At 38.3% G+C, this 144,179-nt stretch overlaps 1 pseudogene; it reads left to right on the forward strand.

The window, feature by feature from the left end:
- The first annotated feature begins 3,856 nt into the window (after positions 1 to 3,856).
- Positions 3,857 to 91,690, forward strand: LOC145586712 (formiminotransferase cyclodeaminase-like protein; annotated as a pseudogene).
- Positions 91,691 to 144,179: the final 52,489 nt, after the last annotated feature.

Raw genomic sequence — 144,179 nt, forward strand, 5'->3', positions numbered from 1 at the left:
TACTACTCCTCCAAAAAAAAAAAATCCTTTTATTTTAACATCACAAAAAATTATAAAATTGGCTTTTACCACCACTTAATTAATTCATGGATGAAATTCGTTAGTGGGGTCCACAATGCTTACGTGTCAGCATATTATTGGAAGAAAAATAAAAATTTAAAAACCCCTAAAGTAACCTAGCCACCCATCCCCACCGTCGGCTGGGCAGCGTCGACCACTCCCCCACCCAAACACCCCTGTTCCCAGCCACAACTACCGGATTCTCCACCCCTCTCTTCCCCCTCACTAAAACTGACAACCTTACCCCAACGCCCACAAAAAACAGGCGACTATACTTCGAACCACCCAAAACCGCCAACCAACAACGGTTCCTAAGGGTCGAAAATGACCGGTTTATGGTCAAAATCTACCACTTAGGCAAGTTGTTGGTGGTCGGATTTAGGTTGTTTGAAAAACGGCTTAAGGGTCAAAAACATTGTTGGTGGCCGGTTTTGGGTTGTTTAAAAAACGACCTCCTCTTTTAAGCGGGCATTGAGAGGTTCTGTTGGTTTTGGGGAGGGGAAAAAATGAGGGAACAGAGTTTGTGGCGGATGGGGCTGGGAACAAGGGTGTTTGGATGGGGCATTGGCTAGCCGCCGTGTCGGCGGTGTGGATGGAGTTGGCTGGGCTAGTTTAGTTTATTTTATTTTATTTTTTAAATTTCCTTTATTTTCTGTACTATTGATATGACGACGCGTGACATAATGGACCCAACTTAACGAATTTTTGGATGACAACCAGTAAGTGGTGGTAAAATCAATTTTTAAAAGTTTATGACGATGTTAAAATAAAACATTTTTTTAAATCCATTTTTTGCGTTTTTTTTTTGTGGCTTTAAAATTTAAAATTTCCTAAAAATAATTTCAAATTAGTAAAAATAGATTCGGCTCAACAAAAATAGTTAAGTTCAGTAAAAATGATTTTAAATCAGTAAAAAAAATAGTAAGTATAAAGAAAGATATAATTGAATATCAATAAAAATAAATTTTAATCATTTAAAATAATTTTATTTTAGTAAAAAAAAATTTTTAGAAAAATAATTTACAAGTCAATTTTTTTTTGGCTTTTTGAGTGAAAGAAGAATATTATCATAATAAATGGCCAATGCGACAACTACAATAATAATAAAGATTTGTAAACCACATATTTTGAGAAAATAACATAACTTTTACAAAATCACATGGAGTAACTATTTTGCATATTAGACATAGCTCACACTCCACCGCTTCAAAATTGATGCAAATCTTAATCCTATATGAATCCAAATCACTTTCTCAATTATGATTAGAACCTATGAGATCTAAAAATTCCAGAAAAATTGGAAAAAAAACCCCAAAAAATTTGGGATAAATCTCACAAATGGAGAGAACAAAAATAAAACAAAACAAATAACAAATAATCGAATTAAATCAAAGAAATAAGGTAAAAAGTAGTCTAATTTCTTCGAAAATAGGCTTCTGGCCTAAATGACCAAGAAAACTAAAATCATAAAAGAGAGAGGAGAGAGAAGAGGGGGCGAATCTTTATTGAGAAGAGAGCTCATAATTTCAAATCAATAAAAATATTTTAGTTCAACAAAAATAAGGAAAAAAAACTGACATTGCTTTAAGTTTGTTTTTTTTTTTTTTTTTTTTTTTTTTTTTTTTTTTTTTTTTTGAAAAAAGTATCTATTTAAAAAAAAACTAAAAAATTTGAATTACATGGATATTGAGCTTCTCACATGTGTCTCTTTCCTCCGTTGAAGCGGCTACTCTAAAATTCTGTATCTCCATTAAAGCGGTTTGTGAGCTTTTTCTTCTCTATTGAAGCGTAGGTAATTTGCTTTTATTAATAAACCTAATATTAGTTTCACAATCTACCTATTAATCGTTGATTTAATTCGTTGATTTAATTCAATTAAGAGTTCTTCTAAGGTGGACTGATTATTTAACTTTTATTGTTTACAATTTATTTACTGAATTGCATTTTTGCTATTCATATTCTTAATTGAGAAGAATTCAATTTGACAATTGAGTCAAATTTGATTGTTATTGTGTTGCATAACCCTTGATTGTTATTCTGTTAACTATGAATAATTAGCATCATTAATGGAATTTAGCTATGAATTCATGGTTTTATAGTTAGCAGTATTTACGGTATTCAACATATCAATAGAGAATTTTAAATTCATTAATTAAATTTTGAATGTAATTTCGTTGTTAATTTGGTTGATTTTATATAGTTTGTATTGCTATTTATGTGATTATCTTTGATGTATAGGTTTAAATCCGCAATCTAAGAAGTAACCCTTCTTTTGTCTTTAACTAATTTATATTATTCTCACAAATCCCATGGATATATTTGATTCTTGTATCGATCACCCACAAACTGAACCTTAAAAACCCGAAATTCGAAGCAATGACAGCCTAATTGATGATGATATATTTTGTTCCTCTATAAACTTGGAAGAATCTCACATTGAAGAAGGCTACAAAGATGGGTATAGGGATGGTCCTACCTTGGGCAAGCAAGAGGGCTATAAGTGGGTCTTAAACATGGGTTTGAGTCTAATGAAGAGCTCGCGTTTTGCCGTGGATGTTTGGACCTCTGTGATTCGAATTCAACCCAACTTTTTCTGCTCGGGAAGAGTATTCATCAAATTTAGGAGTTGCTTGAGAATTACCCATTTTATGGATCATGATGATTAGATCAAAGATGACATTTTAAAAGAGCTTAGGTTGAAGTTTAGGGCTACTTGTGCTTCTTTAGGAGTTAAGTTTGAATACGAGGGATACCCTAAAATGTCTGATTCTCATGATTGTTGAGTTTCGAGCATGAGCAAGGTATTCTTGGTTAATAGTTACAGTAGATGCAGTATGATATTAGGATTTTCTTCTCAATTTTATTTCTAATGGCTGTCTTATTGTTATCATTGTAGCGTTAGGGCCATAACTTTGTTATCTTAGGAAAATTAAACATATTTTGTATTGCTTTAAAATTTTAGAAGGTGCTTATCTGAAGTTGATACGAAGTACTTATTTAGAAGCACATGGAGTACTTTAATTATGTGGTTTGATACTCGTAAATAAATATGTGTAAGAAAGTTCAGCAGTTCAATGAATCTACTCATAAGAAATTTTGTATTTAGAACTCGTCTCTCAATATATTCACCATTTTTTTTTGGTATTTTATTCGAAATTCAAAGCTTTTCTTGTTTGTTTTTTGGAATTGAATTTTAGCTGCTTTTGGTGAAAATGAGTTCAAATCTATCCAGTGATTTGAAATTTAACCCCTGGGTGGTCAATTGAATGAGATAATTACCGCAGGGCTATCAGCAATGTCATGTCTTTGAGTCATAGGAGGCGGAGTCACTTTTTTCTTGCTTATGTTTGATCATTTAGCTTGATACAGGATATGTATGTTTGTATTGGATTTATCTTTAAACATCATTATTTCATATTAGCTCATCAATTCTTAACTATTTGGCCGTTGACTGCACATGTTGTTATCTTATTGTTTTCCTTGGGATAACAGAGGTGTCCAGAATATTTGATACCTCATGCTACTATGCTAGAGTTGTATGCTAGTGTAAAAATTGTGTGGATATCACTATTTGATTAATTTATAAAATTTCAAAGATTTACTACTTTTAATTAAGCACAAAAACTTAGTTGTCGATGCTGTTATTTTTAAGCCAGCAACTGCATGAAATGAAATATGTTGATGAAGATATTATGTGTCCAAAGTTTGTGATCTTTTCTAGAATTTTATCATGATCTTTATGTAGTAGTTGCAAAGCTAACATTGGTATTTTATATTTTGTATCTTTCCTGTAGATTAGGAAGATTAGTGGGAAAGAAGTAAATGATATTGGCTTGTTGCAAACTATACATATCTGAAAGCCACAACAAAGCTACCCTTGAATCTATTGAGCGAGTATCCAAGCTTGTACATGACACTAAAGTCGTCAATAAATTTTAAGATGAAACTTATAATAGAGGTTGCTACACTCCTATATTTAAGCTACGTACCTTCAAAGTTGTCATCGGATCTTTGCCCTATAAAAAATACCGCTTTTGCAATGGTTAGCACTGCTTTGAAAGCAATTGACTTTAATATGAACAGCGGAAGCCATCCTCGTCTGGGAGTTGTTGATCACATCTGTTTTCACCCATTGGCCAATAATTCTTTGAAGCAGACAACTAGTTTTTTACAAGGTCCTTGGCCAAAGATGTTGGCACCAAGCTTGAAGGTTTGTTTACTCCATCTAGGTTTATAACCTAGAACTCCATAAGTAAAATTTGGAGGATTCATTTTAAAGTTGTGAGTAGTAACAGAACCAATTGTGAGTTTTGATGTTAAAGATGTCATAATTTTCACATTATGATATTATATTGTATAGCAATTGTTTTTGTTGTCGTTCTATTGATAAGCAACTTATAGATATTTCCTGGTGGGGCTTCACTATTGTTTAGTTATGCTTTTTTGTTTCTAGAAAGTTGGGAGTACCTTTCAGCTATTCGTTATATTATCATATTGTAGGCACGAAAATTTTATCAAGTGTAATTATATATTATTCGGGTCAAAGTCAAACAGTTGACTTGTGTATATTGACTTAAAAACTAATCTGGGTTACTTTAGCCCATGTTATTTATTAGTTAGATTAATTATTAATAAAGTCCAACAAATTGGATTTAATTATAATTTAAATGGGTTATTCATAAAATGAGGTGGAAATGGATATGAGGCCCATTTAATGGTCATTTTGAAGCCCTAGCTTTGGAAAATTCAATAAATGAGCTATCCTCTCTCATTTCACACACATGAGAAATCTAGAGAAAAGCCTATTTATAGAAAAACCTCTCTAGACCCAAAAATCCTCTCTAAAAGCTTCTATAAAAAAACAATCTCAAGAGCTAGAAGAAGAACAACAAGCACCGGACCAGGCGTGTTGTTCCATTCTAGAAGACAAACCTTGATCGAGATCAAGCCTTTTCGGCCCTCTATCAAGGAATTCAAGTTAGAGTTTTGACAACAACAAATCGAGTCATCAATCGACATAGCGTGGAAATCGAGTCAATGTATTAGATTAGTGATTGTACTTAAATTTATTATATTGATAAAAATTACATTTGTTGCTTTTATTTTAACTCTTTAGTTTTGCAGACAAATTTTTGGCATGCTCGGTGGGACAATCTCTACCATTCATCTCCTTTTCCATGTCAAGTTTTTAACAATTGCTTCAAAAACAAAACCTCTCAATCCGTCGCTAAGGATCTCACATTTGCTCAGCAAAGGACTGCGGAGTTGGCTGCACTGTTCAAGAACGACAACATGCGCACTAACGGAATGAAGAGGGCTGGATTTTAGGAAGCTGACGTGAAACTTTGAACTACCTTTGTTCCTACTAAGGCAAGCACAAGGTTCCGTGGACGTTCCTCCTCAGGTCTGTCACTTCCACCAAGCCTCTTCCGCACTTCTCATGAGATCCCAGTGTTCGTCTCATCCCCTCCTTTTGAAGGTGAACCTTCTACTTCTACACACGACTCATAGGGGACTCCACCTGCCAGATCTGAAAAGTTAGTTTTCCATACCATCCCGCTTTTCAATGCATTCGACGAAGGAGATCAAGAAAGTAGTTGTGCCTAGTTTCCCTCCACTCCGCGACAAAAATCTAATATGATGGAGTTGTCTCAGTCATCACCTACAAACATTGCTGCAGTTATACTGATTGAATCCAAAACTGTTAAGGAACAACTCGCCAAATTAGAGGGCCTGCTTCAAAAGTTGATGAAAGATGGAGAAGAAAAGGATAAGCAGATCAAGCAGCAAAATGATAAGATCCTTTCTTTAAACATGAAGCTTGAAAAACGTTCAAAGGAAGCAAGCGATTCGGAAGAATAAAAAGAAGACTCCGATGCAGATGGTGCCAAATTAAGTGCTAAAAGCGAGTCTACATTCATCATCCACAAGATCCAGGATATGATAGCAAATGCTATCAAGAACCAACTTGGAGAAAGCTCTCGCGATAAGAAGCTGTACGAAAAGCCATATAGCAAGAGGATCAACAAATTGAAGATGCCTAAAGGCTATAAAACGAAAATTTCTGCTATTCGATAGGAAAGACAACCCCAAGAAGCACATCGCTCATTTTATGGAGACATGAGGCAAAACAATGCAAGATTGTAGGAGACTTTCTTGTTAAATAATTTGTTCGTTCCCATAAGGGAATAACGTTTAATTGGTACATTGTTTTGCCTCGAGAGTCCATCGATAGTTGGGATGACATGGAGGAGGAGTTCAAGAAGAGATTCTTTACCGCACACGACGCATAGTCAGCATGACTGAATTAACCAAGACTGAACAATGGGAAGATGAGCCAATTTTAGATGATATTAGTCGATGGAGAGCTTTAAGTCTAGAATGCAAAGATTTCCTGTCAAAGACCTTTGTTGTTGAATTGTGCATTCAAGGGATGAAGTGGGATTTGTTGTACATCCTACAAGGCATAAAGTCGAGTTCCTTTCAAGATCAAGCAATTCGAGCCCACGACATGGAGATAAGCTTCTTGAGTATTGGTACAAGTTCTTTAGATTTCTTCAAGAAAGAAAAAAATAATTTTAAGAAGGCAGAAAGGCCGGTAAGAAATCTACCAAAGAGTCATTGGTAGTCTCCACTACATCTGCTCTAGTAAAGATTTTTGCTAAGCCAAAGAGCGAACAAAAGAAGGAGTCATCTTCAAAGGATACAAAGAGAGAGGGACCTACCCTAAAGGAATTGCACGCAAAAAAAGTACCCATTTCCTGATTCAGATTTGTCAGGAATGTTAGATGACTTGCTTGAGAAAAAGATCATTGAGCTGTCTAAGTCTAAACGCCCCAAGCAAATGGGTAGAACGACTTATCCAAACTATTGGCATACCATCGATTGGTGATTCATCCCTCGAAAAATGCGTCGCTCTCAAGGAGAAAATAATGAGGCTGGCGAAAGAAGGAAGGATTGTGATAGATTTAGATAAGATGGTAGGATCTAATCATACCACGGTCACTGTGGATTCTTCATCATGTGAACGATATGCATAAATCATCCAGTTTGGGAGCTTGGAGCTAGTTGTGATAAAATTAATGAAGCTCCACCCAACATTGCATTTAGGTCCTACTCTATCACCGTATGAAGAAGAAGAGGAAGTGTGAACGTTAGTAACAAGGAGGAAGGTAAGGAAGTCGGCTACATCCAATTCACAACCTTCTAAGACACATATAAACAAGGAAAGGTCTCAAAAAAGCGGATGAAATGAAAAGGACGAGGAAGCAACGCACCTTACGCGTCCCTCGTGAAGAATTAAAGCCCTAGATGCCAATCACATTAGATGAGTTTTTCCCTCAAAAGTACTTCAGTGAAGTTTCTGTTGGTGTAGTGTCTTGTTACAGGGAGAAAGTAAAAGATGAAGTTGAGGAAAACCAATCATATACAAGTCGCAATCATACAAGAGATCCCGAAAGAGACTCAAAGATTCTGGCATTATTAGACATGGTCCCATCTCATATAGGATGGCGTCAAGCTTTGTCCCCTTTTATAAGAAATGCGATTAGCTATGGCACGTGCTATAGAAAATCCTACTCATTACAAATCAAAAGAAAATATCGAATAAGGCATTTATGAGATTATAAGAACCATCCTGATCGATGTGCAGCGTATAGTGCATCTTTGGCTTTCACCGATGAAGATCTTATGCTCGGTTCAAAACCTCACGATAGACCTTTATTCGTTTGTGGATACATTCACGAGCAAAAGGTTAATCACACAATCATAGATGGAGATTATGCAGTAAATATTATGCCAAAGTCCACCATGAGGAAGTTAGGAATCATTAACGATGAATCATCTCAAAGTCGCCTCATGATTCAAGGTTTTAACCTCGGGGGGAAACGAGCCATCGACATGATAATAGTCAACTTGACCATTAGAGAGATGACTGCAACAACAATATTTCATGTCATTGATTCAAAAAATTCATACGACTTGTTGTTAAGGCGGCCATGGATGCACGAAAATGGAGTAGTAGCATCAACCTTGAATCAATGCTTCATATATTACAAGAATGGTGAAAGAAGGGTAAGCGCAGACGTGAACCCGTTCTCAGAGTTTGAATATCATTTTGTTGATACAAAGTTCTACATCAATAAAGAGGAACTAGTCAAAGTGATGCCATTGGATATCTCCTCCATAGGAAAATAGGCCCCAAAGAAGCAACAAATGAAGGAAGACCCTCCTTTAAAGAAGGTCTTGAGTGAGAAGGTTAAGGATATCAATAAAAAAAATTCAGAACCCCTATCAAAGTGTGGTGAAGTGAAGTCTAACTCACATATTCCAGGGCTACATCACATTCCTATGTCACGTCGCAAGGAGGGTCAAACTGCGTTCGAAAAATGTGAAGTGAAGGTCGCTCCAAAGAAGGTTGAAAGTACGTTGTCTTCATTAGATGAAATATGACTCTGCCAGTGCGATAAGTAAGCAGTCAGAAGGTATCTAATCCACCATCTTCAAGCCTTGAAAATATCTCAGAGGTGCTTAGTGCTAGAAAAGAAGGGTTCGACCAAGTCGCTTACCAGTTGATGAAAAACGCAGGGTATAATTTTCTAACCTATAGCCCATAGGAAAGGTCATCAATGCTGCCTCTTACGGACTCAACAAATCTCAGCACTTCAACAGCACCTGCAACAACAAGGTGAGTGTGTTTGGGTGAAAAAAGTTGGATTGGGTTTCATAGAACCTCAACTAGTGAAGATTTTAGCTTGAAGAAAGTCGGTACAAGCATCCTAATACATTGCGGTGGAACAAGTCGAAGAGAGTGTGGGTGAAAACACTACACCAAGAAAAAGAGGCTTCGTCTTTGATAGGATCCAACCATCATTCACTAGACCACAATCTTCAGTTTTTGATAGGTTGGAAGGTCTAAGTCGTAATTTATCAAACTTCATTTTTTAGTAGATTCGGTGGTAAATCAAGAGGCATACAAATGAAAGCGCCTAAGGATGTCTTCGGATGATTAAGAGTGGCAAACAAATCCATCAACCATCGCCTACAAAGCATGCTAGTCAAGAAGCATGAGAGAAATATCTTCAATCGGCTAGAGAACATTGGAATTATCTCCAAATCACGAAGGCAATAGAAAAGGAATGTGAAAAAAATCGAGTTAAAGAATGACGTCAAGAGCTTTATCCCATCTTGTATGAGGCACCTCGATCTACTAGAAGCAAAGACAGGTGAACTTTGAGTGTGAAAAGGACGCACGGTGATTCTCACTGGCCAAAAAGTTCTTGCCAATCATGAAGTTGATGAGTTTGAGAATATACTCGCTACTTCTAACCACGTCAATATCTTTGAAGACAATATCTTAGACGAAGAGGTGGATTCAGCAAAAGCCTCTACGACCCTTGAAGACGGGGGGCAATCCACTGTTAATGATCTAAAGGAGTTGAATCTTGGTACTACGGATAAGCCACACCCGATCTATGTAAGTGCAAAACTTTCTCCCGATGAGGAAAAAGCTTACTTCAATCTACTTGAGGAGTACACATATGTGTTTGCATGGAGATACAAAGAGATGTCGAGGCTTGATCCTAAAATCACAGCCCAACATCTGGCGATCAAAAAGGGAATTTCATCGAAGAAACAACCTCAACGACGCTTTTGGCCTTAATTGATCCCTGAAATTGAAGTTGTAGTCAATAAACTCATCGATGCAGGTTTTATTCGTGAGGTCATGCATCCAACCTGGATTGCAAATATTGTCCCTGTAAGGAAAAAGAACAGACAATTACATGTTTGTGTAGACTTTAGGGATCTTAATGATGCGAGTCCAAAGGATGATTTCCCTTTGCCTGTCACCAAGATAATGATCGACACTACAACATGACATAAGGCTTTATCTTTCATGGACTGTATGTGGGTTATAATCAAATTCTCATGGCACTTGAAGACCAAGAAGCAACTGCTTTTCGCACACCAAAGGAAATCTTTTGCTATAAGGTAATGCCTTTTTCTTAAAAAATGTAGGGGCTACATATCAAAGGGTAATGTAGAAATTTTTTGAAGATATGATGCACAAAACAGTTGAATATAATGTTGATGACGTCGTTTCTCAAGTCAAAGAAGTAGGAAGATCATTTATTTCACTTGTGAGATATGATGCACAAATCTATGATTGCTTGATTATTCATTATTTATTGTTATGTCTTGATCATCTCTCTTCTTGCAGGATTAAAGGGAATTTGTACTTGAAATCACACTTATTAAGATATTTAATAATTTGATTTAGGCTAATATGATTTTAATTCAAGTAATCACCACTAAAAGATTTATTTGTGTATTAATAATCAACTAACGTAAATTAAATATGCTTAGGATTAATTGTATGTTGATCGAAAAGCGCACATGAATATGATCAGAATAAAGTAGAGGCCTATTTAGGACAGGTTCAATCTCTTTTAAGTTGGATTCGTACCATAATCCCCGAATACCTAGTCATGGTTTACGACCACTATGGAGTTAGCAATCTTTGTAATCGTGAATAGGGTGTAACCTCCACACCCTTGGAAGGTTTTCAAGTTCCTAAAACTTGTTGGTGACTCTTTTGCTCTAGCTTCTTTCCCTTTGGACGCCACCATGCTTAAATGCATGATCACAGTGGGGCTTAAAGTTGAGTGTTGAAGTATTCTCTACAACTATGATCTTTTCCATTCAAAAGTTAAGGCACTACATGCAAGCACGTACAATATGAGTGATTTCTAAAGCAGATCCCATTAAATACATTTTGTCAAGACTAGTGCTATCCGGACAACTCGCCAAGTAGGCAATGCTCAGAGCAGTCCCATCAGTGAGGAGAATTTTGCTCATGAGCAAAATTGGTGAGCAAAATTGCAATATTAGCTTCCCCACCAATGAGCAAATCAAAATATGCTCATGAGCATAATTAAATTTGCTCATCCTATGAGCAAAAATGAAAGTGAATAGTGAATTCGTGGGGCCCAGCAAGTGTACAAACTGGTATTTTTTTTTTTGCCTTTAACACCCTCAAAACGACGTGTTTTGAGGTTTGGTTATGAAGACCTTCCCCCAAAATGACGCGTTTTGAAGGCAGCAAAGGAAAAAAAAAAATAAACGCAACTGCTGACAGGGGCGCGTTAGTCAAGCGAATGGGAAGCTGACATGCGTCCCTGTCAGCTTGTTCAACCAATCAGAAAATGTTACCGTTTTGCAACGGTAATTAAATTAAAACGGTGTAGACACCCATTTGTGTCTCCCCAAAACCAAACCCAGTGATGAGTACCTTTCACGTCGAATCATAATCGAATGAAGTGAAAGTGTGGAAAGTCTAGTGTTGCGGATAGTTTTAATTTCTTTTCTCTTCTCTCTGTTTTTGAAAACTTATTTTAAGAAAACAGCCAATACAGTTTGGTTGGTCCATGATATGGGTCCAATAGTAGTGTAGTTGGATGGGGCTTTCAAAGACCTTTCCAACGATATATTATAAGCCCAATTCCGATGAATATTGAGGAAGTTATGGCCAATTTACTAAACTGAGCCCGGTTTGAGCTTTATATACGGCCCAATGATCTAGAGGAGGGCCTAATATGATTTATCATTCCTAATGCAATTAGGAATGATTTTAGTCTTCTATAATTTTCTAGAAGGTTCTTTTCATTCCTAATTCAATTAGCATTGATAAATTGACTTTTGTTGACTTTTAAGAGTTTTAATCAAAATCAAATAGCATTTTCGAAGGAAATTATATTATTTTATCCTCCAGTACGGCAAACTTATCTGATTTTCGAAAACGCGTTAAAATTAGGCTTGGCGCCTGACCCCAGGCTTTGGCGCCTGGAACCAGGCCTGGCGCCTGGCGCTAGCCATTGGCGCCTAGCGCTAGTGTTGGTGCCTGGCGCCAGTTAGTCAGGGTTTGCGCCAGGTCTGTTTTTTGTGCGTCAGACTCTGTTTTGATATTTTATCTTTTTGGCTGATTTCTCTATAAATAACGTATTAAAAACTCCGTTTTCATTCACCAATTTTAACCAATTTTCACCAATTCTCACGAATATACTCACCTACAATCAGTTTTCATTCGCAATCATTAATTCCCTAATTATCTCTTAATTCATTCATCTTTCTCACTCTTCTCTTCAACTTGCTTTTTCATACAAAATTCCGCATTCGCAAGATCTAGAAACACCTAGCCATATTCGAAGTTGCCTTCGCCCTAGACGTGAAAGGTTTAATTTCTGAGGGTTTGGTCCCAAATCTCTATTTCAATTATTTAATTTAATTGTTTTGTTTATTATTTTCCTTGAAGTTACTAACGTGTGTATTTTATTATTAGAAAGAGGTAAGAAGCATCAAAGTAAGTACTTTAATTGGTTTTATTGATGTTATGATGTAGAAATCATGTTTATATTGTTATTATGATTCCTAGTATTATGTTTAGGGAAAAGGTTATAATATCAGATATGCTTATTATGATTCCTGCGATGCTTCCTATGTTCTTCCTAATATTTATGATTGTTAGTATCATGTTAGGGCTAAAGATTTGATTTTTATTGCTTAGTGACATGCTAGGGTTTGTTATTAATCTTGTTAGTATCATGCCTAGGATCTTGCTATTATTAATATGCTTTAATATTAATATGAACATGATTATGATTATAATTGTTATAATTTATGATGATTATGAATATTATTATTATTATTATTATTTTTATGATTCATTATTATTGATTATTATTATGTTGCTTGATGTTTTATTGCTATTGCTTGATCACACCTTTATTGCATGTTTAAAGGGAATCTATACTTGTAATCATGCTTAATAAGATATTTAATAATCTTGTTAGGGTTAATGTGATTGTAATTTCAAGTGATCGCCAATAATAGTTTATTTGTGCATTAATATTCAACCAACATAGTTTAAACAGGTTTAGGGTTAATCTATTGATTGCATGTTAATTAAAAAGCGCACATGAATACGATCAGAATAAAGTAAAGACCTATTTATTAGGGCAGGTTCAATCTCTTTTAGGTTGGATTTGTACCTTCATCCCCGAACCCTTATTTGGCTCTAGACCTTATGGAGTTGACGATCTCTTGGATCGTTAAGGGGTGTAACCTTCACCCTGTGAACGGTTTACAAGTTCCTAAAACTTGTTGGCGACTCTTTTGCTCTATCGTCTTCCCTTTTGGCACCACCGTACTTTAGTGTATGATCACAGTGGGGTTCAAGCTAGAGGGGTTAACGCTTGAAATTATTCCCTACAGTTTTTGGCGACTCCACTGGGGAGGATTTCTATTTTAATTCCTGAATTTGTTTCGGCAATGATTTAGAATGAGTGGATGAGACTCGAAACGTTCTAAGTATTTCATGTGCGTAATTTTGATTAACATTATTATCATATGCATAAAAAAGATCTCATTGGAAAGACCATCTGTAATGAGTTAAAAACATAGGATTTTACACGTAGGAAATTTGAGAAATATCTTTCACAACTAGGACTGAAATAACACCGCGCGAAACTGGAAAATTTTATCGAGCACAGAAAGCTGCTGAGGCATGTGGGAAGTAGCGTTAGGGAGAGCATGGCGCCAGTATTTTAGTTGTAGCGCCGGATGCCAGTATTGGCGCCAGGAGCTACAGTTAAAAGCTAGCGCTAGTCTCTGTTTGCTGGCGCCAATTTCCCCCAATACCGAGCCAGAAATATGCGCTCTAATTTCGACCGGTTTTTCGTATTGTTTGCTCGATCCTACTTCCTGATTGAATTTTTTCTCACTTTTCTGAAACCCATATGTGTTCTACATATGGACATAACCCTCTGGGAATTCATGCTCCATCTACCTGATTGAACGCTCCGTGCAACAAAGGGTACATCCGAGAATGTTGAATTCACCAAACCATGGAAGCGAGTTTTTTCTAAAAAACTCGCGGTGTCCCATCCACTCGCGCCAACCCTTCACGGTTAGGCTTCCGCGCGGTGCATCCGGACAATTAACCATGGAACCTCTATTGACTAAACCGTATCCCGAACTTTAGAGAACTAGAGCCATGGTTAGGTTGCAAACTCATTGCATCATATTGTGCCTACTTGACTAATTGTGCATTATTTGTTGTGCATACTCTATGTGATTTTTCCTAACCGTTTGTTTGACTTGTGTTAAGACTAAATAAACTGATTAATAACTAAAGGACTTTGTTTAATTAATTAATTTGAGCTAATAAATAAATATAAAATCAAGTCATAGTTCCTTTAAGTCAACCCGGATTTTTATTCCCGTATACTGCACAAACGTTAACTTGTTTTGGTCATATCCGGAGTTATAGAAAGAACTACGAGTTGTACAACCTATGGATCTGTAGCCCCGAGTTTTATCTTTAATTTGGCGTTGGTTTCATCCAAATCAGAGTCACAGATAAAAATTTATGACTAAAATACCACAGTCTGTCAAGTTTAATGCATATACGTGAGGTCTTAACTTAGTCTTTAATCGAGTCTAGTCACATAGTCTAGCCACATGGTCGTGACATGAGTCTTAACGCACCATCTACACTCACTAGTTTTAGCACACACTTTGAGTACACATCACCATGACCATGTCTTAGGTTCATGCATGAGTCGGTTTTTTTCCGTCATTTGAGTTGGGGGGTACATTCTATTCCTAATTCTTCATATCCCTACACCTCCATCATCTTTTTCTTTTTTCAAATTCTATTCTAATATTTCTTCACTTCCTCCATCCATTGCATGTTTAATGAAATTTGAGTCAAATAATTAACAATAAATATCCCCAAATTCCTTTTCCACAGTACTTGGTCGAGGAAAGAAGGGCGATTAATCAAGGACAACCTCTTTATTCAAGTCTCGCTTTTTGATAAACCGATTCGTCAAAAGAGGAAGGCTAAGAAGATAATGGCAACTCAAGAGGAAGTTAATGAACTTAGGAGTCAATTGACTATCGTGACTGAGACACTGAAGCTACTCACACTCAAGATCGATGATCCTGTGAAGCAACAACAAATGAACCTCATGCAAGAAAGTTTAAGCAAGCTATCTAGCGACTATAAATTTCAGGGCATGAGTTCACAAGGGGTCTCGCTGGACAAGGAACTTCTTCCACATAAGTTCAACGCCACTGACATCCCTAAATTCAAGGCAACAGATAACCCTTACTTCCATCTAAGAGCTTTCGAAACTATAATGAGTAGTAAGAGTATCGATAAGAAGGTTTTCCCCTCTCTGTTCTCACTATCTCTTGAAACCGTTTGCCAACAATGGTACTTCTCCCTTGACAAGGAGAAAACCTCTACCTGGGAATCGATAGTAAACGCTTTCGTTGATAGGTACAAGTGTAACATTCAAGTTGAAACCGATCATAGACAACTTGAGATGCTAAGACAAAAAGAGAATGAAGGCTTTACTTCTTTCTTTAATAAATGGAGGGAAACTTCTGCCAAGATGATTGAGGTCCCCACCGAAAAGGAGTCTGTGAGGATGTTTATCAAGAATCTCCAAGAAAAGTATTCAAAGCACTTAAAATATCAACACAACTTGAATACTTTCAGAGCCGTCTATGACATAGGTATCGAGATCGAAGACGACCTCGCAAAGCAAAAAGCTACTAACAATAGTAACCACGGTGGCTGGAAAGGAAAGAAGAACGACAATCCTTCTTCTTCCGAAAACGCCCACTCTAGAAACAATGTTAGTACCTTTGATCTCAGTGAAGTTTTAACCATAGATAACCAAGGATCTAAGAAGCAACTAAGGAAAGACTTCACCCCCATTGGGATGAGCTACGATACTGCCTTCGATCGACTCCATGCCTAAGGACTCATTACTCCCATTGGACCTATTCAAGATCCCGCACCTGAAAAGAGATTGCCTAGTTGGAATCCAGACGAACACTGCAAGTACCATCAAGGTAGGGGTCATACTACTGAGAGCTGTTGGAAGCTAAAGGAGGATTTCCAACATTTGATTGATAATAACAAGCTTCCCATGCCTCCGGTTAACAAGAAGAGCGAGTGATGATAAAGGAAACAACACAAGACAAGAGGCGAGCTTCAACGACGAGATTTCGTGACCTCTTTTTTTTCTATTTCTTTTTTATTTACTCTTTCCCCAATAAGTCTAGCATAGGCACCTTCTCTTTTCCCTTAGATTAATTTTGTAGATTCTTTTTCCTTTAATAAAATGAGCATTTATTTCCTTATATATGATCATTTCATTATATTCCATAAAAAAAAAAAAACTAAAAAATAAAAATCCATGTCGAATTAAGCACAAGGTATACCAATGATTTGAGGCACCCCTTGTAGCCACATCATATCTCCTTTCACCATTCAAATATACAATCCTTCCTTCATAAACCACTTTGAGCCTCGTCTAACGATAGACCCTTCATTTTTTCAACCCACATCTACCTAACCTTGGGATGGGATGGTGTGTAACTTATGCAATTCTAAAAAAAAAAAGAACAAAAGCTTGAGTGATTCAAAAGACTAAAATAGCAAAGATAATCAAGATAAAATAAATAAATAAAGTGTACAAAAGGGCAAGTGTTCCAATGTCTTTGATATGAAAATATCTTCGATAAGAACACGTCTCAGATTACGTCTCTTATCGAGTGCTCGGTACCGTGCCTGAGAAACATGAATGCCAAGTGAGTGATAGACCGCATGATCGGGATTGCCCACGCTTATAAAAATAAAATAGATGCTAAAGCAAAAGATAAAAGAGAGCTAAAAAAGAGTAGAAACTCAAGCATAAAATTATAAAGATTCAAAAGCGGAGTTGCACACCTTGGGGGCTTATCTAGGGTCTTGAGCCTTTATCCCCTCATTCTTCAAACCTTTAGCCTAACCACGTTACAACCCTTAAAAAGACCTTTTTGAGGTATACACACTTGTGCGAGGTTCGGCTAGAGCTACGTTCGGCCTGATTCCTAACGGATACGTAGGCAACCTCACATCGAGGTGCGGCCGTAATAAACATGTATTCATATTCACATTCACACACTTGCACCATGATCATATCAAGGGATCTCCTGTGCTCATCCCTATTCATGTAGAGCTAGACTTGGGGGCTTGATCCCTACATCATTAGCTTACCTAGCCTAAGAGTCACCACCATTTGACTCTTTTAACAAATAATATCTTTCCACACACTTAGCCCTTGCGTCCTAACTTTAGTGTCACTATCACACACATCACAGATACATGACCAAATATACTTCCATTAGGAACCCTTTTGTCATGAAATCTTAACATAACGCTGAAGCATACCTTGTCATATCGCTCATCACTCATCAATCATAATTGTCATTGCATCACGAAGTATGATTTGCTAAGCCTCCGTGCCTAAGTTACCCAAATACTTTCATCATTAAGTTCACCATTGAGATAGCCTAGGATGGATTAATCCTTGCACCTTGAGAGATAGTATCAAATGACATTTGACTAAGCTCATTCAACATGCATCTTCAAATCTTCGATTCTTTTTCGCGTCTTTCTTTTTCGGGAGAAAGTCAGTAGCCTCCACAAAAATGACGGAAAATTTTTGCTTTTTTGCATTTTTTTGAGTCGCACGATCACATTACAATGCACACACGAGTCATGTACACATTGAGTCATGTCATGTCATATCACCTTGATTTGAGTCTAACACATGTGTCAGTTCACTTTGAGTCGAGTCAACCTCGAGTCAGTCGATCACAGAGAGTCAAGTTTATACCTTGAGTCGGGTCAAGTCGATGAGTCAAGCAATGCTAAACCTTAGGTCAACCCTAAGATAATTAAAAATATTGGCAAAGTTCTATAGTCTAAAATAAATACAGGTGTAGCAGAACAGGGAAGACCCTATCACAGCGTTTGGCGACAGAGTCAATTCTTGGCACCAGAGATATTTCAGCAGCGACAGAGCTCGAAGCCTCTCTAAAAGGTGATTTTGACTTTATACAACGATTTCGGGTTCCTTGGTATGCCAGTTAGCCCCTATGAGCAATTTGACATGATTAAGTAGTCGGTTTGATTACATCAGCAAATAAGTGATCGACCTGATGAAAGATCGTCTCACTTAGCTTAAAGCGCCTAAGCATTGACTCAAAAGCAGAAAAGGCACCGACGTATAGGTTCAAAGCAACGAAAGCGCCGACGTACAAGCATAGCGGAAGCAAAGTTCGAGCGAGCTTCAAAGATCGACAAGTGTTGGTCTTCGGTAATATACGGCCCAATGATCTAGGGGAGGGCCTAATATGATTTATCATTCCTAATGCAATTAGGAATGGTTTTAGTCTTCTAGAATTTTCTAGAAGGTTCTTTTCATTCCTAATTCAATTAGCATTGATAAATTGACTTTTGTTGACTTTTTAGAGTTTTAATCAAAATCAAATAGCATTTTCGAAGGAAATTATATGATTTTATCCTCCAGTATGGCAAACTTATCTGATTTTCAAAAACGCGTTAAAATTAGGCTTAGCGCCCGACCCTAGGCTTTGGCGCCTGGAACCAGGCCTGGCGCCTGGCGCTAGCCATTGGCACCTAGCGCTAGTGTTGGTGCCTGGCGCTAGTTAGCCAGGGTTTGCACCAGGTCTTTTTTTTGTGCGTCAGACTCTGTTTTGATATTTTATCTTTTTGGCTGATTTCTCTATAAATAACGTATTAAAAACTCCGTTTTCAGTCACCAATTTTCACCAATTCTCACGAATATTCTCACCTACAATCAGTTTTCATTCGCAATCATTAATTCCCTAATTCTCTCTTAATTCATTCATCTTTCTCTCTCTTCTCTTCAACTTGCTTTTTCATACAAAATTCCGCATTCGCAAGATCTAGAAACACCTAGCCATATTCGAAGTTGCCTTCGCCCTAGACGTGAAAGGTTTAATTTCTGAGGGTTTGGTCCCAAATCTCTATTTCAATTATTTAATTTAATTGTTTTGTTTATTATTTTCCTTGGAGTTACTAACATGTGTATTTTGTTATTAGAAAGAGGTACGAAGCATCAAAGTAAGTACTTTAATTGGTTTAATTGATGTTATGATGTTGAAATCATGTTTATATTGTTATTATGATTCCTAGTATCATGTTTAGGGAAAAAGGTTATAATATCAGATATGCTTATTATGATTCCTGCGATGCTTCCTATGTTCTTCCAAATATTTATGATTGTTAGTATCATGTTAGGGCTAAAGATTTGATTTTTATTGCTTAGTGACATGCTAGGGTTTGTTATTAATCTTGTTAGTATCATGCCTAGGATCTTGCTATTATTATTATGCTTTAATATTAATATGAACATGATTATGATTATAATTGTTATAATTTATGATGATTATGAATATTATTATTATTATTATTATTATTATTATTTTTATGATTCACTATTATTGATTATTATTATGTTGCTTGATGTTTTATTGCTATTGCTTGATCACACCTTTATTGCATGTTTAAAGGGAATCTATACTTGTAATCATGCTTAATAAGATATTTAATAATCTTGTTAGGGTTAATGTGATTGTAATTTCAAGTGATCGCCAATAATAGTTTATTTGTGCATTAATATTCAACCAACATAGTTTAAACAGGTTTAGGGTTAATCTATTGATTGCATGTTAATTAAAAAGCGCACATGAATACGATCAGAATAAAGTAGAGGCCTATTATTAGGGCAGGTTCAATCTCTTTTAGGTTGGATTTGTACCTTCATCCCCGAACCCTTATTTGGTTCTAGACCTTATGGAGTTGACGATCTCTTGGATCGTTAAGGGTGTAACCTTCACCCTGTGAACGGTTTACAAGTTCCTAAAACTTGTTGGCGACTCTTTTGCTCTATCTTCTTCCCTTTTGGACGCCACCGTACTTTAGTGTATGATCACAGTGGGGTTCAAGCTAGAGGGGTTAACGCTTGAAATTATTCCCTACAAACGGTAATTTGGCCTTTTTATAATTAAAAAAAAAAAATCATCAACGGTTATATTTTTTTTTCTTTACAAATAGAGATCCATTTTGACATATTTTGGTATAATTTCAAAAATCACAAAAACACTCTATATTACTCTTAATCCCATTTCTAGTGAGTTTTATGTTATATTTTCCAATATAAAGTTGAGAAAGGTAAATTTTTTTTTTTTGGTTTATTATTTTTAATTAATATTTTTAGTACTCTAATATTTTTACAAAACGTTATTAATGATATTTTAAGTAGCAATATTTTGTTTTACTTTAAAAAATCCAAAAAACTCTTTATTATTTTTACTCCCAAGTGTAGTTAGATTAAATTTTCATTTTCTAATATAAAATTTTCATTTCTAATATAAAAAAAACATACTTAATTACTTTTTGTAGTACTCAGAAATTATTTAAAACGTTATTAATGTTATTTTATTTTAATTTAGGTGTGCCTCTTAAGTATATATTGTTGTTTTTAATTTATTATACAATATAATGGATCCAAACAACCCTACTTACAATCAACTTGATCAACATTTTTCTGATTTAGGTGATGATTTCATTAGTAGTCCAAATTTTCAATTATTCCTAGAAAGATTAGACAACCTTTCTTCTCAAAATTCCGTTCATCAACCAACACCTCCACAAATTCCCAATAATGAAAACACTTTTTTTGAGCAACAAACTCCTTCCGTTACTGAAGGGAGCAACTCTGAGTACGATGTCAGCCAAGAAGAAGCTATTCCGAAGACACCACAGTACCCTCCACCACCTCCAAGGATTCCGGCCAATCAACCACTTGCCAAAGCGAGTCGCATTTGGTCGGTTGCTGAGGATGAAGCTCTAATTGGGTTCTACTTAGAACTAAGTGATGATGCGCTTTGTGGTACGAGCCAAAAGACATCTGAACTATGGCGAAAAGTTCATGCAGCTTACTATAAACTACAAGCTGAGAAACCGCATATTCTCCCGCCAAGACCTATGAAGAGTTTGGAGACACATTGGAGAAGAATGGCAGTTGATTTGCTACAATGGACTAATTGCTATGAGGAGGCGGGCAAACTCCCTGAAAGCGGAAGTGGTTACAACGAAGCCGATCGAATTAAACACGCTTCCAAGTTGTTTTATATCTCCTCTAATCCACAACATAATTTTGCATTTCCACATGGAGTGGAAATGGTTAATAAGATCCGAAGTGGAGGACTAAACTAAGATGGGGTCTGTCAAAGGAGGAAAGAAAGGGTTGTGGTGCCGATGATGAGGAAGATAGCAGTGGAAGTGGGAAACGGTCTAGGGCGGAGAGTGAGAATGAAATCCGTACTGATGGATTTATGTCCGGAGGATTACCACGACCAGACGGTGTCAAAAAAACGAAGGCTAAGCGTAAAGGCAAAGCAGTTGCTTCCGAAAGTGCAATATTGAGCATTAGTGAACAGATAAAGGCGTGTACTGAGGTTAGAGAAAGGGAGGCGAATTTACGACAACAACGGTTGGAACTTGATAGAGAAAAGGAAAAGAGGAAGCAAAAACAAGTTGATTTAGCAGAGAAGAAGATGAATTTTGATATGCTTCAATCACTTTTAGCAAGGACAACGCCACTCACTCCAGCTGAAGAGGCCCACAAGGACGAGTTACTTCAATTAGTCTACGGTAGAAATTGATTGTACTTCCTTAATGAGTTTATTTTTAATTAGTTGTATTATTTGGTTAGATTTGTTTAATTAGTTTATCTTTAATCAGCTTATCTTTATTTTGTTCAAATTTAAATAGTTTATTTTTAAGTACTTGTATTCTGACGTTAGATGTCTTTAATTAGTTTATCTTTGTTTTCTTATATTTTAATTAGTTTATTTTTAATTAGTTGTATTTTGAGTTTAGATTTGTTTAATTATTTTATCTTTAATTAGTATATCTTTATTTTGTTCAATTTTAATTAGTACTATCCTGAGGTTAGATTTCTTTAGTTAGTTAATCTTTAATTAGTTTAATTTTTATGAGTTGTATTCATGTCCCTTGTCTTATTAGACATTGAGTAGTCATATGTCTTTCATGTCAGTTGTATAATTGTATTTTGAATAGTCAAGATTCATTTCTGTCTTACTATCTTAAGTGTCATTGAATTGTCAATCATGTTTCATCACTCATTGAATTGTCAATCATGTTTCATCACTCATGGAATTGTAATTCATTGAGTTTTCATGCTTATAAATGATAGTGATACCATCCTACGCAAAACACATTATAATCCAACTCCTCAAAAATATCCAAACACCCATAAGTAACAAGCAAACACAATGTTTTCCATTAGCTCAACCTCCAGCTCGTCTGATTCAGATCAATACGTAAAATTTGATCATTTAGTTGATGAATTTGTCACAACCCTTCTACCAACTTTGTTGAATAACAACCAAACACAACCCCAAACTGTATCCGATGTTGAATGTGTTCCAAAGCGTAGAGGGGATACGGATAGAAGAGATAGGGAAAAGGGGCATGTTCAATTATTTAATGATTACTTTGCGAGTAACCCAGTTTATAGCGACAAACAATTTCAACGTAGATTTCGAATGCAATGACCTTTGTTTTGTAGGATTATGAACAAGGTGGTCGAGGGGGATCAATTCTTCCAGCAGTGTAGGAATGCAGCTGGAAGGCTTGGGTTATCACCGTTGCAGAAATGCACCGCTGCAATTCGAATGTTGGCGTTACGGTACCTGTCTAGATGCGGTGGATTAGTATCTGCGCATTGGAGAAACTACCTCCAGATTGGCTTTGCAACATTTTTGTCAAGGGGTTATTACACATTTTGAAGCTGAATATCTCAGAAGTCCCACCGACGAAGATTTAAGGAGAATCTTGCATCAAAATGAAATGCGAGGTTTTCGCGGTATGATAGGTAGCATTGACTGCATGCATTGGGAGTGGAAGAATTGTCCTATGGCTTGGAAAGCGCAATACGCAGGCCGTAATAAAAATGCAACCCTCAATCTGGAGGCCGTTGAAGATCAAGATTTATGGATTTGGCATGCGTTCTTTGGAATCCCGGGATCTTGTAATGATCTTAATGTTCTTTACCGATCTCCGGTCTTTGATGATGTTCTTCATGGTCGCGCACCTCCAATTCATTTCACCGTGAACGACCATGAATACAAGTTGGGCTATTACTTAGCACATGGAATTTACCCAAAATGGGCTACTTTTATTCAAGGTATAACACTTCCACAACTTCAAAAGGATAAATTATTTGCTGATAAACAAGCTGCAGCTCGGAAGGACGTTGAACGGGCTTTTGGGGTTTTACAGGCTAGGTTTGCCATTCTACGACAACCGTCCCTTGCGTTTAACGAAGACATATTGTGTGACATAATGAAAGCTTGTATCATTATGCACAACATGATTGTCGAAGATGAACGACACAACTATACTCGGGCCGAAGTTTTAAGAAGGTACTATGAACAAGATCGCCCACAAATTACAAGACCCACTACAAGTGCTACAGCTAACAACAACGAGCCTTTTGAATTCAATGTTGGCCGACCGCCAAACGTTGATTTCGACACGTACGTCCACAGAAGAATGTCACTACGTGATAGAGACACTCATGTTCAATTAAAAGCGGATTTAGTGGAATACATTTGGGAAAAATATGGTTCTATTAATGAGTATAAAAAATAAATTTGTAGTAAGATTACAATTTAATAGAGTCTTAATCGTACGTTAAAAATCTAGGTTCGTTATTGGTTTGTAGTATTAAATGTAGTCGTACGCCAATTAAATTTTATGTTGTATTAAATATATAATTAATTAGAGATTAAAATTTCAATATTATGAATTAATATTTAATAATTGTATTAAATTAAATAATAGTATAATTGTAATTAGTAGCCCTAAAAATTCATTTAACCAAAACATAATAAATAATAGTAGGGTGATGTCTAAGAGAGATAGAGATATTGGTGGGGTATGTGAAAAAGTAGGAGAGAGATTGATGAGCATTTTTTTTGCTCACTAGTGGGATAAAATTTGCTCACTAAAAATGCTCATGAGCAAATTTAGTTGGGAAGAGAGAGAAAGTGGTTAGAGAGAGAATGAGGAGAATTTTTTTGCTCACTAGTGGGGATGCTCTCATAAGTCAACACGAGATTGTGTATGTTCCCCCAAAAAGCGGTTAAAGGGCAAGCTCTAGCCGATTTCTTAACCGGTCACCCAATTCCATCACATTGGGAGCTTTCGGACGATCTTCCTAGAGAAGAGGTATTTAACATTGATAGTCTTCCACCATGGGAGCTATTCTTTGACAAGGCTGCACAAGTGCACAATGAGATGGCGCCAGAGCTGATGTTGTCCTTGTGTCACCAGAGAAACATGTCCTTACTTATTCATTCTCCCTAACTAGTTCTCGAACAACGTTGCTTAATATTAAGCACTTATTTTGGAATTAAAAAAGGCAAAGGTGATGAACATCTAGGATCTCGATGTATATGGAGATCCCATATTGGCAATTTATCAACTCCTTGACAAGTATGAGGTTAAGAAAGAAGACTTGAAGCCTTACCACAAGTACGCTTCACAATTTTTGGAATCATTTGACAGTGTCAATTTCCATCACGTTCCAAGAAGTGCCAACAAGATAGCTAAATTTCGCAACTACTTTGGCAATGGGGGGAAGAGGAGAGCACGACGGTTTCCATTTGCAACCGATGGGTAGTGACTTCTCTAGAAGACGAAGAGAAAGAAGATGTGTGCATAGTTTCAATCTACGAAATAAACACAGTGGATTGGCGCCAACTGCTCATTGACTACCTAGAGAATGGAAGACTACCAGAGGATTTAAAGCACAAAAAAGAGATCCGACGGTGAGCTCCACGCTCATCTATTATAAGGGGAAACTCTACATTTCCTTGGAGCTTGGTTAAGATGTCTTGGAAATGAAGAAGCTGCTAAAACTATTAAGAAATCTCATTCAAAAGTTTGTGGAGCACATTAATCTAGTCTGACACTGCACGACCGTGTTAAAAGGATGAGATACTATTGGCCCATAATGGTATAATCTTGCATGGAATTTGCAAAGAAATATGAAGGTTTCCAATTTCATCCAAGTTATATTCATACACCTCTAGAGCCGTTACATCCTACTGTGACGTCTTGGCCATTTGAAGCATGAGGTCTCGATGTTTTAGGTCTAATTACGTCAAAGTCGTTGACTGATCATGCATATATCCTTGCTGCTATAGACTACTTCTCAAAATGGGCATAATCTATCCCTCTACGTGAGATAAAAAAGGAGACTGTGGTGGATTTCATTAGAAATCATATTATTCATCGACATGGTGTGCTGCGATACATCATCACAGACAATGGCACTCCATTCATCAACAGGTTGATGGTAAGCATGTTCGAAAAGTTTAAGTTTACACAACACAAGTCTTCAATGTATAATGCTCCTACAAATGGACTAGCCAAGGCCTTGAACAAGACTCTTTGTAATTTGCTCAGCAAGATAACAAAGAAGTAAAAACAAGATTAGCGTGAGCGGCTTGGTGAAGCTCTACGGGCATATCAAACAACCTACAAAACTCCGACCTAAGCAACTCCTTACACACTAGTGTATGGTGACGAAGCTATCGTACCATTGGAAATACAAATCTCGTCATTGCGTGTAGCCATACAGGAAGATCTTACTAAAGAAGAGAATGCTAAACTCTGAATGGCTAAATTAGAAGCATTGGATGAGAAAAGGCTTGAAGCTCAACAAAGTTTGGAGTGCTAACATGCTTGACTAACACGTGCATTCAACACGAAAGTGCGTGTGCGTTCATTCTAGGCTAGAGATATTGTTCTAGCTGTTAGGAGACTCATCATCACTTATAGAAAGACAAGAAATAAATTTAGCTCGAAATAGGATGGTCTTTATATCGTCCAAGAAGTATACACCAATGGATCATACAAGATTATTGGGTTACGGGTAGGCCCTATTAACGACAGGTTCCTGAAGCATTACTACCCTTAAAGTACCATTTGATGTAATAAGCTCCTAATCAAGAGCCTAAACTGCATAATAACAAAAAAAACAAAAAAAAGACTTGATAAACTACGTTGGCTTCATCTTGTGAAGTGGATTTCCCGCTAACTGGTACGTAGGCAGCTTAAAGTCATAGAAAAAAAAAAATTCGAGTCCAGACACATCAAATTTTTATTTTTTTAAAAAAAACCATCATGCCTGCAACGCTCCTGGCCTGCAAGAGCTTAAACTGTGAACTGCTAAATAAATTAAAAAAAAACCCTTGTACATGTCAACAACTATACGAGGAAATAAAGACAATATTGTGGTAAAAGGAAAATGGATAATCATTATTCATTTCATGCTACCATAAATCAAGTCAAAATAAAAGTTCAAAAAAATTAAAAACAAATAAAGAGATAAAAATGAACAATGACTATTGCATCCAATCTAAGGTCTTCAATGCGTCACGTCGAGTTCTTGATCAAGCCCGTGAGCTTCATCCAAAGGAATTGCAAGAAGCTTCCCTTTTATCTCTTCAACCATATAAGGCACACGACATATTTGTCAATCTTTGATGTTGTGTCTTTTACATTGAAAGTAGGGGTCTTGGCCGAACTAGGAGCGATAGAGGAACCATATCCATCGATTGTCATGCTTTCTACAACACCAACGATGATTTGGTCCTGAGACGCGTCAACTATATCCTAGTTTAGTGGAGGATCTAAAGTGTTATTACAAGCTTCCAACTCATATGAGAGACTCATGGGCTCATGATTGACCTAAAGAAGGTCATTAAACTATACGCAAAAAAAAAAAAAAACACTAAATAAATAAATAAATAAATTACATGTCCCTTGTCAATGATGATCGCATTGTAGTAATCGCCAAGGACATCATGAAGGACGAAAGCTTCGCCTGAAAGGATAATTTTGCTGGGGGAGTTTCTTTTGTCATTCTCTTTATCTCTCGAGGATGAAGACTCTTCGCAAGGCTTGTTGTGCTTAGCTTTCAATGTGCGCTTGTTGTTTGAATCGAGGACTGATTTTGCAACTTTGTCTCCCAAATGGTCGCTGTCATCTTTCCTCTTTATAGACTTTCTTCGGCTACAAGTTATAGGAGCATCTAGAGGACTCGGCGAATTAGAAGTTGAAGAAGTTCAAGGGAAAATCGACGCCCACCATGTCGCATAAGATGAAGTGTCTCGAGACTGAGGACTAAATAAACGACCAGGGATGAACTCAGATTTTGTGCCTAATTGGGTGCTTTCCTGGAATAATTAGAACACACGTTCTATGGTACAGTGATGGCATGTACCTATGGCTCAAGTTCACCTGGCACCCCTAGTAGAAACCAAATTGACGACCAAACCTATGAGGGTTGTACGACTCAATAACATAATTATCATCATATCTTAGAGTCACATAGCAAGATCTCATGGCCATAAAGTAATTAGAAATTTGGCGTAAACGTTGATTGTCATCTACAAATCTTTTATCTTCAAATTCATTTGGCCAAGTTCCAAGCCAGTTGATCGATTTACCAGAAAATATAGTCTGTTGGAATTTGGTGAGTCCGACTCACCGCAGAAATAAACCCGAGCCAAGGATCACGCCCGCAATAATTAATATCACTAAAGCATAAAATAATCACAAAGGGCAAAATAGGAAAAATACCTTTGACGCGTGCTTTGCCCGACAAATTGGGCTCTTACTTGAAAGCTTAGCCCCGAAAATACGAGAGCCTCCGATGGAGATCCACCCGCACAACAACAACTGACTTTTAGGTCCGTTACCTCGAGGTTAGCGAGGTCCGACCAAAAATCCGAGTATCATATGAGTTTAAGGGTTTTTGCAAATGCAATGCCTTATTGAACTCCTACTCAAGAAAAGAATTCTCAAGCCATGCTTTGGCTATTTATAAGGAAGGATAGCTTGTGAATTCCACTCATCTTTCAATGTGGGACTTTTTCACAAAAAGATCCCACATGGAAAGATTGATGAATTCAACCCTTAGTTAAATAAACCAAGGAACAAGTAACAAGTGTCACATGGTTAGGTGATGTAGACACCCATTTGTGTCTCCCCAAAACCAAACCCAGTGATGAGTACCTTTCGCGTCGAATCATAATCGAATGAAGTGTAAGTGTGGAAAGTCTAGTGTTGCGGATAATTTTAATTTCTTTTCTCTTCTCTCTGTTTTTGAAAACTTATTTTAAGAAAACAGTCAATACAGTTTGGTTGGTCCATGACATGGGTCCAATAATAGTGTAGTTGGATGGGGCTTGGCAAGAGCTTTCCAACGATATATTATAAGCCCAATTCCGATGAATATTGAGGAAGTTATGGCCAATTTACTAAACTGGGCCCGGTTTGAGCCTTATATGCGGCCCAATGATCTAGGGGAGGGCCTAATATAGATTTATCATTCCTAATGCAATTAGGAATGATTTTAGTCTTCTAGATTCTTCTAGAAGGTTCTTTTCATTCCTAATTCAATTAGCATTGATAAATTGACTTTGGTTGACTTTTCAAAGTTTTAATTAAAATCAAAGAGCATTTTTGAGGAAAAATACGATTTTATCTTCCTGTACGGCAATTTTTATCTGATTTTAAGAAAACGCGTGAATTTCCAGATCAGCACCTGGCGCTACGCTTGGCGCCTGTCGCCAATAGCCAGCGTTGGCGCTGGTTCGGTTTGGTGTGTGCCAGACTCTGTTTTGATATTTTATCTTTTTGGCTGATTTTCTCTATAAATAACGTGCTAAAAACTCCGTTTTCATTCACCAACTCTCATCAAGTTTCTCTTGATTACTCTCTCTCTCTTTCTCTCTCTTTTCTAAACTAGCTTCTCTCAAATACAAAATTCCGCATTCATTAGATCTAGATACACCTAGCCATATTCGAAGTTGCCTTCGTCCTAGACGTGAAAAGTTTAATTTCTGAGGGTTTGGTCCCAAATCTCTATTTTAATTTAATTTTTGTTTATTATTTTCCTTGAAGTTACTAACGTGTGTATTTTGTTATTAGAAAGAGGTACGAGGCATCAAAGTAAGTATTTTAATAGTTTTTATTGATATTATGATGTAGAAATCATGTTTAGATTGTTATTATGATATTCCTAGTATCATGTCTAGGGTAACTTTAATATTAAATATGATTGTTACGATGCCTTCTATTTTCTTCCTAATATTTATGATTGTTAGTATCATGTTAGGGTTAAAGATTTGATTTTTAATGTTTAGTGACATGCTAGGGTTTGTTATTAATCTTGTTAGTATCATGCCTAGGATCTAGCTATTTTTATTATGCTTTAACATGATTTATGAGTATTATGATTATGATTATTATTATTATGATGATGATTATTGTTATGATTATTATTATGATTTTGATTATTATGATTATCATTATGTTGCTTGATATTATATTTATTATTATTGCTTGATCACACCTTTTATGCATGCTTAAAGGGAATTTGTACTTGTAATCACGCTTAATAAGATAATTAATAATCTTGTTTAGGGTTAATTTAATTATAATTCAAGTGATCGCCAATAATAGTTTATTTGTGCATTAATATTCAACCAACATAGGTAAACATGTTTAGGGTTAATCCTAATGATTGCATGTTAGTCAGAAAGCGCACATGAATACGATCAGAATAAAGTAGAGGCCTATTATTAGGGCAGGTTCAATATCTTTTAGGTTGGATTTGTACCTTCATCCCCGAACCCTATTTGGTTCAAGACCTTATGGAGTTGACGATCTCTTGGATCGTTAAAGGGTGTAACCTTCACCTCGTGAACGACTTACAAGTTCCTAAAAAACTTGTTGGCGACTCTTTTTCTCTATCTTCTTCCCTTTTGGACACCACCGTACTTTAGTGTATGATCACAGTGGGGTTCAAGCTAGGGGATTAACGCTTGAAATATTCCCTACAGTTTTTGGCGACTCCACTGGGGATGATTTCTATTTTAATTCCTGAATTTGTTTCGGCAATGATTTAGAATGAGTGGATGAGACTCGAAACATTCTAAGTATTTCATGTGCGTAATTTTGATTAACATTATTGTCATATGCATAAAAAATATCTCATTGGAAAGACCATCCGTGATGAGTTAAAAACATAGTATTTTACACGTAGGAAATTTGAGAAATATCTTTCACAACTAGGACCGAAATAACACTGCGCGAAACTGGAAAATTTTATCGAGCACAGAAAGTTGCCGAGGCATGTAGGAATTAGCGTCAGCAACCAGAGCATTGGCGCCAGGCGCTACAGTTTAAACCTGGCGCCAAGCTCTGTTTGCTGGCGCCAAATTCTTCCAATACCGAGCCAGAAATATGTGTTCTAATTTCGACCAGTTTTTTGCATTGTTTGCTCGATCCTACTTCCTGATTGAATTTTTTTTCTCACTTTTCTGAAACCCATATGTGTTCTACATATGGACATAACCCTCTGGGAATTCATGCTCCATCTACCTGATTGAACGCTCCGTGCAACAAAGGGTACATCCGAGAATGTTGAATTCACCAAACCATAGAAGCGAGTTTTTTCTAAAAAACTCGCGGTGTCCCATCCACTCGCGCCAACCCTTCACGGTTAGGCTTCCGCGCGGTGCATGTGGACAATTAACCATGGACCCTCTATTGACTAAACCATATCCTGAACTTTAGAGAACTAGAGCCATGGTTAGGTTGCAAACTCATTGCATCATATTGTGCCTACTTGACTAATTGTGCATTATTTGTTGTTTCTCTTAACCGTTTGTTTAACTTGTGTTGAGATTAAATAAATTAATGACTTAAAGAACTTTGCCTAATTAGTTAATTAATTAATTAGAGTCAATAAAGTCTAATATTTTAATCAGAATTAACCTAGTACGACTTTAGGCATGCCCCTGTTGATTAATAACACCGAAAACTGTCTCAGATTGAAGCTCCAGTATTGGCGCCAAAGTCTGGACTGTAGCGCCACTCTGTGGAGTGTGGCGCCTGGCGACAGCTCTGTCGTCTAGCGCTACACTACACAGTGCGACGCCAGTCTTGTCGTTTTGCCGACAGTTTGGATTATTGACCGAGTCATCACCTAGTGTCTAATTAACCAGTTTGCTAATTAATTCGGTTAATTTTCGCTTGTCAATAGTACTTGGTTGAGTCATTAATCGAGTTTAGGCACTAAGTCCCATGGTCTTACACAAGATTCCAAACATGTCACTTACATTCAACGCACACACCAATACACACACTTTGACCATGTCTAAGAGAGTCTTGCATGCGCGTTTTTTCCGTCATTTTTTTTAGGGGGGTAAGTCGGATATTAATCCTCCAATTTTTTTTTTTTAAAAAAACTATACTTAGTTCCCTAAAAATATGTACCTTATTTTTGCCAAAAAATATGCACCCATTTTTTTTTATTTTTTTCTCTTTAAAAAACCGTAAAGTCAAGTCGATTTGAGTTAAGTAATTAAAACGCAAAATGGTTTAAATTACAGCGCGTGGTCAAGAAAGGAAGGACGGTTAATCAAAGACAACCTTTTCGTACAAGTCCAACTTTTCGACAAACCCATAGCTCGTAAGACGAAAGCTAAGACCATAATGGCAACACAAGAAGAAGTCAATGAGCTTAGGAACCAACTGGTTACCGTGACTGAGGCACTGAAGCTCCTCACACTTAAGATCGATGATCCTGTGAAGCAACAACAGATGGACCTCATGCAAGAGAGTCTAAGAAAGCTATCTAGCGACTACAAGTTTTAAGGGCTCACTTCACAAGGGGTCTCGGTGGACATAGATCTTCTTCCGCAGAAGTTCAATGCCAACGACATCCCGAAATTCAAAGCAACTGATAACCCTTATTTTCATTTAAGAGCCTTCGAAACAATAATGAGTATTAAGGGTATCGATAAGAAGGTTTGCCCCTCTCTGTTCTCACTATCTCTCGAGACCGTTTGCCAACAATGGTTCTTTTCTCTCGAGAAAGAAAAGACCTCTACCTGGGAGTCCATAGCAAACGCTTTCGTTGATAGATACAAGTGCAACATTCAAGTTGAGACTGACCATAGAGAACTTGAAATCCTCAAGCAGAAAGAGAACGAAGGCTTCACCTCTTTCTTTAACAAATGGAGAGAAACCTCAGCTAAGATGATTGAGGTGCCAAGTGAAAAATATCTGTAAGGTTATTCATCAAAAACCTTCAAGAAAAATATTCCAAGCATCTCAAGTATCAAAATAATCTCCATACCTTCAAGGCCGTCTACGACATTGGGATCAATATTGAAGACGACCTGGCTAAGTTAAAAGCTGCCAACAATAACTCCAACAGTGGCTGGAAAGGAAAGAAGAACGACAATCCTTCTTTTCCAAAACCACCCACTCAAACAACGTTAGCACTTTTAATTTAGGTGAAGTCCTTGCTATGAACAATCAAGGACAAAAGAAACCATTTAGGAGAAACTTTACTCCTATGGGCATGAGTTATGACACCGCGTTTGATCGATTAAATGCAAAAGGTCTTATAACTCCTATTGGACCATTTAGGGACCCACCAGTCGAAAAGAGGTCGGCTAATTGGAATCCCAATGCATACTGTAAGTATCACCAAGGGAGGGGCCATCTCACCGAAAACTATTGGAAGCTTAAGGAAGCTATCCAAGACTTAATTGATAACAACAAGCTACCATTGCCCCCTGCCAGTAAGAAGCCAAGCATTGATAATGCACCTCTCGCTCACGCCTTGGCTATCTCTGATGAGGAAAACGAGGTTGACCCCTCGTCTCTCATTAAACCTGTCAAAGAAATCCATGCCATTGAAGAAGACGAGAAGATATTCTTCGACGCCATGGATAGCCTTCCAGAACCGGCAAGTAAAGAAGACATACAATCGCTCACACTGTCTATGATTGAAGGGTCGCATTTTCTACGTGAAACTCTCAAAGCTATAAAAGAACTTCAAAAGAAATATGACGAGGTTCCACTCCCGAAAAGTAAATCCAAGAGAGAATTCACACCCATGGGAATGACCTATGATGCTACTTTTGATCATATCTATGATCAAGGACTAATCAAACCTATTGGTCCTACAGAGGATCCAACACCAGAAAAGCGATCTCCAAGGTGGGATCCCAAATCCTACTGCAAGTACCATCAAGGAAACGGTCATAACACAAATGAATGCTACAGGTTTCAAAATCTCATTCAAGATCTTGTGGAAGCCAATAAGATCTTATTACCTCTAGCTAGCAAGGGAACGACTTATGAGGCAAAGTGTTTTCCTTTACAAGTCACTGAAAAACCCAAGAAGAGTAATAGAATTTACACTCCAATTGGGATCCCATATGCACAAATGTTCGAAATGCTATCCGAGAGTGGCGAGATCAAACCTCTCGAACCAAGACCATTCGAATCATTGAAAAGGACAGATAGATATTACTGTCAGTATCATCAATCAGGGGGTCACACTATCGAAAACTGTTTCAAATTCAAGGATTTAGTCCAAAAAATGATTGATGAAGAGAAACTAGTCCAAGTTCCACAAGAGGACGATGCAACCATTAATGGAGTTTGGGATAGTGATGAAGAAGACGTTTATTTAAAAGATATAGTAGGATCTCCACCTTCTGTGTCATACACCATGGATGACTTTTGGGCTAAAGAAGACTCATCGATAAACGTCCTCACGAGATCCGGGAGAATGCAATCTCCCGTTTCAACACAACCTATGCCAACCACACAACAAGTTCCCATACCTATCATCGAAGACAATGATATCGTTAAGCAGTTTGAGAAGAAAAAAGTTGAGATGAACGTATGGAAACTTTTGGCGACATCTCGAGAACATAGGTTGGCTGTAATGAATGCCTTGGACAAAATAGGGATAGATTCTAACACTACTCCTGAGGGGTTAGCCAACTTCCTCACAAGTGATCTTCCTAGTCCAATTAATTTGATCACCTTTTCTGACAAGGATTTACCTCCAGAAGGTGACAAACATTACAAGGCATTAAACCTCACAGTAGTTTGCAAGAGAATGAATGTTCCTATGACTCTTGTAGACAATGGATCAGCCATCAACGTCTGTCCACTTAGAACTGCGAGAATGCTAGGCATAAGGGATGAAGATTTAACTCCGTCTACACAAGGAATAAGGGCCTACGACAATACTCGTCGTCAAGCTCTTGGTAAAATTACTCTAAATGTAACAGCGGGAGTAATAGAACATGCTACCACTTTCCAAGTAGAAGATATTAAAGCTTCGTTCAATTTGCTGTTGGGGCGCCCTTGGCTTCATGACCTAAAGGCCGTCCCCTCATCTCTCCACCAACAAGTAAAAGCTATAGTTGGGGTAATTCCTATCACCATCGATGCTTCGCCTATGAGGATCAAGTCCATAGAAAATCCAATCATTAATGTGGAGCACGACGAGGATGATGAAGACTTATGGGGCTTTAACGAAGAAGTCTCCTTAATCCAGGAGGATGAAAGGACCCCTCTTTTCCATGACCCCCATTCCAACATGATTGTAAATGCTATTTTAAAGAAATAAGGACATTTTCCTGGGATAACCCTAGGAAAGAAGAAAGGAATAGCAAAATCGCTGTAGTCACCTGGCCTCCTTAAGTTAGACACTTTCGGACATGGTTTCGAACCGACTCGGAAAGATCTCAAGCAAGCCCAGGAAAAATCAAAGGCACGTAGAGACGCTCGCACTCAAAAGAAAGCAATCCCAATGGATCAGTACCCTCTTACACTTAATGGTCAATTTATAAAAGAAGGAGAGGACTATCCATGCCATGAATTTCCCGAGCCATTTGTTGTAAACGGCATAAGGCAACCGGGATTTGAGAATTTCTTGGATTGTTACTTCACAGATGAAATCCCAACTCCTTTCCATAAGGAGAAAGCACCCCCATACTTTGACTTTAACGTCATGGGATTACTATTTGGGCGAGAAAATAATGAGCCAACTTATAAAGAGGATAACTCCTCGCTCATTCAAACAGTCTTACAAAGCGAAAGCTTCGATCCCTCGAAGCTAATCCCTCCAGCTGAAGGATCACTACAAGGGTGGCGCAAGACTATCAAGGTGACTACTCCAAGTGGAAGAAAAATATCCATCACAACAGGGCAAGGACCAATGTTTGAAGAGTCGTCTGAGTCAGAGTTTGAGTCGGAGTCTCTCCCTATAGAGTCTTCAAGGTCTTTAGTAGTAGCACCTTCCCCTTCTATTTCTTCTCCTAGAATAGTTAGTGATCAAGTCCCTGAGGACATATCACTCTTTGATGTAATGATCTCAGAGTATAATAATATTTCTCCTTCTCCTTATTTCTTGTGTTCTTCTCTAACCCAAGATGACGAGCATTGCTTAACTAACAATGAAAAAGACAAAGAAATTATTAAAGCAATGGAAACACTCAAAAAGAAAACACCGGTAATTGAAGAAACTGAAACAGTTGATATTTCAAATGATTCAACCAATAAAAGAGAAGTTAAAATCGGATTAACACTTAATGAACAAGAAAGAACCGATTTAATTAACTTACTCAAAGAATTTATCGATGTATTTGCTTAGTCATACGAAGATATGCCAAGCATTAATAGAGAAATAGCTCAACACACTATACCACTAATTCCAGGAATGAAACCCGTAAAACAAAAGTTACGTCGAATGAAACCCGACGTAGCTTTTAAAATAAAAGAAGAAGTCCAAAAACAAATAACTGCAGGTTTCATCAAGGTATCCAAATACCCCGAATGGGTCGCCAATGTCGTCCCAGTTCCGAAAAAAGATGGAAGGGTAAGAATGTGTGTCGACTATCGAGATCTAAATAAGGCAAGTCCAAAGGACGACTTCCCTTTACCACACAACGATATTATGGTAGATAACACGGCAAATCACGCGCTTCTCTCATTCATGGATGGGTACGCAGGTTACAACCAGATTCTCATGGCAGAAGAAGACGTGGAGAAAACAACTTTTATAACACCATGGGGCACTTACTGCTACACGGTAATGCCATTCGGGTTGAAAAACGCGGGTGCTACTTACCAACGTGCAACAACTGCCTTACTCCATGACATGATGCATAAAGAAGTCAAGGTATATGTCGACGACATGATTGTAAAATCAAAAGACCGTTCAGGCCATCAAGTAGCCTTAAGGAAATTTTTCGAAAGGCTAAGAAAATATAATATGAGGTTGAATCCATCTAAGTGTGCTTTTGGAGTCACCTCAGGCAAGCTTTTGGGTTATGTCATAAGCTCTAGAGTAATAGAGATAGACCCAACCAAAATCAAAGCAATCATGTTGATGCCACTGCCCAAAATCGAGAAACAGATTCGAGGATTTATTGGCCGGTTGCAATACATAAGTAGGTTCATATCAAAACTGACGACGATATGTGAACCAATATTCAAGAAGCTCAAGAAGAATGTACCGGCGATATGGGATGACGAGTGTCAAAAAGCCTTTGAAAAGATCAAAGCCTATCTCGAAAATCCTCCCGTATTAGCACCAGCACTTCCCGGAATACCTCTTAGGTTATATTTGACGGTTACCAAAGAGACAATAGGAGCTATGCTAGCACAAGAAGTAGAAGGCAAATAAAACGCAATCTACTATCTAAGCAAAAAGATGCTCAAATACGAAACACGCTATACACCACTCGAGAAGTTGTGCCTCGCCTTGGTGTGGGCCACAACCAAGTTAAGACATTACATGCTAGTGCATACCGTCTTCGTAGTCTCCCAATTAGATCCACTCAAGTATCTATTCGAGAAATCTACACTCAATGGACGCATATCGAGATGGATGGTCAATTTAGCCCAGTTTGATGTAAGGTTTATGCCGCAAAAAGCTATCAAAGGATCTGTGGTGTCAGACTTCCTAGCAGACTTTCCAATAGAAGACTCGACGCCAATACAAGACAATAAATTTCCAGATGAAGACTTAATGGTCACTGAAGATGATACCTGGACCTTATACTTCGACGGAGCCTCAAACCAAAAGGGATGTGGCGTTGGAGTATTACTAGTATCACCTAAAGAAGAGCATGTTCCAATCTCCATAAAGCTTGATTTCGACGTTACCAACAATGCTGCTGAATATGAAGCATGCGTGGTAGGCCTTGAAACAGCTTTGGCATTGGGAATAAAAAAGTTAAGGATATTCGGAGACTCTTCTTTGATTATCAATCAAATATCTAAAAGGTGGAAAGTAAGGAGCGAAAGTCTAGCCCCTTACCAAACCTATCTGGAAACTCTTATCGATCAGTTAGAGAAGGTACAATACATATATCTACCTAGGGAAGAAAATCAATTTGCTGATGCCTTGGCAAGACTAGCCTCAATGGTTAGGATTCCCACGGAAATCGAGCAAATGCCTCTAACTATAGAGAAAAGGCACAAACCAACATACATCCAGGCTATAGAAGACGACGAGGTAGTCCAAGACGAAGAAGAAGAAGAAGAAGAAACGTGGTACATGGATATACTCAATTATGTCACCAAAGGAGAATACCCTCCCCATGCTGACAAAAGAGCAAAACGAGCATTAAGACTTTTGGCTTCCCAATATGTACTCATAGACAACGAGCTACATAAAAGGGTACCTAAGGGTCGAGCTCTATTATGTGTAGGAAAAAAGGATGCGCAAAGAGCAATGAGAATAGTCCACGAAGGAATCTGTGGCACGCACATAAATGGTAAAATGTTAGTCCAAAAAATAATGCGATAAGGATATTATTGGACTACAATGAATAGGGATTGCCATCAATATGTAAAAAGATGCCCTAAGTGCCAAATTTATGCCAATTTACAACATGTTCCTCCATCCTTGCTCTACACCTACACCTCGCCATGGCCATTTTCTACATGGAGAATTGACATCATCGGCAAAATCACTCCCCCTAGAACAGGAGGCCACGAATGTATACTAGTAGCAATTGATTACTTCACAAAGTGGGTCGAAGCGCAATCATACGCTAAACTTACTGCAAAACATGTAGCACTCTTCATCGAGAGAAATATTATTTGTCGATATGGAGTCCCGCATGAAATGATAAGTGATAATGGAACTCACTTTCAAGCTGAATGTGAAGAATTATTACAAAAATATGGCATTCAACATCATCATTATTTCCCTTACAGACCTCAAGCAAATGGAGCATTCAAGGCAGCTAATAAAAATTTAAAGACTATCATCGAGAAAATGACAGAAAATTATAAGGATTGGCCTGACAAACTTCACTTCGCCTTGTGGGGTTACCGCACATCAATTCGCACATCAACAGGAAATATGCCATTTTCCTTGGTATATGGAATGGATGTCGTACAACCTGTCGAACTAGAAATTCCATCTCTACTTATTGCATTAGAGAGTAAACTAGATGAAATCGAATGGACTAGGGCGAGATATGAAGAATTAATTCTACTCGATAAAAAACGATTAGAAGCTCTACATCACACTCAGTGTTATCAAACTCGTATGGCTAGGCATTTTAATAAGAAGGTCAAGACAAGAAACATCAAAGTAGGAGACTTGGTGTTAAAAGCATTAAGGAAAAATGTTTTAGATCTAAGGGGAAAATTTAGACCTAATTGGTCTGGACCCTACATTGTCAAAACAATCCCGTCAGGAGGTGCAGCAAAACTAACTGATATGGATGGCAATGAGTTCTCGAACATGACAAATCTTGCACTACAAGAAAAATCACTTTTTGTAGCGATTATTTCGTAGCGATTGTCCATTCGCTACAATATGCAAGTATGTATGTGAAATAATTAAGGATGTCGTATCATTTTTACAATCGCCATGGTTTTCCCATATAAAATCGATACGGAAAGCATAATAATACATATCTACACTATTTTTACACATTTATATAATTTTGAGAAATCGTATCATTTACAATTGCCACTAAATCCTAAAAATCGATACGAAAAGCCTTTTCAACACTAGATATATAAATATTGTTTGAAAAAGAATACATAAAATATATCATAGCTTATTGGTGAAACATTTAATATAAGAGTTTGAGGTTGCATGTTCGAATCTTGTAAAGATCATACGCATGTTTTTTTTTTTAAGAAAATGAGTTGAACATTTATAGCGATTGTAATCGCTACAATAATCACCACGATTGGATGTAGTTTTTCGTATCGATTATTGAGGCCAACCCCAGCGATATTGAAAACCACTACTAAAGGCTAAGGCAACGGGGGATATTGTATCGAATGATCATTCGTTGGGAAAGCTTTTTGTTGCAATTACAATCGATACTAAAGGTTAAAATAATCGCTACGAAAAGGTTATTTTCTTGTAGTGTTGACCAACTTAAGAAGTAATACCCATAATTACTTGAGTAGGATACTCAAGAGAGCTACATTTGGCCTAATTCCGTAAAAAAGGATATGTAGGCAACCCTTTACGGGTGCGGCCACTTTATTTTTCGAAAATCTCGCGTCCCAGAATTAATTAAAAATTCGACAGAAGATCGACGAAATATCGGCGTCGCAGAGAAGACTCTGGCGCCAGCCGACGACCATTAGCGCCAGCCGACGGCACTGTCGCCTGACACCAGACTGCTGTGACCGGCGCCAGCCGCAGACAAGTGGCGCCAATTCACAGTTAAATTCTGGGAATATTTCGGTGTTTTTCGGAAAATTTTCGACTTCCGTACTCGAAGAATTTCTGGAAAATTAATTTTTTCGGTTTTCATTGCTTTAATAAATAAATTTAAAGTAAATAATTAATTAAAAGCTGAAATTTCATTAATAAAATAAAATTGCATTATTGATGGAATTTTAATAAAGCTGAAATAAATTAACTTTAAATAAAAAATATAAACTAAGTCTAATAATTTGAAATTAAGCAATGCTCCTAATCTTTCTTTTCTTTCCTAGCCCCTTTCCAATTTTTGTCTGCTTCCTCCTCCTCATCCATAACCTTAGCTAGTAGGCATCCTTTAGAGGACCTACCTTCAATCTTAGAGTAGATAGTTTCCCCTTCAGCTAGGACTCCATGCTTCTTTTCTACCCAAGCCTTTTTCTCTGTGGTGTCAGCTTTCCTTTTTCCCTTATCTTTTGTAGTACTTTTCTTCCTAGGCATTGCAGGTGTTTTGAATTCAATTCTTTCACCTAAGCGTTTCTTGGCAGGAATCACCCTGTCACCTAGACGACTCTTCACATCAGTTTTACCCTGTTTTTTCTTCAAGTCCTTTGAAGGCTTCTTCAGCAACCACTTCTTCACATCATTGGGTAAGGAAGGAGGAACCTTTTGGGTAATCACTTCCCATAGAGGTCTAGCACTCCAATAAGCATCAAATCTGTCTACTTCCTGGGAGACAGGGAACTCGTAGGGAGGACGAAGATCTCCGGAAGGAATATTCTGAAGTAAGCCGTATTGTCTTTTTACCCTGCAGGGATAATAATAGGTCATACGGGACAAACTTAGAAGACGGCAGAAAGGTTGCTTGTTGACACCAACCATCTTTTCTATTTTCCATCACGGGACGACCCACTTGATAGCAAAATTGCGAGATTCAAAGACCCTTTTCCATTAATGGCGCCCCATTTTAGAGAAGCGTTTCTTCCTCCTCACGAAGCAATTCGGAGTGTACTTCTCAATGTTGTTCGGAGGGCTAATTAATTCTAGCCTTTCCATTAGCCACATCTGTAAAAAAAATTGCAATGCAAATAAATTATTATTACTATAAAAAAATATATTTTTTGATTTCTGTAATTAAAAATATTATTTTTCTACCTGTAATAAAATTGGAGAGCCTCGAAAAGGTGCTTTTGGGTTCCTTTTCAATTCATCAAGACTAATCATAGTCTCTCCAAATATCAATGGCATTGGATTTCTCCCTGGTTCAATTTGTTCTAGTACGGTGGTTATAATTGATTGACCCTCATTATTTTTACCACTACTAAGAAAAAATTGATTTAGTATACAAAATAAGAAAGCCCTTCTTCTATAAATATGAAAATATTCGGAGAGAGGTTTATCAAAATAATGGCGAGCAAATTCTTTCAAATTATTTATGTTGCCATCGACTATTTTTGATAGATCCCTTTCTCTTAAATTGAAGAAGCGTTCAAAATCCTTGTAATAATATGGATCTATTTTAGGGATTACTATAAGGTCTATTGCAGGAAAACCTAAAATAGCACCAAATTCTTCCGACAAAGGGCTAATTTCATCATACCCTATTCTAAAGCAATGAGTATCAACATTCCAATATTCTAGAGCGGTATGAATAAAATCTAAGTCAAGATCTACCCCTTTGATACCATAAATTCCCCCCAAGTGGAACAAATCTAATTCTTTTCTTTCTTTGGCATTAAGAGACCGACACCATTCATGGGTGTATTGGGTAAAAGTTTTGGTGACTAGAGAGATGATCTTATTTTTCTAAAGCTGAAGAATTATTTTATTTGCTGAAATTATGAAAAGAATCGGCTGGGCAGGGGGCTATTTATGCACGAAATCGGAGCAGTTCTAATCGGGGTAGGATACGGAGTCAGCGCCATTTGGCGCCAAACGATGCTATTGGCGCCAGACGCCAAGGCTTGGCGCCACACGCTAAGTGTAGCGCCTGGCGCTACACCAATATGCGTGGCGCCAGCTGGCGCCAATTTACCTCGTCATGCGCGCTTTCTAAAACCGCGTTTTTACCATAATTCGAGTCTACTAATGACTTTACGGCTTACTTATCTTTTTCTAAACATCTTTTTATTCTTTTTTTAATTAATATAGTTATTATATTAATTATATTATTCTTTTTGGATTTTATTTAGGTTAATTTCCAAAGTCTTTATAAACCCAAGTTTTTATTTGACTTTTCCTTTTTTCTTTTTGGGGGGAGAAAGTCGGATACCCTCCATCAATGACGGATTTTTTGCGCAAAATTACTTGTCACACTTTTCTTGCACACACAAACATGCACATAATAATAATAATAATAATAATAATAATAATAATAATAATAATAATAATAATAATAATAATAATAAAAATAATAATAATAATAATAATAATAATAATAATAATAATAATAATAATAATAATAATAATAATAATAATAATAATAATAATAATAATAATAATAATAAAATGAAAAAAAACATGATAAATAAAATAAACTCATAATAGTATGTATATACAAAATATGTCTAAAAAATGAGTCTAACCAAAAGGCAAAGTTATATACAAAGTTAAATAAAAAATAAAAAGCACAGGTAAAAACTACGGCGTCGGGGGACGTAAACCCATCATCGCATAAAACTCCGCCGTACGAGGAGTAATTTCTCCACCTACCCCAGGTCCAACTCCAGTATCAGCTCCAGTATCAGCTCCAGGAGGAAAACTCAACGTAGGTCCAGTCCACCCGAGATCAACCTGAGGCTGAGGCTGCGGAGGCTGCTGCGATGACGAGCCAACCTCGTACATCCCACCACCTCTAAGAGCCGAGGTATCCTCTCCCTGGCCTACCGGCGCAGCATGAGCACCCTTAGAGGAAGAACCCGAGCCCTCGGCCACATCAGCACGGGCAGCCTCAGAGCGACCGCCTCTACCCCCTGATGTAGTGTGGCGACGTCTCGAGCTAGGCCTCGCCAGATCCCTCCGCACTTGAGGTCTCGTGCGGGTACGAGAAGCAATAGGCTGACCCTGCAAAAAGAATTAAAATCAGAAACAAGGCAAAATCGAAGCGGTAATGCAAAACATATGAAAGAAAGGCTACCTCCTGAACGGCGTCGTCTCGACGGCAGGTAGCCACGTTCCTCATCCGGACAAGCTGGCTCCGGAAGGCATCTATACATCGTGCCATCGCCGAAACCACCTCGCGCGAGAACTGTTAAAGAAATAAGTTAGTAAACACACATAATTTATATGGACAAAAGTTGCAAATAAATAAGCTTACCCGAGTTTGGTGGCGAGGAATCGACCGCTCTACGAAGCACTCGTCCTCAGGAGCCGGAGGAATCATCTCCTCAATCGGCCCGTATGTCCCCTGGTAATGGATAGATATACGGGGTGGCACGAACTCAGCAGCATCGTCCTGACAAAGCAAAACCAAGTTAGTGAAGCATTACTTGGGGGCTACTTAACGAAAGATAAGAGCTGAAAAATCGTACCGCCACATCCTTAGCTGGTACAGGAACTGGAGCTAACAACGGCAGTAGCTCCTCCGCATAGCATCACCCCGAGATCGTGCAAGATCGCCAAGGGGTACCAGCTCCCTCTGACATGCTCAACAACCTCGCGGCGTCAAACATGTGACGTGGTGGAGGAGCAGGAACGACAAAAATATCGGAGGAATGCTGTCTAGCAACCCTCTCCCCAAGGTATGCGATCGCTCCATAAGTCCCTAGGAAATAACAACGCTCAGCAGAATACAATGCGGCTAACACAGGGACTACCAGGCCGACCTACGTCCGGTACACCACCTCAGGCTCCTGCAAAGAGCGTCAATCAGGCGAGAATCTACCTAAAGCATCACAAAATGGCAAATAAGAAAGAATCATACCGCGATGATCCAGTCTCAGACATACGTAGTGGACATCCCCACGCGGCAGCTGCCCCAGGAAGTACTCACTGGAAACCTGCGCAGCGACGGTCTCGCCGGTGCAGCAGAAGGGAAGTACTCGTAGAACCAGATCTACAAGGAGTTAAAATTATCAGCAAGTGCTAGCTAAAATGTAGAGCTAAACTTTATAGGAAATAATATTTACCTCTACGACCCTCCAAAAGCTGGATAGAGCAACATTCGCCCCCAAGGACCGGTGTCGACACGAGTCCCTCAGCGCTCGAATGAAGTCAGCATAGGCCAAGCTGGCCCAGTCATAAGTCTCGATCCGATGTAGATCGCAGACAGCTGGAAGGTAGTAAAGCAGCGCCCTACTACCCTTGTCAGGGGAGAACGTCCCTGACAACAAAATAAGCGCAAAAATGCGCACCCGCTGCTCTCGGGTGGTCGCACCATCGTCAAAAGCCGGTGCCAGAGTCGAACGACGAATCCCCCTAGCACTGAACTGAGACGACTCTACCTCAGCTCGGGCCCGAATGGTAATCGGCCCCAACAGCTCCTCGACCTCAGGGGAAAAGACATCGATCCCGCTTTCAAATGGCAGTGGCACAGAACTAAACTCCAGTCCTGTGATGAGACTGAAGTCGGTAGGAGTGACCATTATCTCACCCTAGGGAAAGTGGAAAGTGTTGGTGGTGTCCTAGAAGAACTCCACCAGAGCACGTACTACATGGTGACCCCCGTTGGAGGCAACCATCGCCTCGGAGGTCTCATACAACGCAGCAAGACCGCATAACTCCCATAGGAGTCTCGTCTCGACATCTCTGGCGATGTACATCTTTTACAGATCGCTCAAGCCGTCACAGCCAGAGCCATGACAGCGCGTCCTCCCAACGGTGATACCCCGTCTCACCCTCTCAGAAATGTGGTGGACGGGGGAAAAGTACAAGGTCCGCTCATCCCACTCGGGGATTCGACCTAGCAAAGTGGACAGCTCGACATCGTTCTCCACGAGCTCATGCTCTCGTCGAGCGTCTCGGGACCGTGAACCAGAGCCTCGCTGTCTAGCCATGCTACATTGTGCAGAATTATCATAAATTAGGTTCTATAGTATCTAAGGTTCGCCTAGCCGCATGATACTATGTTCGCAAAAAACAGAGTACGTAGTACTAAAACAGAGCACAAATTCAAATTGAGCATAACGACATTTTTCAAATAATCAAACAATTTCTTGAAATATTATATTAATTATTGTGACAAATTGGACAAGAATTGCTAGCAAAAACATCAAGAACGGGCCACATTGTAATCCCGACCTCAAGAGGTCCAACAATGGCAATTCGCTCATTTCTTCACCAAATTGAGTCAAACAAGTCTAAAATTACTCCCAAGGAAATATATAAACATAATCAAGAAATTTCATGGCATAAAATTTGACAAACAAAGAGAATTAAGCATTCTAAGTTTTGAAATTTCATGAAATTCGAATATAAACATGTGCAAAATTCATAAAAACCGGCGTGAGTTTGAAGAAAACTTACATAGATCGGGAAAATGGATGAAAAGAGCTTTGATTTGCAACAAATTTGAGTGAATTTGGTTGAAAAACGAGCAAGAACGAAGCAAATGAATTTCTGCGAATTTTCGAGCAACTTCCGCGACTAGCAACAACGAAAATGAAGAAGAAAGGGGTATTTAAGGAATATCCCGTTCTGGCGCCAAGCGCTAGACCTTGGCGTCAACAATTAGGCCTGGCGCTTGGCGCCAATCCTAGCGTCTGACACTATGGCCAGTTGTGTGTCGCTGATTAGTTTTCAGCGGCGTCAGGACACTCAGCCACTCAGTGAGGTTGTTTTACCTTTTTGCAATATATTTTGGGTTCTTTGGTATGCCAGTTAGCCCCTCTAAGAAATTTGACGCGATTTTTAGTAATCGGCTTGATTGCATAAAGTGATCGACCTGATGAAAGATCGTCTCACTTAGCTTAAAGCGCCTAAGCATTGGCTCATTAAAAGGCACTGACATAGTGGCACCGACGTACAGGTTCAAAAGCAACAAAAGTGCCGACGTACAGGCATAGCGGAAGCAAAGTTCAAGCGAGCTTTTAAGGATCGACAGGCGGAGATCCTCGGTAATTTCTTTGGAAAATTATCGCAACAAATGAGGATGGCTTCAAGCGAGGATATCTTCGGCGGCATTCCCTAGATTGTGGAGAGTTGTCACAAACAACTGAAGGTGATTTCAAGCGAAGTTGTCTTCGACCATGTTACCTTAGACGTGGAAGGTGGTCATAATGCGGATGAGGATTGTTTCAAGAGAAGCAATCTTTGATAGTATTCCCTTGGACGTGGAATATTATCAATGCGAATGAGGATTGTTTCAAGCGAAGCAATCTTCGATAGTATTCCCTTGGACGTGGAATATTATCAATGCGGATGAGGATTGTTTCAAGCGAAGCAATCTTCGATAGTGTTCCCTTGGACGTGGAATATTATCAAAGCGGAAGAGGATCGTTTCAAGCGAAGCAATCTTCTATAGTGGAAGCAGTTACAAGCGTAGCGGTTATCAAAGCGGGATGGCATTCTCGTGGCAGGAGGTCATCAAAGCTACGGCAATACAGCAGCAAATCGGTTACTTTCAGAGACGTGTGCTCGGCGGTGCAAGATACGCGTTTCTTAACTCTTTTATCTGTTTAACTAATGCTAGTTTGCAGGTATCGGCGTTACAAGAGTGATTTAGGATTGCAGAACGTTTTGAATCATTCTCCGTCCCTATCGATACTTTGACTTTTGTTTTCGAAACTTGCGTTTCTCCAAACTCAGTCAAAGTGGGGGCGTCGAATCATAATTGAATGAAGTGAAAGTGTGGAAAGTCTAGTGTTGCGGATAGTTTTAATTTCTTTTCTCTTCTCTCTGTTTTTGAAAACTTATTTTAAGAAAACAGCCAATCCAATTTGGTTGGTCCATTATATGGGTCCAATAATAGTGTAGTTGGATGGGGCTTGGCAAGAGCTTTCCAACGATATATTATAAGCCCGATTTCGATGAATATTGAGAAAGTTATGACCAATTTACTAAACTAGGCCCGGTTTGAGCCTTATATGCGGCCCAATGATCTAGGGGAGGGCCTAATATAGATTTATCATTCCTAATGCAATTAGGAATGGTTTTAGTCGTCTAGATTCTTCTAGAAGGTTCTTTTCATTCCTAATTCAATTAGCATTGATAAATTGCCTTTGGTTGACTTTTCAGAGTTTTAATTAAAATCAAAGAGCATTTTTTAGGAAAAATACGATTTTATCTTCATGTACGGCAATTTTTATCTGATTTTAAGAAAACGCGTGAATTTCCAGATCAGCGCCAAACGCTAGCTGTAGCGCCTAGCGCTACGTTTGGCGCTTGGTTTGGTTTGATGTGCGCCAGACTATGTTTTGATATTTTATCTTTTTGGCTGATTTTCTCTATAAATAACGTGCTAAAAACTCCGTTTTCATTCACCAACTCTCATAAAGTTTCTCTTGATTACTCTCTCTCTCTCTTTTCTAAACTAGCTTCTCTCAAATACAAAATTCCGCATTCATTAGATCTAGATACACCTAGCCATATTCGAAGTTGTCTTCGCCCTAGACGTGAAAAGTTTAATTTCTGAGGGTTTGGTCCCAAATCTCTATTTCAATTATTTAATTTAATTTTTGTTTATTATTTTCCTTGAAGTTACTAACGTGTGTATTTTTTTATTAGAAAGAGGTACGAGGCATCAAAGTAAGTATTTTAATAGTTTTTATTGATATTATGATGTAGAAATCATGTTTAGATTGTTATTATGATATTCCTAGTATCATGTCTAGGGTAACTTTAATATTAAATATGATTGTTACGATGCCTTCTATTTTCTTCCTAATATTTATGATTGTTAGTATCATGTTAGGGTTAAAGATTTGATTTTTAATGTTTAGTGACATGCTAGGGTTTGTTATTAATCTTGTTAGTATCATGCCTAGGATCTTGCTATTTTTATTATGCTTTAACATGATTTGTGATTATTATGATTATGATTATTATTATTATTATGATGATGATTATTGTTATGATTATTATTATGATTTTGATTATTATGATTATCATTATGTTGCTTGATATTATATTTATTATTATTGCTTGATCACACCTTTTATGCATGCTTAAAGGGAATTTGTACTTGTAATCACGCTTAATAAGATAATTAGTAATCTTGTTTAGGGTTAATTTAATTATAATTCAAGTGATCGCCAATAATAGTTTATTTGTGCATTAATATTCAACCAACATAGATAAACAGATTTAGGGTTAATCCTAATGATTGCATGTTAGTTAGAAAGCGCACATGAATACGATCAGAATAAAGTAGAGGCCTATTATTAGGGCAGGTTCAATCTCTTTTAGGTTGGATTTGTACCTTCATCCCCGAACCCTATTTGGTTCAAGACCTTATGGAGTTGACGATCTCTTGGATCGTTAAGGGGTGTAACCTTCACCTCGTGAACGGTTTACAAGTTCCTAAAAAACTTGTTGGCGAATCTTTTGCTCTATCTTCTTCCCTTTTGGACGCCACCGTACTTTAGTGTATGATCACAGTGGGGTTCAAGCTAGGGGATTAACGGTTGAAATATTCCCTACAGGTGAGGACCACTTTCTCACTTGGTCCCCAAGGCATTTCACATGCATTGTGAACTAACCATGTGTCACCCAACCTTGAGCCCCAAGTTGGTTCGGTTGGGCCATTTTCTTTTGGCCCGTGTCCATGACCCGTCACCCGGGTCCACGACCCCTTGCCATACGTGTCGCCACCGCGGCACGCTGCCACCATGGCGCGCTGCCACTAGGTGGCTGCCTATGTGGCGGTTGCCACTTGGCGGCTGCCAACGTGGTTGCCACGCGTGTTGCCACATGGCGTTTTGCCATGCGTGCTGCCACGTGGCACGCTACTATTGGGCACGCTTTCCTAGCCTTTTGCATGGCTAAGTTTTTACTTGTTACTTGAAGCATTTTCCCGTCTTGCCCAATCCTAAATTTTGGCTCGACATTTGAGATTCTCCGACGCTCGGTTTCGACGCTCCAAGCTCGAATTTCAGACGTCTAAATATTTAATACTTGGGAGACTCATTAATTTCTTCCGAATTAATTCGTTGTGTTGGTTCGTTCATTGCTTGGGTGTGACCCGAAGGGTTCAGTCAAGATTAAGCTGTAATATTAATTATGCATTAATATCATTGATCGGAAGCGGCCTCTACCTAGGCATTCCGATCACTTGACCTTACTGTATATATTAGATTTCGAATAATTCTGCACCGACTATCAGAATAATAAACTTGTTTGAAGGACACCATTCCTTTCAATCTCCCACTTGTCATTCCGGACAAGTGAGCATTCAGTGTATAGTCCCTATCCTATGTCTCTTCATGTCTCTTCATGAACTACAGGGTAAGATTATTTGTCATCCCTGTTACGTCCAGACATGTTTCTCGAAATCCGAGTTTGACTGTCAATAAGCAGATGATTTCTAAAATCCATCTAAGCACGACCATGCATTTTCACAGTCTTGCTCTTTGAGAGGCCTTGTAAACAACAAGACATGTTCCCTATTATTAGTAGGGGGACATTCCCAGTCTTGTAATGTAGCTTCTCTTACTAAGAGGACCTAGCCTCCTGATAGCAGTCATTATAATCCCCAATTACGGCAGACGTTTGACCGACATCAAAAAGGGACTAGTACTCAAACAAGAGACCTCACAATACTCATGGTAATGAAAAAGAGTTCCGATAGCAATAATGAGAAATATACTTATGACGATTTTGAATCTCTTAAAGTATTCTCATAGGTCGACCCAGTATGGTTCTAAACCAATACCTGTGCAAATGATTTATGTTCTCATAGCACAAGAAACGGTGCTATAAATCATACTACACACTAATCTCTAATGGTCATTAACCGTCCACAAAATAAATGACCTTGATTAGGGATAATTTTCGATTAAAATATTCAATGTTCACTTAATAGGTGTTTCTTTATCCAAGACATTATCTTGATACCCTATTTTGAATATTCTTTAAAATCAAATGGACTCATTATTTAATTCTAAACCACAATTAAATAGAAAACGGAGTGATAAAATTGCATGAAATTTTAAATTACTCCAAAACCTGAATGGTTCATCTTATGATAAATGGTTTTTCAAAATGTTTTAAGAGTATCACTCTTTATAAAACATCTATATAAATCACACCCATATCTAATATGCTTGATTTCTTTCATGCAATTGTGAATGTTGTCGTTCACTTATTGCATAGGTTTAGTTATAACTACTTTGCTAATCTTAGCATCTTCATTACTGATCACTTTCATAATAAGATGATAAAATTTGAGAGTGTCATGGAATATATGTGATTTAGGATTTATTGTCCAAGTGATGGCTCCCACTCATTTTCATGATTGAGACCTTCAACTTGACAACCTACAATCATTAACGTTAAGGAACGAACTTTCCATAGAACATCTTCTTTATTATCGCCATTAAGGCAACAATATTCTCAACATATATTTTAGTAGACTTCCTGATGATGCTTTGCTTGAGCTTCACTCCAAACGGCTCACAATGATTTGGGATACCCTAATCACTTGTGATCATGGAAATTTACCTTAAATTTCTGCACATTATACATGGATGCACATCCATGTTACCAATTCTCAAGCCACGACGCTTCTTACCTCGTGCTTACAAATGACATCCTTATTAAGGATTTCATCCTTATTTAAGGTTTGTGCTTGCATCATCAATGCTCAAATTATATTTGTTTCCATGCGTCAAGAACTCATCCTCTAACTCATCCAAGTGTTTTGGATTTTCTTGACTATAATCTAATACTTAGATTCAAGTTGATTGTAATTATATACGTACTTCACATGCTCTAAGCAAGTAAGTCGTGTGACGATTCCATATCATAGCTTTACATGATGGATTTAATTGTAGAATGATTCTAAATCTTTATCCCATCAATTTGACATTTTATCTCATTCAATTTCACTGAGTCTTTGCTAAATTGTTCGCTATGTGATATTGTTAAAAGTCTCTTACTAGAGTCTTTCTTGTTTGACTTAGTATTTAGCCTAGCTTATACTTAGTTCAAACATTTACTTAGTCTTATACATATGGGTCGAAAGCCTTTCAAAGTCCTTCATGTTTAATATGGTAAATTCCTTTACTTGTTTAACATTTAATTAAGTCTATACCATAGAACTTAATTCCCAATATGTATACTAAGTATCACCTTTAGCTTGGTCCATTGTCAAAATACTTTCAAATCTAAACATTTAGCATTTGATAGTTGTTTCACAATATAGTTCGTAAACATCTCGTTGGACCTTTATATAATTTACTTTTGCTCCCACTAAACTTCTTATTCATAATAATTTCTATGTTTCTCCATAAGCCAATCCTCTTATTAACTTTATGAGAAAACACATTCCAATTCCTATGTGCAATGCTTCCTTTAATCTTTTTGAAAGATTCCTTGAGCTTGCTTTCAAATCTAGCATTATTTAGATTTTCAAAACCCTTAGACTATCCCATAGTCACTTTCAAAATCCCATTTTGGGAAGGCGGTTTTGGTATCTATTTTGCCATATGTCATATGTTCAATTTTGCTAGATCAATCACGAAAAGACTTAAGCATTCCTATTGGTGAATGGGTTTGTGTTAAAATCAACTCCGTGAATTTAATTATATCCTTTTCAACCAATCTAGCTATGTATACATATACATTTCAACATTTGTTAGTTTTCTACTTGAAACCTTATTTTCAATCAATGGGTCTTTCACCTTTCATGCAAATTAATCAAGTTTCAAACATGATTTTCAAACATGGGGTCTGTTTCGGATTTTCATGGCCTCTAACCATTATTTGGAATTTGGATTTGTCGTAGCTATCTTAAAAGACATTATTCCAATAGTAAATAGTGTGCTTGTAAGTCTTAGGTTTATTTCTAACTTAATAGAAATTTATAGGATTCAATCCAAGCCTTTGGTGAATTTTATACCTATACGGGGAAATTGCATTAAACACTGAGTTTCAAGGTGCTTGTAAATCCCTTTTATTATGTTGATATTACTCCAACATTTCTGATGTTTTGTGAGTAATGAATTCTCTTTTAAGGAACTTGTAAAGTCCTTTTGAGTATTCTTGATCAAGCATTCTCACGAAGTCCTTTTAAGGTCTTCCGAGATTCTCAGTACTCTTAGTATTAGTTTGTTTCTAAGCTCGATGGACATCGAGTTCATTTTCCTCCCACTTGTCGTTTTGGAAATGTGTTACTTTCCAGAAAGACACCACTTAGAGCAACAAACTTTATGTTCTCAATTAGGTTGTGGAGGTAATGCACGTAGTCTCACTTGAATGCTTACAAAGAGATATGTATATTGTCTTTGGTTAGAAGTTCGTTGTGAAACAAACAGTTAGCTCCCACTTGAGCTATCTTAGTCTTTATTGAGCCATTCAGCTCCCACTGAGCCACCTAGCTTTCACTAAGCCGATGAACTCCCACTGAGACTAAGAGCCATACACAAATACTTGAAAAAACGTTTAGAAGTTATTTCTATCCATAACTAAATATGGCGTCCTTTCTTAGCTTCGACATTTTGTTTAGTGTAACATTAGTCATTTGTGCAAATCTTTAAGAACTTTATAGGAAGGGTTGTGAACCATCATCGTTCGAGTCATTATTAAATGGCATCGAGGTCTCCGTGAAGACACACTATGTTCTTTGTGGAGTTATTTATGAAAATTTCAATTTCATAACTTTGTGATGGTCACGCTTGGCTCAAGCAAACATCGCTCGATCTAATCTAGACGTTTTGATATCTTGCCAAGTCGATTATGTACTTCACTGGACTCTTGAGCTACTCAGGTCAAGTTTGTTCACATTTGATGAATATAGCCATATTATTTCAAAATCTTTTGTGAAACGTTGAAGTAATTGAATCCTCTTTAGCTTCCGGAGTCAATTGTCTATACCAAGAGCAATAACTCTCTGCTTTTTCGGTTTCAACAAGTAAGATTTGCTTGTCTTAGAACGATTCTAAACCGAGCAACTATCAAGAGCCTATCTAATAGAGCCTTGAGTACGTTCTTGTCGATGTGAAATTGCTTAAGAAGTTCGGAACGCAAATCATGCCCATGACTTTGAGCTTTTGCCAGTTTATCATGTTAAGAAAATGTTTGTTTATAATCAATCATTCTTGACTCATAGTTTAGACAACCATGCCATTCAAATAAATTTACAACTATTGCTCATTGCTTTGAATGTGAGTCTTTCCGTGTGTAAATGAATCAACTGGTGATTATGGAACACAATAACCATTTATTTGTTCCAGCCTTAGCTTAAAGGTCTTTAAACTAAAGCATACGACCTTACAACTAATGTAGCATAACTTGCTTCATTCTAAGCTTGTAAGTCGATAACTTAGCTTATCTTCAATAGTTTGAGGTCACTTTCAAAGTGGAACACTAAAGCAGTATCCGATACTTTGTGAAGATAATGAGTTGTTAAGTTAACTTCAATAACATGAGTTCTTTAGTAAAATGGAATCTCATTCCTTTTCTTTGTTCCTCGTTTCCTATATTTCTTATCATACTTTATCTCATAATCTTTAAGAACCATTTCTTTCAGAGTCTTTGACTTTTATACTTTGTTAGGCATAATTAAGCATCTAATGCGTCGTAAAACAAAGTTCCATCTTTACCTTTAATTCACGCTTGAATAACTACATCAATGAGTCCTACTTATCTTATTAAGCGAAAAGATATGTTGGTTGTCAATATTGAAAATTTGAGTTTGCAACTCAATACTTCATGTTTTATCAAAACTACCTAGTATTTTGAATACATGATGTCCAACCGTCCTTAAAAGTCATTTATGAGAATTGTATTTTAGAAATTGTAGGAAATATTTCAAGCATTACCCCAAACTTGAACCCCACTGTGATCATACACTTAATCATGGTGGCGTCCAAAGGGAAGGAAGCTAGAGCAAAAGAGTCGCCAACAAGTTTTAGGAACTTGTAAACCGTTAACAGGGTGAAGGTTACACCCCTTAACAATCCAGGAGATCGTTAACTCCAATAGGTCTAGAACCATGACTGGAAGTTCGGGGATGAAGGTACAAATCCAACCTAATAGAGATTGAACCTGCCCTAATAATAGGCCTCTACTTCATTCTTCTCGTATTCATGTGCGCTTTCTGACTAACATGCAATCAATAGGTTTAGCCCTAAACCTGTTTATCTATGTTGGTTGAATATTAATGCACAAATAAAACTATTATTGGCGATCACTTGAATTATAATCAAATTAACTCTAAACAAGATGATTAATTATCTTATTAAGCGTGATTACAAGTACTAATTCCCTTTAAATTAAACATGCATAAAAGGCGTGATCAAGCAATAACAATAAATATATATAATATCAAGCAACATAATAATAATAATGAATATAATCATAATAATTATAATAACAATCATGAAAATAATCATGATCATGTTAAAGCATAATAATAGCAAGATCCTAGGCATAATACTAACCAGATTAATAATAAACCCTAGCATGTCACTAAACAATAAATATTAAATATATTGCCCTAACATGATACTAGGAATCATTGTTGTCATTCAAAACATCAAATTTAGGAAAATATCCTAACATGATACTAGGAATCAAAATAGCAACCTAAACATGATTTCTATATCATAATATCAATAAAACAATTAAAGCACTTACTTGGATGCCTCGTATCTCTTTCTAATAACAAAATACACACGTTAGTAACTTCAAGGAAAATAATAAAATCAAAACAATTAAATTTAATAATTGAAAGAGAGATTTGGTACCAAGCCCTCAGAAATTAAACCTTTCACGTCTAGGGAGAAGACAACTTCGAATTTGGCTAGGTGTGTCTAGATCTTGTGAATGCAGAATTTTGTTTGAGAAAAGCTAGTTTAGAATAAGAGAGAGAGAGAGAGAGAAGATATCAAGAAATTCTTGATGAGAGTTGGTGATTGAAAACGGAGATTTTAGGAGGCTATTTATAGAGAAAATCAGCCGGATATGATAAAAAACGAATTAGAGTTTCGAAAAGAATAAAACACGACACTGTCGCCAGACGACAGGGCTGTCGCTAGACGCCAGGTCTGTCGCCAGGTGACAGACGTGTCGTACGGCGCTGGAATCAGTTTTCCGCGCGTTTTCTAATTTTGATAAAATTATGAGAGGGTAAAAATGTAATTTCCATAAAACACTTCTTTTATTCTAATTAAAACTCTTTAAAGTCAATTTATCAATGCTAATCACATTAGGATTCAAAAGAACCTTCTAGAAGACTATAATCAATCCTTATCGCATTAGGAATGATAAACCAATAATAGGCCCTCCTCCAGATCATTGGGCCGCATATAAAGATCAAACCGGGCCCAATTTAGTACTTTGGCCATAGCTTCCTCATTATTCATCGGAATTGGGCTTATAATATATCGTTGGAAAGCTATTTTTGAACCCGACCCAACTATACTATTATTGGACCCTAGCTATGGACCAAACTAAACTGGGTTGGCTATTTTCACAAGGTTTTCAAAAACAGAGAGAAAGAGAAGAAATAAAAACTAACCGCAACACTAGTCTTTCCACACTTTCACTTCATTCGATTATAATTCGACGTGAAAGGTACTCATCACTGGGTTTGGTTTTGGGGAGACACAAATGGGTGTCTACAGAAATCCTTGACTTTTCTTTGAGAACCATTCTTAAAGATTTCCTTTACCAATCATGGAAAACAATACAGTTTGATTTGGAATTCTACAAATATAAGTGCAAAGTATAACCATTTATCAAGTAAATAACATAATAAGTTTGAAAATTCATGCAAAATTTTCAATCTTATTAAACGTCTTATCCACGCATTAAATTTGTCCCTATTTAGCGAGAATAAGGCAATTCCAAGATCCAAGGGATCAACGAGTAATTAGGCATGCTTTGGCTTGTCCTACCACTTGATACCCCAAGGTAAGCAATTCTTTGCTAATGGCTCTAAGCCACTCTTGGTTAGATAATCGTCGCATCGATCATCTAATGCGTCATGACGATATATCTCTTTTGCCACTACATGTATGGACTCCATCACTCATATCGTTGAGTACAACCAAAACCAACATGCACACCCGGTGTGCCTTACGTTCCTTGGAGTAGTGATGGTACCTCGCTTTGGCGTAGCCCACCATCACCCTCATTCAGTGTGCAAGTGTTGCTTAGGAAAGGCAAGTTTTACTCAATATCATTAGGGACCTAGGTTTTCTATGTTGATTGATTTAAGTGAACTTAATTAATCATCGCAACATAATGAAAACCTAAACATGCATCTAACATATCATTCATATATAAGCACAAGCATATTTATATAAAGCATAAGCATTTGATGCATATTGGCAACTAGCATGACCCCTTGAATTCTTCAAGTCTTCAAAAGGTCTTCACTTGCAACTTTAAGGCATCGTCTACAAAGAAACTCCGTCCTCAAGACTTAACAAAGATTATGCAACTACTAGTATCTACGATTATGATTAATCTAAATATTAAGGTTCAAAAATACTCAACGGTACGTAGATCGTATTTAGATTTACAAAAATACATCGCGGCACACAGTCCGTATTTTCTATCCTAATCGGGTCCCACTAGTTGCCATTTCATAAAACCAGTGAGAGAATATACTTTCCATTCATCCATTCACTATTTGTGAATGGCCCATGCATTTTACAACGATAAACAAGTAACAATGCATAAATTACACGTGCGTACTTGTAACTAATCTAGGTGGTTAATCCAATTAACACGCCTAATTAAAACTAGTCAAGGTTGTTTAACTGATTATGTAATTGACGCAATTAATAATTGAAGCTCCCAATAAATTCCGCATCCATCTTAATTAATCCAATTAATTAAGCCGGTAGAACCAAAAATTTGTCAAAATAAATTTTGCCAATGCCGCTAAAATACCGAGGCCTAGCCTCCAAAAATTTTAATTAAAATAAACAAAATTAATTAAAATAATTAAAAACGGCTTAAAATGCAAAGCGTAGCCCAATGATTTTGTGTGTGTGCCTAGCACCAAGCAATGAGGCTTGGTTTGCTAGGCACCAAGCCTCGGCAGGGGTGCAAGCTGCTGCTCTCACGCATTTGCTGTTGTGTCGGGCTCGTGATGCCTAGCAGCCATAGCCCGCACAGCCCTTCGCATACCCCGCCTACACGCACCAAGCAACGCACTACCTCCCTTGCACACATCGCACACACAACTTGCTGCCCATGCGCACAGCAACACGCACACACCATCGAGGTGCCCAGCAGCCTCGGCTGCCCCATGTGGGTTGCGTGAGCAGCCAGCTGGCCGAGAGCTTGCTTGGGCCTCTTAGGCCTCGATTTGTGTGCTCATGCCTCGGGAAAAATTCCCGATATTGTGTGACATTATTAATAAATTCTAAATTAATTTTTGAATTAATTTATTGAGGAAAAATGAAAATAATAATAAGTCTAACTTAAATATAATTCATTCAAGTGCATTTAACCAAAATAATTTCCAAGAACCATTCTTTAATTAAATTGGTTTAACTTGGTGCAACAAAATAAATAAGGCGATTTCTCATTATTAATTTAATCAATTTAAATTAATCTTGAGATTTTGACAAAGTAAGAGGGAGTTGGAAAAATATGAACTTTAATGTTCAAATGAAAAATCCAACTACTAACACTTGTGAATCCTTGAAAAATTATATCTTCCAATATGAAGATAAACAAATTTCTATCACAAAGTTTGAAACTTTATGTTTCCAATAAACCAAAAATGATTAAAACAACAAAGTTCAACATAAAATTCATGGAATTTAGTAGCTTTTAAAGTTTCAATCACTTAACATAATTAAAGATTGAATCTTTAGCACTTTAGAAGCCTCAAAAACAAAAACTTCACACTTAATGCAATTAATTTGCAATTATGTGAAAAATAAAACCAAGCTTTCAAACACAAATTACCACCAAGTAATCATGCCTAAAGAGGTTTAAAATTGCATATAAAATATGTATTGAACCAATTACATAACCACCACAAATATGCAATTAATTTTCAAGGTTAGAAAGACTTAAAATTTTTAGTAAAAATGAAAAACCCCTCGAAAAATGCATTTCTGGTCATTTTTGGCTAAAAACCGAGCCCTAACAGGGTAAAACAATTTACAGAATGCCTTTTCCACCCAATATTCACTATTTATGGGTCGAAATCTGGGTTCGGGAGCTAAAGTCAGCACTAATACGAGGTTAAAATGGATAAAACGAGCTACTAATCTAATTGGCAACTTATAACCAGAAAAATTAAGCCATAAAAATACCTTGAAAAATATGATAATTAAAAATAAACGAGCAGGGTTCCGATACTGCTGTTGGGGTTTGGTGAGTCCGACTCACCGCAGAAATAAATCCGAGCCAAGGATCACGCTCGCAATAATTGATATCACTAAAGCATAAAATAATCACAAAGGGAAAAATAGGAAATATACCTTTTGATGCGTACTTCGCCCGACAAATTGGGCTCTTACTTGAAAGCTTAGCCCCGAAAACACGAGAGCCTCCGGCGGAGATCCACCCGCAAAACAACTACCGACTTTTAGGTCCGTTACCTCAAGGTTAGCGAGGTCCGACCGAAAACCCGAGTATTATATGAGTTTAAGGGTTTTTGCAAATGCAATGCCTTATTGAACTCCTACTCAAGCAAAGAATTCTCAAGCCATGCTTTGGCTATTTATAAGGAAGGATAGCTTGTGAATTCCACTCATCTTTCAATGTGGGACTTTTTCACAAAAAGATCCCACATGGAAAGATTGATGAATTCAACACTTAGTTAAATAAACCAAGGAACAAGTTGTTGAAGCATAAAGGTTTTGATGATGAGGAACTTAAACTAAAAGCAAACTCATCTAATAAAGATTCTCTAGTGTGTGATTAGTCAAGGTGCAGAATAATCTTGGTGATTGAAGAACCATCTGAATCTAAGAAGACATGAAGAAAATCTTTATTGAAGAAGTTAAACAAATCAGAGGAAGAGTTCTCTAACAAGAACTAAGTTCCCTAACAGGAACGTTCCCTAACAGGAACTTGAAGACTAGCAGTTAAGTTCTTTGGTGGAACTTGATATGCTTGGAGCCCAAGTAATTCATCTGGTCAGAGTGCGGCGCAACAATAATTGTTAAAGTTTATTCTTAGAAATTATTGTTGATATGGTAAGTAGGTTAGTGCACGAGATTTATTAGAAACGTGATAAGTTTGCTTGGTAAATAAAATAAATATGGAAAATAATAAAAGATAGATTTTAGGAAAAGATTTTCTAACAAAAAGATTATTTTTCTCTAAAGTCGGTTTATTAAGAAAGATTAGTTTTCTTAATAAATATCTTTTATACGTATTTTCGGAAAAGATTTTATTCCACTTGATTTACTAAAACCGTGTATAATAAAGATAAGTCAAGTTAACATATTTATCTTTTTAGAAAACCTACTTTCTATACAAGTGTTACTTGTATAAATAGTAGAGAGCAAAAATGATTTAGGTTTTTGTGAGTTTATGCATGGAGAAATCACAGTGCTTTAAACGAGTAAGTTTACCAAGCTTTTAACTTATCATATTAGTTTCGGATTTCGTGCATTGCTTACCTATCATAATAGGCGTCTTATATTTGTATTCGTTGGGTTATTTGGGTGATTCTATAGTTTGTGTAATATTCAGTTTTGTGTAAGCTTCTTGGTGAGGCTGTGAGTTGTGTACTGGGGTGGTACGAGTGTTTTGTACTTTGGTGGTACGAGTAGTACTTTGGTGGTACGAGTGAATCTAAGTGTGGTGCTTAGATTGGGTAGGATAGGGTCCTATCAAGTAACAAGTCCAGTGAGGAACTTGTGAAATAAAGGTATGTGTCTAATAGGTTGTAACTTGGTGTTTGCCCTATTATAGTGAAGTGTTTTGTGTTTGAAATCCCTAAGGTAGGGTCGAGATTTTACTTCCAGTTGGGCCCTGGAAGGTTTTCTCGTAAAATCTGTGTGTTTGCTTAAGTTCCAATACGCGTTGTTTATTTATCCGCAAAAAGTAGTCATTAGGAACTCTATACAATTCACCCCCCCTCTTGTATTAATCGTCTCAACTAACATAAGTAACAAGTGTCACATGGTTAGGTGAGGACCACTTTCTCACTTGGTCCCCAAGTCATTTCACATGCATTGTGAACTAACCATGTGTTACCCAACCATGTGTTACCCAACCTTGAGCCCCAAGTTGGGTTCCGTTGGGCCATTTTCTTTTGGCCCGTGTCCATGACCCGTCACCCGGGTCCACGGCCCCTTGCAATACGTGTTGCCACCATGGCGCGCTGCCACGTGGCACGCTGCCAACATGGCACGTTGCCACTTGGTGGCTTCCAACGTGGCGGCTGCCAACATGGCTGCTATGCGCGCTGCCACGCGTGTTGCCACATGGCGTTTTGCCATGTGTGCTGCCACGTGGCACGCTCCTATTGGGCGCGCTTTTCTAGCCTTTCGCGTGACTAGGATTTTACTTGTTATTTGAAGCATTTTCTTGTCTCGCCAAATCCTAAATTTTGGCTCGACATTTGAGATTCTCTGACGCTAGGTTTCGACGCTCCAAGCTCGAATTTCTGACGTCTAAATATTTAATACTCGGGCGACTCATTAATTTCTTCCGAATTAATTTGTCGTGTCGGTTCGTTCATTGCGTGTGACCCGAAGGGTTCAGTCAAGATTAAGCTATAATATTAATTATGCATTAATATTATTGATCGGAAGCGGCCTCCACTTAGGCATTCCAATCACTTGACCTTACTAAATATATTAGCTTTCTAATAATTCTGAACCCACTATCAAAATAATACACTTGTTCGAAGGACACCATTTGTTTCATAGTCGACCTAGCATCGGCAGATGACGAGTGAATGAATGCATCAAGGCCTTGAAATCCAATCATATAGGCGCCGACATACTTGTGAGTAGACATTCAATGGCTTCAAAATTACTTTACTATCCATATATGGACATAATGTGTTGGGAAAAATTTTAGACGTCTCTTGGGTACTGCAAAAGTCGAAAGCTCGTTCAAGCCTTTATAAATTCTGGTTAAAACTGGAATAGCCAAAGATATTTTACGACCACTTGCAAGTGAAGATGCAAGCTTGAATACTCCTGGATGAATGAAGCCTAAGTCTTTTAGTGGGAGGACGAAAGCGCACAACCAACAAGAAAGAAAAGTGGCAAGATAAGTCTGCTTGCGATGCGCCTCGGGGATACCTAAGAGGTTAAAAGCTTCATTTACGTCATCGTTCCATAGTAAAGTCTCACTCACGCTAGCAAAAATGGTCATAGGCACTGGAAGTATGTGAGCCTTTTTGTCTTCGGAAGAAGTCGAGTATCTCGAAGCACCGCGAAACCAAAATTGACAACAATTATCAAATTTGACGTGGATTTCGCGGGACTTTGTAGCAATGTGTTGATAAGCCACGAAAAAGTGCTTGCAACTATAAGGAAGATACAAAGAGCCATTCTTGTCATACCCTTATAGCTCCGTGGTGGATGGGACGACCTCGACGTAGAAAGAGCCATTTATTGGGAGTCCGCTGAGATAGTGCAAGCCCCACAAACTGATCGAGATTTCACCCGCTAAAGTTAGTAGTGTTTTGGTCGTCGAGCTCCACATCTCATAAATTGCCTACATGTATGGAGTGTTGCGTTCATAACAAAACATAGAGGCATAAACAACATCAAGGATATTTGTGCTTGTAAGCATGTGTCTAAAGTGTTGCAATATATCCTTCAACCATTCCCAATATTGAGGTATATGTGAGAATTCAGCTCCAATGAGTAACTTTGAACTCCATTTGGTGACTTCCTTGCAAGAAATGTGTGCGCAGAGTGTGTCAAATGCCTTATCTTCAATGGACGGTCGATGATGCGATGATTGGAGTACCTCCTTTGCTGTCTTACTCGATCCTTCGATGACCTCTTTCCACTAGTGTTTTAGACTTGTTAAAGGATGTTCTACTTTTCGATTCTCAGTAAAAGTTCTAGTCATAGAGTGAAAGGTGGAAAACGAATTCCATCTGAACCGACAGCTTCATTCAACACTTGTAAGAAGTCGTCTCTTGGTGCTCTGTTAAACTTAAATTACGTGAGAAACTATGGCAGTATCAATATATCATATCATCATATATATAATAAAAAAAAAAAAAGAAAAAGAATGAAGCGTCTGACATAAAAAGGGAGTACTACATTTAGCTTATTTCTTTTTCAAAAAGGCAATTTAAGAAAATTTTAGAGTACTTCATATGGTTTCTTTCTCGAAAAGCCATTAAATTAATTCATGCAAATTTCAGAGTATACTCGAAGAGCAAAAGCCATTAAATAAATTCAAGTAAGTTTTAAAGCATACCCAGTATCAAATCCTTCGTACGGTGGTTGAGATTTTAGTGGCGACGGGGCTCAAACGTAGCTTTGGCGTGAGGTGGACGAAATTCCGGTGGCGACGAGGCTTGAACGTAGCTCCGACGTGAGGCAATCAAGACTCCAAGGGCGAACTCCAGCATGGCGCGTCAAAAACTCAAGCTTCAAGGCTCTGAGGTACGACGTGACAAGATGAAATGAGGCCTGGCAGTGTTGTACCTCTGATCATCGGTAGTGTCGAACCAATTGCGGGGTTGGATGAGTGTCTATGCTCTAACAGTATCGTTGTATGAGAAGTGTGTTTGGCCGAGATCTCGAGGCTTCTTGAACGGACGATGCTAAATAAACAACACTAATGATTATTTGATGTGCTTAATGTGTACGATTGGTGTTTTGGTTGTTTTTGTCCATCGGGAGAGTTACAACACGAAGACTGATCCGGCGTGAGCTGTACCTGCAAAACAAACGGAGACACCAGTTGGTTGGTGCTCCGCCTCCGACGAACAAGTTAGTAACTTGAAGGGAGAGAAAAAGGTGCGGAAATTTAGGTGGGTATCTGCTCGGATTCCAAGCTCAGATGTCTCTATCACAGGGACTGTATGTAATAAAAGGTAAAACGTGCCCTCCAAAAGAGGGAAATCTCCCTATTTATAGGGTCCTCGGGATTTGTGCCCCTAATTAGGTCATTGATCCCTAATCATTGGTGGGCTGCTCCGTATTGTGGGTTTCTCGGGATTTGGGCCTGAAGGCCGCCATTTTTCCCTAATTTCTGGAGTGACACGTGTCAAACACGGATCGGTCCACTTTGGCCATCCTGAGACTGACACGTGTCATCCTCTGATTGGACCACGTGGCGAGGTAAAATTACCCTAAACATTTGCCCCTCACAGATGTGACGTGGCTCGCCACGTGGCATCTGTGACACGTGTCACACTCCGATTGGTGGTAATTTTACCATCAAAGAGTAACCGTTCGCCTTTCGAGTAAATTACGGAAATACCCCCGTATTTACCCTCTATATATAGCCGTTTACCCTCATAATTTTGTACGTTTTACAAAAATTTTCTAGAGAAAGAACTTTGAGAGAGCAGAAGTCATCTGTTTGAGTCAGGCGCAAGCAAGGAAGCTCGTACTCCATCAACCCAGCCGGACCCGTCTGTCTTCAGATATCAAATCCAAAGGTACCGTCTCTGCCTCTCTCAGCTCTTTTTCTTGTTTCACCGCTTGTACATATTTCTTGCAATAAATGGATGCATCACCAACACACACGGCACATCCTAGGTTAGAGTCCAGCCGGTCACCTGGGACGGCTGAGTCTAGGACTGGGAGTGCAGTCTCGGGGTGTTGGGACCACCCTTTGCCTTGGATTCCGACCATTTATGTGTCTGTGCAGGACACAATGGCTCGGACTATGCAGACGACCACCGATCCGAACTACATAAGCGAAGGCTTAGGCGGCCAAACGCCTAAGGGAGAAACGTCTGGTCAGGGAGACCAGACGGCTCTAGAGAGATCCCCTCCGCGCGCCCCTTCAACTCCCGCAGATTCCTTTATGAAAAAGTGCGACCAAGGCGGTGATGAGGCCGACTCAGCCCCTTTCCACTTCTGAGAGCAGCGACGATTTACCCCCGCTTGAGGATAGCGAGGAGGAGGAGAGGAAGAAGTGGAATAAGAAGGACGATCAATTCAACTCCACGTCTCCGCCAAGGACCGGATCCAAATGGAGGAGAACTTAAAAAACTTTACGCAAATGCACCCGTTAGGAGACGGGTATAGAATAAGAGTGCCGCCTGAGAACGGCACCATCGCCTGAGAGGATGATCAAGAGAACGCCAACAACTACTTTGGCTGTTATGAGGCGGCGTTCAAGGCTGGTCTTCGCTTTCCCCTTCACCGGGCGGTGAAGGCAATATTGAGAGGCTACGGCCTCGGAGTCTTGCAACTTACCCCCAACTCTTGGACAAACATTTTGGGGTATGTTGCCACCTGCGAGTTCCAGGGGCTCAACCCCGGCTGGGAGGCTTTTGCTAGTATGCACTATCTTAGCCGAAGCCCAGGCGGCAGGAGGGCGTGGTACACTGTAACCAGGCATCCCCAATACATGATGACCTTGGACAAGGTCTCCAAATTCGACGGCTGGAAGCACAGGTTTTACCTGATGTCCGCTCCCAGCAGGCGGGAGAATTATGAATTCCGCCAGTACAATAAGAAGCCCGACCTGATGGGCCGGAAGTGCGCTCTTCCCCGGATCCCAGAGGAGGATTTTGACAAGATCATTGAGGCAGACTTTTTCGACCTCACAGACGCGACCTTGTCAACCGCGAAAACAATAAAAGTCCCCAAGAATTGGATCCCCAAGAGCGCCTGGCTCAGGGATGAGAGTTTCCTAGCCGACTGCGTGCTAGGACACATGTTTACCTAACGTATGCGCCTGAGTTTATATCCGCCTGTAGTGCTTTTGTATCGGAATTGATTTTATGATATTAATCAATCTCTTTCTTTTTGTAGAAGAAGCTTTAGACATGTTGCAGACTGAGAAGACTCCCAAGCGGTCCTCTGCAGTCATCCGCAAGGAGCTTGCGGAAAAAGCCGCGGCCGCAGTCAAGGCCAAGGTAAAAAATGCCTGACCCTCTCTCAGATTGTCCTCAAAGATTATTTTCTCCGGATGCTAACCTTAACTTGGTTATTTTCGCAGGGGGGAGAGGTTGGAAAGACGTTTGAGAAAAATCTCAAACGGGCTAGGGAGGAAACCCCCTCCATTCTCAACAAAACCAAAAAATCCACCTCCGCTTCAACCCCTGGCGCCTCATCCGGGAATCAACAGATGCGGATAGCGGGGCGAAACGAGAGGGTAGGCGGCAGCCTGGGCCTCGACCTCGTCAACCTCGTATCAGCAACCGGGGGGTTCACCACGCCTGCAAGCGGTTCCCGCTTGGCCGGCTCTGAAGGTAAGAACCCTTTTGAATCCGCGCTTGAGCTGGGGTGGCCTTTGCGGGTGAAATCCCACTCCCAACAGACGTCATCCTCAGACGGTCGGCAACAGATAGGTGTTGCCTTAGTTTCGCACTCATCCCGTATTGATTATGGTGCAGATCAATCTACCCGCTGGCCAGACGTCCAGAAGCATGCCAAGGCCATGCTTGACGCCGTTCGCAAGACAACATCCCGGGGATAGAGACGTTCAATTTGGAACGCATTCTATCCCTTCTAGCTGAGGTAAGAGACTTGACAATTTTATTTTTTCCAAGTGCTTTACCCCGCCTGCCATACTAATACCGCTTGCTTTTTTGCAGGCTATGCTGCGGGTAGACGGGCTCAAGCGTCCTTATTCCCGCAAACGGGAAGAGGTAAAAAGGGCCAAGAAGTCCGCGATAGACGCTGATAATGTTGCTTTATACTCAACTATCGTAAATGATCTTGAAACTAAAGCAATCATAATGACACAGGCGTCTAAAATCCAGCAGCTGGAGGCGGATCTGAAGACGGCCAACCAGCGGGCGAGTGATGCTGAGACGGCCTAGAAGAAGGCAGAGGAGGCCCAGAAAAAGGCGGATGAGAGCGCCAAGAAAGCTGACGAGGCGCTCAAGAAGGCCTAGACGGACCTTAGCACACTTCAAGGTGTTTTTGAAGAGAACACCAACTTGAAGACCAAGGTTGAGAGGCTGGAGAAGGAGGCTGCTCAGGCTCAGACAAACTTTGCAGCAACCCTGGAGGCGGAGCAAAACCGCCTGGTTGCTGAGAGTGATGCTGAAAATGATGCCCGCATGAAGATCGCATGGGCTGCCCTGTACCCAGACACGGATTATAGCATCTGGGCACTGGCTCACAGTTACGCCGAGTACGTGGTGTATTTGAGAGATAGAGGTGAGCCAGAGCCTTAGTCCTTTGATGCCTAGGTCAACTCCAACCATGAGCCCCTTGTGCCTGAGCTTCCTGGTCCAGGTGTAGCACAAGACATTCCCTCAGATGATGAGGAAGAGGACCAGGAGGCACCGCCTGCAGGCCAGAAGTAATCTTTCAGCGGCAGTATGCCAATCTCTGTTTTTATTTTTTCTTTAATCTGCGGCAGTATGCCAATAACTTTGCTTTTCCGGCCTGCGTGCCTAGTATCCTTGTATTTACTGGCTAAGGAGTCGGGTTAATTAACAATTTTTCTTTTTTCCTGGACGGGGTCCGGTTAACATTTGATCCACCACAACCGTTTGGTTGGGTGGATTTTTAATGAATTCACCGACTGAGTCGGTTTTGATCATTTTGAGTTTGCGTTTGAATTTCAATTTTTGCGAATTTCAATTTTGCATTTTTTCCTAACTTATCAAAAGCATGCGGCGATTTTTTGCCTAACTTATCAAAAGTCTAGCTATCCTTGCCCCTAGACTGCTGTGTGATTGGTTTTAAGTGGAGTTGGTTAATTGACTTCGAAACGTCTTATGCTGCAAAGAGCATGATACGTTTGTAAGTCAATCAATCACAGTAGTGATTTCCCCAAACCAAGTGCACAGCCGTACATTAACAGGCGTTCCAGTCACTAACTAGACAGAGTTTGTCCGTCTTGGTAGAGATTTCATAGCCATTGCACAATTCTTTTGCCCCAATTGGGATAGAAGGTGCAACTTTGGAATAAATAACCTAAGTGAGAACTTCAGCCGGCGACCGACTGATGCCCCAGGGCATCCGGTATTCGGTAACTTGATCGTTCCTCACAGATCATTCTGATCAGACGGCAATGAGTTGACCAATTCGGTCATTCAATTTTTGCCGTCTGCATAGGTACGTAGAACCGAAAAATAGTTTGTTCTCTGCGACGATTGCACCCGGAGGGTTGTCGCCGGACGCCTTTGTCCATGTTGGGACAGGCGATTTTATAAAATGAGCAACCATCCGGCCGTTTTAGCCTTTGGTCTTGTTTGAGACCGGTTGTATAGCCACTAAGCGTTTTTGTGCTTAGTTTTTAATCGGAGAATTGGCCGAACGTTACTGAATTACCCTAAGTATCGAACTTAGTTAGTTAAACAGAAAGTCCGTTTGGGTCATTACCTAGACGGACAGACAATTATTAAGTCAAACTTAGTAAAATAATCAAAGACTCCATCTGAGTACTACCCAGGCGGTTAAGCAGTTATGACCCTTACTAAGTGTCAAACTTAGTTAGTTAAATGAAGAATCCGTCTAAGTAATACACAGGCGGAAAAACAAAACAAATTTGCAAACAAAGTCTGAATTCTCATTAATTGACTCACTGTTTACAAAAAACTTACATTCTCAGAAGTAGTACTTTTTCAAATTGTCTACATTCCAAGTTCTAGGCAGGCGCCTACCGTCTGGAGTTTCCAGGCGATAGGTGCCGTCCCTTACTTCTTCATAGATCCGGTAGGGGCCTTCCCAATTTGGAGTTAGCTTTCCCAGCTCATTGGCCCTACCGGTTGCCTCCATTTTTCGTAACACTAAGTCGTCAACTTTCAAGGGACGCTTGTGTACTTTCTTGTTGTAGGCTCTAGTCATTCTCAGACGATAAATCTCATGACGCAAGGCGGCATTACCCCTGCGTTCTGGGAGTGAATCCAATGCCAGGCGTATTGCCTCCCAGTTTGCCTCTTCATCATATAGCATGACTCTGAGAGTTGGCTTGTAATGTTCGATGGGCAAGACGGCTTCAGCACCGTAAACCATGAGAAATGGGGTTTCACCGGTTGCCCCTTTTGCTGTTGTCCGGATGGCCCATAGGACATGGATTAACTCTTCTGCCCACAAGCCACCGGCTCTTTCTATCTTCTTCTTAATGCCGTCTGAGATGAGTTTGTTGAAGGCTTCAACTTGGCCGTTTGCTTGGGGCCGGCCGACGGATGCAAAACAGCTTGAGATCCCCTGATCTCCCAACCAGGTTTTTAGCTGAGGCGTCTCAAACTGAGGACCATTATCAAACACCATAGACATAGGTACCCCATACCGGGTGATAATGTTTTTCCAGATGAAGGAAATTACGTCTGAGGTCTTGAAGTTCTTAACCGCCTCAGCCTCCACCCACTTGGTGAAATAATCCACAACCACCAAGATGTAGCGCTTTCCGCCTGGAGCACGCGTGTAAGGACCTAGGATGTCCATACCCCATTTTGCAAACGGTATTGGGCTGTGGATGGCCGTCAGATCAGTAGCCGGACGGTGTATAAGTTTGCCAAATTTTTGGCACTTGTCACATTTCTTCACTAACTCCTTGGCGTCTGCCTCAAGAGTGGGCCAAAAATAATGTCGTCTGGCTCTGACGGCTAGGGACCTGCCGCCTATGTGGGAGGCGCAGAATCCCGAGTGCAAATCTTCGAGAACTTCCTTCCCCTTTTCTGGGGTGACACACTTCAACAGGGGCTTAAGAAACCCCGCCTTGAAGAGTTCTTCGTTTCTCAACTCAAAGCTTGCAGCTCGCTTCTTCAGGACGGCTGCCTCCTGTGGCGAATCAGGAAGTGTACCTTCTGAAAGATAGGCCCGGATGCCATCCATCCAGGTAGAGCTTCGGTCCAAAATTCCAATGGGGTCTTCATAGATGCTTCTTTTTTCAAGAACTTCCCAAAAGACTGGCCAAGACGTATCATGGCAGGCTGAAGATGTCAGTTTTGACAATGCATCCGCCTGGTTGTTTTCCTACCTAGGCACTTGATTCAGATGGAATTCCTCAAGTGCCCCAGCCTCTTCTTTGACTGCATGAAGGTATTTGATCATAGCCGGATGAGTTGCCTCGTAGCTCCCCTCATACTGGCTAGCGACCAATTGTGAATCAGAGTAGGCGTCAATTTTCATGGCCCCTGCCGCCTTACACATACGGATGCCAGCTAGCAGGGCTTCATATTCCGCCTCATTATTAGAGGCCTGAAACTTGAAGCGTAGTGCATACTCAAATCTTTCCCCTTCAGGAGACTCGTAGATTACGCCTGCACCACAACCGTTCTTTGTAGAGCTCCCGTCTACGTACACTTTCCAAACCTGGTCAAGATTACCCGGAGCCACCGGACGGGTCATTTCAACAATGAAGTCGGCAAACGCCTGACCTTTCACTGCCTTTCTTGGTTCGTAAGTGATTTCAAGACTTTGCATTTCAATAGCCCATTTCAACATTCTCCCGCATGACTCCAAGGTAGACATTGGCTGCTTGAGTGGCTGGTCGGTGTAAATCACCACCGGATGTGCCAAAAAGTAAGGTTTCAGCTTTTGAATGCCATATACAAAACAAGGCCAAATTTTTCGACCATGGGGTACCGGAGTTCAGCATTTTTTAGAACATGTCTAATGAAGTAAACCGGGAGCTAAACGCCGTCTCGTTCAGCAAGGAGAACGGCACTGAGAGCATGATCTGAGACGACTAAATACATGTACAACGTCTCCCTAGACAAAGGACTAACCAACCTAGGTAGAGAATGCAAGTGCTCTTTCAACTTCTGGAATGCCGCCTCAGCATCATCCCCCCATTCAAACCTGGTCTTCTTCCTGATTGCTTGGAAGAAGTAAAGGCATTTGTCGCCTGACCGGCTGAGGAATCCCCCCAAGGCGGCCAGGCAACCGGTGAGTCTCTGAACTTCCTTGACAGAACGGGGTGACTTCATGCCAATCACCGCCTGTATCTTTTCGGGGTTAGCCTCTATCCCCCTTTGATTAATCAAGAATCTGATAAACTTCCCAGACTCAACACCAAAGACACATTTCTTTGGATTTAACATGACCTTACGCTGTCTGAGGGTGGTGAATGTTTCTCGGAGATCAGCAAGGTGATCCGTCTATAGCTTGGATTTGACTATCATGTCATCAATGTACGCCTCCACATTCCTCCCAATTTGATTAATGAAGACCGTATGAATCATCCGTTGGAAAGTGGCAGGCGCATTTTTCAGGCCAAACGGCATCACGGTATAACAGAATAACCCCTTATCAGTGACGAAGGCCGTCTTCTCTTGATCCTTTTTCCACAGGGGAATCTGATGGAAGCCGGAGTAGGCATCCATAAAGCTCATCAAGGCGTGACCGGCTGTAGAGTCAACTAGACTGTCGATCTTTGGAAGCGGGTAACTGTCCTTTGGACACGCCTTGTTGAGCTCTGTGTAATCAACACACATACGCCAGGTCCCATTCGGTTTCTTAACAAGGACCACATTGGCCACCCAGTCGGGAAAGTTACAAGGCCGAATGAACCTGGCGTCTAGCAGCTTTTTGACTTCGGCAGCTGCCGCCTGACTTCTTTCCTCGCCGTGCTTTCTTTTCTTTTGCCGGATGGGCTTCTTTTTGGGGTCCACGGCGAGTTTGTGGACAGCGAGATCCGGGCTGACGCCTGACATCTCTTCCACTTCAAAGGCAAAAATGTCTTTGAATTCTTTCAGCAGAAGGTGCAAACTTGCACCCAAGGTAGCATGAGCAACCGTCCAAACCTTTACCGTACGTTCTGGACGGCTATCATCCAGAACGAGATGTTGCCAAACCATTGTTGGGCAATGCCCTTAAATGTAGCCGGGAAGCATCGACACCAAGTGGCAACATCCAACCCCTGTAAGTACATGAGGTTGGTGTATGACATAAGGTGATCTTTCGGGTTGGTAGTACCATCATAGGTACCCACCAACACATTATTAACCTTGGCCGGCTGTGCCGCCTCGGTTATCTCCCGGGTGAACGCAGAAGGTTGTTCACCCAAGCGTAGCAGACGGAGCTGCCAGTCCATTGGCTGGACATTTTGATATGCCGCCTGACCTCCGAAGAGAGCCGGCTGCATGAAGTGAGGGGGATATTGACCGTAAACCTGAGTAGGCACATACGGTACAGCCCCAATCATCTGAGGACCAGAATGGACGGTATTACTGCCTGTTTGGCTCTCATGCAGGGAGAGTGCATTCCCTGCAGAAGTGTTGTTGAAACTGTCTGGAAAGTTCGACGTTGAAGCCGACTCAGACAGCTGTTGGTTTCTCTTCCGGTTGATAATTTCCTGGGCATCAAGAGTTGATTTTTTACTTCCCATCGGCTGCTGAGTCCGGCGGGTGTTATTGTTGTTCCTCTTAGGGAGAAGAATTTTTTACCAATCAATGGTCCCGGCTGCCTTCTCCTTTGGATGAGGAGTGGGCTGCCGTTCTCTGACTGACTTCCCCTACTCCAGAGGAGTCTTCTTGGCCGAATGACCTTTACTTGGGCCAGCCCGGCTTTGGGTGATCGACACTTTAATTTCACCCTTGAAACTTGTCATGAATCTCATGAGTTCGTCTCGGGTGACAGGGGCTAATCTAGCGGCCGTATGGGTTTCCCCTTCCAGCTGCCCAAGGGGTCGGCTTGTACCCGCCTGGGAGGCACCCCGCTCCAGAGTGTCTTTGGGCCGGATGCGCTTGGTTCTAAGAGAGCCGTCATCGGCTGTAAAGGTTTCGACCTGAGAATCTTCATCCTCATGGTCTGTAAAGACTTCTGGGTCAACGCCCAGACGGGTAGGGGTTGGTACAGACTCTTGAACCATCTTCGAGGTAATCTCCCCACTGACGGCGCCAAATGTTTTGGGTTTTTTTGTCCCTCGGGAGAGTTACAACACGAAGACTGATCCGGCGTGAGCTGTACCTGCAAAAAAAAACGGAGACACCGGTTGGTTGGTGCTCCGCCTCCGACGAACAAGTTAGTAACTTGAAGAGAGAGAAAAAGGTGCGGAAATTTAGGTGAGTATCTGCTCGGATTCCAAGCTCAGATGTCTCTATCACAGGGACTGTATGTAATAAATGGTAAAACGTGCCCTCCAAAAGAGGGAAATCTTCCTATTTATAGGGTCCTCGGGATTTGTGCCCCTGATTAGGTCATTGATCCCTAATCATTGGTGGGTTGCGCCGTATTGTGGGTTTCTCGGGATTTGGGCCTGAAGGCCGCCATTTTTCCCTAATTTCTGGAGTGACACGTGTCAAACAGGGATTGGTCCACTTTGGCCATCTTGAGTTTGACACGTGTCATCCTCTGATTGGACCACGTGGCGGGGTAAAATTACCCTAAACAACAGGTCTGCAGGTTATTTTTATAGAGCTACAAGTTGAATTTATTCTTCTAAAAGATAATTACAAGCTTAACCGACTAGTTTTTTCTTTAATCAAATTGGAGATATATTTTAGGTTATATCTTTTTTTTTTTTTATGAGTGAGATTCCAAAATTACGGTTAATTCAAAATGATAAAATTTGGATGTCCATAAGATATAGATCAATATGAGATAAGTGCAGGTTTCGTCTACCGCATTTATCATATTGATGGTAATTGGGATTGATAGTCACAACAAATCAAGATTATTAAAGGTGATTGCAATAAAAGACAAATCAAGTTGCATGTTGACTTGTTTTCCAAGGGAAAGATAAATTTGGGTATTTGTGAAAATATATCTCAATCAAAGATATACTTCTCTAAATTGTGATGACAGTGGATTAAGTTAGTCATAGCAAGTTCAAGCGGATCTCATATTTACTTATCCGTGAGGAAAGATAAAAATTCAAGATGGATTTCCTACATATCTTTGATGAGTTGTTAAGATAAAAAAAAAAAAAAAAGTCACTCGATGGTAAAATAGTTTGACAAATTTCGAGCCCGATCACGATCAAACACTTCAAAGTCGTGTCCGTGACCGATTTCGAGGGGGCAATTTGTAGGCACGGAAATTTTATCAAGTGTCGTTACATATTATTCGAGTCAAAGTCAAATAGTTGACTCGTTTATATTGACTAAATAACTAATCTGGGTATGTTATTTATTAGTTAGACTTATTTAATTATTAATAAAGTCCAACAAATTGGATTTAATTATAATTTAAATGCTTTATTCATAAAAATGAGGTGGAAATGGATATGAGGCCCATTTAATGGTCATCTTGAAGCCCAAGCTTGGGAAAATTCTATAAATAGAGGTATCTTCCCTAATTTCACACACACGAAAAATCTAGAGAAAAGCCTCTTTATAGCAAAACCTCTCTAGATCCAATAACCCTCTCTAAAAGCTTCTCTAAAAAAAACAATCTCAAGAGTTAAAAGAAGAACAACAAGCACCATATCAAGCGTATCGTTCCATTCTAGAAGACAAACCTTGATCGAGATCAAGCATTTTCAGCCCTCTATCAAGGAATTCAAGTTATAGTTTCGACAAAAACAAATCAAGTCATCAAACAACATAGCGTGGAAATTGAATCAGTGGATTATATAAGAGATTGCACCCAAATTTTATTATATTAATAAAAATTACATTTGTTGCATTTATTTTTACTCTTTATTTTGCAAACTCAAAATTTGTGTTTACACATACCTGTAGACACCTAAAAATGTCTCCCCAAAACCAAACCCGATGATGAATAACCTTTCACCGCCACTATTGGTCGGGTTCAGTATTTAATCCCGAGAGTGCTTAAAAAATCGTATTTAATTAAATTCAATTTTTGAATAGTCCATGGATCAGTCTTGATGTTTGGTCAAAGCATAGTTTTAATTTCAGCCTAAACTTATTTTTTTAATTTTAGCCCAAACCTTTTTTTTATTTTATTGCTTTATTATTTATTTTTGGCCCAAACTTTTTATTTATTTTTATTTATTTTCTTATTTTGGCCCAAATAATAATAAAATCAGAAAATAGCCCGAAATTATCAATCGGCACTTGAAATGCTGAACGAAATTAGGGTTAAAAATGAATTTAGACGGAAAAGCGGACTGAAAATTCCCGCGTCATGGCAGTAGTCCACCGTGTCATGGGAAAATTTCCCATCTGACGGTGGGGTTCCCCGTGACACGGGACACCTGCTGTAACACGGGGGTTTCCATGTCCTTTTCGCGTAAACCCTTAACGCGTTTTCTCTCCCGTTTAAAATATATTTCCCGCGTCACACAAAATGTGCACCGTGTCACGAGAATTTTTCCCATCTGACGGTGGGATTTCCCGTGTCACGGTACACAGTGCCGTGTCGCGGGATACTTTTTTAGGGTTTTTATCATTTTAGGGTTCCGTGTGTTCCCTCAGCACATTTTTTCTATAAATACCCTCTCATTTCTGATGTACGGGGCATGAATTAATTCTCTAGTTTTTTCTCTCTTTTATGCTCTAGCCTAAACACTAGCCTACCCTTCTTCTTTCAAAATTCCTTTTTCAAGTACTCCAAGGAGTTCATACTTTACTCGTGGTTCTGTCCTTAAGCCAAGGCGTGAAAGGTTTGAGGGTTTGGCCCTAAATCAACTCTACTTAATTTAATTTAATTTAATTATTGTTCTAATATTATTTCCTTGAAGTTACTAACTCGTTTATTATTTTGTAGTTGCAAACAAACAGAATCAAAGTAAGAATTATGTTCCTTTTATTTCTATTATTTTTCTAACAATTTTGTATTGTTAGAATTATTGTTAAATTGCTTCCAATATTGATGTTATTCTATTATTATTATGATCACCATATTGCATGTTTAAAGGGAATATGTAATTGAAAATAACAACTAATAAGATAATTTGGACAACCGGTTTAGGTTCCTTTTTAATCTTGTTGTTAAATCAAGTGATCACAAATATATTAGAATTATATGTTGTATTAATATTAAAACAATTTAGCATAATAATAGTTTGGAGCAAATTGAATATTTTGTTTGTATGCCTTTGAGATCGCAGGAATCACTTTTCACTATAAGAATCGAGTAGAGGCCAATACGGCCGAATGTGACTCCATGACTCACTTCGTACCATCATCCCCGATCCTCCTTTCGTGGTTCCGAACCATATGGAGTTAGTAATCTCATGGATTATGAATGGGGTGTAACCTTCACGGGTCAATCGTTATTGCCTATCGTTGTCCCTTATCGTGGTTGCCTTTTTATGATACGTGAACGGTTTACAAGTTCCTTAAAAACTTGTTGGCGGCTCCCTATTTTCCTTGTCCCTAATCGTATATGTCAATTCCCACTTCCTATGAGTGCCAAGCATATTCACAACATGCTTTAACGTAGGCGCACTTCGAACGACGCCTACAATACCTCATTGTTTCAGGAAACAGAATACTCCTCGAGGTTAGGGTAATAATATCAAGATGTCCTAGAGCTAGGTCCAGTGAGTATGTCCGAATTTCTCTCATCTATGCCTTGTTGTCCGAGAGCTAGGCGTGCAAAAGAAAGAGAAAATTAGCTGCCCCAAGGGTGTGACCCGAGAAAGCCCCTCCGATGATTAAGTCAGCAAATGTACTTTTTAGAGAGAGAAATTAGAGAGAGAGTATCTTAGAGAGAGAAAGTAGAGAGAGAAGGTTAGAGAATTAGGAAAAATTTACCATCAATAATGATTAGAAAGCTATTTATAGATGTACTTTCATGTGGCAAAAGTTGTACTTAGTTGGACAAATTAGGGGTAAATCCGTACTTTGCTCTGACTAATGATGGGTTGGATCATGGAGGGCTATTTTCGTAATTCCAGGTTAATGGGCTTAGGACAATAGACTTGGCCCGAACACTCATCATAAGATGTGTATAATATCATAATCCTTACTCCTAATTTTTTGTCTAGCACTAAATTAAAGTACGATGAATTTCTCAAGGAAACATTTGAGAAGGTATGGTGGTGTTAGTGGGATAAGTAGACAATATAGGACATCTCAAAGTGGAAATTGAAGCTATGGATAGGTGACAGAGGGAGTATTATTGTTTTAAGCGAGATTCATTTGATAGTGAAAGTAACTGTATCTTTCTAGAGAACATGGTTATGGATGGAGTGATCTTAAGAGATGGTGTAGACACCTAAAAATGTCTCCCCAAAACCAAACCCGATGATGAACAACCTTTCACCGCCATTATTGGTCGGGTTGAGTATTTAATTTTTGGAGTGCTTAAATCCATATTTCCATTTCATAAACCAACCCAATTCCTATCCCATTTCCCCAAACCATAACTTATTTTCCTCTTTTCGTGCCTTTAAACCCAAAATAATTCATTTCGTGTCCTCTAAAATCATTCATTTCGTGTCCTTTTTATAAAAACGTTTAATCCATTTTATTTTGGTCCATAATCTTGGTCCAATGATTGAATAATTGGATGGAGCTTTAAAAGATCTTTCCAACGATATATTATAAGCCCAAATCCGAGTTATAACGAATAAGTTATGGCCAAAATATTAAACTGATCCCAAACCGAACCTAAGCCCACCTTACCTACGACCCAATGATCATGTGGACGGTCCAAATTATTTAATCCCATTCCTAAACCAATTAGGATTAATTAGAAGCTTCTATAAGTTTCTAAAAGATCCTAATTATCCTTTTTGAAAAGATAAGATTAAAGAGTTTGAAATTGAATAAAACTTTTCTTTTTGAAAATCCTATTTATATCCGAATTGAAAGACGTTCAAAGATAGACAAGCATTATATTTTTTATCCAAATTTTATATGGTTGGATAGCCCTTGAAATTATCTTTCCAATGATATATTATAATATCATTTCCGAGCTATAACGCAAAATATATGAATAAAATGTCAAACTCTATCCAAAACTGACACCGTCTCACTATTTCAGATATATCTTTTGTTCTATAAAGTATTTTAATCTGATTCTAATTGAATTAGAAAGAAGACTTCAAGATCATTCCAACGATATCTTATTCATTTTATTCCGATTTTTTGATCAAAAAATATGATAAAAACAAAAACCGCAAAAATTGTTGTCTATCGCAAGAGTTTTATCCGATTCGAATTCTTATCTTTTCTTGATTCGACCCCTCTTTTTTCCTTATAAATAGAGGTCATATCTCCCCCTTTTGATTCATCAACAAGATTTATGATCAAATCATTCTCTTCTTCCTCTTTAGCCTAACACTAGCCATCCTATTCTCTCATAATACTTCCCCTAAGCGCTCCAAGGAGTCCATACAATATCCGAAGTTCTATACTTAAACCAAGGCGTGAAAGTTATAATTAACTGAGGGTTTGGAACAAATAAAATCTACATTTATTTAATTTAATTATTCCAATTTGATTTATATTTTTATTGAAGTTACTAACAATTTATTCATGATGTAGCAATTTAAAGGAACACGCGGAATGTGAGTAATTAATTAATTTAATTACTCTTATTTTATTTTATATTGCTAGTATCATGATTAGGTTATTTTATATTTAATTTGACTAACACTATTATTGTTAAATTGCTTCCAATATTAATGTTTATTCTATTATTATTTTTATGATCACCATATTGCATGTTAAAGGGAATATGTAATTGAAAATAATGCCTAATAAGATAATTTGGACAACCGGTTTATTAGGTTCCTTTTTAATCTTATTGTTTATTCAAGTGATCAAAAATATTTTGGAATTATGTGTTGCATTAATATTAAACCAATTTAGCATAATAATAGTTTGGAGCAAATTGAATATTTTGTTTGTATGCCTTTGAAATCGCAGGAATCACTTTTCACTATAAGAACCGAGTAGAGGCCAATACGGGCGTATGTGACTCCATGACTCACTTCGTACCATCATCCCCAGTCCTCCTTTCGTGGTTCCGAACCATATGGAGTTAGTAATCTCATGGATTATGAATGGGGTGTAACCTTCACGGGTCAATCGTTGTTGCCTATCGTTGTCCCTTATTCGTGGTTGCCTTTTATGATCCGTGAACAGTTTACAAGTTCCTTAAAAACTTGTTGGCGGCTCCCTACTTTCCTTGTCCCTAATCGTATATGTCAATTCCCACTTCCTAAGAGTGCCAAGCATATTCACCACATGCTTTTAACATAGGCGCACTTCGAGCGACGCCTACAATTTGGCGACTCCACTGGGGAGGATTCTTGGTTATTTATCGATTTGAGTGATCGGTATTTAATTAAGATGAGTGGATGAGACTTGAAAGATTCTTGAATTGTATTCCTGCAATTTAATTGGCATTTTCACATATGCATATGCAATTTTAGCTTACCTATTTTGCCACAATAGTACGTGTTCTACGTATGTGGCTAGCCCGGGGGATTTATGCTCTATTAACCCGAAAACGCTCATGGCAATAAGGGTTCATCCGAGTTTTTAAATCCACCCAAACCATGGAGTCGAGTTCGATTTCATCACGAACTCGCGGAGCCGCCCGTTGGCATACACCCTCAAGGGAGGCTGCCTTGCTAACGCGTCCAAACTCTTAACCATGGTACCCTTTGACACCCAAAAGCTTGACCATAGTGGAACATAGATCTTGACTCTAGGTTGCGAACTTCATTGCATCATTCTTGACGATGTGCTTATATGTGCATTTTTTTTATTGATTTTTTTAATTATGTTTTTTTATTAAACCCTTTTTATTTTTATATTTTTTTTAGAGTCGAGTCATAAATTTTTTTTTTAATTTTTGAGTCACCCGGATTTTTATTCCTGTATACTGCACAAGAGTCAACTTGTTTTGGTCAGAGCTGGAGTTCTAGAAAGATTTATGTGTTGTACAACATATGGATCTGTAGCCCCGAGTTTTATCTTTCACTTGGAGCTGGTTTCGTCCTAATCAGGGTCACAGATCAAAAGTTATAACCGATATACTACAGCCTGTCCAGTTTAGGTGTCTTTTTAACGTTACCTTTTTTATTTTATTTAAAAAAAAAAAATCGTGTCAAGCTAGTCTTAGCCAAGTCCTTTAATCCGTTTCAACTCGTATAACATAGGATTATAGATTTTTTTATACCCATGAGTCTTAACTCTTCCATAATTCTAGTCCTCTTCCTAGTTTCTTGTGATCGATTTTTGTGCTAACCTTAACATGTGTTCTTTGTCTTTGATTGTGGTTGATCTTATTTATGACTAACGATTGCCAATGGATCGTTTTCACCTAGTAAATAGCATAAACATTAAAATTGGACAAAATTAATCAAGTTAGTTTGTCTTTTAGTCTTCCGTGCTATTTGGTCATTGGGTCTTTATTTTTTACAACGTCCTCATGTCTAGCCATTCGATCATACCACGAGTCTTAATAAACTCACCTAATCACACATGTTGAGTCATTGCACACACTTTGTCTTCGAGTAATGCACTATATTGTTAATGATCGTATACTAGGACCATGCATGCAATGTTTTCCGTCGTAATAGGAATGAGTGGAGTATTTCCCATCAGTTTTCAAAATTTTTTCATACACTCTTCCTTTTCAATCTGAGTATTGAGTCAAAGCATTAAGTGAGCTCATTTTGTTCTATAATACTCGAGTTCAAGAATCACTAGTTAAGAGTTGGAAGAATAAGGGGAACGTCATTCCTTCCTTCTTTTCTTCCAATCAAAGCATCAGCAATAACAAAATTCTTGTTCCTCTTGGCGATAACAAATAATTCATAAGCAACCATGAAGACGAAGCACAAGACAAGTCTCTATACAAGATTTCATTTTTTTTCTTCTTTCGTTTCATCCCTTTTCTCCTAATAAGTCTAGCATAGGTTCTCCTTATCCTTATGTCTATATGCCATGTTCCATCAATGATCATTTCTTTCTTTTGCATTCGATCATGTCATGTGAAAAAAAAAAAAAAAAAAAATCAATTACTGAACTAAACGCAAGGTACACTAATGACTTGAGGCACCTTTGCAATCATGTCATTCCCCTTAAACCATTTTCAATCACATATCCATTTCTTCATCAACTACTTTAAGCCTTGTCTAACGGTTGACCTTTATTTATTCAACCCACATTCACTTAACCCTAGGATGGGAAGGTGTGTAATTGTATAACATTCAAAAATCAAGTAAAAAAAAAGTAGCAAAGCAACAATAAAACAATGTCTAAGGGCAAGTGTTCCAATGTCTCCGATATGAACATGTCTCAAATTGCGTCTCTCATCGAGTGCTTGGTACCGTGCCTGAGAAACATGAATGCTAAGTGAGTGATGGACCGCATGATCTGAGATTTCGCACATTGATTCAAAAAAAAAAAAGTCAAAACAAAAAAAAATATATGAAAAATAAAACTTGCAAAGTCTAATACACAATTGCATATTTTGGGGGCTTCTTTCGGGTCTTGAGCCTTTTACCCCTTTCTTCCTTAAACCTTCAGCTTAACCACATTACAACCCTTGAAAGACCTCTTTGAGGTGTACACACACTTGTGCAAAGTTCGGTTAGAGCTACGTTCGGCCTGATTCCGAACGGATACGTAGGCAACCTCACATCGAGGTGCGGCCACATTCACATTCATATCCACATTCATATTCATATCCATGCATGATCGAGTCAAAGAATATCCAATGCTTACCCCTACCCATTTAGAGCTAGACTTGGGGACTTGAACCCACATCATTTAGCCTACCCAGCCTAAAGACTTGAACCCACAGATATTATTTTCGTGCCTTATATTTTTTATCCAAATTTTGTATGGTTGGATATCCCTTGAAAATATCTTTCCAATGATATATTATAATATCAATTCCGAGCTATAACGGAAAAGATATGAATAAAATGTCAAACTCTATCCAAAACTGATACCGTCTCACTATTTCGGCTATATCTTTTGTTCTATAAAGTATTTTAATTTGATTATAATTGAATTAGAAAGTAGACTTCAAGATCTTTCCAAATATATCTTATTCATCTTATTCCTATTTTTGGATCAAAAGATATGATAAAAACAAAAACCGCAAAAACTGTTGTCTGTCGCAAGAGTTTTATCCAATTCGAATTCTTATCTTTTCTTGATCTGACCCCTCTTTTTTCCTTATAAATAGAGGTCATATCTCCCCCTTTTGACTCATCAACAAGCTTTATGATCAAATCATTCTCTTCTCCCTCTTTAGCCTAACACTAGCCATCCTATTCTCTCATAATACTTCCCCTAAGCGCTCCAAGGAGTCCATTCAATATCCGAAGTTCTATACTTAAACCAACGCGTGAAAGTTATAATTAACTGAGGGTTTGGAACAAATAAAATCTACATTTATTTAATTTAATTATTCCAATTTGATTTATATTTTTATTAAAGTTACTAACAATTTATTCATGATGTAGCAATTTAAAGGAACGCGCGGAATGTGAGTAATTAATTAATTTAATTACTCTTATTTTATTTTATATTGCTAGTATTATGATTAGCTTATTTTATATTTAATTTGACTAACGCTATTATTGTTAAATTGCTTCCAGTATTAATGTTTATTATATTATTATTTCTATGATCACCATATTGCATGTTAAAGGGAATATGTAATTGAAAATCACGCCTAATAAGATAATTTGGACAACCGGTTTAGGTTCCTTTTGAATCTTATTGTTTATTCAAGTGATCAAAAATATTTTAGAATTATGTGTTGCATTAATATTAAACCAATTTAGCATAATAATAGTTTGGAGAAAATTGAATATTTTGTTTGTATGCCTTTGAGATCGCAGGAATCACTTTTCACTATAAGAATCGAGTAGAGGCCAATACGGGCGAATGTGACTCCATGACTCACTTCGTACCATCATCCCCGATCCTCCTTTCGTGGTTGCGAACCATATGGAGTTAGTAATCTCATGGATTATGAATGGGGTGTAACCTTCACGGGTCAATCGTTGTTGCCTATCGTTGTCCCTTATTCGTGGTTGCCTTTTATGATCCGTGAACGGTTTACAAGTTCCTTAAAAACTTGTTGGCGGCTCCCTACTTTCCTTATCCCTAATCGTATATGTCAATTCCCACTTCCTAAGAGTGCCAAGCATATTCACCACATGCTTTTAACGTAGGCGCACTTCGAGCGACGCCTACAATTTAATATTATTCATCACTTTAATTTATTTTTTTTTTTTTATTATTTCTCTTTATCATGTTATTTACTTATTTATTCTATTTATTTTTACTTGTCTTTTTATTTCTTTTTCTTTTGGGGAAGGTCGGTACCCTCCACTTACTCCACTTACATTTTTTTTTCGCGTCATTAATAAATACACGATCACACACAATGAGTGTCAAGCACACACTAACACACACTAATAAATACATAAACTGTGAATAATGTACAAAAGAGTCATAATAAATACACAACGTCAATTGTCATCATAGTATGTACAAATAAAAACCCTCGGTCAAAAGTCTCTATAACCAGAATCAGTATCATCTCCACCCTGTGAATACGGGAACGGTGAGCCAAAGAGTCCCGCCATCATCCGAGTACGGGGAGTAGTGTCCCTACTAGTCCCTGTGACTCCAGCATTAGTCTAACTCAAGGCAGGACCCGTCCAACCAGCAAACGGTGTAGACTAACTCAAAGACACGAGAATCGTCGGTGAAGGCATTGTCCCATACATCGGAACTGAGAACAAACCCGACACCGGTGGAGGAACCCCAGACAATGTAGCTAAAAATAAGCCAGGATCCACGGGAGTCAAAACAGGCCCAAGCTCAGGCTGTGAAAACGACTGCCGCTGCCCCTGACTCTGACCCGAAAAGCGCTGGGAAGACTGAGGCTGCTGCCATTGAGCCTCCTGAAACGGCTGAGTAATCTGAGGCTCTCGCTGAGACTGAGAATGACGATGAATCCCAGGAGATCGTCTACCACGACCAAGCTCCTCCTCGTCCGAGCCTCTATGCCTCGAGCGCGAGCGGGACCTCCGTTGCTCCTGAAAGATACAAAATCAAAAGGCGTCAACAAATGCAAAATAAAAACAAATGGTAGAAGTAGAAAAAAATGAACATACCTCAAGAACATCGCTAGAATTGCTCCGACAACTCGCACCACGCCGAAGCTTGATGATGCAGTACTTCAGAGTGTCAACCAGCTTCATGAATCCCATCATCACCTGGCGGTTAGGCTGAGGATAAAACAAAGAAAAAATCAGTAACAAGCGGTGATAAAAGGATGAACAGTGCATAAAAAAAAAACTTACCGGCTCAAAGACCTCGGGCAGAGACTCCTGCGCCTGTCTGTAACCCTCTGGCACGTCAGCAATATGGTCCTCGGTAATACCAATCGGCCCCGGGTAGTGGACAGACTGAGGCGGAATCTCGATCCTCCCCACAGGGCGAACAGTCGTCTGAAAATATGATCGAATAATCAAGTTATTCGACTATTTAAACAGAGACTAGTAACAAAAATCCTCAAAAGAAATCATACCTCAGGAAGACGGGGTGGAGGAGCCAGAGAGGGAAGCAAGTCCTGCGCATAATCACCTTCCATGCGCATAAGCTCCTGCCAAGGAAAAGTGTAGCGCTCTCCCCTGTTTATCAACTCCCTAATCAAGCGCGAGTCCAGCATCGACTCTGGTGAAGATGAGGGCACCACAAAGCGATCGCCGCTATGCTGACGAACGACACGCTCCCCCAAATACCAGACAAAGCGTTCGGTACTAACCAAAATGGTGCGGTGCGCTGAAAGACGCAATGCCTCAGGAAGATAAGTCATCCCGGCCCAAGGACGATACTGGACATCAATGGCAACCTGATAACCATAAAAAGTTGGCATGAAACACCGGAAACAACGTCAGAGGGAAAATAACAGGCAATACAACTAATTCTTACGCCAACAAAAGAGGTGCCTCGGCGTAGCAGCCCACGCAGCGCAGGGACAGACTCCACCCGTGACTCTCCTCGATCACGCCAGCTGGCCCCGACAGGGAAATCATGAACCGCTCCACGACGCCGTCGAGGATCCAAGCCTGGGAAGTACTCATAGAACCATAGCTGCAATGAAGAGTAATCTTTGAGCACATGAGTCGAACAAATTAAAATAAAACAAGAAAAGGAAAAGATCATTGCCTCTACGATTCTCCACAGACCGTAGACAGTGATAGGAGACTCATCGTTCAGCTGCCGACAGCCATGACGTAACGATAAGAGAAGGTCGGCGTATCCGAGGCTGGCCCAGCTATAGGATCCTATCTCACTGATCCTGACCAAAGAAGGGAGGTAGCAAAGGAGTGCGCGTGAACTTCTATCAGGAGAAAGAGTCATAGAGATCAGAATCAGAATGAAGATCTGCACTCGCTGCTCAGCCGATGTCTCCTCCATGTCAAAGCCACGAGCTAGAACTGAAGCCAGCTCCGATCGCCCGCTCCTAGGACCACCTCGAGACACTGGCCGGGTCCTGATATGCTGAACGATCGGACCTAACAAATCGGCTGCCTCAGCCGCTCCCCAAGAAAGATTGGACATCTGAGCTACGACCCGGTCGGTGAAGCGCAGCCCGCAAATCATGCTAAAGTCCAGAGGAGTCAGTGTCATCTCCCCCCAAGCAAAATGAAAAGTGTTGGTAGTATCCCAAAAATACTCCAACAATGCGCGAACGACTGTTGCACCGCAACCCCGGGGGCTGCGAAACCCTACGACCGCCGTATAGAAATCTACTAAACCAGCCGACTCCCATAAAGCGTTCGTAGCAGGATCCCCCGTAATGATCTGATGAAGCCGAGGAATCGAATCTCCGGCTCCAGAACCGTGGTGGCGAAGCGTGTCGTCGACTATGCCGGAGAGTGGGCGATGAGAAACGTGGTTTTCACGGCAGAAAACCAATTGGTCTGGAGTTCACAGTGGTGGAACCCACCTACCTCTACTCGTAGAAGCCCGAGGCTCAGACTCTAAGACATCGTCGTCCATGCCCTCGGGAATAGTGGGAGTGTCCTCCCGAAAAGCCTAACGTCGGCCGTGGGTGGAAAGATCGCGATCCCGTCGCCTAGGAATATTATTATAAAAATAAAGATCTAAATGCTTAGCATCATTTCCTAAGTTATTTAGTTGTTTATCGCATTATACGCTGAATTTTTACCTCAAGGCTAAAAATTGGAAAAATTATGGAAGTATTTAAAGTATTTAGTTTCTCCATGACAAACTAATACTACAGTTCTCCTAGCCGCATGATACTATGTTCTCCATGACGATATAGTACATACACGAAATATGTTTCGGAATTGCACAAAAATGATGAATCAACACTTCATGACATATTTTAAGAGATCTACCACCAATATTTCACCATTTCAAGTGCAAAGAAGTAACATGAACAACAAGAACATCATTTCACAAAAAGTAGTAACCAAAAATGGTGATTTTCTCAATTCTCCATCAAATCATGCAATTTTGACTCAAATTTCTCACAAACGCACATACATACATATACAAGTAAATTCATGGCAAGAATTTCAACATAAAACCTCAAAATCAAAAATCCCCATATTGATTTCTAAAGGTCTTTTTCATGAAATTACTCATTTGAGGCAATTTCAAGACAAAATTAAGAGGAACTTACATAGATCCTTGTAGAGGTTCGAATATGAGGAGTATAGCAAAAACTTGGAGTGAATTTGGTGAAAAACCGAGCAACAAAAACTCGAAAAAACTCCGGCAACCCAGCTCACTCACCGCGACACAGGAAGCAGCGCCGCGACACGGTTGCTGTCTTACGTGTCACGGAGCCTCTGAGACGACGATGGAGCTCCGGCGACACCAGCGGCGACTTCAGGCGTCATTAACAGCAGTACAGCGGTAAGCAGCAACGAGCAACACCAAATTTTAGCGAAAACAAAAATAAAAAAAAAGGGGAAGCGAAACCGCCGTGACACGGTAGGTTATGCCGGCTTACGGTAGAAGCTCCGAGCACCGATGAGAAGCCGCCGAGACACGGAAATCCGAGCAAAAAGATTTTTCTTTGGGTGAAAATCGGACAAGAAAGAGGAATGATGGATGAGCAAAATGGGAGAAATAGTTGACATTTAAAGCCAAAAAATCCCATGCAACGGATCCCGTTCCCACGTAACGGTCATATATTATGTGGTGCACATGCTTTGACTAGTCAAAGATGCCAATTGACTGGTTTTCAGTCAACAGGATTCCCGCGCCACGGGAGTTTGCTCCGAGACACGGGAATTGATCCCGTCTGACGGCAAAGTTTTACCGTGTAGCGGGATGCTTCCACGTGGCACGGGGTTCAGAATATTCTTTTGCACTTTTTTCTAAGCTAGCTACGAATATTTCTAGTATTTTTATCAAAGCTGCACGATTTTCCGCGCAAATTGGACAGTTATTTTTCCGCTGGAATTACGCAAAAAAATTTTAACTAATACTTAAAGGGGACTAAAATTACCATTTTACCCCTAGCAAGCATCAAAGTCTATTTTTCGACACCTAATATGGTCGGATAATCGATTTGAAGGTGTGAATCATCTGCGGCCCACGTTCGGGGATAATCGAACCATCATACACTTGCAAATTTCAGTGAATACATTAGTCGTCGGCTTTCCTCTAGCATGGAAAGCGTTATCGGTGGATTTTTCTTCAAATATAGAAAACCGCCAAATCGGCTTTCCTCAAGCATGGAAAATGTTATCGGTGGATTTTTTCTTCAAGTATAGAAAACCGCCAAGTCGGCTTTCCTCAAGCATGGAAAACGTTATCGGTGGATTTTTCTTCAAGTATAGAAAACCGCCAAATTCCTTTGTCGGCTTTCCTCAAGCATGGAAGGCATTATCGGTGGATTTCTTCAAGCATAGAATGACACCAAATTCATACGTCGACTTTCCTCAGGCATGGAAAGTATTATCCGGTAGGTTTCTTCAGGCTTAGAAAACTACCAAACTCTTTAGTCGGCTTTCCTCAGGCATGGAAAGCGTTTCAATAAATGTCAACCGGTGGATTCCTTCAAGCATAGGAAGCTGCCAAATTCGTTTGTCACCAATACACTGGTGCCAGATACGTATTCTATCCTTTTACTCTCTTATCTGCGAAATTAACATTTTTCTGCAGGTATCGGCGTATACAGAGTGATTTAGGATCGCAGAACGTCTTAAATCATTCTCTGTCCCTATCGACTACTTTGACTATCGTTTTCGAAACTGACGTTTCTACAAACTCAGTCAAAGTGGGGGCTTCTGTAGACACCTAAAAATGTCTCCCCAAAACCAAACCCGATGATGAACAACCTTTCACAGCCACTATTGTTCGGGTTTAGTATTTAATCCCGAGAGTGCTTAAACAATCGTATTTGATTATATTCATATTTTTGAACAGTCCATGGATTAATCTTGATGTTTGGTAAAAGCATAGTTTTAATTTCAGCCAAAATTATTATTTAATTTTAGCCCAAACCTTTTTTTGTTTTATTTTATTGTTTTATTATTTATGTTTGGCCCAAACCTTTTTATTTTATTTCCTTATTTCAGCCCAAAAATAATAAATCAGAAAATGGCCCGAAATTATCAATCGACACTTAAAATGCTGAATGAAATTAGGGTTTAAAATGTATTTAGACGGAAAAGCAGGCTGCGAATTCCCGCGCCACGGCAGGTACCCACCGTGTCACGGGAATCCTTCCCGTCTGACGGTGGGATTTCCCGTGACACGGGAAGTCTGCCGTGACACGGGAAGTTCCGTGTCTTTTCAGCGTAAACCCTTAACGCGTTTTCTTCCCCGTTTAATGAAAATTTCCCGCGTTACACTAAAAACGCACCATGTCACGGGAATGTTTCCCGTCTGACGGTGGGACTTCCCGTGTCACGGTACAGATTGCCGTGTCGCGGGATACTTTTTTAGGGTTTTTATTCTTTTAGGGTTCCGTGTGCTCCCTCAGCACATTTTCCCTATAAATACCTCCTCATTTCTGATGTATGGGGAATCAAGTAATTCTTGAGTTTATTTTTCTCTCTTCTATGCTTTAGCTTAAACACTAGCCTACCCTTCTCATTTCAAAATTCCTTCTTCAAGTGCTCAAAGGAGTCCATACTTTACTCGTGGTTCAATTCTGTCCTTAAGCCAAGGCGTGAAAGGTAGAACCGTTTGAGGGTTTGGCCCCAAATCAACTCTACTTTGTTTAATTTAATTTAATTGTTGTTTTATTATTATTTTCTTGAAGTTACTAACTCGTTTATTATTTTGTAGTTGCAAACAAACAGAATCAAAGTAAGAATTATGTTCCTTTTATTTCTATTATTTTTCTAACGATTTTATATTGTTGGAATTATGGTTAAATTGATTCTAATATTAATGTTTGTTCTATTATTTTTTATGATCACTATATTGCATGTTTAAAGGGAATATGTAATTGAAAATCACGCCTAATAAGATAATTTGGACGACCGGTTTAGGTTCCTTTTTAATCTTGTTGTTTAATCAAGTGATCACAATATTTTAGAATTATGTGTTGCATTAATACTAAACTAATTTAGCTTAATAATAGTTTGGAACAATTGAATCTTTGTTTGCATGCCTTTGAGATAACAGGAATACTTTTCACTATAAGAATCGAGTAGAGGCCAATACGGGCGAATGTGACTCCATGACTTACTTCGTACCATCATCCCCGATCCTCCTTTCGTGGTTCCGAACCATATGGAGTTAGTAATCTCATGGAATATGAATGGGGTGTAACCTTCACAGGTCAATCATTGTTGCCTCCGTTGTCCCTTATTCGTGGTTGCCTTTTTATGATCCGAGAACGGTTTACAAGTTCTTTAAAAACTTTTTGGCGGCTCCCTATTTTCCTTGTCCCTAATCGTATATGTCAATTCCCACTTCCTATGAGTGCCAAGCATATTCACCACATGCTTTTACGTAGGCGCACTTCAAGCGACGCCTACAGATGGGTGCCACTTCTTTAGTATAGTTGTGATGATTTTCAAGCACCTTGTACATGCCGATTCATCTTAGATGTTAATCATCCTGAATGTAAGATTTATGGATATGGGAATGAATTTTAGGACGTTCTTTACATATTAAAAGAGATTCCAATCCTATGACTTTAGTGTTGCTCTATTATTTGTATTTGTGTGACTGACAATAACTAATAACTATCAAACTAATGCTTAAGGCTATCTTTGGTGTCAAAACATGCAATTGCCAAGATTTTGCAATCGTTAGTTATAGTTATTAGATTGAACACATTGCTAGCAGTTTCTTTCCCACAAGTAGAGGACTATTATTTGGTTAAAGCATATCTGGACTATTATATCTTTCTTATGCAATTTATATGTGAAAGCTGCAGTTCCTACCTTTTTATATGGAGAAACACATGAAAAAGGACGAACTCTTGATTCAGTAATGTAGGGAATATTTCAAGTCATCCCACACTTGAGCCCCACTGTGATCATACACTTAAGCATGGTGGCGTCAAAAGGGAAGGAAGCTAAAGTAAAAGAGTCGCCAAAAAGTTTTAGGAACTTGTAAACCGTTCACAGGGTGAAGGTTGCGCCCCTTAACGATCTAGGAGATCGTTAACTTCAATAGGTCTGGAACCATGACTGGAAGTTTGGGGATGAAGGTACAAATCCAACCTAAAAGAGATTGAACTTTCTCTAAAAATAGGCCTCTACTTTATTTTTCTCGTATTCATGTGCGCTTTCTGACTAACATACAATCATTAGGTTTACCCTAAACCTGTTTATCTATGCTCATTGAATATTAATGCACAAACAAATCTATTATTGGCGACCACTTGAATTATAATCATGTTAACCTAAACAAGATTATTAATTATCTTATTAAACGTGATTACAAGTACAAATTCCCTTTAAACATGCATAAAAGGCGTGATCAAGCAATAACAATAATAAACATCAAGCAACATAATAATCATCATAATCATGTTAAAGCATAATATTATTAGTAAGATCCTAGGCATGATACTAACAAGATTAATGACAAACCCTAGCATGTCACTAAGCATAAGATTTAGCCCTAACATGATACTAACATGATATTAGGAAAGAAATAGGAAGCATCATAGAAACATATATGATATTAGAAATTCTAGTTATTACCCTAACCATGATACTAGGAAGTAATAAAACATTCTAACATGATACTAGGAATCAACAAAATAATCTAAGCATGATTTCTATATCAAAAGATCAATAAAGCAATTAAATTACTTACTTTTATGCCGCGTACCTCTTTCTAATAACAAAATACACATGTTAGTAACTTCAAGGTAAATTAATAAATCATACAATTAAATTAAATAATTGAAATAGAGATTTGGGACCAAACCCTAAAAAATATCAAACCTTTCACATCTAGGGCGAAGGCAACTTCAAACTTGGCTAGGTGTGTCTAGAGCTAATGTATGAGGAATTTTGTAAAAGGGAAGGTTTAGAAAAAGAATATAGAGAGAGAAAGCTTCTAGCTTAAGGAGAATGAAGAGAATAGGATTAGATGATTGTTGATTAAAAGCGGGGAGATAAGCTTCCTATTTATAGAAAAATAGCACAAAAACGATAGAAAAGAGTTTGAGTACTATTCGGAATAACAGACCTCCTGTTGCCAACGACTGGAGCAGCGCCAGACGACAAGCTCGTCGCCAGGTGACAAGTATTGTTGCCAAGCGACAAACCTGTCGTTTGGCGCTAGGATAGCTTTTTTACGGATTTTGTTTTTATCATAACTTTTTATCCAAAAGTCAAAATAATGCATATAATATGTCGTTGGAAAGATCTTGAAGTCTACTTTCTAACCCAATCATAATTAGGTTAAAATCTTATATAAATAAAAATATATGGCTGAAATAGTGGAAGGGTATCAGTTTTGGATAAAATTTCGTATTCCATTCATATCTTTTTCGTTATAGCTCGGAATTTATATTATAATATATAATTGGAAAGATAATTTCAAGATCTATTCAACCATATAAGATTTGGATAAAAATTATGAGGCACAAAATAATATCTGACTCTATGTGAACATCTTTAAATTCGAATAGAATTAGGATTTAAAAAAAGAAAGTTTTATTTAATTTCAAACTCTTTGATTTTATCTTTTCAAAAAAGGATAATTAAGACCTTTTAGAAACTCATAGAAGCTTCTAACAAATCCTAATTAGTTTATGAATGAGATTAAACCTTTGGACCCTCCACATGATCATTGGGTCGTAGGTAAAATGCGGTTTGAGCCTAGTTTAGTATTTTGGCCATAACTTCCTCATTATTCATCGGAATTGGGCTTAAAATATATTGTTGGAATGGTTTTTTCAAGCCCCATCCAACTAAACTATTATTGGACCCAAATAATGGACAAAATAAATTGGAATGAACGTTTTTCATAAATAGGGTAAGAAAAGAAATATTTTCAAAAACAAAAAGAAGAGATATTTTAATAAAAACATCCTCATCACTATACTTTTCACACTTTTGCTTTGTTCGATAAAAAATGACATGACGGTATTCATTACTTGGTTTTGTTTTGGGGAGACACATTTGGGTGTCTACAAGTAAGAAGAGAGCTTAGCTACTTTAGGTCTTACACTAATGGAAATATCGGGACGGAGGGCTGAGCTCAGAGACTTTACCTTTGCATCCAGATGGAAGGGCCAAATCAATCTTAACTATCTGAGGGTGTTATAGTAATATGTAACACAAGATGGGTAGATAACTACAACGTCCCAATCTTTTCCATCAATCTTTCATCTGTTCGTAGAATTGCCAAACTCGTTGCGCAAACAAGGAGGTGGACTTCCATTAGTTCAAGATATGTCATTTTCTCATGGAGAGGAAGTCATTGAGGTTGCTTGCAATTTACTAGAATTGAACAAGGTTGGAGGAGATCAAGTTTAAATTGAAGTTGAGCGCTTTGCACAGGAAGAAGGTATGGTTGTCGGAAAAGGTTACTTTACTGACTTTTCACAAGAACAAATCATCAATGGCTTTTGGATTCTTTCTTGGATTCTAGAGATGCATCTGTTTGACCATTACTTACTTGTAAATAGAACTATCTCTGTTAAGATGCCAGATTATTTGATGCATCATACTCTCGAGATAAATGACTTCTAATTATAATACAACATATTACAATAAGCAGTCAAATCTCTCCTTCGTTTTTGTTGTGATTTGAGTATGCTATTTGGGTTACAGCTACGATGCTACGTATATAACTAACGATGGCTATGACATTTTGTCTCCTGCTAAATGCTTGACTATCTATGTAAATAAACTCTTACTTGTGTTTTGGACTTGATTTTGGTGTCCTTAATCTTCGGATTGTTCCAGGTTGTTGTATATAATTAGTGTTTTGAACTTTTACATTCTCGTGTCTTAGGCGTGCAAAATACAAGCTCTTTGGATTGGTTTATATCATGAGTTTTTCACATCCTCTTTTTCCTTGGGCATTTAACAAAGGTGTCAAGGATCCTTTCTCATTTAGCTAGTACTAGTAGAAATGTTGTTCATGGCAGAGGATTGAGTGGAGGAAATCCCGTTTTACAAAAATCAATACCAAAAATAGGGGTTTTTTTAAAAAAAAATTTTTTACTACCTAAATTTGTTTTCATTTTACTACTTACTCATATGATTTTTTTTCATATTAATTACTCATATGATTTTTACCTAAATATTATTTTGCTAAGGTAGTCGGGGGTCATTTTGACCCTTAAGACATTAGTGTCCGTTCATAATTTAAATTAAAAAAAAAACACTAGAAAGCCTTGATTCACGTGTCATTATTATTTTCAAGTTGAGAATATTGCTAGGTTAAGGTTTATGAGGTTATATAGGCTTTTAACAGTCCAATTTTAAGTTGAATAGGTGAAAGTATTACGAGAAATGTCTTGTTTGGTGTGTTATGAAATGACTTATTTTTACTAAATTGAACTTATCTTACTTATAATGAATTAAATCATAAGATTGTTTATTTTACCAAAATGTCACTTAGGGTTATTTTTTTTTACCAATTTGTCACAGAAGGTTTTTATTTTATTTTATTTTAAATTTATTATTTTTAACCAAAGTTTGCATTAAAGGTTTTTTTTTATTAATTTTTTTTTATGGATTTTTCACCATATACGCATGAATTTTAACTTTATTCATCATATACCATAAAAAAATTTCAAATTCACCATATAACACTTTGTTCCTATACAATTATACAAAATGTCATTTTTGCTAATTGTCGTAAGTCTGCCATTTAAGGTACTTTAATAATTCACCATATACCTAGGTGTAGACACCCATTTTTGTCTCCCCAAAACCAAACCCAGTGATGAGTACCTTTCACGTTGAATCATAATCGAATGAAGTGAAAGTGTGGAAAGTTTAGTGTTGCGGATAGTTTTAATTTCTTTTCTCTTCTCTCTTTTTTTGAAAACCTATTTTAAGAAAACAGCCAATCCAGTTTGGATGGTCCATGATATGGGTCCAATAGTAGTGTAGTTGGATGGGGTCTTGACAAGAGCTTTCCAACGATATATTATAAGCCCAATTCCGATGAATATTGCGGAAGTTATGGCCAATTTACTAAACTGGGACCGGTTTGAGCGTTATATGCGGCCCAATGATCTAGGGGAGGGCCTAATATGATTTATCATTCTTAATGCAATTAGGAATGGTTTAAGTCTTCTAGATTCTTCTAGAAGGTTCTTTTCATTTCTAATTCAATTAGCATTGATAAATTGGCTTTTGTTGACTTTTCAGAGTTTTAATTAAAATCAAAGAGCATTTTTGAGGAAAATACGATTTTATCCTCCTGTACGGCAATTTTTATCTGATTTTAAGAAAACGCGTGAATTTCCAGGTCAGCGCCAAACGCTAGCTGTAGCGCCTGGCGCTAGCCTTGGCGCCAGGGCTAGCGTCTGACGCCAGTGGCCAGCGTTGGCGCCAACCTTGTTTCACGTGCGCCAGACTCTGTTTTGATAATTTTATCTTTTTGGCTGATTTTCTTTATAAATAACGTCGTAAAAACTCCGTTTTCATTCACCTACAATCAGTTTTCATTCATTCATCAATTCTCTCTCATTCTCTTTAATCATTCACCAACTCTCATTCAAGATTCTCTTGATTCTCTTTCTCTCTCTTTTTCTAAACTAGCTTTTTACATACAAAATTCCGCATTCATTAGATCTAGAAACACCTAGCCATATTCGAAGTTGCCTTCGCCCTAGACGTGAAAGGTTTAATTTCTGAGGGTTTGGTCCCAAATCTCTATTTCCATTATTTAATTTAATTTTTTGTTTATTATTTTCCTTGAAGTTACTAACGTGTGTATTTTGTTATTAGAAAGAGGTATGAGGCATCAAAGTAAGTACTTTAATGTTTTAATTGATGTTATGATGTAGAAATCATGTTTAGATTGTTATTTTGATTCCTAGTATCATGTCTAGGGTAACTTTAATATCGAATATGATTAAAAGTATGATGCTTCCTATGTTCTTCCTAATATTTATGATTGTTAGTATCATGTTAAGGGTTAAAGATTTGATTTTTATTGTTTAGTGAGATGCTAGGGTTTGTTATTAATCTTGTTAGTATCATGCCTAGGATCTTGCTATGCTTTAACATGATTATTATTATTATTGATTATGATGATGATTATTATTACGATTATTCTTTATGATTTATGATTATAATTGTTATAATTATTGATATGATGATTATTTTTAATTATGATTGTTATGATTATAATTTTATTAATTTGATTATTATTATGTTGCTTGATTATATATTTTTACTGCTTGATCACGCCTTTTATGCATGTTTAAAGGGAATTGGTATTTGTAATCACACTTAATAAGATAATTAATAATCTTGGTTAGGGTTAATATGATTATAATTCAAGTGATCGCCAATAATAGTTTATTTGTGCATTAATATTCAACCAACATAGATTAAATAGGTTTAGGGTTAAACCTATTTATTGTATGTTAGTCAAGAAGCGCACATGAATACGATCGGAATAAAGTAGAGGCCTATTATTAGGGCACGTTCAATCTCTTTTAGGTTGGATTTGTACCTTCATCCCCGAACCCTTATTTGGTTCAAGACCTTATGGAGTTGACGATCTCTTGGATCGTTAAGGGGTGTAACCTTCACCCTGTGAACGGTTTACAAGTTCCTAAAAAACTTGTTTGCGGCTCTTTTGCTCTATCTTCTTCCCTTTTGGACGCCACCGTGCTTTAGTGTATGATCACAGTGGGGTTCAAGCTAGGGGGTTAACGCTTGAAATTATTCCCTACAGCTTTTTGGCGACTCCGCTGGGGAGGATTTCTATTTTAATTCCTGATTATTTCATGTGCGTAATTTTGATTAACATTATTGTCATATGCATAAAAAAGATCTCATTGGAAAGAGCATTCGTAATGAGTTAAAAACATAGTATTTTACACGTAGGAAATTTGAGAAATATCTTTCACAACTAGGACCGAAATAACACCGCGCGAAACTGGAAAATTTTATCGAGCACAGAAAGCTGCCGAGGCATGTAAGAATTAGCGCCAGGGGCCAGAGCATTGGCGCCGGAATTTTAACTGTAGCGCCAGATGCCAGCATTGACGCTAGGCGCTACAGCTAAAACCTGGCGCCAGTCTCTGTTTGCTGGCGCCAAATTCTTCCAATACCGAGCCAGAAATATGCGTTCTAATTTCGACCAGTTTTTCGTATTGTTTGCTCGATCCTACTTCCTAATTGATTTTTATCTCACTTTTCTGAAACTCATATGTGTTCTACATATGGACATAATCCCCTGGGAATTCATGCACCATCTACCTGATTGAACGCTCTGAGCAACAAAGGGTACATCCGAGATTGTTGAATTCACCAAACCATGGAACCGAGTTTTTCTAAAACTCGCGGTGTCCCATCCACTCGCGCCAACCTTTCATGGTTAGGCTTCCTCGCGGTGCATCCGGACAATTAACCATGGACCCTCTTTGACTAAACCATATCCCGAAATTTAGAGAACTAGAGCCATGGTTAGGTTGCAAAATCATTGCATCATATTGTGCCTACTTTACTAATTGTGCTATATTTGTTGTGCATATATTCTATGTTTTCTTAATAGTTTGTTTGACTTGTGTTGAGATTAAATAAATTAACGACTTACAGAACTTTGCCTAATTAATTAATTAATTTGAGTCAATAAAGTCTAATATTTTAATCAGAATTGGCCTAGTACGACTTTAGGCATACTGTAGACACCCATTTGTGTCTCCCCAAAACCAAACCTAGTGATGAGTACCTTTCGCGTCGAATCATAATCGAATGAAACGAAAGTGTGGAAAGTCTAGTGTTGCAGAAAGTTTTATTTCTTTTCTCTTCTCTCTGTTTTTGAAAACTTATTATAAGAAAACAGTGAATCCAGTTTGGTTGGTCCATGATATGGGTCCAATAGTAGTGTAGTTGGATGGGGCTTGCAAAGACCTTTCCAACGATATATTATAAGCCCAATTCCAATGAATATTGAGGAAGTTATGGCCAATTTACTAAACTGGGCCCGGTTTGAGCTTTATGTACGGCCCAATGATCTAGGGGAGGGCCTAATATGATTTATCATTCCTTATGCAATTAGGAATGGTTTTAGTCTTCTAGATTCTTCTAGAAGGTTCTTTTTATTCCTAATTCAATTAGCATTGATAAATTGACTTTTGTTGACTTTTCAGAGTTTTAATCAAAATCAAATAGCATTTTCGAGGAAATTATATTATTTTATCCTCCAGTACGGTAAATTTATCGGATTTTCGAAAACGCGTTGGAATCAGGCTTGGCGCCTAACCCCAGGCCTTAGCGCCTGGAACCAGGCCTGACACCTGGCGCTAGTGTTGGTGCCTGGCGCCAGCTAGCCAGGGTTGGCGCCAGCTCTGTTTTCTGTGCGTCAGACTCAGTTTTGTCTAATTTATCTTTTTGGCTGATTTTCTCCATAAACATCGTATTAAAAACTCCGTTTTCATTCACCAATCATCTACATTCACCAATTGTTTTCATTCATCATCTACATTCAATCATTCACCAATTCTCATGATCTATAATCAGTTTCAATTAGCATTCATTCGATTCTTTTTAAACTTTGTTTTTCTCATACAAAATTCCACATTAACAAGATCTCGAAACACCTAGCCATATTCGAATTGCCTTCGCCCTAGACGTGATAGGTTTAATTTCTGAGGATTTGGTCCTAAATCTCTCTTTCAATTATTTAATTTGATTGTTTGTTTATTATTTTCCTTGAAGTTACTAACGTGTGTATTTTGTTATTAGAAAGAGGTACGAGACATCAAAGTAAGTACTTTAATGGTTTTAATTGATGTTATGATGTAGAAATCATGTTTATATTGTTATTATGATATTCCTAGTATCATGTCTAGGGTACTTTTAATATTAAATATGATTGTTATGATGCTTCCTATGTTCTTCCTAATATTTACGATTGTTAGTATCATGTTAGGGTTAAAGATTTGATTTTTATTGCTTAGTGACATGCTAGGGTTTGTTATTAATCTTGTTAGTATCATGCCTTGGATCTTGCTATTTTTATTATGCTTTAATATAAACATGAACATGATTATAATTTATGATGATTCTGAATATAATTATTATTGTTATTTTGATGATGATTATTTTTTTTATTATTATGATTATTATTATCTTGATTATGATTATAATTTTATTATTGCTATTATTATTATGATTATTATAATGGTTGCTATTATAATTACTATTCATGATATTGATTATTAATATGTTGCTTGATGCCTATTTATTGTTATTGCTTGATCACACCTTTATTGCATGTTTAAAGGGAATTTGTACTTGTAATCACGCTTAATAAGATAATGAATAATCTTGTTTAGGGTTAATTTGATTATAATTCAAGTGATCGCCAATAATAGTTTATTTGTGCATTAAATTCAACCAACATAGATTAAACAGGTTTAGGGTTAATCCTATTGATTGCATGTTAATCAGAAAGCGCACATGAATACGATCAGAATAAAGTAGAGGCCTATTAGTAGGGCAGGTTCAATCTCTTTTAGGTTGGATTTGTACCTTCATCCCCGAACCCTTATTTGATTCATGACCTTATGGAGTTGACGATCTCTTGGATCGTTAAGGGGTGTAACCTTCATCCTATGAACGGTTTACAAGTTCCTTAAAAAACTTGTTGGCGACTCTTTTGCTCTATCTTCTTCCCTTTTGGACGCCACCGTACTTTAGTGTATGATCACAGTGGGGTTCAAGCTAGTGGGATTTTAAAGGCTTGAAATTATTCCCTACCGTTTTTGGCGACTCCACTGGGGACGATTTCTATTTTAATTCCTGAATTTGTTTCGGCAATGATTTAGAATGAGTGGATGAGACTCGAAAAGTTCTAAGTATTTCATGTGCGTAATTTTGATTAACATTATTGTCATATGCATAAAAAAGATCTCATCGGAAAGACCATCCGTAATGAGTTAAAAACATAGGATTTTACACGTAGGAAATTTGAGAAATATCTTTCACAACTAGGACTGAAATAACACCGCGCGAAACTAGAAAATTTTATCGAGCACAGAAAGCTGCTGAGGCATGTGGGAAGTAGCGTTAGGGGCCAGAGCTTGGCGCCAGCAATTTAATCGTAGCGCCAGACGCCAACATTGGCGCTAGGCGCTACAATTAAAAGCTAGCGCTAGCAAACAGAGACTAATTTCCCCCAGTACCGAGCCAGAAATATGCGTTCTAATTTCGACCGGTTTTTCGTATTGTTTGCTCGATCCTACTTTCTGATTGAATTTTTTCTCACTTTTCTGAAACCCATATGTGTTCTACATATGGACATAACCCTCTGGGAATTCATGCTCCATCTACCCGATTGAACGCTCCGTGCAACAAAGGGTACATCCGAGATGTTGAATTCACCAAACCATGAAAGCGAGTTTTTTCTAAAACTCGCGGTGTCCCATCCACTCGCGCCAACCCTTCACGGTTAGGCTTCCGCGCGGTGCATCCGGACAGTTAACCATGGACCCTTTTTTACTAAACCATATCCCGAACTTTAGAGAACTAGAGCCATGGTTAGGTTGCGAACTCATTGCATCATATTGTGCCTACTTGACTAATTGTGCATTATTTGTTGTGCATATATATTCTATGTTTCTCTTAACCGTTTATTGACTTGTGTTGAGATTAAATAAATTAATGACTTAAAGAACTTTGCCTAATTAATTAATTAATTTGAGTCAATAAAGTCTAATATTTTAATCGGAATTGACCTAGTACGACTTTAGGCATACCCTAGTTGACTAATAACACCGAAAACAGTCCCAGACCGAAGCTCCAATATTGGCGCCAAGGTCTGAGCTGTAGCGCCACACTATGGAGTGTAGCGCCTGACGACAGCTATGTTGTCTGGCGCCAAGCTCCACAGTGTGACGCCAGTCCTGTCGCTTGGCCGACAGTTCGGATTATTGGTCGAGTCATCACCTAGGGTCTAATTAATCAGTTTTCTGTTTAATTCGGTTAATTTTGCTGTCAATAATATTTAATTGAATCAATGATCAATTTTAGGCACTAAGTCCCATGGTCTTACACAAGAGTCCAAGCATGTCACTTACACTCAACGCACACACCAATACACATACTTTGACCATGATTAAGTGAGTCTTGTGTGCGCGTTTTTCCGTCATTTTTTTAGGGGGGTAAGTCGGATATTGATCCTCCAATATAAAAAATAATAATACTTATTTCCCTAAAAATATGTACATTATTTTTGCCAAAAATATGCACCCTTTTCTTTTTCTTTTTCCCTTATAATAAACCATAAAGTCAAGATGATTCGAGTCAAGTAATTAAAACGCAAAATGGTTTAATTTACAGTGCGTGGTCAAGAAAGGAAGGACGACTAGTCAAAGATAACCTCTTAGTACAAGTCAAACTTTTCGACAAACCTATAGCTCGCAAGAGAAAAGCTAGGGTTATAATGGCAACACAAGAAGAAGTCAATGATCTTAAGAACCAACTGGCTACTGTGACTGAGACACTGATGCTTCTCGCACTTAGGATCGATGATCCCGTGAAGCAACAACAAATGGACCTCGTGCAAGAGAGTTTAAGCAAGTTGTCTAGCGACTACAAGTTTCAAGAGCTTACATCACAAGGGGTCTCGGTAGACAAGTATCTTCTTCCGCAGAAGTTCAACGCCAACGACATCCCAAAATTCAGAGAAATTGACAACCCTTACTTTCATTTAAGAGCATTTGAGACAATAATGAGTATCAAAGGTATCGATGAGAAGGTCTTTCCTTCTCTTTTCTCACTATCTCTCAAGACCGTTTGCCAACAATGGTTCTTTTCTCACGAGAAAGAAAAGACCTCTACGTGGGAGTCTATAGCAAACGCTTTCGTTGATAGGTACAAGTGCAACATTCAAGTCGAGACTGACCATAGAGTTGAGAACTTGAAATCCTCAAACAGAAAGAGAATGAAGGCTTCACCTCTTTCTTAAACAAGTGGAGAGAAACCTCAGCTAAGATGATTGAGGTGCCAAGTGAAAAAGAGTCTGTGAGACTGTTTATCAAGAATATCCAAGAAAAATATTCCAAGCATCTTAAATATCAAAATAATCTCCATACCTTCAAGGCCGTTTATGACATTGGGATCAATATTGAAGATGACTTGGCTAAGTCAAAAGCTGCCAACAATAACTCCAACAGTGGCTGGAAAGGAAAGAAGAACGATAATCCTTCTTCCAAAACCGCCCACTCAAATAATGTTAGCACCTTTAATTTAGGAGAAGTTCTTGCCATGAACAACCAATGACAGAAGAAACCATTTAGGAGGAACTTCACTCCTATTGGCATGAGTTATGACACTGCATTTGATCGATTAAATGCAAAAGGTCTTATAACTCCCATTGGACCATTCGGGGACCCACCAGTTGAGAAGAGGTCGGTTAATTGGAACCCTAATGCACACTGCAAGTATCACCAAGGTAGGGGCCATTCCACTGAAAGCTGTTGGAAGCTTAAGGAAGCTATCCAAGACCTAATCGACAACAACAAACTGTCGTTGCCCCCTTGCCAGTAAGAAGCCAAGCATCGACAATGCACCTCTAGCTCATACCCTGGCTATCTCCGATGAGGAAAATGAGGTTGACCCCTCCTCTCTCATTAAAACTGTCAAAGAAATCTGTGCCATAGAAAAAGAAGAGGAGATCTTTTTCGATGTCAAGGATAGTCTTCCGGAACCGGCGAATAAAGAAGATATACAATTGCTCACACTGTCTATGAAAGAGGCATCGCAACTACTACGTGAAGCTCTCAAAGTTATGAACGAACTCCATAAGAAATATGATGAGCTTCCACTTCCAAAAGTAGAACCTAAAAGAGAATTCACACCAGTGAGAACGACTTATGAGGCAAAGCACTTTCCCTTACAAGTCACTGAAAAACTCAAGAAGAGCAATAGAATTTACACTCCAATTGGGATCCCATATGCGCAAATTTTCGAAATGCTCTCCGAGAGTAGCGAGATCAGACCTCTCGAACCGAGACCATTCGAGTCATTAAAAAGGACAGATAGATATTACTGTCAGTATCATCAATCAGGGGGTCACACTATAGAAAACTGTTTCAAATTCAAGGATTAGGTAAAGAAAATGATTGATGAAAAGAAACCAATCCAAGTTCAACAAGAAGAGGATACAACCATTAATGGGGTTTGGGACAGTGATGAAGAAGATGTCTATTTAAAGGACATAGTAGGACCTTCACCTTTTGTGTCATACACCACAGATGACATTTGGGCTGAGGAAGATTCATCAATAGACGTCCTCACAAGATCTGGGAGAATGCAACCTCCCGTTTCAACACAACCTATGCCAACCGTACATCAAGTTCCCATACCTATCATCGAAGACAACGACATTGTTAAACAGTTTAAGAAGACAAAAGTTGAGATGAATGTGTGGAAACTTCTGGCAACATCTCGAGAGCATAGGTTGGCTGTAATTAATGCCTTGGATAAAATCGGGATAGATTCTGACACTACTCTTGAGGGACTAGCCAACTTCCTCACAAGTGACCTTCCTAGTCCGATTAATTTGATCACCTTTTCTGACAAAGATTTATCCTCAGAAGGTGACAAACATTACAAGGCATTAAACCTCACAGTAGTTTGCAAAAGGATAAATGTTCCTATGACTCTTGTAGACAATGGATCGGCTATCAATGTCTGTCCACTTAGAACTGCGAGGATGCTCGGCATAAAGGACGAAGACTTAACTCCGTCCACACAAGGAATAAGAGCTTACAATTACCCTAAATGTAACGGCAGGAGCAATAGAACATGCTACTACTTTCCAAGTAGTGGACATCAAAGCTTCATTCAACTTATTGTTGGGACGCCCTTGGCTTCATGATCTAAAGGTCGTCCCTTCATCTCTCCACCAACCAGTGAAGGCTATAGTTAGTTGGAGGAATTCCAATCACCATCGATGCTTCGCCTATGAGAATCAAATTCATAGAGAATCCAATCATTAATGTGGAGCACGACGAGGATGATGAAGACCTATGGGGCTTTAACGAAGAAGTCTCCTTAATCCAGGAGGATGAAAGGAAATCTCTTTGCCATGACCCCCATTCCAACATGACCGCCAACGCCATGCTGAAGAAACAAGGACACTTTCCTGGGATGACTTTAGGAAAGAAGAAAGGAATAGCAAAACCGCTGGAGTCACCTGGCATCCCTAAGTTAGATACTTTCAGACTTGGTTTTGAACCGACTCGGAAAGATCTCAAGCGAGCCCAGGAAAAGTTGAAAGCACGTAGGGACGCTCGCATTCAAAAGAAAGTAATTCCAATGGATCAGTACCCTCTTACGCTTAATGGTCAGTTCATAAAAGAAGGAGAGGACTATCCATGCCATGAATTTCCCGAGCCATTTTTTGTAAATGGCATAAGACAACCGGGATTCGAGATTTTCTTGGATTGCTACTTCACTGATGAAATCCCAACTCACGTCCATAAGGAAAAAGCACTCCCATAATTTGACTTTAACGTCATGGGATTACGTTTTGGGCGAGAAAAGAATGAGCAAGCTTATGAAGAAGATAATTCCTCGCTCATTCAAACGGTCCTACAAAGTGAAAGCTTCGACCCCTCGAAGCAAATTACTCCAGCTGAAGGATCACTACAAGGGTGGCGCAAGACTATCAAAGTGACTACTCCAAGCGGAAGAAAGATATCAATCACGACAGGACAAGGACCGATGTTTGAGGAGTCGTCTGAGTCAGAGTCTTTCCCTTTAGAGTCTTCTAAGTCTTTAGTAGTAGCACCTCCCCCTCCTATTTCTTCTCCTAGGATAGTTAGTGATCCAGTCCCTGAGGACATATCACTCTTTGATGTAATGATCTCAAAGTATAATAATATTTCTCATTCTCCTTACTTCTTGTGTTCTTCCCTAACCCAAGATGACGAGCATTGCTTAGCTAACGATGAAAAAGACAAAGAAATTATTAAAGCAATGGAAACACTCGAAAAGAAAACACCGGTAATTGAAGAAACTGAAACAGTTGATATCTCGAATGATTCAACTCATAAAAGAGAAGTTAAAATCGGATTAACATTGAATAAGCAAGAAAGAACCGATTTAATTAACTTACTTAAAGAATTTATCGATGTATTTGCTTGGTCATATGAAGATATGCCAGGCATTAATAGAGAAATAGCTCAACACACTATACCACTAATTCCAGGAATGAAACCTGTAAAACAAAAGTTGCGTCGAATGAAACCCGACGTAGCACTTAAAATAAAAGAAGAGGTTCAAAAACAAATAACTGCAGGTTTCATCAAGGTATCCAAATACTCCGAATGGGTCGCCAACGTCGTCCCAGTTCCAAAGAAAGACGGAAGGGTAAGGATGTGTGTCGACTATCGAGATCTAAATAAGGCAAGTCCAAAGGACGACTTCCCTTTGCCACACATCGATATTCTGGTAGATAACACGGCAAATTACGCGCTTCTTTCGTTCATGGATGGGTACGCAGGTTACAACCAGATTCTCATGGCAGAAGAAGACATGGAGAAAACAACCTTTATAACACCATGGGGCACTTACTGCTACACGGTAATGCCATTCGGGTTGAAAAACGCGGGTGCTACTTACCAACGTGCAACAACAACCTTACTCCATGACATGATGCACAAAGAAGTCAAAGTATATGTCGACAACATGATTGTAAAATCAAAAGACCGTCCAGGCCATCAAGTAGCCTTAAGGAAATTTTTCGAAAGGCTGAGAAAGTATAACATGAGGTTGAATCCATCAAAATGTCCTTTTGGAGTCACCTCAGGCAAGCTCTTGGGATACGTCATAAGCTCTAGAGGAATAGAGGTGGATCCAACAAAGATTAAAGCAATCATTTCAATGCCACCGCCCAAGACTAAGAAACAGATTCGAGGATTTATTGGCTGGTTGCAATACATAAGTAGGTTCATATCAAAACTGACGACGATATGTGAACCAATATTCAAGAAGCTCAAGAAGAATGTACCAGTAATATGGGATGACGAGTGTCAAAAAGCCTTTGAAAAGATCAAAGCCTATCTCGCAAATCCTCCCGTATTAGCACCAGCACTTCCCGGAATACCTCTTAGGTTATATTTGACGGTTACCAAAGAGACAATGGGAGCCATGCTAGCACAAGAAGTAGAGGCAAAGAGAACGCAATCTATTACCTAAGTAAAAAGATGCTCGAATACGACACACGCTATACACCGCTCGAGAAATTGTGCCTCGCCTTGGTGTGGGCCACAACTAAGTTAAGACATTACATGTTGGTGCATAATGTTTTCGTAGTCTCCCGATTAGATCCACTCAAGTATCTATTCGAGAAATCTACACTCAATGGACGCATTTCAAGAAGGATAGTCAATCTAGCTCAGTTCGATGTAATGCTTATGCCACAAAAAGCTATTAAAGGATCCGTGGTGTCAGACTTTCTAGCAGACTTTCCAATAGAAGACTCGACGCCAATACAAGACAATGAATTTCCAGATGAAGACTTAATGGTTACTAAAGATGATACTTGGACCTTGTATTTTAACGGAGCCTCAAACCAAAAGGGATGTGGCGTTGGAGTACTACTAGTATCACCTAAAGACGAGCACGTTCCAATCTCCATAAAGCTTGATTTCGACGTTACCAACAATGCTGCTTAATATGAAGCGTGCGTGGTAGGCCTTGAAACAGCTTTGGCATTGGGAGTAAAGAAGTTAAGAATATTCAGAGACTCTTCTTTGATCATCAATCAGATATCTAAGAGGTGGAAAGTAAGGAGCAAAGGCCTAGCCCCTTACCAAACCTATCTGGAAACTCTTACCGATCAGTTGGAGAAGGTAGAATAAACATATTTACTTAGAGAGGAAAACCAATTTGTCGATGCCTTGGCAAGATTAGCCTCAATGGTTAGGATTCCCACGGAAATCAAGCAAATTCCTCTAACTATCGAAAAAAGGCACAAACCAGCATACATCCAGGCTATAGAAGACAACAACTTAGTCCAAGGCGAAGAAGAAGAAGAAGAAGAAGAAGAACTGTGGTACACGGACATACTCAATTATGTCACCAATGGAGAATACCCTCCTCATGCTAACAAAAGAGCAAAGCGAGCATTAAGACTTTTGGCTTCTCAATATGTACTCATAGACAACGAGCTACATAAAAGGGTACCTAAAGGTCGAGCTCTCTTATGTGTAGGAAAGATAGATACACAAAGAGTATTGAGAATATTTCACGAAGGAATCTGTGGCACTCATGTAAACGGCAAAATGTTAGTCCAGAAAATAATGCGAGAAGGATATTATTGGACTACAATGAATAGGGATTGCCATCAATACGTAAAAAGATGCCCTAAGTGCCAAATTTATGCCAATTTACAACATGACCCTCCATCTTTGCTTTACACCTACACATCGCCATGGCTATTCTCTACATGCGGAATTGACATAATTGGCAAAATCACTCCCCCAGGAACAGGAGGCCATGAATTTATCCTACTAGCAATCGATTACTTTACAAAGTGGGTCGAAGCGCAATCATACGCTAAACTCACTGCAAAACATGTAGAACTCTTTATCGAAAGAAATATCATTTGTCGATATGGAGTCCCACATGAAATGATAAGTGACAATGGAACTCACTTTCAAGCAAAATGTGAAGAATTGCTACAAAAATACGGCATTCAACACCATCATTCTTCCCCTTATAGACCTCAAGCAAACGGAGCAGTTGAGGCAGCTAATAAAAATCTAAAGACTATCATCGAGAAAATGACAGAAAATTATAAGGATTGGCCTGACAAGCTTCACTTTGCATTGTGGGGTTATCACACGTCAATCCGTACATCAACAGGAAATACGCCATTTTCCTTGGTATATGGAATGGATGCCGTACAACCTGTCGAACTAGATATACCATCTCTACGCATTGCGCTAGAGAGTAAACTCGACGAAGTTGAATGGACTAGGGCAAGATATGAAGAATTGATTCTACTCGACGAAAAACGACTAGAAGCTCTACATCACACTCAGTGTTACCAAACTCGTATGGCTAGGCATTTTAATAAGAAGGTCAAGACAAGAAATATCAAAGTAGGAGATTTGGTATTAAAAGCACTAAGGAAAAATGTTTTAGACCCAAGGGGAAAATTTAGACCTAACTGGTCTGGACCATACATTGTCAAAACAATCATGTCAGGAGGTGCAGCAAAACCAACTGATATGGATGGCAATGATTTCTCAAACATGACCAATCTTGACCAACTTAAGAAATAATACCCATAATTACTTGAGTAGGATACTCAAGAAAGCTACGTTCGGCCTGATTCCTTAAGAAAGGATACGTAGGCAACCCTTTACGGGTGCGGCCACTTTATTTTTCAACATCTCCGCGTTCCAGAATTAATTGAAATTTCAACAAAAAATCGGCGAATTATTGGCGTCGCAGAACAGAACCTGGCGCCAGCCAGAAGTCATCAGCGCCAGCCGATGGAATTGGCGCCTGGCGCCAAATGCCAATAACTGGCGCCAATCTGGAAATAAGCTCTGGGCGAATTTCGGTGTTTTTCGGAAAATTTTCGACTTCCGTACTTGAAGAATTTCTGGAAAATTAATTTTTTCGATTTTCATTGCTTTAATAAAATAAATTTGAAGTAAATAATTTAATTGAAAGCTGAAATTTCATTAATAAAATAAAATTACATTATTGATGGAATTTAAATAAAGCTGAAATAAATTAACTTTAAATAAAAATAACAATCTAAGTCTAATAAATCTAAAGCTAAGCAATTCTCTTAATCTTTCTTTTCCTTTCTAGCTCTTTTCCAATTCTTGTCTGCTTCCTCCTCTTCATCCATAACTTTAGCTAGTAGGCATCCTTTAGAGGACCTACATTCAATTTTGGAGTAGATGGTCTCCCCTTCAGCTAACACTCCATGCTTCTTTTCCACCCAAGCTTTTTTATCTGTGGTGTTAGCTTTCCTTTTCCCTTTGTCTTTGGTAGTAACTTTCTTCCTAGTCATTGCAGGTGTTTTGAATTCAATTCTTGCACCTAAACGTTCCTTGGCAGGAATTACCCTGTCACCTAGACGATTCTTCACATCGGTTCTACCCTGATCAATCGAAGATTTCTTCAGCAACCACTTCTTTACATTATTGGGCAAAGAAGGAGGAACCTTTTGGGTAATCACTTCCCATAAAGGTCTAGCGCTCCAGTAAGCATCGAATCTATCTACTTCTTGAGATATAGGGTACTCAAAGGGAGGACGAAGATCCCCGAAAGGAATATTCTGAAGCAAACCGTATTGTCTTTTTACCCTGCAGGGGTAATAATAAGTTACACGAGACAAGCTTGGAAGACGGCAGAAAGGTTGCTTGTTAACACCAACCATCCTTTCTATTTTCCACCATGGGACGACCCACTTGATAGTGAAATCACGTGATTCAAAGACTTTTCTCCACCCATGGCGCCCAATTTTAGGGATGTGCTTCTTCCTTCTCACGAAGCAATTGGGAGTATACTTTTCAATGTCGTCCGGAGGGCTAATTAATCCTAGCCTCTCTATTAGCCACATCTGTAAAAAAATTGCAATGCAAATAAATTATTATTACAATACAAAAATATATTTTTTGATTTCTGTAATTAAAAATATTATTTTTCTACCTGTAATAAAATTGGAGAGCCGCGAAGAGGCGCTTTTGGGTCCCTTTTCAATTTATCTAGACTAATCATAGTCTCTCCAACTATTAATGGCATTGGATTTCTCCCTGATTCAATTTGTTCTAGTACAGTGGTTATAATTAATTGACCTTCATTATTTTTACCACTACTAAGAAAAAATTGATTAAGCATGCAAAATAAGAACGCCCTTCTTCTATATATATGAAAAGATTCAGAAAGAGGTTTATCAAAATAATGGCGTGCAAATTCTTTCAAATTAACTATGTTGCCATCTACTATTTTTGATAAATCTCTTTCCTTTAAATTAAAGAAGCGCTCAAAATCCTTATAATAGTATGCATCTATTCTAGGGATTGTTATAAGGTCTATCGCAGGGAAGCCTAAGATAGCACCAAATTCCTCCGGCAAAGGGCTAATGTCATCATACCCTATTCTGAAACAAGGAGTATCAACGTTCCAAAATTCTAAAGCGGTATGTATGAAGTCTAGGTCAAGATCTACCCCTTTGATGCCATAAATTCCCCCCAGGTGAAATAAATCTAATTCTTTTCTCTCCCTCGCATTAAGAGATCGACACCATTCATGAGTGTGTTGGGTGAAGGTTTTTGTAACTAAAGACATGATTATTGTTTTTCTAAAGAAGAGAATTATTTATTCGCTGGAATTATGAGAAGAATCGACTGGGCAGGGGGATTTTTATACATAAATCGCGAGGAATTTTAATCAGATTAAAATACATCATCAGCGTCAATTAGCGCCACACGCCAAGTTGCCAGACCAGCCGCACGTGCTCAACTTTCGTTTTTAATATTAGACTCGAGTCGGTTAATGACTTTATGGCTCCGTTTAATCTTTTTTATCCTTTTTCTTAATTAATTAAATATAGCTATTATTTTTAATTTATATTATTCTTTTTGGACTTTATTTTAAATTCCAAACACCCGACATTCTATTCAATTTTTTCCTTTTTTTCTTTTTGGGGGAGAGAGTCGGATACCCTCCATCAATAATAAAAATGACGGAATTTTTGCGCAAAATTGTTGTCACACTTTTCTTGCACACACTAACATACACATAATAACAACAGTAAATAAATTCATAATAGCATAAATATACAAAATGTGTCTATAAACAATGAGTCTAAGGCAAAGTTCTATAAAAAAGTCAAAATAAAATATACACAGGAACAAACTACGGCGCTGGAGGACGTAGGCCCATCATATCATAAAATTGCGCCGTACGAGGAGTCACCTCTCCACCAGCTCCAGCTCCAGCTCCAGTCTCCGTAGGAGGAGGAAGACTCAATATAGGACCACTCCAGCCAGGATCAACCTGAGGCTGAGGCTGCGGAGGCTGCTGCGATGACGAGCCTACCTCATACATCCCACCACCTCTGAAAGCCGAGGTAGCCTCTCCTACCGGTGCAGCATGAGCACCCTCAGAAGAAGATCCCGAGCCCTCTGCAACGTCAGCTCAAGCAGCCTCAGAGCGACCGCCTCTACCCCCTGACAAAGTACGACGACGTCTCGAGCTAGACCTCGCCGGATCCCTCCGCCTCTCAGGTCTCTCGCGGGTGTGAGAAGCGATAGGCTGGCCCTGCAAAAAGAATTAAATCAGAAACAAAGTAAAATTGAAGCAGCAATGCAAAAATAATGAGTAAAGAAAGGCTACCTCTCGGGTGACGTCATCCCGACGGCAAGTGGCCGCATTCCTCATCCGGACGAGCTGACTCCGGAAAGCATCTATGCATCGTGCCATCGCCGAAACCACCTCGCGTGAAAACTGTCAAAAAAATAAGTCAGTAAAAATGCATGATATATGAACACAAAAATTCTGAAAAAACTAGGCTTACTCTAGTCTGGTGGCGAGGAATCGACCGCTCTACGAAGCGCTCACCCTCGGGAGCCGGAGAAATCATCTCCTCGATCGGCTTGTACATCCCCTGGTAGTGGATGGACATACAGGGTGGCACGAACTCAGCAGCACCGTCATGATAAGACTAAAAGGTCAGCAAAACATTACTTGGGGGCTACTTAGTGGAAAGTAAAGCTAAGAAAATCTTACCCTCACATCCTCAGCCGGTACAGGGGCTGGAGCTAACAAAGGTAGTAGCTCCTCAGCATAACACCGCCCGAGGATCACATGGGATCGCCAAGGAGTACCAGTTCCCTCAGACATGCTCGACAACCGCGCCTCATCGAACATATGACGTGGTGGAGCAGCATGAACGACGAAGACATCAGAAGAATGCTGTCTAGCGACCCTCTCTCCTAAGTATGCGACCGCTCCATAAGTCCCCAGAAAATAGAGACGCTCAGCAGAATAATGTGCGGGTAACCCCAGGATTGTCCAACCGCCCCACGGCCGGTATACCACCTCAGGTCCCTATAAAGAGCATCAATCAGGCAAGAATATATCTAAGCACCGCGAAAAATGCAAAATAAATAATAAAAGTCGTACAGCGATGATCCGGTTCCAGATATGTGTAGTGGACATGTCCACATGGTGGCCGCCCCAAGAGGCGCTCACTAGAAATCCCCGCGGCGATGGTCTCGCCGGCGCAGCAGAAGGAAAATACTCAAAAAACCAGATCTACAAAGAGTTAAAAGTGTGAGCAAATGCTAACTAATATGCAGAGCTAAACCTTGTAGGGAATAAATGTTTACCTCTACGACCTTCCAAAAGGCAGACAAAGCAACGTTCGTACCAAAGGACCGGTGTCGACACGAGTCCCTCAGCGCACGAACGAAGTCAGCATAGGCCAAGCTGGCCCAGTCATAAGTCCCGATCCAGTGAAGATCACGGACAGCAGGAAGATAGTAAAGCAACGCTCTACTACCTTTGTCAGGGGAGAATGTCCCTGACAACAACATTAGCACAAAGATGCGCACCCGCTTCTCTCAAGTGGTCGCATCGTCCTCAAGAGCTGCTGCCAGCGTCGAGCGGCGAATTCCTCTAGCACTAAACTGAGTCGTCTCGACCTCAGCTCGGGCCCGAGTAGCGATCGGACCCAACAGCTCCTCGACCTCCGAAGAGAAGACGTCGATTCCACTGTCAAACGGCAGTGGCACAGAAGTGAACTCCAGTCATGTGATGAGACTGAAGTCCGTAGAGGTGACCATCATCTCGCCCCAGGGGAAATGGAAGGTGTTGGTGGTGTCCTAGAAGAACTCCACCAAAGCGCGCACTACGTGATGACCCCCGCTGGAGGCAACCATAGCCTCGGAGGTCTCGAACAGAGTCGCTAGTCCACAAGACTCTCATAGAAGTCTCGTCTCAAGATCCCTAGCGATGTGCATCCTGTACAAATCGCCTAAACCATCACAGCCAGAGCCGTGATGCCGTGTCCTCCCGGGCGCGATGCCCTGTCTCACCCTCTCAGAAATGTGGTGGACAGGGGCGAAGAACAAGGTCCGCTCATCCCACTCCGGAAGCCGACCAAGCGAAGTGGAAGGCGTGATGTCATCCTCTACGGGCTCATGTTCCCGTCTAGTATTTCGGGACCGTGAACCCGAGCCTCGTTGTCTAGCCATGCTACATTGTGCAAAATTATCATGAATTAAGGTTCTATAGTATCTAAGGTTCGCCTAGCCGCATGATACTATGTTCGCGAAAAAACAGAGTACGTAGTACTAAAACAGAGCACAAATTCAAATTGAGCATAATGGCATTTTTCAAGCAATCAAACAATTTCTTGCAATACTATAGTGATTATTGTGACAAATTGGACAATAATTGCTAGCAAAAATGTCAAGAACGAGTCACATTGTTCTTCACGACCTTAAGAAGTCCAACAATGGCAAATTGCTCATTTCTTCACCAAATTGAGTCAAACAAGTCTCAAATTACTCCCAAGGCAATATACAAACATAAACAAGCAATTTCATGGCATAAAACTTGACAAACAAAGCAAGTTGAGCATTATCAATTTCGAATTTTCATGAAATTCGTGAATAAACATGCCAAAAATTCATAAAAACTGATGTGAGTTTGTAGAAAACTTACATAGATCAGGAAAATAGATGAAAAGAGCTTTGATTTGCATTAAATTTGAGCGAATTCGGTTGAGAAACGAGCAAGCAATGAGAAATTGAAGTTTCGGGCTTCTTTCGAGCAATTTCGCGATGAACAAAGCAGCGAAATGAAGAGGAAGGGGGTATTTAAGGAAATCCCCGTGCTGGCGCCAAGCCCTATGCATTTGCGTCACAAATTTGGCTTGGTGCCTGGCGCTAATATCAGCGCCTAGCGCTAATGCTAATAAGGTGGCGCTGATGGTTTTTTAGTGGCGCCAGATCACCCAGCCACCTGATGAGGTTGTGCTAGCCTTCTGCAACATATTTTTGGGTTCCTTGGTACGCCAGTTATCCCCTCTAAGCAATTTGACGTGATTTAGTAATCGGCTTGATTACATAAAGTGATCGACCTGATAAGAGATCGTCTTACTTAGCTTAAAGCGCCTAAGCATTGGCTCATTGACGAAAGGCACCGACATATAGGTTCAAAAGCAAAAGAGCACCGACGTACAGGTTCAAAGCAACGGAAGCGCCGACGTACAGGCATAGCAGAAGCAAAGTTCAAGCGAACTTTTAAAGATCGACAAACGTGGATCTTCGGTAGTTTCCTTTGGAAAATTATCGCATCAAATGAAGATGACTTCAAGAGAAGATATCTTCGACATCGTTCCCTAGTTTGCGGAGAGTTGTCACAAACAACTGAAGGTAATTTCGGGCGAAGTTGTCTTCGATCATATTCCCTGGATGTGGAATATTATCAATGCGGATGAGGATTGTTTCAAGAGAAGCAATCTTCGATAGTATTCCCTAGGATGTGGAATATTATCAATGCGGAGGAGGATCGTTTCAGGCGAAGCAATCTTCTATTTAGAAGCAGTTACAAGCGTAGCGGTTTTCAAGCGGGATGGCATTCTCTAGCTTGCAGAAGGTCATCAAAATAGATTGGTTACTTTCAGAGACGTGTGCTCGACGGTGCAAGATACGCGTTTCTTAACTCTTTTATCTGTTTAACTAACGTTAGTTTGCAGGTATCGGCGTTGCAAGATTGATTTAGGATCGCAGAACGTTCTGAATCATTCTCCGTCCCTATCGATACTTTGACTTTTGTTTTCGAAACTTGCGTTTCTCCAAACTCAGTCAAAGTCGGGGCTTCTGTAGACACCCATTTGTGTCTCCCCAAAAACAAACCCAGTGATGAGTACCTTTCGCGTCGAATCATAATCGAATGAAACAAAAGTGTGGAAAGTCTAGTGTTGCGAAAAGTTTTTATTTCTTTTCTCTTCTCTCTGTTTTTTAAAACTTATTTTAAGAAAACAGCCAATCCAGTTTGGTTGGTCCATGATATGGGTCCAATAGTAGTGTAGTTGGATGGGGCTTGCAAAGACCTTTCCAACAATATATTATAAGCCCAATTCCGATGAATATTGAGGAAGTTATGGCCAATTTACTAAACTGGGCCTGGTTTGAGCTTTATGTACGGCCCAATGATCTAGGGGAGGGCCTAATATGATTTATCATTCCTAATGCAATTAGGAATGGTTTTAGTCTTCTATATTCTTCTAGAAGGTTCTTTTCATTCCTAATTCAATTAGCATTGATAAATTGACTTTTGTTGACTTTTCAGAGTTTTAATCAAAATCAAATAGCATTTTCGAGGAAATTATATTATTTTATCCTCCAGTACGGTAAACTTATCGGATTTTCGAAAACGCGTTGGAATCAGGCTTGGCGCCTAACCCCAGGCCTTGGCGCCTGGAACCAGGCCTGGCGCCTGGCGCTAGCCATTGGCGCCTGACGCTAGTGTTGGTGCCTGGCGCCAGCTAGCCAGGGTTGGCGCCAGCTCTGTTTTCTGTGCGTCAGACTCTGTTTTGTCTAATTTATCTTTTTGGCTGATTTTCTCCATAAATATCGTATTAAAAACTCCGTTTTCATTCACCAATCATCTACATTCACCAATTGTTTTCATTCATCATCTACATTCAATCATTCACCAATTCTCATGATCTATAATCAGTTTTAATTAGCATTTATTCGATTCTTTCTAAACTTTGTTTTTCTCATACAAAATTCCGCATTCACAAGATCTAGAAACACCTAGCCATATTCGAAGTTGCTTTCGCCCTAGACGTGAAAGGTTTAATTTCTGAGGGTTTGGTCCCAAATCTCTCTTTCAATTATTTAATTTGATTGTTTGTTTATTATTTTCCTTGAAGTTACTAACGTGTGTATTTTGTTATTAGAAAGAGGTACGAGGCATCAAAGTAAGTACTTTAATGGTTTTAGTTGATGTTATGATGTAGAAATCATGTTTATATTGTTATTATGATATTCCTAGTATCATGTCTAGGGTACTTTTAATATTAAATATGATTGTTATGATGCTTCCTATGTTCTTCCTAATATTTATGATTGTTAGTATCATGTTAGGGTTAAAGATTTGATTTTTATTGCTTAGTGACATGCTAGGGTTTGTTATTAATCTTGTTAGTATCATGCCTAGGATCTTGCTATTTTTATTATGCTTTAATATTAACATGAACATGATTATAATTTATGATGATTCTGAATATAATTATTATTGTTATTTTGATGATGATTATTTTATTTATAATTATGATTATTATTATCTTGATTATGATTATAATTTTATTATTGCTATTATTATTATGATTATTATAATGGTTGCTATTATAATTACTATTCATGATATTGATTATTAATATGTTGCTTCTTGATGCTTATTTATTGTTATTGCTTGATCACACCTTTATTGCATGTTTAAAGGGAATTTGTACTTGTAATCACGCTTAATAAGATAATGAATTATCTTGTTTAGGGTTATATAATTCAAGTGATCGCCAATAATAGTTTATTTGTGCATTAAATTTAACCAACATAGATTAACAGGTTTAGGGTTAATCCTATTGATTGCATGTTAATCAGAAAGCGCACATGAATACGATCAGAATAAAGTAGAGGCCTATTATTAGGGCAGGTTCAATCTCTTTTAGGTTGGATTTGTACCTTCATCCCCGAACCCTTATTTGGTTCATGACCTTATGGAGTTGACGATCTCTTGGATCGTTAAGGGGTGTAACCTTCATCCTATGAACGGTTTACAAGTTCCTTAAAAAACTTGTTGGCGACTCTTTTGCTCTATCTTCTTCCCTTTTAGACGCCACCGTACTTTAGTGTATGATCACAGTGGGGTTCAAGCTAGTGGGATTTTAAAGGCTTAAAATTATTCCCTACACATACCCTTGTTGATTAATAACACCGAAAACAGTCCCAGATTGAAGCTCTAGCATTGGTGCCAAAGTCTAGACTGTAGCGCCACTCTGTGGAGTGTGGTTCCTGCAACAGCTCTGTCGTCTGGCACTACACTACACAGTGCGACGCCAGTCCTGTTGTTTTGCCGACAGTTCGGACTATTGGTCGAGTCATCACCTAGTGTTTAATTAACCAGTTTGCTAATTAAGTCGGTTAATTTTCGCTGTCAATAACACTTCGTTGAGTCATTATTTGAGTCTAGTCACATAGTCTAGCCACATGGTCATGACACGAGTCTTAACATGCCACCTACACTCACTAGTCTTAGCACATACTTTGAGTATATGTCACCATGACCATGTCTTAGGTTCATGCATGAGTCGGTCTTTCCGTCATTTGAGTTGGGGGTGCATCATATTCCTAATTCTTCATATCTCTCCATCTACGTCATTTTTTCTTCACATTCTATACCATCTTTCTTCACTTCCTCCATCCATTGCATGTTGAATAAAGCTTGAGTCAAATAATTAACAATGAATATCCCCAAATTCCTTTTCCACAGTACTTGGTCGAGGAGAGAAGGGCGATTAATCAAGGACAACCTCTTTATTCAAGTCTCACTTTTGATAAACCAATTCGTCAAAAAAGGAAGGCTAAGAAGATAATAAAAACTCAAGAAGAAGTCAATGAGCTTAGGAACCAACTGGTTACCATGACTGAAACACTGAAGCTCCTCACACTTAAGGTCGATGACCCCGTGAAACAATAACAGATGGACCTCATGCAAGAGAGTCCAAGCAAACTATCTAGCGACTATAAACTTCAGGGCATGAGTTCACAAGGGGTCTCGCTGGACAAGGAACTTCTTCCGCATAAGTTCAACGCCACTGACATCCCTAAATTTAAGGCAACAGATAACCCTTACTTCCATCTAAGAGCTTTCGAAACTATAATGAACATTAAAGGTATCGATAAGAAGGTTTTCCCCTCTCTGTTTTCTCTATCTCTTGAAACTGTTTGCCAACAATGGTTCTTCTCCCTTAACAAAGAGAAAACCTCTACCTGGGAATCGATAGTAAACGCTTTCGTTGATAGGTACAAGTGCAATATTCAAGTTGAAACCGGCTATAGACAACTTGAGATGCTAAGACAAAAAAAGAATGAAGGCTTCACTTCTTTCTTTAATAAATGGAGGGAAACTTCCGCTAAGATGATCGAGGCGCCCAGTGAAAAAGAATATGTGAGGATGTTTATCAAGAATCTCCAAGAGAAGTATTCGAAGCATTTAAAATATCAACACAATCTGAATACTTTCAAGGCTGTTTATGACATCGGAATTGAAATCGAAGATGACCTCGCAAAATAAAAAGCTGCTAGCAATAGTAACCACGGTGGCTAGAAAGGAAAGAAGAACGACAATCCTTCTTCTTCCGAAAATGCCCACTCTAGCTAGTAACAATGTTAGTATCTTTGATCTCAGTGAAGTTTTAGCCATGGATAACCAAGGATCTAAGAAGTAACTAAGGAAAGACTTCACCCCCATTGGGATGAGCTACGATAATGCCTTCGATTGAATCCATGCCAAGGGACTCATTACTCCCATTAGACCTATTCAAGATCCCGCACCTGAAAAGAGATTGCCTAGTTGGAATCCAGACGAACACTGCAAGTACCATCAAGGTAGGGGTCATGCTACTGAGAGCTGTTGGAAGGTAAAGGAGGCTATCCAAAATTTGATTGATAATAACAAGCTTCCTATGCCTCCAGTTAACAAGAAGAGCGAGTGATGATAAAGGAAACAACACAAGACAAGAGGCGAGCTTCAACAACAAGATTTCGTGACCTCTTTTTTCTATTTCTTTTTTTATTTACCATTTCCCCAATAAGTCTAGCATAGGCACCTTTTTATTCTCCTTAAATTTATTTTGTAGGATCATTATACATTTTCTTTTAATAAAATGAGCATTTATTTCCTTACATATGATCATTTCATTGGATTAAAAAAAAAATCCATGTCGAATTAAGCACAAGGCATACCAATGATTTAAGGCACCCCTTGTAGCCACATCATATTACCTTTCACCTTTCAAATATGCAATCCTTTCTTCATAAACCACTTTGAGCCTCGTCTAACGATAGACCTTTCTTTTTTCAACCTACATCTACCTAACCTTGGGATGGGATGGTGTGTAACTTATGCAATTCTAAAAAAAAACAAGCTTGAGTGATTTCAAAAGATCAAAATAAAAATAAAAGCAAAAAAATAAATAAGTGTACAAAAGGGCAAGTGTTCTAATGTCTTTGATATGAAAATATCTTCGATAAGAACACGTCTTAGATTGCGTCTCTTATCGAGTGCTCAGTACCGTGCCTGAGAAACATGAATGCCAAGTGAGTGATAGACCGCATGATCGGGATTGCCCACACTTATAAAAATAAAATAGATGCTAAAGCGAAAGATAAAAGTGAGCTAAAAAAGAAAGCTAAACCTCAAGCATGAAAATATAAAGATTCAAAAGCAAGGTTGCACACCTTGGAGGCTTATCTAGGGTCTTGAGCCTTTATCCCCTTCTTCTATAACCTTTAGCATAACCACATTACAACCCTTAAAAAGACCTTTTTGAGGTATACACTCTTGTGCTAGGTTCGGCTAGAGCTACGTTCGGCCTGATTCCTAACGGATACGTAGGCAACCTCACATCGAGGTGCGGCCGTAATAAACATGCATTCATATTCACAATCACACACTTACACCATGATCATATCAAGGGGTCTCCTATGCTCATCCCTTTTCATGTAGAGCTAGACTTGGGGGCTTGATCCCTACATCATTAGCTTACCTAGCCTAAGAGTCACTACCATTTGACTCTTTCAACAGATAATATTTCCCCATACACTTAGCTCTTGCGCCCTAGCTTTAGTGTCACTTTCACACACATTACAGATACATGACCAAATATACCTTCCCTTAGGAACCCTTTGTCATGAAATCTTAATACAACGTTGAAGCATGCCTTATCAACATCACTCATCAATCATAATTGTCATTGTATCACAAAGTACGAAGTGCCACTAGTAGAAAAAATGCTATTTGTAACTGGCGAAATTGACTTTTTGTAACTAGCATTGTTGGTTGCGAATGCCACCGCTACAATTAGTGAAAATTATTCGTAACTGGCTAATGTCGGTTACTAATAATGTACTATTCGCAACTGGCTTAACCTAACGCCAGTTACAAATAGCCTATTTTCCAAGATAGAAAGCATACTATTCGTAACTGGCGTTGAGTTACGCCAGTTACAATAAGGGTATTATTTGTAATTGGCATAGCCTAACGCCAGTTTCGAATAGTTTTTTTTTGTTAAAAAAATAATCTATTAGTAACTAGCATTAGATTACGCCAGTTACTAATAAATATATAATTTTTATTTTGATAAATATTTGATTTGAATACATGCTTGTTAGTATTTTCTACCGAACGACCCATTGTCAAATGGATTAAAACCTGTTACAAATCAACCAACAAAACACATATTCCAAATGGTTCCACATAACTTGAATTCACCCACAAAATACAATACAATAAACACTCCAAATAATTTCACACAACTTGATTCATCCACAACAAACAACAATATAAACTATATTTTCCACAAAACAATTCAAACTTGAATAAAAAATTATTGATTTACAATTTAGGAATATATGTAATAACAATAACTATTAAGCTAAATAAAAGTAGTCCTATAGAAATGTGTTATATTGTTTTATTAAGCTAAATGCGATTAATCATAACATTTATCAATAAAATAACTAGTCTTTCAACAAAAAATTAAGTCTAAAAGAATTAGCCCCTTGTTCTCGAGTCTCGTCCAATTCTATATCGTTGTACGCTGTAAATCTTGCCAAACTTAGCCCATTGTTCTCGAAACTCATCCAATTCTAGTAGTTGCTGTATTTTTTTTCCTACTACTAAGTTCCTATTCCTCTAGCACAAGCAACTTTCAATTGATAAAAAATTTGAAAAAAGAGAAAAAAAAATAATAAAAAAAGAACTATTACCTAGAGTGTTAGGGGTAGATGGAGCAAGATTCATCTAAATGTTCTTTAGCATTAGCTTCTGAATACTTCTCCAAATTATCAATACTTTGATTTGATGTCCCAAGATATCTTACAGACATAGCCCACTTGTAGATGCACATCATTTAGAAACAAATGAAAAGGTCCAAAGATTAGATGATACATAATATTGTCAACCTCAAAAGAAGGAGGATTTGTACAAGACATGAAGGACATCAGTAGATCTTAGCAACAAGCAATAAAACTGCAGGACATCACTAGACTTTCACCTCAAATTAGTATAAGATAATTAGATAACAAATAATCATATTACTCGACAAAATGAAGGAAAAATTAACTTATGAGCAATGACGAGAAAATTAGTCAATTTTTAAGCAATTAAATAAACATAGCATATAGAATTCAGATAGAAAATGAAAAAAAAAAATCAGGTTTGTAATGCATTGAAATGACAGGCTCAATAACTAATCTAGATTAACACAAAAAAAAATTCCCTTTCTTTTTGATTATTGGTCAAACAATGTCTTATCCAACAAAGAAGGAATAATTTACCATGAGCATACAACCAAGATGTTAGAAATGCACTAAGAGTAGTATGTGTGTTAGACCCTTATAATTTAGGATGCCAAAACTCAAGCCATAGACAAGAACAATTTTACATAGTTTTATGGTCAGTTCCTGATTTATACAAATTATACCTTCCCCTGTTATACAAATTATGTAGAATCTAAACAAGCAACCCAATAAGAATTCCCAAATATATAGAAAATAGGAACCATATTACAAGTGACATTACCTTTAACCAAGACAAAACTTCTACCTCCGGTCCACATACTCCACGACACCTACCAAACAATGCATTTATCTAATCAAAAATTAAATCTTTTCTAACAATTTAAACAATCAACACTATCCAATCTCAAATACCAAAATCTTTCAAAACAAATCAATAATTACAAGGGATACATTGAACAATATATACCTTATTCATCTTCTCAAAGGAAAGTAGTAAAAAACCCACCACGAAACCCACCTTTAGATAACCTCCCCTACGACTGCAGCAAACCAATTAGGCCACCTAACATCAACCTTCTCTCCTTCTACAGACACCGGTATCAAATCGTCCCACTCTATAATGACGGAATACAAGCAATAAAATAAGGGTACCTCTCAAAAGTAGATATTCTTAATTCTGGTTCACTATGAAACCCGAGTTTGCACTAGCAAGTAATTAAAATCAAACTTCCATTAAATTGAATATAATGAGTAGTCTATTCATGAATTGAATATAGCCTCGTCTTCCATGATTTATACACATAATATGCGCACAAAACAAAGCAAAAATCGCAGCACAACTTGGAACAAAATCGCACACAAACAACAATAACTATTAACTCGGACTAAAACTGACACAGTTGCGGAAAACAATCCAGTTTAATAGCAAAAGAACTCGAAAAATTCTGAAATTTTGCAGCAAGAAAGTAGACAAAATGTCACCTAAATTCATAAAAAAAAATCACCTAAAAATACCTCGTAACGAAGGAGAACGAGCTTTCTGAAGTTAATCAAGCAAACTGATTCTCCGAGAACAAGTACGACTGATCAATAACTTTAAGGGGTTATGCACGCAATAAAATATCAAAATCTGGAAGTGTTGGCTATTGTTATTTAAAAGATACTTCTAGGTGCACACTGCATTGTGAGCTATCAAGAATTTTTCCCCTTCTTTTTTAGTTCGAAAATTCGGTTTTGATTTTCATTTCTGAATTCTATTCTGAAATTCAGCTCATGTTAATCTTCATGTCAATCTATCAATATAAAAGTTAAAAACTATAGGAAGATATTGAGATTCTAACGTATTCACCCTAAACAAACTTCATGAATTAAGGTTGAGCATCATTTACTTGCAATTCATAGCCACACCGCCGGTGAGTTGAAAATGCTACAATATGCTATTGGACTAGCAAGAGTTTCATGTGAAAACTTAAAAGAAACTTCAACTACCAAGAAAAGGAGAGGCCACAACATATGTTACCTCAAATTTACTTCGAATTTTCTAGAATAAAACGCTGCAACATTAACATCAATATCGACATCATCATTAACCCAACATACGAAGAGGCTCCTGCCCAATGCAACCTAAGAATGTAAGAGGGACCTAGACAAACTATACACAAAGGATTACACTTGTGATCAGGAAGCCATTTCCAAGAAATTCTAGCTTCAGTTGATTAGTCCAATTTACTAGTGATTACTCACATTTACAAAATAGTAGGGACTACAACATTTCATTATATATCTTCCTTTGTTTGATTCTTGTCTTTGATTTCACATCATCATTTGACAAGTAACTGTCACTATATTACAATTCCACAAGTGTTGGTTCTAATATGTTTTCACAATAAATTAATTATGAATGAGTAGCCCACATTATCATTTAGTAGCCTTTGTATATGAACATACCGTAGCATTATGTAGGAAACATTTTGGTGTCAAATTCCAAATCAAAAACAGATCATCAGTAATATGCAGGATTAAATATAACGACAGACACATATAACCATTCCACGATTGCATAATTACACATCCAAGCAGGCATGCACACTAATTCGATCAGGAACATAAAGAAAAATGATCATCTTTAGTAACCCTGTAATCCAGATTATAGCATATTTTGAACTAATAATGCATCAGATACCAGAACAAGCATATAATTATCCTTATCCCTATACATCTCAAGAGTCACATTCAGCCTTATCCATCAAACCATTGATCCAACAGTAAAAAATGAAAATTAAACAAATAAACAAATCAACAAAAAGTACCAAGACAAATTGAAAAGATGTTTTAAATCATCATAAACTTCGACAAATTCTAATGGTGCAATATCAAAGTAAAATTCCAAATTATATAATCAAATTTAACTCCTAATCCATTTGTTTAATAAATTTGGGCTTTATTGGTTTTGAAGGGCGAAAAGAAGGCATGTCACATTGTCAATTTGATGTGAAATCAATCAGCTAACAAAATTCAATTCGATTTTTAGGGCTATTATTGAATTAAAAAAGGGGTAATTACAAGAACCCTAATTCGAAAACTACATACCTTTAAACCTCAATAGAAGCACTATTGCTGAACCCAAATTTGAAAATCAGCAAAGAAATTGTGATAGAAAATAGTTGGAGAAGCTGAGGAGGAAGACGTTCGTCGTTATGGACGAGAACCTTGCAAGAACAAAATTTAAATTACTCAGCTAACTGATCAACAACAAAATTTAAATCGAATTTTAAGGCTATTATTGAATTCAGAAAGGGAAAATTACAAGAACCATAATTCGAAAAACCAAAACAATACTGAATGGAGCGAGTTCGAGCAAAGGAGAAATTGTAAGAGGAAGAAGGAGTTTTCACGAATCGCACGAGAAGTTGGAGCAAAAGGAAAAAAAAATAAAAAGTTTCAGCCTTATATTTATTTTCAGCGAGAATTTTTTCCTCTAACTTCAATAAAAAATTAAATAAAATTAATAGGACTTAGTAATTTAATATTTGTAATTGGTGTTTATAACTTAGTCACAAACTTTTGGTCAAAGTTTCTTTGACTGAATATATTTGTAACTGGCGTTTGTAAGCTAGTTACAAATGTTTTGGTCAATATTTTTTTGACTTAATATTTGTAACTGACGTTCGTAAGCTAGTTACAAACTTTTTAGTCAAAACTTCTTTGACTTAATATTTGTAACTGACATTTATTTAGTCAGTTACTAATAAACTTCAAATAATGATAAACCACATATTAGTAACTGACATTTACTACGCCGGTTACTAATGTCATGAGATTTGTAACTGGCATTATCTTAGTCGGTTACTATTGATGCTTTCGTAACTAGCATAACATACGCCATTTACTAATATGGCGTTACAAATAGCATTTTTTCTACTAGTGTGCTTAGCCTCCGTGCCTAAGTTACCCAATTACTTTCATCATTGATTCAACCATTGAGATAGCCTAGGATGGGTTAATCCTTGCACCTTGAAATAAAGCATCAAATGACATTTGACTAAGCTCATTCAACATGCATTTGAAAACTTCAATTCTTTTTCGCGTCTTTCTTTTTCGGGAGAAAGTCGGTACCCTCCACAAAAATGACGGAAAATTTTTGCTTTTTAGCATTTTCGAGTCGCACGATCACATCACAATGCACACACGAGTCATGTACACATCAAGTCATGTCGTGTCATATCACTTTGATTTGAGTCTAACACATGTATCATTTCACTTTGAGTCGAGTCAACCACGAGTCAGTCACAGCGAGTCAAGTTTATACCTTGAGTCGCGCCAAGTCAATGAGTCAAGTGACGTTAAACCTTAGGTCAACCCTAAGATAATTAAAGAAATTGACGAAATTCTATAGTAAAAAATAAATAAAGGTGCAGCAGAACAGGGAAGACCCTACTCCAGCGCCGGACGAAAACATCTAGCGTCTGGAAATAGATTTCAGCGCTTGGCGCTAGAGTCAATTCTTGGCGCCAAAGATATTTCAGCAACGACAGAGCTCGAAGCCTCTCATAAGAGCAATTTCGGGTTCCTTGGTACGCCAGTTATCCCCTATAAAGCAATTTGACATGATTGAGTAGTCGATTTGATTACAACTGCAAATAAGTGATCAACCCGACGAAAGATCGTATCACTTAGCTTAAAGTGCCTAAGAATTGGCTCATCATGGAGACACCGACATACTGGTTTTAGCGGAAGCAAAGTTCAAGCGAGCTTTAAAGATCGACAAGCGTTGGTCTTCGGCAGTTTTCTTTGGAATATTATCGCAACAACTGAGGATGACTTCAAGTAAAGTTATTTTCGACAGCGTTCGCTAAGATTGTGGGAGCTGTCACCAAAGATTTGAGAAGATAGCACGAGATGGGCGGTCTTCGACGACATTCGCTAAGATTGTGGAGGTTGTCACTGAGATTTGAGAAGATAGCACGAGATGGGCGGTCTTCGACGACATTTGCTAAGATTGTGGAGGTTGTCACCCAAGATTTGAGAAGATAGCACGAGATGGGCGGTCTTCGACAGTGTTCGCTAAGATTGTGGAGGTTGTCACCAAGATAGGAGAAGAGCGGTTCACGATGAGGCAGTCTTCGACAACTTTTGCTATGATTGGAAAGGTTGTCACTATGATTCAAGAAAAGGCTCGAGATGTAGCAACATTGATCGATGGCGTTCCCTAGATTGAGGAAGATCGTCAAAATAAGTAGCAAGATGGCGTTCCATAGATTGTGGAAAGTTGTCAAAAAAGCAACTGAAGGTGATTTCAGGCGAATTTATCTTCGACCATGTTCCCTTAGACGTGGAGGATGGTCATAAAGCGGAAGAGGATTGTTTCAAGCGAAACAATCTTCGATGGTATTCCCTTGGACGTGGAATATTATCAATGCGGATGAGGATTGTTTCAAGCGAAACAATCTTCGATAGTGTTCCCTTGGACGTGGAATATTATCAAAGCGGGAGAGGGTCGTTTCAAGTGAAGCAGTCTTCTAAATTGGAAGCAGTTACAAGCGTAGCAGTTTTCAAGCGGGATGGCATTCTCTTGGCAGGAGGTCATCGATACGGCAAAGCAGCAGCAAATCGGTTACTTTTAGAGACGTGTGCTCGACGGTGCAAGATACGCGTTTCTTAACTCTTTTATCTGTTTGACTAACGATAGTTTTGCAGGTATCGGCGTTACAAGAGTGATCTAGGATCGCAGAACGTTCTGAGTCATTCTCCGTCCCTATCGATACTTTGACTTTTGTTTTCGAAACATGCGTTTCTCCAAACTCAGTCAAAGAGGGGGCTTCTGTAGACACCCATTTGTGTCTCCCCAAAACCAAACCCAGTGATGAGTACCTTTCACGTTGAATCATAATCAAATGAAGTGAAAGTGTGGAAAGTTTATATGAATTTTGATGGATATAACCTTCAATCGCAGTTGAAAGGTTTGGAATCTTGAGTCTCGGTCAAGAAACGCTAAGCAACACGAGATTAAAACCTAAACTAGGCCAAGAATACACAAGCACAAGCTTACGTAAAACTTTATAAATTTCAAATCAATCAATCATACTTTTCGTTAAACACCATCACGTATTTATAAGCTAAATAATTAGCCTAAAAATCGGTAAAACAAATTCTAATCTAACTAGGAAACTAACTCTAACTTGTAAAGATAATATTTTGCAAATATGATCTTTAAAGTTAAGCTTATCTTATACTAACCGAATTAAACTAACAAAAATATCCTAATAAATTCGGTCATCTAATAATAAACTAAAAATAACAATAAAAATAATTATAATAACAATATTGATGCCTTGGAACCGCATCATACTCCCCCTCTTGAAAAAAACTTGTCCCAAGTTTTAGCAAATCATGGAACCAAGATATCATCCAAATTAATCGAACATGAGCTAAAAGAATATGTCTCCATCCAACCACGTCATGCTTATATTTTACACCAATGAATGCACCACAAACTTCAATTGAATGCTCCAAAATTTTAATTGATGACACACCTTTGTCAATGCAATCAATATAATGGAAATAATACGTGAAAATATTTGTATCCCAATTACCACCATAAAAGGAAGTTGTAGAAATTTGACTTTTTGCTACCAACTTAGATAGTTCAAATGTAACCTCCTCGTCAACAAAACTAGACAAATATACACTTTTGTGCTCCATAATTTCTTTTTCTTCTACTAGTTGTTCATGAGATTGCTCTAAAATTGGATTTGTAAGATTATCACTCGGTAAAGATACAATCTTTTCCTCGTATATAGCCTCAACAATTGGTTGCTCTAGTTTCTCTTTCTCATAAGACATATCTTGTACACCACATCTCACGTCACGAATTTGAAAACGAGCATCAATTCTATCCAAACATTCATTCATTTTCTTGATTTCCATCATAAATGCTTCAAACCAACTTTTATTTTCCATGTTTATGTGGATGAGAAAACACACAAAACCAGTCCAGAAATTGATCGAAAGTACGAGGACAAAAACCCAATGAAGACACCTCGAAAAATTCTGAAATTTTGTATACTGCTAGCCCTATATGTCTAAAATACTCGACCAAAAATTCAGAAAAAAATTCCAAGCCAAGTGATTGCAGTTTATTTTTTCCTCAATACTGCCAGATTAATTCGATTTTTGACCAGGTGTAAAGAACGAACCCAGTTTAATAGCTATGCTTCTCGAAAAATTCTCAAATTTTGCAGGTGAAAACTAGACAAAAAATTAACCAATTTGAAAAAAAGAATCACCTCAAAATATTTAGAAACAAAGGAGAACCAAGTCGATCAATATGACATTCGAAACTGAGTTTTTTGACACAAATTGTCAAACTCGTCCCTCGTCAAACAGCAGCCACACCAATTTGATATGAATTTTGATGGATATAACCTTCAATCGCAGTTGAAAGGTTTGGAATCTTGAGTCTCGGTCAAGAAACGCTAAGCAACACGAGCTTAAAACCTAAACTAGGCCAAGAATACACAAGCACAAGCTTACGTAAAACTTTATAAATTTCAAATCAATCAATCATACTTTTCGTTAAACACCATCACGTATTTATAAGCTAAATAATTAGCCTAAAAATCGGTAAAACAAATTCTAATCTAACTAGGAAACTAACTCTAACTTGTAAAGATAATATTTTGCAAATATGATCTTTAAAGTTAAGCTTATCTTATACTAACCGAATTAAACTAACAAAAATATCCTAATAAATTCGGTCATCTAATAATAAACTAAAAATAACAATAAAAATAATTATAATAACAATATTGATGCCTTGGAACCGCATCAAAAGTCTAGTGTAGCGGATAGTTTTAATTTCTTTTCTCTTCTCTCTGTTTTTGAAAACCTATTTTAAGAAAACAGCTAATCCAGTTTGGATGGTCCATGATATGGGTTCAATAGTAGTGTAGTTGGATGGGGGCTTTAAAAGAGCTTTCCAACGATATATTATAAGCCCAATTCCGATGAATATTGAGGAAGTTATGGCCAATTTACTAAACTGAGCCCGGTTTGAGCCTTATATGCGGCCCAATGATCTAGGGGAGGGCCTAATATGATTTATCATTCCTAATGCAATTGGAATGGTTTTAGTCTTCTATATTCTTCTAGAAGGTTCTTTTCATTCCTAATTCAATTAGCATTGATAAATTGACTTTTGTTGACTTTTCAAAGTTTTAATTAAAATCAAAGAGCATTTTTGAGGAAAATACGATTTTATTCTCCTCTACGACAATTTTTATCCGATTTTAAGAAAACACGTGAATTTCCAGGTCAGTGCCAAACGCTAGCTGTAGCGCTTGGCGCCTGTCGCCAGGGTTAGCGTCTGGCGCCAGTGGCCAGCGTTGGCGCCAACCTTGTTTCACGTGCGTCAGACTTTGTTTTGATAATTTTATCATTTTGGCTGATTTTCTTTATAAATAACGTCGTAAAAACTCCGTTTTCATTCATCTACAATCAGTTTTCATTCATTCATCAATTCTCTCTCATTCTCTTTAATCATTCACCAACTCTCATTCAAGATTCTCTTGGTTCTCTTTCTCTCTCTTTTTCTAAACTAGCTTTTTACATACAAAATTCCGCATTTATTAGATCTAGAAACACCTAGCCATATTCGAAGTTGCATTCGCCCTAGACGTGAAAGGTTTAATTTCTGAGGGTTTGGTCCCAAATCTCTATTTCCATTATTTAATTTAATTGTTTGTTTATTATTTTCCTTGAAGTTACTAACGTGTGTATTTTGTTATTAGAAAGAGGTACGAGGCATCAAAGTAAGTACTTTAATGTTTTTATTGATCTTATGATGTAGAAATCTGAAGGATTTATGTCTTCGATAAGTGCAATTACTAGATATATCAAGGGTCACTATTATGGAGATAATAAGTTCATTCTATAGGGTCGTCAATGTTTGGTGCTAGATATGACAATTGATCTTTGGGCTAGATTAATGGCCCAAAGCCTTATAGAATGGATCCTACAAGGTCACACATAAGAGTATTGGGTTAAACAAGTTAGAGGCCCATTATTGGGCCTTATGAGTTCATGACACACCATGTTGATGATTGGGCTTGGATAGTTAGAAGAGTCTAATGGGTTTTGGACTTGACATGGTTTTATTTCTAGATATGATCTATAAATATAAACCATGCCTAGGGTTGCATGATAGAACAATTGACATACAGTAAATTGTCACACAAGCAACCAAGCATCCCAAAACCCTAATTCTCTCTCTCTCTATTCGGCCCTCACTCTCTCTCCTCCCTGTCCGTACGACTCTCCCTTGTGGGCGGCGCGTGTGGTGGCACGTGGGTGGTGGTGTGGTGTGTTCGTGACTCGGATCTCCGTTGAAGGTTGATTGAAGCGTTCAGTCACAACTAACTAGCATTAGTGGAGGTTTAATCCGTGCTCGTGGACTAAGTAGAGGAATCACACGTGGGGTTCTTGTTCTCCTTATTGTTCTTGCTCGATTACTTGTGGAATCACGCTTCAAAGGTATTATTCTTACTCTTTATGTGTTATGCATGAGATCCTTGGTTAGGTGCTATATGAATATGATTCATGATTATTTCCGCTGCGTAGTACCTATAATTCCCTATAGTGGTATCAGTTAGCCTCTTGCAATTACATATATTGAGTATTAAACCTTTGTTAATCCACAATTTTAATTCAATTAGGAGGGAGAATAATTTAATTATGGGTCAATTATTATATTAAATGTGATTTAACAATATAGAATCATTAAAGGTGTTTAGTTTGCTCCATATTAGCCCTAAATTGATCCGAAAGTTGCCCTATCAAGTTCAAAAAATTCGCCCCCCCTTAATATTTCGAAAATTTTGAAATCAAGAACCCTAATTTATGAAATTTGTGTTTTTTTATTTTGATTTAATTCGAAAGTTTTATGTTTAAAGAATTTAATCTAATTGATTTCATGATAAATTATGAATTTTTCATGATCAACCTATTTAATTTAAAAGTTAAATTGAATTGGGATTAAATTCATGAAGAACCCTAATTTTAAAATTGAATATGATTTAATTTTAAAATTGGATGGACCACATTAATTTTAATTTTAATAAAAATGTTTTGTTTTAAATTAAAAATCAAAAAAAAAAAAAAAAAAAAAGGTATTAAGGTGCGGCAGCCGCGGCTGGGTGGCGCAGCCACGGCGACTGCCGCACCGGTGGTGGTCTAGGAGGGAGGGTGGGCTGGGCACGGGTCAGTCAAGGGGGCAGCGTAGCAGTGCATCACCCCGATGTGTGTGCTGCTGCTGCTGTCCGCGCGTCGCTGTAGGGGCAGCGCACACCGCAAGGTGCGGCTTCAGCTGGCCACACCACGGTGGTTGACGCGAATTTTTCAAAAAAAAAAAAATTTACTTTATTTTGAATAAAATCAGTTTTCAAAATTAAAATTAAAAGATAAGTTTTGATTTTGAAAAGATAATTAACAAAATTAAAGTTGTTAATTTTGTTAAGATAGGATAATTATGGAGCAAAAGATTCTATTTGAATAATAATTGATTAAATAATATGATTATCCCATAATTATTTTAGGATATTAATTGATTTAAAATATGTGATTGGCAAGTAATTAAGATAAAATCTCATAATAGTTAGGATAATCATGGAAAATAAATATGATTTATCTTCCATAATTAAAATAAGATTTGATTCTATCTCATACCTAAATTAAAATATATGATATTTTATAATTGGTTATGAATAATATATGATATTATCTAATTACAGTAATTAATTAAAATATGAGATATTTTAGGTGCCATGTTTCCTTTACTGTGAACATTCGATGTTGTAGTTTAGGAAAGCATGATGAGTGATTTTTTATATGGCATTGTATATTGCTATATAGACTAGTATGGCCCATAGATTATAAATACGATCTGCGCATCGTTTCGTATTTTTGTAATCTAAATACGGTCTGCTTACCGTTAAGTATTTTTGTAATTTATTTTATTTTATTTAAGTAGTAGATAGAATAGAATATAATTACAGGTTGCAGTTAATCCAAGAATTCATGGAGTGGAGGCCCAAAGGAGCAAATGGATGAGATCCATGAAGGTTCAAGTGGGAGCTTTTGCTTTATTAGTTTTCTTAGGATTAAGGGGCCATACTTTGTCATGTTTTATTTATGCATTAGTAGATTATGCATGTTAGATTTTATTTATGTTGTTTGATGATGCGCTAGAGTTCACTAAATAATCACAACATAATGAATCTAGGTCCCAGTAATATTGAGGTTGCTTTCCCAATTAAACACCCGATGAAACCTTCGATATTTATGGCAGGTCATGCCTCAGCTGGGTGTCATACTATATCTTAGGGGAGTGGGGGTAAATCACGTTTTACACTTTTAATTGGTTATACTCAACGAGGTTACCTAAAGAGTTTAGAACCTTGAAGCTAAGGGTAATAATTAAACATGTGATGGTTAATTATTCAACCAAGAATTACAAAGAGTTGTAATCAGTAAAGAGTTTACTCACCTTGAAAATGCAATGTTTGATGGTAGGGCCTTAGTCCGGTCAATTATTGCACAAATAAAGGATCTTAGAATCATTCTATTCAATAGGGATCAATTAAAGATTGAATGAATGTTTTAAAGTTACCAATTTTATAATCGCTTATGGTACTTTAAAAGTTTATTAAACATAATTATTGAATTTTGTCTCGTTTTGTTTTTTGTTTGTAGATGAATAACTTGTACGACAACACAATTTTACCAATGAAACTTAACTTAAGGCTGAATCTCAGAAACTTCAGGGAATGGGAAAAGGAGTTGAGAAATGTTCTCACAAGCCATGGGCTTGAATCTCGTTTATACATTCCTGTTGAAAGCAAATACACAGAAAAGTATGGAGCTGAAAGGCATGCTGAAATTGTTTCAGCTGCAGAGAAAATCAGAGAGCTCATTTTAGAATCTATTCCAACTTGTTGGAAAAGAAGATTCAGGCACCATGAGCTAACCATATTGTACAAATGTCTTCGTGCCATCTGTCGAGGTGGCATAGGAGCATTAGGAAGTGGAGGAATAAATGATCAAAATGTAAGAGAGGTCGTTAACTCGACCCTCAGATTTACTATTCCTTGACTGACAGTGTAAGGTAGGAGGCTTACAATGTCCATTGTAAAATAATGGCTAAAAGACTCATGCCTGGTCAGTCAGTAAGGGCCCATGTAAGGGAATTGATTGAAATGTTCAATCAAATAGATGTCCTTGGGAAACCGATCGATGATGACTCTGCTCATGATATTATTTTGTTCTCACTCCATGATGGTTTTGACATTGTCAAGCTCACTCATAATGATGAGGGATCTTCGGTGACATTGATCAATCTGTTGCTTAACCATGCTGAAGAGTTCCTGAAGAGGAGAGGAAGCGAATGCTTCTTTTGCGGTAGTTGGCCATGCCATACACCAGGGTGTCCCCACTATACACCAGTGAAAACAGAAGGTAAAGAGTTACTTGATGTTTTCGTTGTAGAAATTAATCTTACTTCATCTTCCACTTGGGTATTTGATACCAGATGTGGTGCTCATATCGTTAATAATGTGCAGGGCTTGAAAGAAAGTAAGAAGTTGGCAAAAGGGGAAGTAACGCTTCGAGTAGGAAATGGAGCAAAAGTTGCTGCACTTGCTATTGGAAGCTATCATTTAAGACTTCCCTCTGGACTTATTTTGGTGCTTAATAACTGTTATTATGTACCAACAATAACTAAAAACATTATTTCAGTTCCTGTTTTAGATTCTGAAGGATTTTCATTTGAAATAAGAGACAAGTGTTGTTTTATTTCGAAAGAAAATATGTTATATGCCAACGCCAAATTAATTAATGGTTTGTATGTATTAGAATATACAACCCATGTCTACAATATTGATCATAAAAGGCAGAAAACAGATGGTTCAAACCCAACTTACCTATGGCATTATAGGCTTGGTCACATAAACCAAAAGCGTATCCAGAAATTACATAAGGATGGACTTCTTTCTTCATTTGATTATGAATCATTTGAAAATTGTGAGTCATGCTTGCTCGGGAAAATGACTAAGTCACCCTTCAGGGGTATAGGTGAAAGAGCTAGTGATCTTTTGGGACTCATACATACGGATGTGTGTGGACCAATGAGTTCAAAAGCAAGGGGTGGGTTTAACTACTTCATTACTTTTACTGATGATTTAAGTAGATATGGTTATGTCTACTTAATGAAGAACAAATCGGAATCCTTTGAAAAGTTCAAAGAATTCCAGAATGAGGTACAAAACCAACTTGGGAAGACGATTAAAGCATTACGATCAGATCGTGGTGGCGAATATTTAACCCAAGAGTTTGATGAACATCTGATTAATTGTTTAATACTTTCACAGTTAACTCCTCCAGGAACGCCACAGTTGAATGGTGTGTCAGAAAGGAGGAACAGGACTTTACTTGATATGGTGAGGTCCATGATGAGCTTTACTGATCTTCACATATCATTTTGGGGATATGTATTAGAAGCAGCTGCTAGAATACTAAACAGAAGCCCGTCCAGAGCAGTTGAAAAGACTCCATATGAGATATGGAATGGAAGAGCTCCAAAGTTGTCTTTTCTCAAGATTTAGGGATGTGAAGCCTATGTAAAACGTTTACAAGGTGATAAACTACAACCTAAATCAGACAAGTGTTTCTTTGTGGGCTATCCAAAAGAAACAAAAGGGTATTACTTCTACAATCGCGAAGATAACAAAGTGTTTGTTGCTCGCGATGGTGTCTTTCTAGAAAAGGAATTCCTGTCTAGAAAGCCAAGTGGGAGCTGAGTAAAGTGGTTCTCGAAGAAATTCGAGACGAGCAACAAATGGATGTGGATAACACCACATCAGAGGCGAGGGCGCATGAGTCGATTGATCATGCGTCGGAGCAAGCTAATTCGACTAGCGAGAATCCTATCGTCCCACTTGAACCTAGTTCTTGCGAAAATCTTCAAAGAGTTGGAGAGAATATTTCTGTTGTTGCTCCTACCCCACGAAGGTCTGCCAGAATCAGAAACAAACAGTTTGTTGAGGTTCTGATAACTGAGGATTCTGAAATATTCTTATTGGAGAATGAAGAACCTACAACCTACAAGCAAGCTTTGGCGAGCCCCAACTCAGATAAATGGCTTGAGGCCATGAAGTCTGAAATGGAATCAATGTCTGAAAATGAAGTGTGGACCCTAGTTGACTTGCCTGATGGGGTAAAACCTATTGGTTGCAAATGGGTTTACAAAATTAAAACTAACAAGGATGGAAATGCCTACATCCATAAAGCAAGACTGGTTGCAAAAGGATACAGACAGATTCAAGGTATTGACTATGATGAAACCTTTTCCCCATTAGCCATGCTTAAGTCCATTCGGATTCTTCTAGCGATTGCTGCATTTTTCGATTACGAAATTTGGCAGATGGATGTCAAAACCGCCTTCTTGAATGGGTTCTTGACGGAGGAAGTGTATATGATACAACCTGAGGGTTTTGAAGATCCAGAAAATCTTAAAAAGGTATGCAAACTTCAAAAATCCATTTATGGATTGAAGCAAGCATCCAGGAGTTGGAATCTTCGTTTTGATACAACAATCAAACAGTTTGATTTTATCAAAAGTGAAGAGGAACCTTGTGTATACAAGAAGTCTAGTGGGAGCAGCATTATTTTCCTAGTCTTGTATGTAGATGACATACTACTCATGGGAAATGACATACCAATGCTTGAGTCAGTCAAGGAATGGTTGAAGAGTTATTTTTCCATGAAGGGCTTAGGAGAGGCTGAATACATATTGGGGATCAAGATACATCGAGACAGATCTCGAAGGATGATTGGATTAAGTCAAGAAACTTATATTGATAAGGTTCTTGATAGGTATTCCATGAAAGACTCTAAGAGAGGATTTCTCCCCATGTCTCATGGCATTACGCTCAGTAAATCTCAATGCCCTAACACGCCAGAAGAGATGAGACGTATTGTTGATAAACCTTATGCTTCGGCAATAGGGTCAATCATGTATGCCATGATATGTACGAGGCCGAATGTTGCATATGCTCTGAGTATGTGTAGCAGGTTTCAGGCAAATCCAGGAGAAGCACACTGGACAGCTGCCAAGAACATCCTTAAGTACTTGAGAAGGACTAAAGGAATGTTTCTAGTATATGGTGGCGAAAATGAGTTGGTTGTCAAAGGTTATACTGATGCGAGTTTCCAAACAGATAGAGATGATTTCAAATCACAACTGGATACATTTTCTGTCTGAATGGAGGAGCAGTGAGCTGGAAGAGTTCAAAGCAAAGCACTGTCGCAGACTCTACAACAGAATCAGAATATTTAGCTGCTGTTGAAGCAGCTAAGGAAGCAGTTTGGATTAAGAAGTTCCTAACTGAGCTGGATATTATACCAAGTGCTCAAAAGGGAATCGAGTTGTATTGTGATAATAATAGCGCCATTGCTCAGTCAAAGGAGCCTAGGTCACACTTCAAATCCAAACATGTAGAGAGGAAATATTACCTCATTCGAGAGATCGTTCACAGAGGAGATGTCAAGATGTGCAAAATTCATACGGATGAGAACATTGCTGATCCACTTACTAAACCCCTTCCACTTCCAAAGCATGAGAAACATGCTAATGAATCTGGATTGAGGCAAATGATATAATTAGAAGTTGTATTTATTTTGGAGAAAAATAAGTTACATATGTAATACATTCATTTGCAGAATTTTGTTTAATCAGAAATTTTATTATTTCTCTTATTTAATGATGGTTTTCAATATTAAATAAAATGTCCAAAATAATTATGGATTGATGGGCTCATCAGGTTGATGACCTAGTGAATGAAACCCCACAGGTGAACAAAATCCACATATTATTTAAAGTTCCTAGTTTAGAATCATTAAATTGGACATAAATGATTTCTAATAATGGACTAGCATGTAAGATTAATTGGATAGCGCAGTTTCATGGGCTATGGGAGCATAGTGAGGCTCGGTCAATCACATGGATATGCATAAATGATGCATGATCGAACTATAGACCTACTTTGAAGTTCAAGTATAGAACTTCCGGATATATTAGTGGATTCCTTTGACATGAGTGGAACATTGATTTCATTCAATGGATGTCATAGCTGTGGTACACTCAAACGTCTGCCCGTAACTGGAGATTATAAAGGGTGTTTCCCGGTTATTTCAGAAATTGAGTGGGAGCCTTGGTTGCCACAAGATTAAATTGAGTCTACCTATTTAATTAGGAATGTGTCTTGGCCTCTTGAAGAGGGAGAATTCAGAAAATGCATGGCCATGCTCAAATGGATTACATAGTAGTAATCATTTGTTTTGTAATTCTCACTTAGTTTTCAAGAAAAGATTTGTAGACTAATATGATCACGACATGAGATGCAATCATATTATCAAATCGACACGCATTGACTTAAGGAATTTGAATATTGCGCACTTATCTCAGACAAGTGGGAGATTGAAGGAGTTATGTCTTCGATAAGTGCAATTACTAGATATATCAAGGATCACTATTATGGAGATAATAAGTTCATTCTATAGGATCGTCAATGTTTGGTGCTAGATATGACAATTGATCTTTGGGCTAGCTTAATGGCCCAAAGCCTCATATAATGGATCCTACAAGGTCACACATAAGAGTATTGGGTTAAACAAGTTAGAGGCCCATTATTGGGCCTCATGAGTTCATGACACACCATGTTGATGATTGGGCTTGGATAGTTACAAGACTCTAATGGGTTTTGGACTTGACATGGTTTTATTTCTAGATATGATCTATAAATATAAACCATGCCTAGGGTTGCATGATAGAACAATTGACATACAGTAAATTGTCACACAAGCAACCAAGCATCCCAAAACCCTAATTCTCTCTCTCTCTATTCGGCCCTCACTCTCTCTCCTCCCTGTCCGTACGGCTCTCCCTTGTGGCGCGTGGGTGGTGGTGTGGTGTGTTCGTGACTCGGATCTCCGTTGAAGGTTGATTGAAGCATTCAGTCACAACTAACTAGCATTAGTGGAGGTTTAATCCGTGCTCATGGACTAAGTAGAGGAATCACACGTGGGGTTCTTGTTCTCCTTATTGTTCTTGCTCGATTACTTGTGGAATCACACTTCATAGGTATTATTCTTACTCTTTATGTGTTATGCATGAGATCCTTGGTTAGGTGCTATATGAATATGATTCATGATTATTTCCGCTGCGTAGTACCTATAATTCCCTACAAAATCATGTTTAGATTATTATTTTGATTCCTAATATCATGCCTAGGGTAACTTTAATATCGAATATGATTAAAAGTATGATGCTTCCTATGTTCTTCCTAATATTTATGATTGTTAGTATCATGTTAGGGTTAAAGATTTGATTTTTATTGTTTAGTGACATGCTAGGGTTTGTTATTAATCTTGTTAGTATCATGCCTAGGATCTTGCTATGCTTTAACATGATTATTATTATTATTATTGATTATGGTGATGATTATTATTATGATTATTCTTTATGATTTATGATTATAATTGTTACAATTATTGTTATGATGATTATTTTTAATTATGATTGTTATGATTATAATTTTATTATTTTGATTATTATTATGTTGCTTGATTATATATTTTTACTGCGTGATCACGTCTTTTATGCATGTTTAAAGGGAATTGGTATTTATAATCACGTTTAATAAGATAATTAATAATCTTGGTTAGGGTTAATATGATTATAATTCAAGTGATCGCCAATAATAGTTTATTTGTGCATTAATATTCAACCAACATAGATTAAACAGGTTTAGGGTTAAACCTATTGATTGTATGTTAGTCAAGAAGCGCACATGAATACGATCAGAATAAAGTAGAGGCCCATATTAGGGCAGGTTCAATCTCTTTTAGGTTGGATTTGTACCTTCATCCCCGAACCCTTATTTGGTTCAAGACCTAATGGAGTTGACGATCTCTTGGATCGTTAAGGGGTGTAACCTTCACCCTGTGAACGGTTTACAAGTTCCTAAAAAACTTGTTGGCGACTCTTTTGCTCTATCTTCTTCCGTTTTGGACGCCACCGTACTTTAGTGTATGATCACAGTGGGGTTCAAGCTAGGGGTTAACGCTTGAAATTATTCCCTACACTACGTTTTAAAAGTTATTTCATGATATACCAAAAAATTATAGCGACTACTTTTTTTTTACAAAAAGCTTGTCATTGACATTGGTAACAACTAGTTTATGTATAAAAACATAGTCCTTGAGAGATTGAAACAACCTTTCACACTTTTAAAACCAGTTACAAAAATGTCAACACACTCGAAATCATCATTCTCATGCTACGAATCTGCATATATAAAACTGGTTAAACAAAACTTGTTCATGTGGAAGGAAAGTTGCAATATGGAGCTCTTATCCGACAAAAAAAATCCACAAATTAAGGTTGTACTATAAGTGTGATGAATGTGAGAAATTCATATGATAAGTGCAAGGGAAATGCTGAGCAAAATGTTGGTTTGAGTGTAGACACCCATTTGTGTCCCCCCAAAACAAAATCCAGTGATGAGTACCTTTCACGTCGAATCATAATCGAATGAAGTGAAAGTGTGGAAAGTTTAGTGTTGCGGATAGTTTTAATTTCTTTTCTCTTCTCTCTGTTTTTGAAAATGTATTTTAAGAAAATAGCTAATCCAGTTTGGTTGGTCCATGATACGGGTCCAATAATAGTGTAGTTGGATGGGACTTGAAAAGAGCTTTCCAACGATGTATTATAAGCCCAATTCCGATGAATATTGAGGAAGTTATGGCCAAATTACTGAACTGGGCCTGGTTTGAGCCTTATATGCGGCCCAATGATCTAGAGGAGGGCCTAATATGGATTTATCATTCCTAATGCAATTAGGAATGGTTTTAGTCTTCTAGATTCTTCTAGAAGGTTCTTTTCATTCCTAATTTAATTAGCATTGATAAATTGACTTTTGTTGACTTTTTGGAGTTTTAATCAGAATAAAAGAACGTTTTTGAGGAAAATACGATTTTATCCTCCTGTACGGCAATTTCTATCTGATTTTAAGAAAACGCGTCAATTTCTTAGTCAGCGCCAAACGCCATCCGTAGCGCATGAAGCTACGCTTGGCGCCTGGCGCTAGCCTTAGCGTCTGGCGCTAAGGTAAGTGTTTGGCGCTAACCTGGTTTTTCGCGTCAGAACTCTGTTTTTTATTTTCTATCTTTTTGGCTGATTTTCTCTATAAATAGCTTCCTAAAAACTACGTTTTCATTCACCAACTCTCATCAAGATTTTCTTGATTACTCTCTCTCTCTTTTCAAAACTAGCCTTCTCTCAAATATAAAAATTCCGCATTCATTAGATTTAGATACACCTAGCCATATTCGAAGTTGTCTTTGCCCTAGACGTGAAAGGTTTAATTTCTGAGGGTTTGGTCCCAAATATCTCTTTTAATTATTTAATTTAATTGTTTTGTTTATTATTTTCCTTGAAGTTACTAACGTGGGTATTTTGTTATTAGAAAAAGGTACGAGGTATCCAAGTAAGTACTTTAATGATTTATTGTTATTATGATGTAGAAATCATGCTTAGGTTGTTATTATGATATTCCTAGTATCATGTCTAGGGTAACTTTAATATCAAGTATGATTAAATGTATGATGTCTTTTATGTTCTTCCTAATATTTATGATTGTTAGTATCATGTTAGGGTTAAAGCTTTGATTTTTATATGCTTAGTGACATGCTAGGGTTTGTTATTAATGTTTTTAGTATCATGCCTAGGATCTTGCTATTATTGTGCTTTAACATGTTTATTATAATTTTAATTATTATGATGATTATTTATTGATATTTATTGTTATTGCTTGATCACACCTTTTTATGCATGTTTAAAGGGAATTGGTACTTGTAATCACGCTTAGTAAGATAATTAATAATCTTGTTTAGGGTTAATATGATTATAATTCAAGTGATCGCCAATAATAGATTTGTTTGTGCATTAAAATTCAACCAACATAGATAAACGGGTTTAGGGTTAATCCTATTGATTGCATGTTAGTCAGAAAACGCACATGAATACGATTAGAATAAAGTAGAGGCCTATTATTAGGGCAGGTTCAATCTCTTTTAGGTTGGATTTTTACCTTCATCCCCGAACCCTATTTGGTTCAAGACCTTATGGAGTTGACGATCTCTTGGATCGTTAAGGGGTGTAACCTTCACCTCGTGAACGGTTTACAAGTTCCTAAAAACTTGTTGGCGACTCTTTTGCTCTATCTTATTTCCCTTTTGGACGCCACCGTACTTTAGTGTATGATCACAGTGGGGTTCAAGCTAGGGGATTAACACTTGAAATATTCCCTACAGTTTTTGGCGACTCCACTGGGGAGGATTTCTATTTTAATTCCTGAAATTTATTTCGGCAATGATTTAGAATGAGTGGATGAGACTCGAAACATTCTAAGTATTTCATGTGCGTAATTTTGATTAACATTATTGTCATATGCATAAAAAAGATCTCATTGGAAAGACCATCCGTAATGAGTTAAAACATAGGATTTTACACGTAGGAAATTTGAGAAATATCTTTCACAACTAGGACCGAAATAACACTGCATCGAGCACAGAAAGTTGTCGAGGCATGTAGGAATTAGCGTTAGCGAACAGAATATTAGCGAAAGACTTTTAACTGTAGCGCCAGATGAAAGTTCTGTCGCCAGGCGCTACAGCTAAAATCCGGCGCCAATCTCTTTTTGCTGGCGCCAAATTCTTTCAATACCGAGCCAGAAATATGCATTCTAATTTCGACCAGTTTTGCATTGTTTGCTCGATCCTACTTCCTAATTGAGTTTTCCTCACTTTTCTGAAACCCATATGTGTTTTACATATGGACATAACCCTCTGGGAATTCATGCTCCATCTACCTGATTGAACGCTCTGAGCAACAAGGGTACATCCGAGATTGTTGAATTCACCAAACCATGGAAGCGAGTTTTTTCTAAAACACACGGTGTCCCATCCACTCGCGCCAACCCTTCACGGTTAGGCTTCCGCGCGGTGCATCTGGACAATTAACCATGGACCCTCTCTTGACTAACCCATATCCCGAACTTTAGAGAACTAGAGCCATGGTTAGGTTGCAAACTCATTGCATCATATCGTGCCTACTTGACTAATTGTCCATTATTTGTTGTGCATATGGTATCTGTTTTTCTTAACCGTTTGTTTGACTTATGTTAAGATTAAATAAACTAATGACTAAAAGAACTTTGCCTAATTAATTAGTTAATTAATTAATTAATTTGAGTAAATAAAGTCTAATATTTTAACCAGAATTGACCTAGTACGACTTTAGGCATACCCCTGTTGATTAATAACACCGTAAACAGTTTCAGATTGAAGTTCCAGCAATGGCGCCAAAGTCTCGACTATAGCGCCACTCTGTGGAGTGCGGGGCCTGGCGACAGCTCTGTCGTCTGGCGCTACACTGCAAAGAGAGGCGCCAGTCTTGTCATTTTGACGACAGTTCGGATTATTGATCGAGTCATCACCTTATGTCTAATTAACTGGTTTGCTAAGTTATTCGTTTAAATTTACTGTCAATAATACTTTGTCAAGTCATTAATTGATTCTAGGCACTAAGTCCCACGGTCTTACACAAGAGTCCAAGCATGTCACTTACACTCAACGCACACACCAATACATATACTTTGACCATGTCTAAGAGAGTCTTGTATGCGCGTTTTTTCCGTCATTTTTTTTAGGGGGGTAAGTCGGATATTAATCCTCCATTTTAAATACCATACTTAGTTCCTAAAACTATATACATTATGTTTGCCAAAAATATGCACCAATTTTTTCATTTTTCCTCTTTAAAAAACCATAAAGTCAAGTCGATTTGAGTCAAGTAATTAAAACGCAAAATGGTTTAAATTACAGCGCGTGGTCAAGAAAGGAAGGACGGTTAATCAAAGACAACTTTTCCGTACAAGTCCAACTTTTCGGCAAACCCATAGCTCGTAAGAGGAAAGCTAGGAAAGTAATGGCAACACAAGAAGAAGTCAATGAGCTTAGGAACCAACTGGTTACCGTGACTGAGGCACTGAAGCTTCTAACACTTAAGATTGATGATCTTGTGAAGCAACAGCAGATGGACCTCATGGAAGAGAGCCTAAGCAAGCTATCTAGCGACTACAAGTTTCAAGGGATTAGTTCATAAGGGGTCTTGGTGGACAAAGATCTTCTTCCGCAGAAGTTGAATGCCAACGACATCCCGAAATTCAAAGCAACCGATAACCCTTATTTTCATTTAAGAGCCTTCGAGACAATAATGAGTATTAAGGGTATCGACAAAAGGTGTTCCCCTCTCTGTTCTCACTATCTCTCGAGACCGTTTTCCAACAATGGTTCTTTTCTCTCGAGAAAGAAAAGACCTCCACCTGGGAGTCCATAGCAAACGCTTTCGTCGATAGATACAAATGCAACATTCAAGTTGAGACTGACCATAGGGAACTTGAAATCCTCAAGCAGAAGGAAAACGAAGGCTTCACCTCCTTCTTTAACAAATGGAGAGAAACCTCAGCTAAGATGATTGAGGTACCGAGTGAAAAAGAGTCTGTAAGGTTATTCATCAAAAACTTTCAAGAAAAATAATCCAAGCATCTCAAGTATCAAAATAATCTCCATACATTCAAGGTCGTCTACGACATTGGAATCAATATTGAAGACGACTTGGCTAAGTTAAAAGCTGCCAACAATAACTCCAACTGTGGCTGGAAAGGAAAGAAGAACGACAATCCTTCTTCTTCCAAAATCACCCACTCAAACAATGTTAGCACTTTTAACCTAGGTGAAGTCCTTGCTATGAATAATCAAGAACAAAAGAAACCATTTAGGAGGAACTTTACTTCTATTGGCATGAGTTATGACACCGCATTTGATCGACTAAATGCAAAAGGTCTTATAACTCCCATTGGACCATTTGGGGACCCACCAGTCGAAAAGAGGTCGGCTAATTGGAACCCCAATGCACACTGCAAGTATCACCAAGGTAGGGGTCATCTCACCGAAAACTATTGGAAGCTTAAGGAAGCTATCCAAGACTTAATCGATAACAACAAGCTACCATTTCCCCCTACTAATAAGAAGCCAAGTATTGATAATGCGCCTCTCGCTCATGCCTTGGCTATCTCTGATGAGAAAAACGAGGTTGACCCATCGTCTCTCATCAAACCTATTAAAGAAATCCATGCCATCGAAGAAGAGGAGGAGATCCTTTTCGACGCCATGGATAACCTTCCAGATGCAGCAAGTAAAGAGGACATACAATCGCTCATATTTTCTATGATGGAAGGATCGCATTTGCTACGTGAAACTCTTAAGGCTATAAAGGAACTTCAGAAGAAATATGACGAGGTTCCACTCCCGAAAAATGAACCTAAGAGAGAATTCACACCCATGGGAACGACTTATGAGGCAAAGCATTTTCCTTTACAAGTCACCGAAAAACCCAAAAAGAGTAATAGACTCTACACTCCAATTGGGATCCCATATGTACAAATGTTCGAAATGCTCTCCGAGAGTGGCAAGATCAAACCTCTCGAACCGAGACCATTCGAATCGTTGAAAAGGACATATAGATATTATTGTCAGTATCATCAATTAGGGGGTCACACCATCGAAAACTGTTTTAAATTTAAGGATTTAATTCAGAAAATGATTGATGAAAAGAAACTAGTCCAAGTTCCACAAGAAGAGGATGCAAATATTAATGGAGTTTGGGACAGTGATGAAGAAGATGTCTACTTAAAAGACATGGTAGGACCTCCACCTTCTGTGTCATACGCCATGGACGACTTTTTGGTTGAAGAAAATTCATCAATAGACGTCCTCATAAGATCCGGGAGAATACAACCTCCCGTTCCAACACAACCCATGCCAACCACACAGCAAGTTCCCATACCTATCATTGAAGATAATGATATCGTTAAGCAGTTTAAGAAAACAAAAGTTGAAATGAACGTATGGAAACTTCTGGCGACATCCCGAGAACATAGGTTGGCTGTAATGAATGGCTTAGACAAAATAGGGATAGATTCTGACACCACTCCTGAGGGGTTGTCTAACTTCCTCACGAGTGATCTACCTAGTCCTATCAATTTGATCACCTTTTCTGACAAGAATTTACCTCTAGAAGGTGACAAACACTATAAGGCATTAAACCTCACAGTAGTTTGCAAGAGAATGAACGTCCCTATGACTCTTGTAGACAATGGATCAGCCATCAACGTCTGTCCACTTAGAACTGCGAGGATGCTAGGTATAAGGCATGAAGATTTAACCCTGTCAACACAAGGAATAAGAGCCTACGAAAACACTCGTCGTCAAGCTCTTGGTAAAATTACCATGAATGTAACGGCGAGAGCAATAGAACATGCTACTACTTTCCAAGTAGTAGACATTAAAGCTTCATTCAATTTGTTGTTGGGACGCCCTTGGCTTCATGACCTAAAGGCTGTCCCCTCATCTCTCCACCAACAAGTGAAAGCCATAGTTGGGGAAATTCCTATCACCATCGATGCTTCACCTATGAGGATCAAGTTCATAGAAAACCTAATAATTAATGTGGAGCACGATGAGGATGATGAAGATTTATGGGGCTTTAACGAAGAGGTCTCCTTAATTCAGGAGGATGAAAGGACCCCTCTTTGCCATGACCCCCATTCTAACATGATTGTAAATGTTATTCTGAAGAAACAAGGACATTTTCCTGGGATGACCTTAGGAAAGAAAAAGGGAATATCAAAACCGCTGGAGT

The sequence above is a fragment of the Chenopodium album genome, chromosome 2 (assembly GCF_948465745.1).
Source record: "Chenopodium album chromosome 2, dcCheAlbu1.1, whole genome shotgun sequence".
In the NCBI taxonomy this organism is placed as follows: Eukaryota; Viridiplantae; Streptophyta; class Magnoliopsida; order Caryophyllales; family Amaranthaceae; genus Chenopodium; species Chenopodium album.